Raw genomic sequence first — 144,179 nt, forward strand, 5'->3', positions numbered from 1 at the left:
TGCCTAGTAAAAAGTGGGGCCGTGTAGCAGCTGGTGTCCCCTTTAAAATACAGTGTTAAGGCATCCCTTGAGTCCCCAACGCCTCAACCTCAATACACGAAACAAGCCGGGCCGTGAAGAGAGTGTAATCATCCCTCTTCCCCGTGCAGTCACGGGCTGCATTGACAGCGGCCACTTGCCAGGCCCGTTCTTGAGGTGGTCCTGGGGGAATTCAATACCTTGAATTAATAATATAATGTATATATATATATAGATATTATTCACCAATTTCCTGGAAGGAATTAAACAACGCACTCACTGGATTTTGCAAGCTTCAATGGGTTTAATTTCAGGCAGACCGGTTTCAGCATTACCGCCTTTTTCAATGCCTCTGGATATTTTTCAATCACATTGCCCCCATTTAAATATCCATGTGTGCTTCCCCATTGGTTGTGAGAAGCAATGTCAGTGATGACGGACAATAGTAATAGCAGTTCTATCCGTTTTTGTTTGTTTGTTTTTGTTTGTTTTTGGGGCAATGTGATTGAAAAATATCCAGAGGCATTGAAAAAGGCGTAATGCTGAAACCGGTCTGCCTGAAATTAAACCCATTGAAGCATGCAAAATCCAGTGAGTGCGTTGTTTAATTCCTTTCAGGAAATTGGTGAATAATATTTTGCGTGAAAGCCACTTTCACGACAACGGCACCCGCCCGTGAGCTGTTCGGCAGTAAGTGGCATTTGATGGGGAATATATATAGATATATCTATCTATCTATAAGGGTCCTCACCCACAGGTACCACCTGTGGCTTGCTTCATAATTGGACCCTCTCTCACACACATAGGGTGTGTGATTGGACTTGCCGCATTTGTAAGCGGAGTTCTGTGATAACTTTGAGTGAAGGCAGGGGATCTTGGTGAGTTGAAATAACCTCGGAAACCTAAAAAATTATTTAATGGCGTAGGTTTAGGGGCTAGATTAAAAGTATAAAAAGTGACACTATATTAGGATATAATGGTCCCAAGTGTCTAAATCGGTCGACATGTTTCAGCCACAAACTGCCCTGAAAGGTCAATTGTCTTTCTTCAGGACCTGTGTTTTCCCTGCTAGTTATAACAAACAGCCTATTGGCATGTACAAATCGCATCGTGTTTTTTAAAAAGCATCCACATTTACATATCGACCACACACTGAGGATCTTTTCTTTGTATGGTCAACTGCTGAAACGAGAGAAATTCATAATCAAATTTGGGCCTCCTTAAATTTGTAATGTGCACCCTTAATTTTGTGCCTAAGAAGTGCTAAATGGTTGTTGGGTTGTATACAGTGACATTTCTTAGTATTAATACACATGATCGACAGACAATATATTAAAAACATCAGACAGACAGTTGCGTTTTACATCTGGATCACAAAAAATGGCAAAATAGAGTATAGGGGTTGAAAACGTGGTTGTTCACAGATTAAGAACAGGTGCCTAGGGATACCAGCTAGACAGTGCTCAGCACCAGGACACCCATGGATAAAAGTGCGCTTTAAAAGCCTTATTAACATACCTTGTCTAGGTCAATTTACCGACATCATGGGGAAATTTCAGGGATGGACCATCCCTATAGTCACACACTAGGGGGAATGGACACTTCATTATTTAGATCGATATTCTAACTCACAATTTAGATGCCCTCTCTTTCTCTCCCTCTTGCTAGTAATGTCTTATTCTCTTCATCTCCCTTTCTCTACTTTTTATATCCATCTCTCTTTTAATCTTTCTTCCTCCTTCTCTCTTTTCTTAGTGTCTGTCACTCTTGCTCTCTCTGTCTCTATATCCTTCTCACCCCTCTCTATTTCTCGCTTCTTCTTTTCTCTCTTCCCCCTACTCTCTTCCTGGTCTTCTCTTGGATTATCTCTTGTGGTTTGGAATGGTTTCTAACCCTCAGATAAGTGTTGTTGGCATTAGGTAGGTGGAGCAGGTAAGCACTCTTTGCATATAATGCACTGGGAGGAGTAATTTTCTCCAACCCTTCTTAAACAGTGTTTAACAGTGAGTAGGTTCAGAGATACCTTCTGGCCACGAAGAAACACACAATCCACAGGAACTCAGAAGGCAAAAGAACTAATCAACTTTTCCAAGGGAACATTCACAGGTTAGTATTTCACCATATATTTACTCTTAACTTTGGCACTGTTACTTCTTTTGTTCTTTGTCAAACAAACTCACATACCAAGTTTGCTGCAGGCAAATAATGATCCCATCTAAGAAGGATGGGAGTCCAGAGCCCATCAGAGGTCTGAATGAGTTTTGATTTTCTTGTATTCATCCTAAATATACAAGTCATCCATTGGTTTCTTCCACTAAAGAGTCAAGACCTGCGAAGCGGCTGTCTGGACAGCACGACAGTGGTGACGGACACTTCAGCTCGATCAGGTGAGGTGTGGTCTGCTCTATGTCGACTCATATTCTGCCCCAAAATGAGGAATGGGAATGGCTGCAGCTGGCTGCATTGGTCCATCGAGGATTTAGTATTCTTTTAGGGTGGAAAATATTGTGGATGTGTGGATAGACCGACAAGTAAAGTTGAGAAGATACCAGCAGCGAGGCCGGGTTAGAAAGAAAATGGTAGAAGGCCGAGCATCACATTGAAGGCAGAGGAGAGAAGAGTCTTTACAGCACGGAGAGAAGCCGCAATGCTGGGATCCGGAGCATGTCTTCCGCAAGGAGGCTCCAAGCTGGATGGAGATCATCACTAACCCGGGTTTCGCATTGGCCCAACTCTTTTTAATGCTCTGTTCACTGTTATTCTCAACCTTATCTAGACATAGGAATTCACACTGGATGCTGGATGATTCCAGTACAAATCCTGTACTAGACACTGCACACCCACCTCTGCTCCCTGGTGAGAGAGTGTCTTATGCATGGCTGGACTGGAGCCACAGCACCACGGTGAACAGCAGCAGCATGCCTGCCTTGGTGATCTGCTTTCGCCTTGTGCAAAATAGTGTAGCAAATTTGGTTGCTCTGCTGCATTGCATGAAAAATGTATAAATCTGCCTCTGTGAAATGGGGCACGGCCTGAGGCTGCAGCAGACTAGTCAGTGAGGAGCCAGAGTTCAGCTCCTCCCATGCAACCAGGGTCATCATAAGGATGTGGTGAGAGACCAACATGCAGAATCTTTTGAATGTGCGGTGACTGGACCTTCTCACTAAGGTTCCGGTGTGTGAGCAGCAGTAGGGATGCCCCCCTATACCTTCCCGGTGTCCAGCAGTTGGTGGAGTGCATTTGAGCCAATCGGAGACCCTTGGAGAGATCTATTCCACAAAGGGTATCACTGGAGAAGAGGCAGTCTTGAAATACAGGGTGAGAGAATGTGGCTGTCTGTAGCTTGCATTGGGATACATTTCACAATTTAATGTAAGGGGAGGTTTGAGATGTGGATGATTATTTCAGGGGCTCTCAGTAAAGTCAGATATGAAATTATCTTCTGGAGCAGTGGTTATTCTTTGAAAAGGGGGAACTTGGGGGATAATGAAGTTGTGTGAACCTATAAATAAAGGACCTTCTCCTTTTACAAAAGATATTTCTGCATCGCGTGAATGGATGCATGGGTGAGTGACTGATCCGGTGAGCAAGCGGTGAGTGGATGAGAGCGAGAGAGTGAGCCTGCAAGTGAGTGCATGTGTAGTCCTATGCATGAGTTTGCAGAATGCATCTTTCCTCATGATCAATAAAGCATGATTTCTGCTTCCATCCAGGCTCCTGTTGGTAGTCTCTGCTCAGGGCCTGCCAGGGGGAGTCGAGGGTTCATCTCCACCGCTCTGGGAGCAGGTGTCCCTCGCTGGGAGTAGAGATGAACGTCCAAGAGCGCCCCCCTTTTCAAAGGCTCCCTCCACACCAGTCCCAAGCACCTGAATGAGCACCCTGTTCCACTTCTACTTCTTACCCCTGAGCCTCCTCGCTGCCTGGGAATCCTCACGCAAGCCCATCCTATTGGTCGAATTGTGAGCAGGGATGAAGGGTCCTAGCCCCCTCCGGTTAGTCTACCAGTGAGGATGCATTTTAAACTCTACCTCTCACTACTTTCAGCTACTGCATCCTTCTTACTTCCTCACAGTAGCAGCTGGTCTCGCGGCAGAGTGGCGGGCGGGGGAGGGGTATGGGGTTTGCAGGGATGAAGGGTCCTAGCCCCCTCCGGTTAGTCTACCAGTGAAGATGCATTTTAAACTCTACCTCTCACTACTTTCAGCTACTGCATCCTTCTTACTTCCTCACGGTAGCAGCTGGTCTCGCGGCAGAGTGGCGGGCGGGGGAGGGGTATGGGGTTGCAGGGGGGCAGACAGCAAAATAAACAAACTAAAAAGAAAATAACTTACCTGTTCCTCGCTGGTCGCCGCTCTTCTCCTCCATGCCTGCGAATTCCCCTACAAGCCCTTCCTATTGGCTGGCTCGTCTGCAGGGATCTTTTAATGTTTATATCACATCTATGTCCTACCCCCCTCTGGTTCATCTAGCAGTGAGGGTGCATCCTTCCGTATCCTATTCACGCATTCGTCGTGCTGCCCTGTGCAGCGCTCACTGCTGAATATTCCCTGAGCCCTCGTGGCCATGGCCGAGACTTGTACGTCACGTCTAGTGTATTTGCTTTTGCACATCACCCTGACATCGTCTGGTCCTGCCAGGTATGTAAAACTATTCATAAATATATAAATACATTAATAACATAAAGTATACATTAAGGAACTGTGAGGTGTTTCCCACCTGTGGGGGCCAGGACGTCCCCCCTCTGGAATTGGCAGAAAATAGTACGAGGAGAAGAAATACCCGCCCTGCTGCCGAAGAGACCGTGTTAAAACCCGCCTGCCTCTTTAAACAAGCCGGGACTCGGGAGAAGATAAGACAAACTAACCAGGAGAGCCGAGCGAGAGGAAGACGGAAGAAGAGGAACATGGAAGGGGGATAAAAAAAATGCAGAGGGAGAGAAGACGGCGGACCCCGCACACAAAGGGGAGAGGGGGACTGGATCTCAGGAGGAACGACTGCAGCGAGGGGAGATGCAATCGACGGGGGTCTGCGACATCACCTGGGAGGCAGACGACGACCGTCCTCCCCGAGGAGAAGAACGAGACACGGACGCTGGGCCTGGAGAGTGGTGGTTGACCCCAGAGGACACTGGCTGATGGCCCTGACCCAGGAGAGTTGCGGCTAAGCGGGGTGAGTGACAAAAGCAGCATCTGAGCGGGAGGAGTGAGGGGACATCCCTGGCTTCTCGCGCTGCGTGAAAGGTGGTTGTGAACAGTAAACTCTTAGTGAAAATAAGAATTCACTGCACAGGTCTAAGTGCTTACGGCAGAAGAAGGCAAAATCGTAAAGGAAAACCCCAGGAAAGGAACCGAAAAGGAGAAAAGGAAAGGAAAAGGTTCTTTCCCTTAGACTTTCTTCTCGAACGACCCTTATTCTTTGTAATTCAAATATTTTTGTTTCTCTTTCACCTTTGGGCACTCTTTTACTCTTGGCTCCATAGTTTTTTAACCATTAAGAAAACAAAACAAGAAAAAAGAAAAGAGAAAAACGGATAATAAAACCTGCAGAGCAGGAAAAGGCAACCCGGGTGATCACTGCTGGTGATGGGGAGGGTCACTAGTAAAAATGTAAAACCCATACTTGCCCCTCGTCTACTTCTTCTTGTGTTTCTTCTCTCTGAACCTCCAGGGGCCTCCACGGATGCTGGAAAAATCTGGAAGAGAAATGAAAGAAGCCTTTTCGTAACCCTAGAGGAGTTCCCATCGGACTAGATACATTTACACAAGTCATAAAAATCAATCAAGAAGCGCTATTGAGCCTTCAAAGCCGCCTCCGCGCATTTACTTCCGACCCAGTCTTCAAAAACCCCACAGGACTGCAACTTAAGCATTCACAAGAGAACATCACACGGGGAAGCTCCGGGTGACCTGAAACACATGGCATCAAACATAATTATGGCCTGATTAATCAGACCTTAAGTTGGCAGAAGATGGGTTTTATTTTTGTCATTTATATATATATATGTCCTATGTAGAAAATTCAAGTTATTTCTGGTTCAGCCTCCATCCCTGTAGATATTGCCCCAGCCTGCGGATATTTAAGTGCTGCTAAAAGGTTTTATGTTACAGATTTGGGGGTTTATTTATGAGAGCCTTGTGTCACTTTTGTTATGTTTATGGCACTTATATCGCACAATGCACTCCTCATAGCAGAGGCTTTAGCTCTTAAAATGGAGGCATAATAATTATTTTGTGCCCTTTTAAAGATCTCTTTATCCTATGGGCTGTTGTTTACGTTCTATCTTCTTGCAATGTTGCCTTTTCAGTTTTAGAGGTTCTGGAAACCAGGGCTTAGAGGGGGTTTTTATTTCCTTCTCTGAAATGGCAAGGGGTGGCAAGTTGTTCAACAACTTTATTGATCCAACATTTACAGCTGCCTAATGCCTCCTCAATTTCCCCCAGCAACTCGGGGGTTGACATGGCTTGCTCCTTTTTAAAATTCCAGGGGCCAATCGAATTGAAGGCTTCCCCCCCCTGACTATTGTCCCTAGTAGCCTGCACCGGCTTATTCCGCATTTGCCAAGCAAACTTGATCAGATAATGATTGTTAGAAATGGGATTTCTGGTTGGCTGAGGCTTGCGCCAAAGCCAGGCAGAAACCACCACTCTAGTCAGGGCTGGGGAGTTACACGCCAAAGATAACCCCTGCTCACCCCCTTGGTAGCTTGGCACGAGCAGTCAGGCTTATCTCTGAGGCGATGTGTAAAGCGTTTGCGCGCGCACCCAGCAACAATACCCAAGGCCCACCACAAAGGAAACTCCGCACAAGGTATTCTATAAAAATAGCCTTTGTATTATACACAACACATCAGATAAAAACACACACTTTACAATGTGCCAACAGGCACGGGCAGAATTTACAAGGGATTATATATACAGGGGACAGGGCCACATGCACCACTGTCAGGAATTAGCACTTTGTAGAAATTAGCACATAGGATATAAACTACTGTAGTAAAAAAATAACAAATGTAGAATACAACCAGTACTTACTGGTTTCAGGTAAGTACCACCTACGCAACCCTAACCACCTTAGGAGAATGTCACGCAGGGAACTAGGACCTCACTAGCACCACCTGTACTAGGAGAAAACAAACAACCACCTAAGTATCACAATACCTGTAGGGGTAAACGCACATTACACATGTTGCATCACATTCAGAGGGGTAGAACAAGGCACATGACGCATAAACACATTCAGAGGTGCAGTTTAGGAAGAATAGCGCCAAACTAACATTAGCTACCACTGTGGCAGTCCCTAGGCCAACTGGCCTTGTCGGGGCAAGGACGCCCTGGGTCCAGAAAAGTCAGGGCACGGCTGCGCAAGCTGCGCAAGCCAAAACACAGAGGCCACAACCTAAAAGTTGCAGCTGCCCACTAAGTGCTGGGCAGCTGGAGAAAGTGAGCGTGGGCACCACTGCGCCTTCTACAACAAATGTGGCACTCTGGACAAATGATGGGGCCAACGCTGGAGCTACACTGAGCTCTACACCAATGCCTCGTTGGAGCCTCGTGGGCTCTAGAAATAGTGTGGGGGCAACGTTGGGGCGGCCCGCTGCCTTCTGGGGCCGCTCTCGCCAGTAAAACAAAGGTCCCCTCGGTTGGAGCGACCTCCTCGCTCTCACAACAACAATGCGGGTCCCGTGGGGGCGGCCTCGCGCTCATAGACAAAGAAATAATGCCCCCGTGTTGGAGCGCTCCGGGCGCTCTGAGGCTACAATGGGGGCCCCGTCGGAACGCACCAGCGCTCCAGGAAAATGATGCGGGCCTCGTTGGAGCGCACCAGCGCTCAGCAACCACCTAGGTTGCTTCGTGCCCCCCCTCAGGACCGAGCCCCACTCACCGGGTCTCGTCGGGGGAGGCTCTCTTCGGTGGCCGCACTCCTGGGTTGCGGCGTTCTTCTTCCCGGCGCAGGGCTTCCCTCCGATACACAGGAGCCCTGCGCAGCATCGGGACGCTGGCGCCACTTCCTGCCTGGCTGCAGGCTCCGCCCCCGTCACGGGCAGGAGTGCCTGACTTCCGGCCCAGCCGAACGGGCCGCAGCGGTGATCGCTCTCGGCAAGAGGGGTAGGCTCCCTCGTAATAAAAACAAATAAGCGGGGTGGGCACCCGCCAACAAGTACTGCAATGTCCCTGGCAGGGTGGCCACCTGCCAGGGGACTTGGAAATCGGTAAAGACGGGGCACACGCCGGGTGGGCACCGGCTTTTTTTCGAAATAGCGCGCTCCAAGCGCTAAGGAAAACAAGGGAGAGCGCTCCCAGCGCTCAAGGCCAGTTCAGCGCTTCCAGGCGCTTAGAGATCCAAATAAAGCGCTCCCAACGCTTTAAAGAGGATAACAGCAAAGTCCAGGAAAGTTCTCCCCTGCATGCAGCAGGGCAGGGGTGGGGGGCAAGGCTGGACCCAGAGCCAGCTCACTGGGCCTCCAGGCAGGGAGGTAGTCCAAGTGGCGGTCCTCTGGTCCAGCGGCAGCAGCAGCCCCCCTCAGGCAGGATCCTGGCAAAGAACAGTTTCTGTGGGGACACAGCCCCATTTTTATACAGTAAAACCCTTTGTTCTTGGTTCAGGGTGAGGGGGAAAACCAGTCACAGCTGGTTGGGGAGCACCCTTGATGTGCTCAGCCCCTCACTCTATTCACTGGCAGGGCTAGGGTCGTCAGTTGCACCACAGGGGGCGGAGCCAGCATTGTGTGGGGAAAGTCCTGCCCTATTCAGGTCTAAGGTGCACTCCTCCCCAGCCATCAGCATGCTAATCTCACACTCACCACTGGGGCAGACCCAACCAGACTCCTGGAGCCAGGCTCACCAGCCAGCTCCAGCCAATCACACGCCAGACACACTGCACACAGAAGTGCCCACTTCTAGAAGTGGCACTTCCACACTAGGTACATGCACGCCGCACACATCATCGCGCAGCATTCAATCACACAAGTCCGCACATACCAAACTCGGGCCTGCACACCCCACGCATCAGGAACTACTAGGGACACATACATTCCCCATGCATTCCTATGGGAGGGCAGGCCTATCTCACCACATGCACTCAGAGTGTGCACGCGCTTTACCCTGGGACACAGGGAAAGTGCGCAGAAACCAAAAAAATCACCACACCAAGTCACCAATAAAAAGCAAAAAGTTCAGGGGTGAACCTGCCAGAAGGGCCAAGTCCAACACAACCCCCTTCCAGCCAAAACGCAGGGCAGACCAATCACCACCGTGATGGACTTACCGGCTTGGGGCGATAGAACACGGACGCGGGCCCGCAGCTGCAGGGACACCCTCCGGTTCTACGCCACGGTGAACCCATGGAATTCTTTCTAACACCACTGTCTGGACCAACTGGGCTACCCCACTGGTACTCCCAAGCTGTCCGCGGCCAATACCAGGCCCTAGGCCACCCAGGTGCCACCGGTCCTTGCCTAATCACAGAGTGGGGGGTAGTAACCCCTGGCACATAGCGGCCATTCTCCACTCTTCCTGTCTGCAAGACAGGACTAGACTGCCACTGGTTCTCCAGCCTAGGGTCTACACCCTCAGGTGGACCAGGAGTCTCAGGGAAGGCTCTCCTCCCCCTACCTCTTCTCCTAGGGTTCCTCCTCCTCTGGCGAGTGGTACACCTAGAACGCCATTCCAACCCAGGGTTTAACCCCTCAGGTTGTACCGGGGCCAGAGGTGGGCTCTCCCACCCTCTGCACCCCCTTCCAGAGCCCTGCTCCCTACCAACTGGGGCGGTACCTCTGGAAGAAGAACCAGTCGGGACGCTGGTTACAGACGTCCCACCCTTCAGGTCAGGCTGATCCTGAACCTGGCCTTCCAACCTCCGGCCTAGAACCTTTGGTGGAATAATCGCCTGGCACTCCAGGACTTTGGGGGATTTACACTCCATCCCCCTGAGGCTATCAAATGACACATATGTCGAGTGACTGTCTGTCTGGCACTGATCTCCCGTCCCCTGTCCACCTGACAGTGCGCGGAGATCCCCCAGAACAGAAGTGGTGCCACCCTGGTCACTACACGGGATCCTAGCCCAACTGGGTAGTCCCTGACCCACAGGCTCTTCCACTGGGGAACTCATCCCCCAATCACTCACGCTGGACTCCTGTACCCTCCCTACCGGAGCGGTACTGCCAGACTCCAGAACCACAGGAGCCCTGGTTACAGGTGCTCTAGGTCCTCTACTCACCAGGAGATCTTCCTCAAATGGGCTAACAGGACAGCCTAGGTCCCCAACTTGGTGTTCCCTCATGAAACCATCCAAGTCCTGAGGCAGGGTTTCGTACGTCCGGGGACCCTCGGTCACCCTCTCACTCCTGCTCCACTGAGCCAGGCAGTGAGCCCCTACACCCTCCTCGCTATCCTGGGACCTAGCTGGGCTACACTGAGCCTCTTCCACCACGCTGGGCTGGAAGATACCTGACCCACTACTTTTGGAGTCACTCCCTAATGACTCTAGAGAACCTCTAGCCCTTTCCCAGCGCTCTGCTTCATCCGCAAGGTCAAATGGCTCAGACAATCCACACCCCAACAGGTGTTGGTGCAACCCCGGCACACAACAACTGAGCAGGTGTTCTTTGAGAACCAGATCAAACAGTTTATCAAAATCAGTTTCTGCGGGAATTCTTATCCAATCAGCCAGTGCATCCTCACATTTATCCACAAACTCCTCCCAAGACTGGTGAGACAGTTTCCTACTGCCCCTGAATTTCAACCTTAACTCCTCCTCCTGGGAAACAGGTACCAGACTGGGGGAACTGGGACTGGGACGTCCTACACTGGAATCTATATGGCTGCCACCACTGGACTCTACCCTCCCTGGGGAGCCCAGAAAATTAAAACTGCGCGCAGGGGATAGTCTACCCTCCAGAGCTGATTTCTCCCTGGTGAAGGCCCTCTCAGCCTCCGCTATCCTCTCCTGTGCTAAGACCCTCTCGGTCTCCAACTTTTTCTCCTCCACATCCAGCTGTTGCTTCTCGACCTCCAGCTGCGCCATAGCCTGGGCATGCTCTAACCTGAGCTTTTCTAACATCAGCTGGTGCTCCCTTTCTTTCCTTCTATGTTCCCACTCCTCTGGGGACAGGGAAAGGGATGAGGCGCTGCCTCCTACGCTGGACCCAGCAAGGGACTCCCTACCTATGGGGTCTTCACTCTCTACTGGCGTCCAGGTAGTGTCATCTTCTTCCTCCTCTTCTGACTCTTCAGGGCTCCCCACAGACCCACCACCCTCCAGGTGTGAGGCCCGGGCCCTTTCCATACTGTGCTCAAGATCCCATGCACCCTTTTGCCATAGGACCAGGTGGTCCTGAAGTTCGTACAGAGTGTCAGACTCTCTCCCTGTACAGGACCTTTCTAACTCCTGCCTCTGGCGCCAAGCTAGCTCATAGGGATCACAAGCAGGCTCCATTCTGGCGGACGTTCTGGTGAAAGATCACACAGGGAACCTAGGGGCCTGAGATTACCAGGAGTACACAGTTCACAAAAAGGGCTCAGCAAGCTCTCTATCCCAGAGAACTCACACTCACTTGCCTAGTGCCGCACACCATTCATCCACACACAACCCTCCCCTCGGACTGGTAAGGCAGTTTCTACCACCCCTGATTCCTCAACCTGACCACCACGTGACACAGGTACCAACTCTGGGCGCAGGGCGGGGGACAAATGTACAGGACACTATTACGCTGCCACCACTGGATCCCACCCTCTGGTGAATCCAGAAAACACAATGCACTAAGGGGGATGATCTACCCTCCCGAGCTAGGGACACCTAACTCACAGTGCACAAAAACACATTTCCAAAGAAATGACAATTAAAAACAAACTTAGAACAATAATCCCTATACCATGTGATTTATCTAAATGCAGAGTTTTGTAGTGCGGCCAGTTGCCGCTGCGGTACAGCGCAAACGCAAGTCCAAATCCCACCGCTGATCACCAATGTTAGAAATGGGATTTCTGGTTGGCTGAGGCTTGCGCCAAAGCCAGGCAGAAACCACCACTCTAGTCAGGGCTGGGGAGTTACACGCCAAAGATAACCCCTGCTCACCCCCTTGGTAGCTTGGCACGAGCAGTCAGGCTTATCTCTGAGGCGATGTGTAAAGCGTTTGCGCGCGCACCCAGCAACAATACCCAAGGCCCACCACAAAGGAAACTCCACACAAGGTATTCTATAAAAATAGCCTTTGTATTATACACAACACATCAGATAAAAACACACACTTTACAATGTGCCAACAGGCACGGGCAGAATTTACAAGGGATTATATATACAGGGGACAGGGCCACATGGACCACTGTCAGGAATTAGCACTTTGTAGAAATTAGCACATAGGATATAAACTACTGTAGTAAAAAAATAGCAAATGTAGCACACAACCAGTACTTACTGGTTTCAGGTAAGTACCACCTACGCAACCCTAACCACCTTAGGAGAATGTCACGCAGGGAACTAGGACCTCACTAGCACCACCTGTACTAGGAGAAAACAAACAACCACCTAAGTATCACAATACCTGTAGGGGTAAACGCGCATTACACATGTTACATCACATTCAGAGGGGTAGAACAAGGCACATGACGCATAAACACATTCAGAGGTGCAGTTTAGGAAGAATAGCGCCAAACTCACATTAGCTACCACTGTGGCAGTCCCTAGGCCAACTGGACTTGTCGGGGCAAGGACGCCCTGGGTCCAGAAAAGTCAGGGCACGGCTGCGCAAGCTGCGCAAGCCAAAACACAGAGGCCACAACCTAAACGTTGCAGCTGCCCACTAAGTGCTGGGCAGCTGGAGAAAGTGAGCGTGGGCACCACTGCGCCTTCTAGAACAAATGTGGCACTCTAGACAAATGATGGGGCCAACGCTGGAGCTACACTGAGCTCTAGACCAATGCCTCGTTGGAGCCTCGTGGGCTCTAGAAATAGTGTGGGGGCAACGTTGGAGCGGCCCGCTGCCTTCTGGGGCCGCTCTCGCCAGTAAAACAAAGGTCCCCTCGGTTGGAGCGACCTCCTCGCTCTCACAACAACAATGCGGGTCCCGTGGGGGCGGCCTCGCGCTCATAGACAAAGAAATAATGCCCCCGTGTTGGAGCGCTCCGGGCGCTCTGAGGCTACAATGGGGGCCCCGTCGGAATGCACCAGCGCTCCAGGAAAATGATGCGGGCCTCGTTGGAGCGCACCAGCGCTCAGCAACCACCTAGGTTGCTTCGTGCCCCCCCTCAGGACTGAGCCCCACTCACCGGGTCTCGTCGGGGGAGGCTCTCTTCGGTGGCCGCACTCCTGGGTTGCGGCGTTCTTCTTCCCGGCGCAGGGCTTCCCTCCGATACACGGGAGCCCTGCGCAGCGTCGGGACGCTGGCGCCACTTCCTGCCTGGCTGCAGGCTCCGCCCCCGTCACGGGCAGGAGTGCCTGACTTCCGGCCCAGCCGAACGGGCCGCAGCGGTGATCGCTCTCGGCAAGAGGGGTAGGCTCCTTCGTAATAAAAACAAATAAGCGGGGTGGGCACCCGCCAACAAGTACTGCAATGTCCCTGGCAGGGTGGCCACCTGCCAGGGGACTTGGAAATCGGTAAAGACGGGGCACACGCCGGGTGGGCACTGGCTTTTCGAAATAGCGCACTCCAAGCGCTAAGGAAAACAAGGGAGAGCGCTCCCAGCGCTCAAGGTCAGTTCAGCGCTTCCAGGCGCTTAGAGATCCAAATAAAGCGCTCCCAACGCTTTAAAGAGGATAACAGCAAAGTCCAGGAAAGTTCTCCCCTGCATGCAGCAGGGCAGGGGTGGGGGGCAAGGCTGGACCCAGAGCCAGCTCACTGGGCCTCCAGGCAGGGAGGTAGTCCAAGTGGCGGTCCTCTGGTCCAGCGGCAGCAGCAGCCCCCCTCAGGCAGGATCCTGGCAAAGAACAGTTTCTGTGGGGACACAGCCCCATTTTTATACAGTAAAACCCTTTGTTCTTGGTTCAGGGTGAGGGGGAAAACCAGTCGCAGCTGGTTGGGGAGCACCCTTGATGTGCTCAGCCCCTCACTCTATTCACTGGCAGGGCTAGGGTCGTCAGTCGCACCACAGGGGGCGGAGCCAGCATTGTGTGGGGAAAGTCCTGCCCTATTCAGTTCTAAGGTGCACTCCTCCCCAGCCATCAGCATGCTAATCTCACACTCACCACTGGGGCAGACCCAACCAGACTCCTGGAGCCAGGCTCACCAGCCAGCTCCAGCCAATCACACGCCAGACACACTGCACACAGAAGTGCCCACTTCTAGAAGTGGCACTTCCACACTAGGTACATGCACGCCGCACACATCATCGCGCAGCATTCAATCACACGAGTCCGCACATACCAAACTCGGGCCTGCACACCCCACGCATCAGGAACTACTAGGGACACATACATTCCCCATGCATTCCTATGGGAGGGCAGGCCTATCTCACCACATGCACTCAGAGTGTGCACGCACTTTACCCTGGGACACAGGGAAAGTGCGCAGAAACCAAAAAAATCACCACACCAAGTCACCAATAAAAAGCAAAAAGTTCAGGGGTGAACCTGCCAGAAGGGCCAAGTCCAACAATGATCTGACCAGTAAGGCATTACTAATGGATGATCTGGCGATCATCCATTAGTAATGCCTTATTAGAGCATACTAAATTCAGAATTTGACCACCTTGGTGGGTGAGATTCATAACAAATTGTTTAAGATGTACTTGATACATGATATTAAGAAACTTAAGCGTCTCCTGTGCTTCTGGATTGTCTACATGAATATTGAAATCGCCAAGGATGACAAAATTAGAATAGCGCAACGCCAAATGGGCAATTACATTATCCTGGGCTTTTAGAAACGTGCCAGCTGGACCAGAGGGCCTATAAATCAAAACTCCCCACAATGCATACTGGGGGGCTATACTGATACAGAAACCCAATGCTTCAGCCTCTGTCAGTTCCGCTCGCACATTCCGTTGACATCCCTATTGTTCCCTTAACACAATTGCCACACCCCCACCACGCCCCACCTTCCGATTCCCCCTGATGGTTTTAAAACCGTCCGGGATAGCCGTCTCAGTCACCGGATGAGAGTTCTCAGACAGACATGTTTCAGTGATTAAAAGCAGATCTAATAGCTCCTCATCTAAGAAGTCAAAAATTTCCTTAGCATGATTCAGAACATAGCGCGTATTAATCAACGCTGCCTTAATCATATGCTTGTCCTGATTGGCTTGAGGCTGTGCCTCCGGCTGTATCAACGCCGTTTGACCCGGCTCTAACCTGAAGTGACAATCACTGCACTGCGGGGCATGCTCCTCCGCCAAGTCCCTGCCACCCTTTCCATAGCAGATAGCTGGAGCAAGCTGAATAACTCCATTTTGCTATACTTCAACGTGGGCATCTCACAGTTTACTGCAAAACGGGCAGCGTAGCTGGCGCTGGCCACTTCTGGGACGCTGATGGGCGCAGACGGGCTTGCCTTAGGCACCCCATCGGCATGTCTGCGCAGCGTGTGTCTTTATATGCATCCCACCTGCGAAGACTGGAGCACGCATAAACTCAAAATGGCATCCCTAGTCATCACTAACTGGAAGACTATAATCAACCTGGGCGAGGCTTGCCCACTACCCTAAACCCCCCAGAGCAGATCAAATTCAAAACAGAGCAGTCAAGAATCACACAAAAGTGACAGGTAAGAGTGCACACAATTGCACCATGTAAAGTGGTACATGCATGAAGCAGGTCGGCTCTGAATCAGATTTATGAAGCCATGCAAAGCCACCCTGCATGGCTTTGAGTGGCCTCATAAATCTATGCAGCGCAAAATGCTGTGTCTCCTTACTCTCTGCTCGGGTGGCATTCCTTGGGCATTGCAGTGGGTGTTTCCACAAAACACCCATGGATTTTGGCGCTGCCCCAGGTTTACAAAATCATGTCAACCTGGGGAAGTGCCAAATCCTTACGCCTCTGGAGGTGAGGCATAAAGAGGAGAAATCTTTATTTCTCCTTGTTTTTTCCTGCAGCATTTTGCAGCACATATAGAAAGAGGAAATCGCCTCTTGGGATTGTTCCTGTGCAGTATGGTGCCCCTGCCTCCACAAAACAATCCTGAATGCAACAAAGGCAATCTTGCACCATGGTGCAAGGGTGCCTGCGTTTGTGCTAGGCGGCAAAAATGGTGCCAGCGCTCGGAGAAAGGACAGGAATGCACTGTGTTTCATAAATATGGTGCGTTCCTGCCCATTCACTTTGTCTTAGGGTAGAGCAACTAGGTGACTTCCTGCTCTGCCGTATGCTAATATCCCGTAAATGGGGACCTAAGAGTCATTGTGGTCTAGTTTCCTTAGTACCAAAGGAAAGGGCCTAGCTGGGCCCTTTAGAGACAGAGAAGGTTCCCACAATCACAGATGGCCCCTGCCACCTCCACTCCTCCATCTGTTGGTCGATCATATATTGGCCTCCACCCATAAAAACCACACTTGTAAGCAGTTTATCAACACACTTCCACCGGGGCGTAGATACCAGTGGTGCAGCTGGTGCAATGCACTGGGTCCCAGAGGTGAGAGGGGCTGCACCATTTGCTATGCAGAGCTGGACCACCAAAGACCCGCACTGACCTCTGCTGCCTGACAACTGGTGTGATGGGCTAAATTCTCTTCCCCTTGATATCAGAATATGCCTCTGAAAAGAGAGCAGGAAATGCTGTTCTCGAGCCAGGAGCAACATGGTGGGCTCAAACCGTGTGGTGACTTGCCTTCTGAGCTCACTAAAACATGGTGCCTCATTCAAAATGATAAGCTGTTCCTCCAATCCTGGTATGAAAGGAGAGCAGCAGACGCAGCTAGCAGTGTGAACACTGAGGGCCAGATTTATCAAATAGTTGGATCCCACTTGCGCCACGCAATACAGTGTAAGGGTGGCGTAACGATTAAGTTAGATTGATAAAGCCGCTTTAGGTGGCCGTGCGTGGCTTGATAAATCTAGAGTAGTGCAGCGCAAATCGTTGCTTTGCATTACTCTGCCCAACGGTGGAGTTTCATGGGTGGAGCGTGGGGTTCTCATTCCCAGATCTACCATTACTTTTAGAGCTGAGAATGCATCAGAATTGTATGCTTCCTTACCAGAGGCGCACGTATGAGAAATATTTTTATTTCTCCTCATTGCTTCCTCTTTCTAAGTGTGCTGCGTTCTGCAGTACATGTAGAAAAGGTGAAATGCCTCTGAGGATTGTTTTTGTGCACAATCCTGCTTACAATGCAGGCAGCCTTGCCCAAGGATGCATGTCTTGGCATTAGCCAGCATATTGTGCACCAGCGCAGGGAAAATACAGGAATGTGCCATATAATGTTAAATCTGACACATTCCTGTCCTTTCCCTATCAGACCAGTCTAGCAAAGCAACCTGCTGCTCTGCAGGAGTTTCAATGTGCCCCTGAGCCCTTTGCTGTCCAGCAGGCAAAAGTACACCAATTCTAGCTGGATAATTCACAATTGGTGGATTTGCTTCTGGTACGCATGAATGTGCTTGAAATATGAGCCTGCCCTGCAATGCCTTTCGATATGTCAGCTAGCTATCAAAGTTCAGATGAAGGGGGATATGTTCAAGAAAATGTCAGAGCGCAGTGTAATGTAAATTTGGCAAAGGGTACGCTCTGACATTTTCAAAACGCAGGGATGCGCTGTATTTACAAAAATACGGTGCACCCCTGCATTTTCCCTTTTGCTGGCGCTAAAAAAGCTGCCTAGCTCCAGCGCAGGCACCCTTGTAGTATGTTGCAAGGGTGCCTGCACTGCAGGGGCAATTGTTTATGTGCAGGAAGGTGTGTCTTCCTGCACATAATCAATCTTTAAAGGTGATTTGCTGTTTCTGTATGTGCTGCAAAATGTGCCTTCTTGGGCAGGCCAAAGATTCATGTGCACATTGCATGTTCTCCTGTGGGCTGTATGCACAGCCTGGGTGGAGATCATGCAGAGACTTGCAGTCCCTGTCTGAGTGCCGAACCACGGCGCTCAGACCAAACACAACGCTGCTGTCATGGTGACAGCAGTGTCGTGATTGGCTTAGGGGAGCCTGTGTGCTTCTGGGAAAAGAAGCGAGGCCAGACGATGGAGGAAGATGGCCACTGTCGAAAGGTAAGATAATGTTTTTTTAAACCCCTCTCCCCCACCCCCGCACCCCCAACGCCATTATGTACCAGCCACCACTCCTTTAGATGTGAGGGGAGAAGACTGCTCATACTGGACCTGTGCTGTGCATGCATTTGTGAGATACCACAACTGTTGCCTGTGTTGTAACTGTTGTGTGTGCGTGTGTGTCAATGGAGCTTTCGGTGCTGATGGTTGTTGTGACTTGTCAAGTTGCTCTGTGTTGGTTACCAGGGCTTAGATATTAGGGCATGGATCGTATCAGGCATTGTTAATCTGGGAAAGGAAACAAGAGTGTGAATACTAAAGGTGCACGAGACACACTAAAGGTGCACGAGACCTCCTGCTCAGAGACACTGGAGGGAGCCACAGCGATTCAGAGCGGATTATACAGACAGTTACAGCCTTTGCATAACTTAACCACAGACCAGCCAAATTAGCCAAATTGTCCAAACTATGAGGGGCTACTTTTAAAAAAAAAAAACATTTTCATTACAAGAATGACAACCCCAACACACTTGTGTTACTCTTGCCAGTGATAATAGTTCATCTACTGCAGGGTCTTTTTGACATTTTTGTCCTTGTAGTTTTGCTTTTCATATTAAAAATTCAGAGCTACAAGTATCGGACTGTAAAGAAAGCAGCTGAACCGGGTGAGCTCCACACGTCCAGCATTGGACAAGCTGGAAAATGTGCATCGGTTTAAGGGATTAACACATTGTCTCTGTGGCTGTTGGGTGCTCCATTAGGATTATTAATCCTGCCTGCTAGAGGGAGAATTAAAAACAGGACAGAGGCAGACTGCCGTGCAGTCAGGCAGAGGGAACCAGGGCTGAGCCCAGGACCCAATGGCTGGAGAAAAGAGCAATGGAAGCATCATTCGGATATCTCCTGCTTTAACAGCTGTTATGCGAGGTCACTTCTTCACTGACTGTTTTACATTATCTAGTCACTTGGCCGATGTAACATCTCACACTCAGGTCCCCTGACAATAAGGAAGGTTATAGGACAAATGCTGTAATCTTTAGTGGTATTTTTGGCCAATCTCAGCTTGTGCCCACCCCAAGTTAGAATCTTGACATGAAGGTGCCCAGCATGGCATGCAGTGGCCATACCTGCCATATGATTGTGATGAATGTGAATTTTTAACCTGGGTTGATGAGGCTAAATATGGACTTAAAATAGCCATGTCTGAGTGTTAGACCGGGCATATCTTGCTGTATTTCCCCTCTCTTTTTGTTTTCTGACTTCCTGTTTTTGATGGTATGCTGGAATTCGTTTTTGCTTGTTTAGTGTCTCTGCGCACTTTTTCATTGCTATTCAGTGATACGCTACAAGTGCTCCTAATGTTGATCGTGTTATGATTGGTTCTCCATGATTGGCATATTTGATTTATTGGAAAGCCCCTAGTAAAGTGCACACGCTGCTCAAGGCCTGTATATCAAATGCTACTGGTGGGCCTGCAGCACTGATTGTGCCACCTACACAAAGAGCTTATCAAATGTGCCCCACACCTGCCACTGCAGTGTCTGCATACCGACCTGGCAAGTGCACACACTTGCCAGACCTAATCCCTCCCTTTTATTTCCTATAAGTCACACCTAAGTTAGGCCCAAGGCAGCCCCATGGGAAGGGTGCAGTGTGTTTAAAATGTAGGTCATGTAGTGGTTTGTTTTTACATGTCCTAATAGTGAAAAACTGTGCCTTTCAATATTCCATATTGAAAGGCTATCTCTTCAATAGGTCAATATGGCGTCTGCCTTGAAACATCTTTCAAGTGCTGATTCCCATAGGAAGATGATAGAAAGTTGACGCTAAGGATCTCTGCACACACAATTAAAAAATACACCTTTTAATGAAGATGCTTTTTAAATTGCGTGTTGGAAAATGGCACTATTAGAAAGTGATACTGCCAAAGAAGGCGACTGTTCCGCAGCCAGCTGCTGCACTGCTTGGGTGAGTAAACTCTCCTCTTGAAATGAACCAAATTTTGACCAAAGTACTCCATAGTGATCAATAGTAATCTAATAAGTTTATAAATGTCGAGTAATCCATATATATATGCTCATATAGTCACTCCAGAGACAGCGATGTTGAACTAGAATGTTTTATTTCGCATTTTCAAATGTCTAATGCTGCCGTTCAAGCTTAAACATAGACATGTGCTTTCAACATTCCTTCGAGCCGGCACTTGTAAAACAACCCAATGCATTTCGAACTGTTTAAGTTCTGCGTCAGGGGTATTAAAAGAAATCAAAAAGAACTGCATAAACAATGATGCTGTGCATTTTAAACCTTTAAGTAATAATAAACGTTGTGTCCAGATTGTTTCATAACCCCCCTTCCACCTGTCTCCCCTCGTGAATATTACTGCAAGCGCAATAAGCTAAAACAAAAGTGACAAAGGAAAACATTCTCCCACCCTTTAACCTAAAGTCCATAGAAGGCACACTATGTTAATTTACCTCATTACACCGCAACCAGCAGTTTAAAGTGTGCATATTATCCTATGTGTTCAGGGAGTAGTTGACTTCCCGCCTGTTAAGACCTTATTTAAAGCCTGCTCACACACACGTTTTCCCTGTAACTCCCTAATTAAAACAAACCCTGTGACCTGTCATCTCCCCTGCTTGCTAGTAAAAAAAAAAGAAAATGGGCATTTTCCTGCTTAATCATCCTGTGCCTCTGCCTGCCTGAGGAATCAACGGCTGGTTTTAGACTGACAGGGGCTTGTTTGTGAATTCCCTCCAGACACTCGCACAAAGGGAGCTGAGGTGTGCCGTGCATATGCTGATGGGTCTTCCTGTGCTGGAGTGGTGGGAGGTGCCTAACTAACACCTCAATTGGCTGTGGCTGCCTTGCACTATGCTGTCTCCACCTCCTGTAGTGTGGCTGGACCAGGGAGGACAGAACTCATTTTGCTGAGCAGTAGACTTTCTGAACAAAGACTTAAAAGGGAAAAAGGGGTACAAGTATTCAACCTTAAACCCCAGAGCTGTAGAACTCGTTTGGACTAAGGGACCTGCCAAGAAGAAGAGCTGCCAGGAGGAGTACTGCTTCTTTGTTGTGTGTTGCTTTGTTGGGTTGGTCTGAAGTTGCTGCTTCTGTCTTGAGTAGTGAAAGGACTGGACTGAACTTTCTGCGACTTACTGCCTGAGTTTCTCCAAGGGCTTGAAGTAGAACTTGCCTCCTGCTGCAAGTCTCAGGAACATCAAAGACTTCAGGTTCATCTGTCAACAGAACTGAGAACAGTGCTTTGAGCTGCAACAGACGAAAAACCACTATGACGCCGTCAACGACGCCACTGCCGACTCCATGACCTGAAGGCACCACAGTGAGCATCGCCCCGCTACAGACCGCAACCCTGGTCTGCCTGAAGTTGCCCCCTGATGCCATCACCAGGCCGCTGCTTGCTTTGTGACCTGTGGGCACCACACTTCGGAACGCCTCCCTTCATATATCCTGCCTGGTATCACCGATGCCACAGCACCATGCTGATATCGAACCTCTGCCTGCACTGTGGCCTGTGGACAGTGCTGGTGAGGTACACAAAGAATCGCCCTATCCCACACCACAGCCCTGGTTCACCATTGTCAGCATCATCAACTCCAGCATCATCAACTGACGCCCCTACTTGCACCGCGACCCTTGGGCAATGCAAGAGGCATCGCCCTGCTTTGCATTGCAACCTTGGATTTACCGACAACAGCACTTCAGAAACAATCACACTGCCACCTGCCCCGTGACCTGTGGGCCCCACACCTTGGATCACCCTGCTTCGTACCCCTGCCCTGGTCTCCCCAGTGATGCCGGACGCTGTCCCTGTGCTGCTGCCTGCACGGTGACCTGTGGGCCCCGCATGTCACATCGTCCCGCTTCACATCACAACCTGACGCCATCACTTCTGACTACAACCTCATGGAGTTCGATCTGCAATGTGTATGACTTCAAGGGCCTGACAACTCCTGCACCAACCTCCGGGGCCAACACCTGCCGATGCGGGGGGACGCCTCCTCTCCAGAGCTCATCACAAGATCCACGACGCTCTGCACTTCTAAGGTACTGTTTGCGGATCTTTCCGACACTGCAACTGGTACACAACCTCACGGTCTTCATGAACTGTTGGATGTGTTCGCGTTCACGATGCTGTGATAGCCCCACAGACATCAAGTAACTATATTTTAAGTCTATGTTTGCAATTTTTGTATCTTTATTACTGTATGTTGGATTTTTATCGCTGTAGTCTTGTTTTACACAGATTAATATTGACTATTTTTCTAAACATGGTGAGGTGACTTTTTGTTGTGTTTTCACTGTATTTTTATGTGTTATGTGTAAATGCTTTACACATTGTTTAGGAAAGTAGGATCTGCTTTCACGGTAGCTCCCACCTTTTGACTGGTGTCAGTGTGTTTTGACTGTAGTTTGCTGGCAATCTGCCAACCAGGACCCCACCAGCTGGGCTCCCTCTCCGAAAGTGGCTTTGGTAAGTACTTTTGCAACTCCAAAATTGGCCACTGGTGTACACTTATAAGTCCCTAGTATATTGTACTAAATGACTAAATGTACCAAGGGCACTCATACACCAGGGGTCTCCAATGGGCTGCAGTATGTGTTAAGCCACCCATGGGAGTCTACTTAAACTCAGACTGTAGGCCTGCCATTGCAGCCTGTGTGAGGTTGTGCTTGCACCTCTCATGACAAAATATACGTTTTCTTATATCTGAGGTCACTATACTTAAGACCTATAAATCACTTCTATGGAATTCCCTTCCGTCCTGAGGGCAGGGTGCTTGGCAATATGTGTGAGGGTGACACTGTATGAGCAGGAAACTCCTATAAATCCTGAGTCAATTTTACGGGCTATGTAAGTGCGGTCAGCCATTTTAAGATATATAGCGGACATTAGTAATTACGAGATGTCTAACTATATAATGGCCGCACCGAACCTGGTCATGTTTGGTATCAAACATGTTGGAATCATACCCCACCACTGAATGCGGTGTTGGAAGTATGATCCCATGTACTGGGAGCCCTTAGGGGAGCCCCCTGTACTCACTGTTATAGCCTTTCTGGGTCTGCTGGCAAGCTAGTGCTGCTGCCGACCACAGACTTTGTCCTGCCCTCCTGCTGCTGAGCTGAGCTCAAGCAGGGCAAGGTATAACAATAGGTTTCGTGTCACAGGGAGGGAAGACCACCTTCCCGACAGGACTTAGTGCTTTGAACTTGGGGGAGGGCGCTTTCCAGCACCGCCAGCCTGCACTGAAGAGCACATTCGGTGACCTCCTTACATACACCAGTTTGGGCCAGTTCAGGAACCCTTGGTTCCAGCTCTGGCATGAAACTGGACAAACTACAGGGCAGTCTCCTCCCCTCTGTCCAGCCCCTTCTCTAGGAGGGATCCCCGAGTCATTCCAACACTTTCGTTGGGTATTTAAGAGATCTCTGTGGGTGGGTCTTCAAATTCGTTATGGAACTAGACTCACCACTGAAACCAAGACACTCTTCGACTGTCTATACACGTGGAATTCTTTGGACTTCGCCTGGAACCGAGACTGCATCAAGGAAGACTCCTGCTGCTACTGGTCCCGCTGTTCAGCAAGTCTTCTGCCTCATCTGTGTCTGTGCTTCTGTCAGGTTCTCCAGAAGACCTGTGGGCATCAAGGCCATGTGAAATCTCCCTTGGAGTGAAGGAGTCATTCCCCTGCATTTGCAGGCATCACAGTGAAGCTGACAGGTCTATTGCTCCTTTCACCCTACAGTCTTTCCGAGGCACAGAAATACAGGTGGTGGTTCTGTGGCACCCCAGGGGCCTGACCTGTCTTCCCTGCAATTTTTAGGACTGTATCCCTCGTCGGAGCCGCTGGGACCAAACCCCTGTGCACCATATTGATTTGCCGTTGCCTAGGCTTGTTGACTCTGCGCTCCACATATCTTTTGGCTACAAGAAACTCCAGTCCCCAGCACTTCCTCTGTGACCTCCATTTTTGGTGAGCTGTCTGAGGCTCTCCTGCGACTCCTCTGCCTTCAGCTTGGGGGTCCTCTTGAGGGTCTTCTGCTTTGGTGGGCTCCCCTGCTTTCTCTTGACCTGCTTTGACTCTTCTGCACTTGGTGAGCCCCTTGGACCTTGCTGGTCCCAACGGTTGCATCACCAGTTGGAGCTACCAAGGCTTGTTGATGCTCCCGATGGACACTGACCACCTAGATACCGACATTCAATGTGGGACAGCTCGTGCATGGCTCCTAGTCTTCCTCGGTGTTGCGTGGTCCCCACGGCTGTAGCGACAAGTTCCTCATCAACTCTCCTAAGCTTCCTGCCAAGGGTTGGCATTGTGCTCTTGTGCCTTCTGGTCACCTCCATGCGGCTAAGACACTGTCTCGTCAGCTTGCAGGTTCTCCTCTCAAGAATCCACCCTTGGAGTCCACCAGACAACTTCAGAGACTTCTTCAGAGGCCTTTCTTCCCAAGTCTTCCATTGTTGTCTACTGGAGGTACTGACGTCACTTCACCCCTATGCACCTGGCTTCCCTGGTGCAGATAACTTGCTTCCTTGCTTCCTAGGGCATCCACAGGTGTGGTGGCTCTCCCACCTTCTGTCCTCTAAAGAGTTTCTTCAGGGTCCTCTGGGAAGACTCCTTTCTCTTTGTCGTTTGGTCCAAGTTCCATTCTTCTTAGCAGTTCGCATTCCACATCTTTAGGTTATGGTTTATTATATGGTATATTTGTGCTACTTACCTGATTTCTTTGAAGTACTTTTATGAGTACTGTTGATATCTGTGGCTAGGAGATATACCAATCTGATATTGATTGTGTTCTGTAATAAACAGAATTATTTTTTTTATAAACACTGTGTAGTTCTTATTCATCTAATCTACACTACTGATTAAATGTGGTAAAACAAGCTGCTTTACACTCCTTCAATATGAGCCTGAAGGCTGCTCTCCACAGCTACCACTTTGAGAGCCTAAGGTTATCAAGACCACTAAAAATCACCAAAGGGTTGCCTGGATTAGTGCATGGTACACTGCTCCTTTAGGTGTGCACCATATACTAAACCACCCCCCTACGCATTGCCTCTGAGATAAGCCTCACTGCTCGTGCCAAGCTACCAAGGGGGGGAGCTGGGGTAATTTTCGAAGTGTAATCCCCTTACCCTGACTAGAAGGACAGGGTACAAACCTAAGCACTAGATACCCCCATTTCAAACATTGTTTGTCAGCGGTGAAGAGAGGACTTGCATTTGCACTTGAACTACAGTGATTGGTGTATACTACTACCATAATGCAGACCACTACGTTCCACATATTGTTTTTCTTTTAGTCTATTTTTGTGTTTACATCCTGTTTGAACTTGAACTTCCTACTGCCTCATGTATCAGTCAAGGGCATCGTCAGTTGCATTCCTGGAATTGTTTTTTGAGGAGGATAGGTTGGAAACCTACACCATAAAGGAACTGAAGTCCGGTTTCAAAAACCTCAAAGTCCAAGTTAAAGGCCTCACCAAAAAGGAGGAGCTACAAAAGGTGCTGAGGGCCTGGGTAGCAGCCAGAGATGGCAGTGGGAAGTCTGGAGAACTTGGAGGCCGAGAAGCCAATTCAAAGGGCTGATGTGCTTTTGGGAGGGGAGGGACCCTTCAGGCCAGGCAGCAGTGGTCTATCCCCAGAGGAGGTGGAGGACAGGAGAGAAGCTAGGATGCATCAAATAGAGCGTGAGAGGCTCAAGATGGAGTCACAAAAGATGATTTTAGACCATGACTGTGGTATAAAGGAACTGGATTTAAAGAGTAAACCCAGCACAGTTGGTGACCGCAATTCCTCAGTGCACTCAGATAGAATAGTACACATTCCCAAGAATGTGTGACAAGCGTACCACAAGGGAGATGACATACAGAAGTGGTTCCAGGGCTATAAGGCATTGATCCACATGAATGGGGACCTGAGAGAAATTAGGGGGCAGGTTTGTGAAGGATGCCTTTCTCACCCGGTATGGTCTCACTCCTGACAAGTACACAGATCAGTTTAGGCAGAGGAGGAACATTGATTCCCACATCTGGTGCATGGGAACACTTGTATAGTCTGTGTTTTGCAGAGCTTCACAGGCACTTGACAGATGGTAAGCTGACTGACCCCCGAAAGCTTACTATAAAGGCGGACCAGTGGGTGAGTACCAGGGTCCAACAGAAGGTGTATGAGAGAGACTCTGCCAAAAGTGGGCAGGGTTCTCAGCAGGAGAGTGGGCAGGACATGGGTCAAGCAAAGGAGTTCTCCAAAGGGCCCCAAACTAATACCCAGGGTAAGGATTCCAGCCCCCCAGGAGATAAGAAACCATGGGTCTCTTCAGGAAAACCTGAAGAGACGGGATCCCGTAAGTGCTTTGCATGTGACCAGGTATGCCATATGAAGGGGAATCCCAAATGCCCAAGTGGGCACAGCCATCCACCGGTGGGCAGTGCAAGGTGTTGGCTAGTGAAGCGTTGGGGAGGAGTTGGTCCCTGGAGACAGTAGGGAACCCCCAGAAATGACCCTTGTCTTACTAGGGGACAGTGAGATGTTCCAGGGAAGCAGTGTGCCTGTCAACACTAAGAAATACAGGCAGTGGGTGACCATCAATGAGCAAAGGAGAGAGGCTCTCCAAGATACTGGAGCCAGAGTGAGCTCAGTCCTATGTCACCTGGTATCTGAGGAGCAAGTAGTCCCCAGTGGTTTCCACCAAGTAGTTGCTGTGGACAACTCAGAGTGCCAGTGTAAGGTGGCCCAGGTGCCCTTTGAGTGGGGGTGGTCTCAGGTCCCTTGAGGGTGGCTGTGAGCCCCACCATGCCTGTTGAATTTCTGCTAGATAACAACCTGGAGCAGTCCTTGTTGAAGGATGTGGATCTCAGGCCTTACTTGGAGATGTTGGCGTTGCCAGAGTGGGCATGCATGATCACTCGGTCCATTTCAGCCAGCCACGGTGATCAGAAGGACCTGGAGCCTGAAACAGTGGCCAAGGTATCTGCCAGGAGAAAGGGCAAGGGGTGCGAGACACAAGCTCCTCAAGTTTCCACGGTCCGGAATGAGGCTGACCTCGAGGGAATCACCCTGGAACCTACAGAGGAAGAAGTGGCTGAACTGAGGGACTTATCTAAGCTGACACATTGTTGGCAAATGGAGGGTCCTGCCAGGGAAAGGTTTTGTAGGGGGCAGAGAGAATGACTTTTTCTGGTTGGTTTGCAGCAGCAGGATGCAAACCAGGAAGCTCTTGATCAGTCTGGATCACACTGGATCTACTGGGTAAATGGTCTCCTATAGCGCGAGACCAAGGTCGCTGAGCCTAGGGTCAGCTCATGCGCTGGTGGCACCCCAGCACTTCAGGACCTTCCTACTGGCTCTGGACAAAACATTTGACAGGCTTGTCGCCCACTTCTTTTAGCCCCAAAGGAGAATGCAGTCTGATGCACATGTAGGTCTTGCCAAACTTGCCAGGCAACTGATAAGAGTGAGAGGAAGTGTAAGCCTCCTCTCCAACCTTTTCCAGTTGAAGGCACCCCTTTGAGAGGGCCTCTGGCCCCCAAGACAGCCATGGGCAACAGATACATCCTTGTCTTGTTGGACCATGCCACCCAGTACCCAGAGTCTATCCTTCTCAGGACAACAACAGTACCCGTGGTGAGCCGGGCATTGATGGGGATCTTCTGCCACGTCGGGTTCCCCAGAAAGGTGGTATCTGACCAGTGTACCAATTTCATATCCAAGTATATGACAACCAAACTCTGAAAGGCATTATCAAGGGTCTGACCAACCCCAAGAGGCATAATTGGGACATCCTCTTGCCATGCCTTCTCTTTGCTTACAGGTAGGTACCACAGACGTTATCAGGGTTCAGTCCCTATTACTGTATGGGCACAATGTGAGAGGACCTCTCAGTCTGGTGAAAGAAGGTTGAGAGACCGCTCCCAGGAAACCCCCATAGGATGTATTTAGCTACATGCTGGCCTTTAGAAACCAGACTGCGCACTTCAGGATACTCGCTCAGGTGAACCTAGAAGCCAGCTGGGTAGAAATGAAGAACCGGTATAACCAGAATGCACTCTTGTTGAGTTTCAACCTGCCTAAAAAAGTGTGGGTTATGGCCCTAGTGAAACCTTGGCTTTTCAGGACAAGTAGACTGGGCCTATTGAGGTAGTGGAACGCAAAAGTGATGTCACATATCTGCTGAACTTGCAGACTCCAAGGAACCCTTTGAGGGTCCTCCATGTTTACCGCCTAAAACCTCACTTTGAGAGGTCTGAAGTAAGCATGATTTTGGCAACAGATGATGGGGTGGAAGAGGAGAGCGAACCTCCCGCCAACCTGGACGACATTGCAGTGCTCAGTTCCAGCTGCGAAGATTTCTTGCACCACTTCTGGGAAGTGTTGAAGGTTCTGCAGAAGACAGGCATCACTATCAAGGCCAGTAAGTGCCAGATAGGACATGGGTCTGTCCTGTACTTAGGGCACCAGGTAGGAAGCGGCCAGGTGGGGCCCCTACTACCTAAGACTGACACCATTCTGGTTTGGGAGCTCCCCAAGGCCCAGACAGAGGTGAAAGCATTTTTAGATCTCACTGGTTATTATTGGAGATCTGTCATGGGCTTTGGCACCAGTGTTGCCCACTTGACTGAGCTGACTTCCAGGAAGCAGCCAAGGAAAGTGATCTGGGCTGATGCCTGTCTGACTTCTTTTGATGCCCTGAAGGCAGTCATGTGCACGGCGCCAGTGCTCAAGCCACCAGACTTCTCCAAAGAATTTGTCATGTTGAAAGATGCTACAGAGCATGATGTAGGAGCTGTGCTCTCACAACTGAAGGAAGAGGCCTAGGCTAGCCTGTAGTCTTCCTTAGCAGGGGAATACTCCCCAGGTAACAGAGGTGGAGTGCAATTGAGGGAGAAGCTTTTGCTGTGGTCTAGGCACTGAAGAGGCTAAGATCCTACTTGTTTGGGACTCACTTCCGGGTTCAGACAGACCACTGGCCCCTTAGGTGATTAATGCAGATGAGGGTTGAGAACGCAAAACTGTTGAGGTGGTCCATCTCCCTACAGGGAACAGACTTTACATTGGAACACCGCCCTGCCACATAACACGAAAACGCTGATGGTCTGTCCAGGTTCTTCCACCTTAGTGAGGAGAGCTCCCAGGTGGGTGGGTAGTTCTCACTACTTTCAGCTGGAGAGGACGTTATTTGTTTTTTTTTTAGAGTTTTATATAGCGCAAACTAGACTGGAAGACATCAGGAATCAGAGCGCTTTACATGAGCAACAGTTTCGTTACCCAAGGACACATTAATTTCGTTAGGCAAGGGGAGATTACATGATTTGCCCAAAATCACAGGATCTGGAGCGTCGTTGCCAAGACTCGAACCAGTTCCCCAGCTTCGAGGTCATCCGCTCTAGCCGTAAGGCTGCATCCTCTCCCTAGAACTGGCATCTTTTGGTGTATTTCCTCTGTCTTTCTGCTTTCTGACCTCCTGTTTTTGATTGGTATGCTGCACTTAGTTTTTGCAGGTTTAGTGTCTCTGCACACTTTTCCACTGCTATTCCGTGCTTAGGTGCAAGTGCTGCTACTGTAAACTATGTTATGATTGGTCTCCATGATTGGCATATTTGATTTACTGGTATGTCCCTAGTAAAGTGCACTGTGTGTGCCCAGGGCCTGTAATTGAAATGCTACTGGTGGGCCTGCAGCACTGATTGTGCCACCCACACAAGTAGCCTTTCAAATGTGGCCCAGACCTGCCACTGCAGTGTCTGCGCTTGCAGTGTTTTACTGCCATGTTGACCTGGCAAGTGCACCCAATTGCTTGGCCTAATCCTTCCATTTTATTACATATGTCACCCCTAAGGTAGGCCTAAGAAAGACCCATGGGCAGGGTGTGGTGTATTTAAAAGGTAGGGCATATAGTGGTGTGTTTTTACGTGTCCTAATAGTGAAATCCTGTGCATTTTGTTTTTCACTGTTGTGAGGCTATCTCTACCATAGGTTAATTCGGGGTCTGCCTTGAAACATCTTTCAAATGTATATTTCCATAGAAAGATGATAGAAAGTGGGAATTTGGGATCCCTGAACTCACAATTCGAAAAGACACATTTTTGTGAAGATGTTTTTTAAATTGCTTGTTTGAAAATGGCACTTTTAGAATGTAGGTATTTTCTTGCTTAACCATCCTGTGTCTCTGCAAGCCTGTGGAATAAAAATCTGTTTTTTGACTCGCAGGGGCTTGTTTGTGCATTCGCTCCAGAGACTCACACAAAGGGAGCTGAGGTGTGCCCTGCATGTGCTGATGGGCCTTCCTGGGATAGAGTTATGGGAGGAGTAGTCACTGACACCTGAATAGGATGTGGCTGCCTTGCACAACCCTGTCTCCACCCCCTGTAGTGAGGATGGACCAGGGAGGACAGACCTGGTTTTCCTGAGCAGGAGAGACTTTCCGACCAAAGACTTCAAAGGGAAAATGGGTTATAAGTATTAGACCTTAAAGCCCAGAACTGTGGACCTTTTTTGGACTGAGGGGCCTGCCAAGAAGCTGAGCTGCAAGAGCAGCCAGGAGGAGTACTGCCTCTTTGCTGAATAAATCAAACATTCTCTACCAGTTAAGAGATCTGGGTTAAATCCATCGTTTGCGCACTACACCACCCCAGTTTGGACCAAGCCATATGCAAATCAGTCTTGACCCCTCTCCTCATTGGAACAGTCCCCCACGAACTTCCAAGCCAGGTCCTCCCTGGACCAGAAACCAGCACCCTGGGACAGGTTTTGGGGTAACAGTGCTGCTGCAACAACTTATGGATGGAATGCTAAATAAATCAAACATTCTCCCCCAGTCAAGAAGTCTGGGTTAAATCCATCATTCTTTTGCTCACTACACCACCCCAGTTTGGACCCAGACATGTGCAAATCAGTCTTGACCCTGCTCCTCATGAAAACAATCTAGTCCAAACTGCCAAGCCGTATCCTTCTGGAGAGGAAACAATCATCCTGGGACCATTGAGCAAGGGACCCACGTCTGGGCATACCCATCACACTTAGAGCAAAAAGTGCTTGGGACAACAAATGATGGACAGAATGCTGAATAAATTAAACATTCTCCCCCAGTCAAGAGATCTGGGTTAAATTCATCATTCTTTTGCTCACTAGGCTACCCCAGCTTGGACCCAGACATATGCAAATCAGTCTTGACTCTGCTCCTCATTGGAACAGTCCAGCTGGAACTGCCAAGCTGGGTCTTCCCTGGACCCGAAGCAAGCCTCCTTGGACCGGTTTCGGAGTAACACCCATAATCATCCAGGCTAGCTTGGATCCAGTAGCACAGTGGGCAAGGGACCCACGTCTGGGCATAACCATCCCACTTAGAGTGAAAAGTGCTACGGCAACAAATGATGGACTGAATACTGAATAAATCAAACATTCTCCTCCAGCAACATCAACCAATGACACTGCTTGCAGCGCGACCCGTGGGCACCGCAAGTAGCAGCGCCCCGCTTCGCATCACAACCTTGGGTCTACCGATGACATCGCTTCAGCAATGACACCACCGATGTCTGCTCCGTGACCTGTGGACCCCTCCACGGTGGACCTGCTTCGCATAGCAGCGCTGGTCTCACCCACGGTGAGGGCGCTATCCCCAAGCCGCTGCCTGCACTGTGACTTGTGGGCCCCACACGTCGAATCGTCCCGCTTCACATTGCAGCTCCGACACCATTGATGCCAGTGCTCCTGAATTCAACCTCACGGAGTTTGATCTGTAACACGTGTGACTTCGAGTGCCCGACAAATCCTGCACTGACCTCAGGGACCGAAGCCTGCTAATGCCAGCAACACGGCCTCTTCCTAGCTCATTGCAAGGTCCACAATGCCCTGCAATTTCAAGGTACTGTTTGCGGACCTTCCTGAAACTGTAGCTGGCCTGTGACCTCGCCGTCAGCCTGTGCTGTTGGATTTGTTTGTTCACAACGCAGTGATAGCCCAAGACAGAGAGGACTGTATTTCAAGTCTATTTTTGCAATATTCGTAGCTTTATTACTGTATGTTGGATTTTTATTGTAGTGGGTTTATTTTACACAGATAGATATTGGCTATTTTTCAATAACTGGTGTGGTGTCCTTTTGTAGTGTTTTCATTGTATTTCTGTGTGTTATGTGCAGATGCTTTACACACTGCCTCTGAGATAAGCCTGACTGCTTGCGCCAAGCTACAATGGGGGAGAGCAGGGATTATTTAGGAAGTGTAATCCCCTTACCCTGACTAGAAGGAATGGTCCCTACTTGGACAGGGTACAAACCTGCCATATAGAGACCCCCATTTCGAACACTAAGCATTTGAGAAGACTAGTGGTGTCTGGGTATGTACATCGGAGTGGGAAGTAGTATCTGTCCATGTGGAGGCAGGAGACAATGAAAGCACAGGTGGCAAAGGACAATCTGAAGTTGTGGCAGAAAGGCCATTATTATTTGAAGGGAAAAAGTGTTTGTCAGAAATCAATTTTCAAGACAGCAATTGGGAGTCGCACACTGGCCAGGTCTGGATGGGAGGCCCATATTCTGTGCTAGGACTAGGGCCCTTGGCCCCTTTGCTCCGCCACTGCTCATCCAATACTTGTAGGGTTAGCAAAGCATATACAATTGGCTGTGCGCAAGTGCTCATGGGATCCAGGTAATTACTCTGGAATTATAACTTCTGATTATTCAATTGATGATGTAAAACTGTCCGCTTTTCACTTACATTTTTACACTGCCATCAATTCAGTGTAAGGAATTAAATATTACATGGCATTGTTTAAAGTGATTCTCAATTGTCCATTGAATGCATATTTATTTTTATTTTCTTGCAGAATGAAAGTTCTCATTGCAGCAGTGTTTCTGTGCTGTGCCCTGCTCATTAGTGCTGAAAGTCACCGAGGTAATGACGGCTTAGGTTTACTGTAAATAATAGTATCTGATAATTGATTAATATTGACGGCAAACAGTAGAGGCTGGTTGGTGCGCGCCGCTGCTCACACATGTGCAGAGTTATCCAATGCACCTGGTTGTAGGTCAAGGCAGTATGCAGGGGTACCCACACAAAGAAAAGAAGGAGGAAAAGCGAGTGTTCTGTAAGAGCAGAAACCCCACCTAGGAAAAACTCAAAAGGCCCGATTCACAAAAGTAATCTGAGACAAAATCCTTACTTTATGACTTTCGGTATTCACAAAGTGCATTTAGGAGTAGTAAAGTTAGGAATCCTAACTTTACTACTCCTAAATTCCCTTTGTGAATACTGAAAGTCGTAAAGTTAGGATTTTATCTCAGTTAAACTTAAGTTGTGGTCTTAAGTTTACCAAAACTTAAGTTTAACTGAGACAAAATCCTAACTTTACGACTTTCGGTATTCACAAAGTCCATTTAGGAGTAGTAAAGTTAGGAATCCTTACTTTACTGCTCCTAAATGCACTTTGGAAATACCGAAAGTCGTAAAGTTAGGATTTTGTCTCAGATTACTTTTGTGAATCAGGCCCAGAGTTTTTTTAAATGCCCTCACCCACTTATAGCGGCATGCTTCATCATAGGGCTGTTACAACATCCCTACGTAGACCAACGCCTGGGATGGAGCAAGGGGAAGGGGGAAGACAGTACAAACAAATAATTTTGGGATCCACACAGTAAAACACATACAGAAAAACAATGAAGATGGAGTGATAAAACTGTCTCAAGTATGCCCTAAACAGTCTTTATTCATGGACTCCATGGACAGGATTAAAAAGGATTGTAAATGGGGATGACTGTAGGAGTGATTAGTGCCCCTTAATCCCTCCTTACTGCCTATTGTGTCGACATGTTTCGCCATTATTTATCGCCCACATAGGGTCGTTCGGCTTTGCTCAGGACTAGCAAACCAACTAGTTATATATACTCCTCTCAGAAACAAAAGTGAAGTTTTAAGGAAATGTTAATCCTAGTTATAAGGACCTTACTTGTCACTTTCTACATACCCACACACGCGGATTTCCAAGTTTCACTATTTTTATCACTAAAACTGGAGTGCAAACTGGAGCATCACCCCGTACACTGAGCAGCGAGAGGCAGTAATAAGTGGCGTTTGTCCCTTGAAGACTGTATCACTACAGAATTCGCAATTAGGGAATCGCAAAACAGAATGCATGAAAGTGTGCTGAACACTTTTAGCGATTCCTAAGGGATCGTAAATGACCTACCTCATGAATATTAATGAGGGAGGTTGCAATTTGCGCCCCCCCTCTAGGATTCGCAAAACCACAGGGATGGTGGCCTGCTGGGCTCAGCAGACCACCATGTCTGTGCTTGTTTTTAAATAAAGCAATCTTTTTTTTTTAATGCAGCCCGGTTTCCTTAAAGAACAAGCATTTGAAATGCACTATGTCTCGCATTTGCGAGAGTTTAAGCTATTGGCATTGTAAATGACAATGCCTTTTAATATGTTTTGAGAATTAACACATAAATAAAGACATTGTCATTTACTATACCAATAACTCAAACTCTTGTAAATGCCAGACCTATTTCAGTTCAAAGCAGCAGCCGCCATTGGCCCAGGCTGCTTGGAAAGTGAAAGGGCGCATACCGCGCTGAATGTTGCACGAAAGCATGTCGTGCCTGCGGTAGGAGAACCTTATTAAAGAAAATAGTGCTTACAGACTAAATAAGACATACAGTGTAACAACAGAGGTAAAAAGGCCAGTCCTCATGGGAGGTTACTAATTAAGACAAGGCGGTACTAAAGAGGAACTAACAAGCCTATTAACGAATCAGAAGCCAGCATTTACGAAGGACAATGACGAATCAAACCAAAAAAATACTGTAATTTTAATTCCACCTCCTGCACTCCGGGAAAAACTGTGTTCCAAAGAATGTGAGACGGTCTGGGTTCAGATGCCCAGTCTGCATTCCATTCGAGGCCCCGATGTACACTTTCCCACCCCCACACCCAAGTAAGGATGATAACCATGTAGGGCATAGTGAGCTTGAGAATGATAGAATGGCATTGATGGTGGGCACAGTAGGGTGGTTGGTCTTGGACATCACTGAGGAAGGTGCCTGTTAACTCCAAGTGCTGTTGCGGCATGGACCTGGTTCAACACCGATGGGTTGCGGGATGCAGCCTTGGCCTATAGGCCACAGGCCATGTGTAGTGCAAGTTTTGAAGCTGGGACGACTGTGGCTTACTCGCCATACCCACTGCCTTGTGAGCCGTAACTCACGGCAAATTAAAGAAATTAGATAGCTCAAGGAGTGTTAGGACAGGACATGGGCCCCATTTCCCCAGGTTCGAACCCCGTCGATCCCTCCATTAGGCTGTAAAAGACAAATCAATCAACTAGCAGATTTATATCGCGTGACTAATCACCCGAGAGGGTGTCCAGGTGCTTGAGAGCCATGATGGTTCAGGTGACACAATCGAACAACCAGGTCTTAAGTGTTCTTCGGAATTCCAGTAGAGAGGTGGTGGTCCATCGCTGCAGAAGGAGGTCGGAGAAGGAGTGTCCTCCACTATTGCTTCAGTGGTTGTGAGGGATATGGGTGAGTGAGAGAGAGGTAGACACATTTGTCTGGTAGGATGGTGTAAGCTCATGCAATGGTTGATGTAGGCAGGTCCTTGGTTGTGCAGTTCTTCGTAAGTGTGGATCATCAGCTTGAATTGATGTGAACAGATGTGTACAGGCATAAAGGGTAGGCGAAGAAAAGGAAAACCCTTACAAACCCCATGTGAGGTGGGTGCTAAAGGGCATATTGAGGCAGGTAAGGGCGGCCTGAGAGGGGCAGCCACCATACTGACCTTTAATATGAGAAAGAGCGGAGGCCAGGCACTTCCGGTGCATCGACGGTATGGGTCTTAGGGCACAGGGTTGCTCAATGAAATGAACGCTCAAAACATATCTCTGTCAGTTCAAACCACTGCAATGGAAATCCAGCCTTCAACCCTCTCCATGATGGTGGATGCATCAGCATCAACTTGCACGTACAAGTGATCAAACCTTAGTTCCATTATGGGCACAAGACCCCCACCCACACCACGGCAGAATAAGCATGCATGAATAAATACACCACACAATTTTTTGTTTGGGAGAAAGATATTGCTGCAGGTTTATTACATACAAAGTATACAACATACGGTGGGTTATCTTACGGGCGATCCAAGGGCAGGCAGCCGTACTAACCTATGCTGCCCTGCCCGCCTGATGAGCCAAGCACTGTGGAAAAAAAACCCAACCAGCACTACCCTTATCGGGGTGATCCCCTTACTGGATCACGTGACACATTGGTCCCTTATTACTCATGCCCCTTTCAGGGCGGAGCGTAGCAAGGCAAGCCCCCGGTTGTTCAGGCCCACAACCGCCCTAGTGACTAGCGGGGCGCCGACGTCATTGTTCCAGGACCCTCTCCTGAGGCTCCTGTGGGTTTGGCTCTGGCACCCCTATTGTGCTCTGGCAGAGGTATTTTCTGTTCCCAGCCTGCTTCCAGATCACCCTGTAACTCCTCCTGCAACGACAAAGAAATTATTACAACGTCCTGCACCATTCCCCTGCCTGTCCCATGCCGGGTACGCGGTAGGGTGGGTAATGGCGTGAAAGGGCAGCAAAGAGGGTCCAAAATGGAGGGGAGAGGCCTAAATAACCCTCCCCAACCCCTGGCGCGCCGGACATGACGTGTCTGACGCGCCCTGTAAGGGGACTCCTCCTGGAGTCCCGCAGGAAAGTGGGTGGGGGAGGAGCCCAAATGAAACTAAGGGTGGCCATCCTCTGAGGTGGCCCCCTGCGGGGGCCGAGGGCAGCCGCATAGTTCCATTATGGGCACAAGACCCCCACCCACAGCACAGCAGAATAAGCATGCATGAATAAATACACCACACGATTTTTTGTTTGGGAGAAAGATATTGCTGCAGGTTTATTACATACAAAGTATGCAACATACGGTGGGTTATCTTACGGGCAATCCAAGGGCAGGCAGCCGTACTATCCTATGCTGCCCTGCCCGCCTGATGAGCCAAGCACTGTGGAAAAAACCCCCAACCAGCACTACCCTTATCGGGGTGATCCCCTTACTGGATCATGTGACACATTGGTCCCTTATTACTCACGCCCCTTTCAGGGCGGAGCGTAGCAAGGCAAGCCCCCGGTTGTTCAGGCCCACAACCGCCCTAGTGACTAGCGGTGCGCCGACGTCATTGTTCCAGGACCCTCTCCTGAGGCTCCTGTGGGTTTGGCTCTGGCACCCCTATTGTGCTCTTGCAGAGGTATTTTCTGTACCCAGCCTGCTTCCAGATCGCCCTGTAACTCCTCCACAGCTCTGGAGGCGGCCCCCGTCGCCTACCGAGCCCCCCACCAACCAACAGCACTTTATTTACTTGCACCCGGCTCCCTCCAGCGTCTCTTGCATGTCCAAGAGGAACAGGTCCATTCCAACCTGTGACAAGTGAACCATATCGGCATCAAAATAGCCTCTCACCTTCATTTGGATCAGTTCATGTCTGATAAACCCAAGACCTCTTTGGTCTGTGAACTTGCGCATTGCACTGTTCACCCTTTTGCGTGAATGTTCAACGGCTTTGTTGGACTTAGCCCCGTGCCAGGCCAAGCGTGGCACTATTTCGGACCAAAAAAGCTCGCATTGTCCCATGCGCTTGCTAATCTCCCCCAGGTCAGTGTTCATGGCCTGTAAGAGAGCACCCCTGTCCATGGAAGTGAGATCGTTGCCTCCCAGGTGTATTATCAAGATGTTGGGAAAGCCTTCCCGCCCTGCCAGGCCCTGTTCTAGCCTATTCAGCAGGCTGGACCATCTCATGCCGGGGAAACCCCACCAGACCACGTTAGTATGAGGGAAACCTTGCATCCACTTCCTGAGCGCCGCCCACTGGGCCAGTCTGGCGACGAACGAGTGGCCGATCACCCACACTTGAAATCCTGGCAAAATAAATGGATGCAATTTTCACACACTTATTTCATACTTTTTGTATATGCAAAAGCATTACATGTTATGCTGTTCATCTTCGCTGCACACATATATATACAGGACGCAAAATCCGTCACTGTAATCCACTGTACACGCATTACAACAGTCCCTTGTCGTGGCGGGGGGGGGGGGGAGCGCATGACACTCTGCCAGTAGCTGTCCCACTCAAGGACGAATGTAGCTTTTGAAGCAACGGGATTCCCAGCGACCCACTTTCTTTATGCTTTCCTGTCCCATGCCCGCCTTAAATGCTGTAGTAGCATCCCCAATCCTAAACGAAAGACTCGAAAACCTCCTGCCGGGCCAGGAAAGTCCTGCACGCCCGAGGCAAGCTCCCATCACCTTATCCATTTGAAATTTAGAGAGAGGCACTTGATCCACATGTATCAGAAAGTAACCTGGGACCTTAGGGCGGATAGCCAAGTACTCTTTGACTCTCGCCACGGGCAGTATCTGGGGTCACCCAGTGGCATTAGCACTATGTCCCTCCCCTTCCCAGCTTGGTCAGTTTTAGACCTCCTGAGGTGGATCACCAGCATATCTGACACACATACGTCGTGGCTGCCTAATGCGTCTCCTGTCTGGTCGTTTTTTGCCCTAGCCACCAATTCGCTAGTTCGTAATGCCCCAAAGAACGTCGAGCCTCAAAATGTGAAACGGTGACCTGTTCTACTACGTCTAGCATTGCCTGGAGTGTGTGGAACTCGATGGGAGCCCTGGTGTCGGGTACTCTGACTTCTTCTCTCGCCCACCCTTTTAAAGCTGCTGAGATCAGGAAGGACTTGGTGGGATCTTGTTCACCTCTTAATTTGGCGTCATGGGTTACACCTGACAAATGACCCCGCACCCACGAGTGATTCTTCCCCTGACTTTGCTCAGAGTACGAAACCCTGAACCCGTTGCTCTAGGGGATGCGCGGCTTGGCCCAGTGTCATTGAAATGTTATGAAAAGTTGATGGCTGGTTTCTGTATCTTTTCCTGGTCCCTGGTGCGAGCGAACTTTCACCCATTGCTCTTAGCTGCTGTTCCATCTCAGAAGTCTCCATAGCTGCTCAGGGAAAGGGGTCATCGTCGATCTCGCTCGTGGCCAGGCCTCCCGTAAACTGAGCCACTAAAATCGAGAGAGAGCGTCAGCCGCTAAATTCTTTACCCCTTCAATGTGGCGTGCCCTAAACTCCACATTGCAGCGCATGCAGGCCCTGATCAGCTCCCTTAACAGACACAGAACCAGAGGGCATTTGGCTGTCTGCCCATTGATGGCTTGTACCACCTCCATGTTATCAGACCAGAATACCACCCTCCTGGCTGACAACGCCTCTGGCCACAGACGTAGTGCGATGACAATTGGAAAGAGTTCTAGTACTGTTATTTTAGCTGTTATGTTCTTCCTGCGCCAAGCATTGGGCCATTTTTGAGCACACCATTCGCAGTCCATTATGACGCCGAACCCCTCCCTGCCTTACGCATCCGTGAACAGGCAAATGTCTGGGCTACCCGCCCAGGAGGATCTCCAGATGACTGTGCCATTAAAACTCAGCCGAAACTCATGCCACATGAGGAGGTCCTCCTTTAGACCCTTCGTTAGTCTAACCATGTGATGCTTTTTTCGCACATTGGCTGTGGCCCTCGCTAGTCTCCTTGCAAAGACTCTGCCAGCCAGGACTACCCTGGATGCAAAGTTTAGCTTCCCTAACAGACTCTGAATGACACCCAGGGGGGCTTTGTCCTTGCCCAGGAGAGCCTGGATATCCGACTGCAAAGCCTGCACCTTCTCGGCAGGGAGCCTGGACACGCCCTTGACCGTGTCCAACTCGATGTTCAGGAAAGTGAGGACCTGAGCCGGACCCCCGGTAACAATTCCTGAAAATGATGAAGTGCTACGCTGCAGTCCTGGGTCCCTGTTTTCCCTATGAAGAGGAAATCATCCAGATAATGCGTGACTCCCCTTGTGTTGTATGACCAAATGAGTGCCCACTGTAGGAAACTGCTAAATGCCTCAAAGTAAGTGCAGTAAACTGCGCAACCCATCGGCATGCATTTGTCAAAGTAAAATGTGCTCTGCCACTTAAAGCCCAGCAGATGGTGACTATCAGGGTGCACTGGAAGCAGACGGAAGGCCGACTCTATGTCAGCCTTAGCCAGCCATGCACCCCTCCCTGCTCTTCTGACCATGTCTTCCGCCATGTCAAAGGAACAGTACGACACAGAACATTTTCCATCCTCAAGCCAGTGATTCACTGAGTTTCCTTCTGGGTAAGATAAGTGATGTATGAGGCGGAAAGACCCGGGTTGTTTTTTGGGGACCACCCCCAGGGGAGACACCACAAAATTATCAAGTGGGGGGGAAAGAAATGGCCCTGCCACCCTCCCCAAAGCCCTCTCCTTCATGATTTTTTCATGCACCACATGCGGAAGTTCCCTGGCTGACCTCAGGTTTTCTGCGTCCCTGACAACTAGGGGCCCCTGGTATGGGATCCTGAATCCATCTATGAAACCCTCAGCCAAAATCTTGCTGTCCTTTTCGTTGGGGTACGCCCTGAGCAAGGGGGTGAGGGCGTCAATGCAAATTGGTGAGGGTCCCTTTACTGCGGAAAACTTACAATCAGTGAGGTCAGGCGCTGTGGGGGTGGCTGGGCAATCGGCTCTGGGAGGGATAGGGGGCAGAAAGGTGGGAAGGAAGGGTGCCGCTCTGTCTGCCTTGCTTTGCTTTGAGTTAAATCGCTTGCCCCCCCTTCCATGACTGTTTCCCCCCCCCGTCCTCCACGAAAGGACTGTTTGAAGGGACACTTCGCCACTTGCTTCTGGCCCTTGTAATTTCCCTGCCCCTTCTGATTCTTTGATGCCCCCTTGATTTCTGCCGTAAATTTCCCCATGTGTTCCACCCAGAGTTGAATTTCTTTCTGGTCCCAGCTCAGGTCTGGACATATCGCCATCCTCTTGTGGAATTCACGATCGTAGTTATACCACCCGATCCCCCCTGTTTTTTGCGCCTCGTCATGTATTACGCGCGAATACTGCAACATTGCAGGCGCCTGTTCTGGGAATTTCTCAGAAACCACTGCTGCCAATATAGCGAAGGCATCACCCCAGGCCTTAATTGTCTTTTCTGGCCAAGACTGAAATTTCACCTTTTTATTCTCTTCTTTCCCCCCCATTTTCCTAGTATCCTGACCCTCTACCCCGTGCATCGGAAGGGTAAAGATGTCCACAAATTCCCTTCTCCATATCCCTTCCTTAGCTGCCTGCGGTACTTCCCAAGCCAGGGAGCAGCGTCCCGATTTCAGTGGTGCTACTGTGACTAACGGCACCGCCGCCCCTGTGCCTACCTTGTCTGACGCTGACGGCGCTGCGGGTTTGGGAGCGTCTTAAGGTTTTATCCACTGGCGGGGCAGCTTTGTCTGTCAGGCTGGAGATGGGGAAGGGAGGGCCTGCCGGCAGCGGTGATATGGGTGTAGCTGTTGTTGACGGGCTCGTGGTAGCATTGTCGCTCGCTGCTGGGGTCTCCCTATTGTCGCGCTCTATTGCCGTTTGCGCAGTGAAACCTTGCTGTGACCCTGCTGTTGCTGTGGCGGCTGCTGAGCCTGGTCCTACCGGAACACCTGCGTGTCCAGCGACTTCACCCCACACTCGCACAATAGATGATGTACTTTCCCCCCGCCTAACCTCGGCCACTGGTGTGGGTGTCTGTACTGTATTCACCAAGCGTGATTTAAAGTCATCCAAAATCCTCAACATAGAGTCCATCATCTTACCGAACTTATCAGAGTTCATGTCGTTGGCTGGGATCAGCGGTGGTGGGCCGGCCAGGATGACTGCTGGCACTGCTGCCCGGGTGGGGGCAATCACCCTGACTCTCTGGGATGGCGGCTCTGCCGGAAAATCCTTGTTTGTCGGCCGGCGTGCACGCTTCGACCTCCTGGGTGCTGCCTCAGCTTGCCCTGCTGAACCGGCAGCGGGTACATCCTCAACTATACCAGAATCTACTTGTTTTCGGGCGTCAAGCATCTCTTTAGCCCAGGAGACTCCTTTGGTCTTTGCCATTTCCCAAAAGTCTGCCCATATAGCTTCCTGCGACGTGCTGGGCTGCGACTCTTCCACTGTGCTTGTTTGGGAAAACAGGAGGGGAGGGGATCCCTGGCTATCCATGCCTCTGCTTTGTAGTGATGAAACTCTACTCGGGTCCTGCATAGATAAAGGATCATGAGTATATGACCTCCCAGGGCCTTGATGCCGACCTGCGGGTTCAAAATGTCACCCCATAACGGCTCTGTTTATCCGCGTCTCCCCCCTCACCTTTGCCCTTCCTTACTTCGATCTTTGTCACCTGGTTCACCCTAGCCTGTCGACACGTCCACTGTCGCGTCCGTCCGTCCGTTAACGGTTGCCCTTGTTAGTTAGGGGTGCGATGTCCGTGCCTGCCGGCGAGTGGGGGGGGAGGGGTGGCTTCTCTATGCTGTAAATAAAACAACGGGTAAGTGCTTATCCGATTTGCCGTCATTACCTGGAGGCGATGTGAACATGGGGGGAGTGTTGGCGATCATCGAGAAAGGTGGAAGAGAAGGGGGGGGTGTAAGCGAGGGGTGTACACTTGTTTTACCTCAAACAATTCTGATGCGACTTGCTCCTGACTGGAGTGAAAACAACGATTAGTGCAAGACACCCTCGAAGCTGCTTGGTACCACACCTGCCCTGCCTCCCCCGCTACTACCGAGTCCTACTTACAACTTACTGATTCCGACGTTAGAGTGGCCTCCTGACAGTCCTCCTGGTTGTAGTGTGCGAACTGACGGTGAATCCTTGGTGATAAAAAATTACAATCATTAAATCACCATCGATAAACTCCCTGAGGTGATCAGCGCAGGGCTTGCTAGGCAGGGGTGGGGGCTATTACTGTATGGATGAAAAGAACATGTAAGAAGTGGCGGTTCCCGCACGCCACCCCCAATTGCTCGTCGAGAAATTATAGACTGTTACAACCAGCTGCTCGACCTTCCTTGCAGATTTAGCCAAAGAGACTGAACTCTATGGCGCCCTAAAGGTATTTACCGGTGAAGGTTGTCAGTTGCTTATAACCCTACGGGACAGGTTGGACTGGTACAAGGTGCCCACTGGGACTGGCAGCCAACAATAAGGCCCACTGCTCCCATGTCCGACGCCACAATATGCACCTGTGCCTCGTTCCTTCCTAACCGGAAGATCCATGCCAGGCCATGACTTCTCCTAAGCTACACATTTTTCCAACCTTACTGCATAAAATATCATTGCCTACATCTTAGACTGAGCGCCCAACAACATTTAAAAGACCAAGGGTTGAACACCTAATCGTCAGTGTAAGAGTTTAACTTAACCATTAGGCCAGAGTGACGCTTTTGACTTTATCTCTCTTCCCCCTTACGTCGCTGTTCCATCCCCCCTGCCACCAGGCATTTAAATACCTTACAGCTTGTGCCTACGGCGATCGGCCGCACCCCAATACCTGCTGTGTACTTGTGCGAAGTGAAATCCTACGATAAAGGTGCTGAACGTCTGGCGTTGACCTGCCCCAGGAGACAAGACATACATTAATAGACTTCCTAAGCACTGCTTGTTTTAGCTATAGTACAACAATCATTTGCGGGGGGGGGAAAGTTGTCGGTTGCTAGGGTTGTAGATTTAGTCTTTGCGTGCACCCACTGAGTCCGTTGTCGAACAGACTCCCGCCCCCACGTGGCCTGCATACCTCCTGTAACAGAAAAACCAGCATCTTTAAATACCATTATGCCCCCGGGCAAATTACCGGAGGTAGCGTGGCCTTCACGAGTGAGCTCAGGAACACATGCTGAGTGGATAAGCAACCATCCCCATGGCCCCCTCAGGCCCCCACAAAAGCGGCTACACTTTCACTTTGTTAGGCACTGTGAAAGTAAACGATTTACACAGCATCTGCCGACGAGCGTGTATTCGAGTGCTTTAAACTGGCGCCCGTTACTGCATGAACAGAGCGCCAGGATACTCGCATGAAGGCGGGGGGGCCGGAGTGACAGGGGGCAGGCTAGTCGGTGCGGAGGCCGACCCCCGCCACCCCCCCCCGCACCCCCCAGGCGCGCCAATCGTTAGACTCCTGGCGCCGACTTGAACCAAATAAACGAGCCTTTACTCGCATATTTATGATAGCGCCAGCTCGACCCGAAGGTATTAGAGTGCTTTACATGAGCACTGTATTTAAATTACCTGAACTCTGCGCCCGCGGGCCCAGTTAGCGATGTTTCTCGCATATTAAGTAGCGCCAGCTCGACCCGAACGTATAGAGCGCTTTACATGAGCACCGTATTAAAATTACCGGAACTCTGCACCTGCGGGCCCAGTTAGCGATGTTTCTCGCATATTAAGTAGCGCCAGCTCGACCCGAAGGTATAGAGCGCTTTACATGAGCACCGTATTAAAATTACTGGAACTCTGCGCCCGCGGGCCCAGTTAGCGATGTTTCTCGCATATTAAGTAGGGCCAGCTCGACCCGAAAGTATTAGAATGCTTTACATGAGCACCGTATTAAAATTACCGGAACTCTGCGCCGGCGGGCCCAGTTAGCGATGTTTCTCGCATATTAAGTAGCGCCAGCTCGACCCGAAGGTATAGAGCGCTTTACATGAGCACCGTATTAAAATTACCGGAACTCTGCGCCCGCGGGCCCAGTTAGCGATGTTTCTCGCATATTAAGTAGGGCCAGCTCGACCCGAAGGTATTAGCGCTTTACATGAGCACCCTATTTAAATTACCGAAACTCCGCACCCACGGGCCCAGTTAGCGGTGTCGTGCCCCAGATATATATTCCAAGAGGGGGAGGGGGGGGTGGTTTCACAACTTGGCCCGGGGCTGCCGCGGCCAGGAAAGAGCCATTTGCACAGGCTCACAACACCGTCGAAGCGTGCACCCTAAGACGCGGACGCCGGACTCCCCCCGCAGTTGGCGGTTCGAACGGGCAAATCCTCTCCCCACCCCTATTCCCTCTTAGTGCCCGCGGAAGCGGCTCTCGCTGCCGACCCCAAATGCTGCCCGCCTGCAAGGAAAGGTGGGTAACGTTACAATTCTGAGCTCGACCCCCCCGCTATATTAAGTTATTGAGGTTATAGAGTGACCTGGTCACGGCGCGGACTCCGAACGGCCGCAACCCCCCCACCCGGCAGTCAAGCAGCCTATGCTGGGCCACCCCGCCGTGTAGCACCAAACGGGGGTGAACCTGTATGGGGGGGAGGATTTTAGGCACTCACCCGAGGCGATGCGTCGAACACACGACCACGACGTAAAGAACGGCGTGAAGGGCAGCAGGCGGGTCCACGCTAGGCGCTGGGGCGACACCGACCACGACGCGAAGAACGGCGTGAAAGGGCAGCAAAGAGGGTCCAAAATGGAGGGGAGAGGCCTAAATACCCCTCCCCAACCCCCGGCGCGCCGGACATGACATGTCTGGCGCGCCCTGTATGGGGACTCCTCCTGGAGTCCCGCAGGAAAGTGGCTGGGGGAGGAGCCCAAATGAAACTAAGGGTGGCCCCCGCTCTGAGGTGGCCCCTGCGGGGGCCAAGGGCAGCCGCAGAAACGAGGCTGGAAACGTGCATTCTAAGGGCTCTCACTCACTAGTGGAAGGATCAGTTGTTAGAATCAAGGTGTCCCTATGGTGGGGAGGGGCGGGTTGTCCGCTCTAATGTTTTGTCAGTTAAAAGAAGTTCACCATACAATGAGGGGTGTAAGATGATTTCATCGATGATAGATGTTACAATTAGCGCTCTAGTGTTTCACGCTAGAGCGCGCTGTGTGATTACGCAATGCATACGCCACGAACGTGGCGTACGCCTAGCTATAAATAATAAAGGGGCGCGGCCTGAGGGCAGTCAGGCGCCGACACGAGAACCTGGTGTTGTGTCCATCATTGCCGCAGTGGCGCGAACACCGGGGGGTCCTCACCAGCGCAAGCGGCCCCCGCAACACTGGCGACGAGAGCGGATGGTACACCACGTGTGCCCCAGCTGATCGGCGTGCTCCGCGGCAGTCCCGCGCACGCACGTGCTCCTGAAAGGCCGACTAAGCAGCTCGAGCTCGATCTCAGGCAGGCAGAGTGCAGCTGGGCCCATTTAATCACCGGTGAGTGCACGTATGCACCAAGCACAGCCCATCCTGGCAGATGAACATCCCTGCCATTGAACTGTAGCCCTCTGTGTCCCTGCTGCGTCCTGGCTGGGCTTTGAGGCCCTCTGCTCCAGCTGCCTGTTGCACCCGGGCTGAACCCTGCAGCCCTCCATCACCACCAAGAGTGGGCATCTCCTGCCACTGCAGACTCCTCTGCCTACTGCCGTCCCGCCTGCTGTGCTGTGCCCCAGAGAGCCATGGGGGATGATGAGCGCCCCGCCCAGGCAGTGCCCCTACACCCCGCGTCCGGCGTTCTGCCGCCGTTTAGTGAAGCTGCTGACCCTGCCACAGCCGCCCCACGCTGGCAAACGTGGATTGGCCGGCTCGACAACTACTTTGCGGGCACCAGAGAAACGGATGGCACCGTGAAAAGATCGCTACTACTTCACTACGCAGGGGAAGAAGTCTATCTCCTTTTCAAGCACCTCCCCAACACAGGGAACGCGGACGACTATGACGCAGCAGTGAGAGCCCTCAATGCGCATTTCGACCCCCAGCTGAACCCAGACTTTGAACATTTCAAATTGCGCCAAGCGAGACAAAAGGAAGGGGAGTCGGTGGACGCATTCCACGCTCGACTGAGGGTGCTGGCAGACACACACCTCGTGGGTGATAGAGCCAAGGAGGAGATCAGGGCCCAGATAATATGCGGAATACGCAGCAAAAAGCTGCGGACACTCATCCTCCGCCAACCGAACATCCCGATGGCCGACATTCTGGTGCTGGCACGGTCCCATGACCTATCCGACGCCCGCGCGGAGGAGATGGAGATGGCGCTCACAAGAAGCGCCGGATCAGGAGTGACAGTCAAGACAGAGCGGGCCGACGCAATACAGTCGCGGGGAGCTTCCCGCCGGCCGGCGGCAAAGAAGCCGGCAGCCCCGTGCGGGTACTGCGGATATGATGAGCACGGAGGCAGACCGTGCCCCGCGAAAGGAAAGGTGTGTGACAACTGCGGCGTGATGAACCACTTTGCGTCTGTCTGTCGCAAACGCGCCACGCAACGCGACCGGAGAGGAAGGAGGCCGGAGAAGGCCATGGTGAGACAACTATCTCAGCTGTCGCTGTCGTCTCCCACCAACCCAAGGGACAAGCAGGCACAGGCCCTGCAGGAAAACGCAATGGAGTCCGATGATGACGAAGGAGAGACGTACCTGATCTCGTTCACCAGGGCCCTCAAGAGTTCAAGGAGGCCCCAACCAAGGTGCGACATCCTAGTCGCCGGGTCCCGGATAAACGCAGTAATCGACACAGGGGCGTCAGTCACCGTAATGGGAGTGCAACAATACAATCGCCTCCGACCCAAGCCGGAACTCCGACGATCAAAAGCTCAAATTTATGCCTATGGGAGCGACACACCCCTGCCGTTGGCAGGAAAGATGACGGTGCCGGTGAAGTCAGATGACGCAGAGATAACGATTGACATACATGTAATCAACCAAGAGGCCGACACCCTCCTCAGCGGGCACGCAGCAGAAGACCTGGGGCTGATCGCATTCCTCCGGAAGGTACAAGACTCCCAAACAACTACCCTGCTGGACCAGTTTCCAGAGCTGTTCACTGGGCTGGGGAACATCCGACGACCACCAGTCAAGCTCCACATTGACCGGTCGGTCGCCCCCACAGCGCTGAAGCACAGGAGGATTCCCTTCCACCTACGCCCGTTGGTAGAGGAAGAGCTGAAGAGGCTGGAAGAGCAAGGGGTCATAGAAACAGTAACCGGACCCACCCCCTGGGTATCACCCATGGTGATAGCGGAAAAACCCCGGCAACCAGGCAAGATTCGAGTGTGCATCGACATGAGGCTGCCCAACAAGGCCATCAAACGGGAGAGGCACATCACACCCACGATGGATGACATAATCGCAGACCTTAACGGAGCACGGTGGTTCTCCAAACTAGACCTCAACGCGGGGTACCACCAACTAACGCTGGACGAAGAGAGCAGGTATATTACCACATTCAGCACGCACCTGGGGCTACGCAGATACCGACGCCTCAACTTTGGCATCTCTTCAGCAGCCGAAATATTTCAGAACACCATTAGAGACATCTTGCAGGGGCTACCGGGGGTGCTAAACGTCAGTGATGACATACTAATACACGCCACAACCGTGGATGAACACTACCGACGAGTCCGGTCCACCCTGAAGAGGCTGAGGGAGTTTGGAGTCACGTTGCACAAAGAGAAGTGCCAGTTCTTCCAACAAAGCATTGAGTTCTTCGGGTACACGTTTACCAACCATGGCATTCAAGTAGATCCAAGAAAATCCCAGGCCATCAAGAACGCCCCACCACCAACTTCAGCGTCGGAAGTCCGCAGTTTCCTCGGGATGGCCACATACTGTGGGCGGTTCATCCCAAACCTGGCCACCACGGCGGAACCTCTCCGACGCCTCACGAAAGCAGAGGCCCTATGGCGCTGGGGGCAAGAGGAAGAAGACGCCTTCAATGCGATCAAGACCACGCTCCTGGACCAGGCCACCCTGGTATACTTTGATCCGACCAGAAAAACAGAACTGCTTGTCGACGCCAGCCCGGTGGGACTGGGCGCGGTCCTTACGCAAGAGCAAGAGCCAGGAACGTGGGCCACCCTGGCGTACGCCAGCAAGGCGCTCACCCCGACTGAACAGCGGTATTCTCAGATTGAACGCGAGGCACTAGCCATCCGATGGGGTTGCCGGCATTTCCACCTATATGTCTGCGGTCACCCATTCACTGTGGTGACAGACCACCAGCCTTTGGTGCCCCTATTCAGAGGGACAGCACCCCACCCCCCCCCGAGGATCGAGAGGTGGGCCATTGGCCTACAGCAATACCAGATGGAGGTGACGTACCGGCCAGGTGCGAAGAACCCGGCAGATTTTCTGTCACGACACCCGGAGAAGGAGGTGACATCTTCGGGCGGGAAGGATGAAGAAGAAGAGACCGAGGCACACATCGACCTCCTAGCTGCTCTCACGTGCCCGCGGATCCTGACAATCCAAGAAATCATACGTGCGGGGGAGCACGATGCCGTGCTGGCAAGAACACGGGGAGCTCTTCAAAAAGGGTCCTGGGTTGACTTCCTGCACACCGCCAACTCGTGGGCAGAGGTGGACAAGAAGGACCTGCAGCAGATGTGGCGAGTGCGGAATGAACTAAGCATGACCCGTGATGGGGTCGTCCTGCGAGGGTCGAGGATCGTCATGCCCGCTGCACTACGCCGTCAGGCCACGGCAATTGCTCACGAAGGCCACCAAGGGACGGAGAAGATGAAGACGCGGATGAGGGCGAAGGTATGGTTCCCGGGGCTAGACGGCATGGTGGACGAAGTGGTAAGAAACTGTGCCGCGTGTCAGGTGACGAGCGGCCCGGAACCTCCGGCCCCCATCGTGACAGAAGAACCAGGAAAGTACCCGTGGGACAAGATCAGTTTAGACTTCGGGAGCCTCCCAAACGGGAAAGCGTCGCTAGTAGTCATGGACAACTTCTCGAAGTATCCCCTGGTGGAGGTTCTGCCGTCTACAGCCTTCATGTTCGTGGGACCAGCCCTGGAGAAAATGTTTGCCATGTTCGGGCGGCCCTCGGAGGTGAAGAGTGACAATGGGCCACCCTTCCAGGGTCATGAGTTCCGGGAGTTCCTTCAGAGTCAAGGAGTACAACATCGGCGAATCACTCCCCAGTGGCCACAGACCAACGGAGAAGTAGAGCGTTTCATGAGGACCCTGAATAAAGTCATCCGAATAGCCGGAGTAGAGCAACTAGACCCCGAGAGGGAAATCCAGCGATTCCTGGGAGAGTATCGGAGCACGCCCCACTGCTCCACCAAACAAGCCCCGTGGTCTCTTATGCTCAATGGGCCCCGCCGCGATGGGATACCCACAGCCCTGGGGTGGGCGCCCCCACCGTTTGAAACGGAGGAAGTCTTCCAAAGACGAGCACACCGCAACAGACAAGTAAGCCGAGCCAGGGGCAGTCAAGCCCGCGACATCAGACCGGGGGACAACGTCCTCGTGAGGGACAGAAGGCCAGGAGGAAAATTCAGACCCCGGTATGAACCAGGCAGCTGGACTGTGGCACAGAGGCGGGGTACGATGGTCACAGCAGAAAGAGGGGCGGAGTCAACCACAAGGAACATCTCGTGGTTTAAACGCATTCCGGAGGCCACCGACCGCGACCCGAGGGGACTGGACGGAGCAGAGGAAGAGATCTCAACCCCAGAGTTGGGACCAGGACTGACGTCCAGTGGGGCCTGCAGCGCCCCAGAGCAGAACAATCATACCCTCACGGAAGGTGAAGCCCAGAGTAACCACCCACCCTGTTCCAGCACTCGTGCCACTGCCAGGTATGGTCTGAGAGCGAATCCTACACCCAGCAGCCGCCTTAGAGACTTTGCCTGCCACGCAAGTGAGTGACTGTTATGGACTTTAGTTTATTTTGTTGTCCAAGTTGGGGAGGGATGTTACAATTAGCGCTCTAGCGTTTCACGCTAGAGCGCGCTGTGTGATTACGCAATGCGTACGCCACGAACGTGGCGTACGCCTAGCTATAAATAATAAAGGGGCGCGGCCTGAGGGCAGTCAGGCGCCGACACGAGAACCTGGTGTTGTGTCCATCATTGCCGCAGCGGCGCGAACACCGGGGGGTCCTCACCAGCGCAAGCGGCCCCCGCAACAATAAAGAGCACGTTTCGATTTACCAGTGCAAACACAACACAGATCCATACAACATATAACCTTTGGCTAGTTATGACGTAGGCTATATAATTAGCGACAGTTGACAAGGCACAGAGCGCCTCCTTCGAGGGCAGAAGAGGTAGAACAGCCTGCTCTGCAACCGGGTAACCAAGTCCGAGTCCCGGCATCGACTGTTCATACTGTGGTCTCGGGCAGGTCGCTTAAGTTCCCCTGGAACCAAAAAAATTAAAAATTCATTTAAATTATAAAAAATACCTCCCCAATGTCTGTAAAGGCTATCTTTTCCAGTCACTCTACGTCCGAGTGTCAACCAGATGGTGAATGAAGCCTGCTACGGTCGGGCATGAGCGCGGTGGGGCGCCATATACTGTGCATCCTATAATTCTCTAGATGCCGTGAGATAATTGCGGGTGGCTTGCAATGTCCGGGTCAGCCAGCGTGACACAGCGCCACTGAGGAGCATGCATTTCATCTAGGCACTACAGGCCATGTTTGTTTACTGGCTTATGACTTGCGATGTTGGGGTGCGGTTCATGAGAGCCCTTTATGCCGCTCCAGTCCAAGGGTGACAGCGCACGCTACACCATGTGCACTTACCACCTGAGTGTTCCCCGGAGATTGTGACTGGTTACCAGCGCCACCGTAGCACCGGGAGGGCCATCAAAGGAACTGGTCGGGTGGGGGGGAACATTTGGTTCAGAGGTAACGATGGGCCTGAGTGTGCCCCGGGGTATGACTCCATTGGCATGAGGCCTGCACAATCAGCAAGGTTCTTCTAACTCTCCATTGCAGTAGCAGACGGGGATGAACCTTGTATGAACTGAGGGCCCGATTCACAGAACAAACTTAAGACTAAATCCTAAACTTAGTACCATTCTGGTATTCACAGAATGCACCTAGTACTTCTGGTATTCACAGAATGAACTTACTACTTTTGCTATTCACAGAATGAACTTAGTACTTTTGCTATTCACAGAATGGATTTACGACTCCTAAACTTACGTCCGCACTCGGGCCGGAAATTCCGGCCCGGAGGCGGAGCTTCCGGCCCGGAGGCGGAGCTTCCGGGCCGGAGGCGGGGCTTCCGGGCCGGAGGCGGAGCTTCCGGCCCGGAGGTGGGGATTCCGGCCGATTTAGCTATGGCTGAAATCTCCGCCTCCGGCCCGGAAGCTCCGCCTCCGGCCCGGAAGCTCCGCCTCCGGCCCGGAAGCTCCGCCTCCGGGCCGGAAGCTCCGCCTCCGGGCCGGATGTTCCGGCCCGAGTGCGGACGTAAGTTTAGGAGTCGTAAATCCATTCTGTGAATAGCAAAAGTACTAAGTTCATTCTGTGAATAGCAAAAGTAGTAAGTTCATTCTGTGAATACCAGAAGTACTAGGTGCATTCTGTGAATACCAGAATGGTACTAAGTTTAGGATTTAGTCTTAAGTTTGTTCTGTGAATCGGGCCCCGAGTTTCTCAACGGGTCACAGAGCTGAGTAGCACACCGGTCGACTGACCCACTTTGGGTCGGGCCATGTGGATTCAGCTGATCCCCTGTGTCTGGTCAGCTCCTGAGAGAGTGGAGTTGGCGGAGCCCCTGTATCTGCTCAGCGCCTGATGCTCTGGAGTTTCCGAGCCCCTCTGTCTGCTCAGCGCCTGATGCTGTGGAGTTTCCGAGCTCCTGTGTCTGCTCAGTGCCTAATGCTGTCGAGTTCCCAAGCCCCTGTGTCTTCTCAGCGCCTGATGCTGTGGAGTTTCCCAGCCCCTGTGTCTGCTCAGCGCCTGATGCTGTGGAGTTCCCAAGCCTCTGTGTCTGCTCAGCACCTGATGCTGTGGAGTTTCCAAGCCCCTGTGTCTTCTCTGCGCCTAATGCTGTGGAGTTGTCCGAGCCCCTGTGTTTGGTCAGACCCCGAGAGTGTGCAGTCACTGGGAGAGTGCAGTCTCTCGTGCTCCATCGTCTCTGGTCAACACCTATGAGTGCAAAGATTGCCAGATGCTTCCGTGTCTGCGCATCTCCTAATAAACTGTTGTGCACCACCCTCAGATCTGAACATGGAAAGTGCACCGAGGCCTCGTGGGATGATCTCTTCTGGTGGTCCCGTGGCAGCAAAGAGTGTGCTGACCCCTGTCTTTCAGTCCCTGAGATTGCAGAGATCTGTGGCTCGGTCGGTCGACAACAGCACATATTCTCAGCCCATGAGGGTGCCGAGTGCCCCTATGTCTCACCCCGAGAGTGTAAAGGGCCCCTGTTTCAGCCCTTGGGGGTGAGTGTATACTGTTTCACAACAATTTTACTCCAACTGACCTTAAAAACCGGTCAGACATCCAAATGTATAGACGGAATACTATGATGAAGTTACTGTGGGGGAGTATTTTCTTCACCAATAGGTGAGCAAGGAAAAAATTCCTTTTGATTTAGGTACCCTCACACACCCTAGTGGTGTCATGCTTCATCATCGGGTCACCCCGACGCCTAAAAGTCGGGGTGGGCTCAACCACAGTGTTGGGAGCTCTTTGAAGATGTTATAGACAAGGGGGGCTAGAAAATTCTTTTAAAAAACCTCAGACAGATCCCCAGTATCCCTTTATTTGCGGGTCTGTCTGGGATACTAAAATACTTCAAAATAGGGTCTTTGTAGGATAATTATGGTCCTAAGACCCTAGTGCCAACATGTTTCAGTCCTTGAAATGGCCTTAAAGGTCCAGGACTTTCATCAGGGCAAAACAAAAGCCACCCAGGAAAACAGTGCAGGGGATTCCCTAGCCTGTTTATAGATTCAAGGGCAGAGTAGCTGCTCCCAGAGAAAATGACTGATTTATTAATCCGTCATCCTTCGTATTCCATCTGAAAAGAGAATAAAAGAAAAACAAAACAAAACAGCAACCAACTTGTATTTGTGCGTTTTCTTAGTGGCCATTCCCATTATTTGCCACGAGTAGTACCTACATGTGTTTAGGTGATCATTAGGCCAGGTGGTGTACAACTCACTCCATCCATGTGCCACTCATACCTGTATCTGTACACTTAGTCAGTGTGCCAGGTATATTGTGCGGTAGCGAATTCGCTCGCAACCTAACTGTAACTCCATGCCAGTTAGTGTACACTATCAATATAATAAAAAACTCTCTCATGTACCATTCACACTCATCACTCCTGTGGCATCCGTGATTTAACATGGCATTGTCTTGACCATGCGTAATTCATAAAAAACAGTGTGGTAACTTGTGACATCTCACACACATGCATTCTCTCTTACCTGATTTTCGGACGGGCTCCGTTTCTCAGGGGATCGTAGGACTGTATAGGGGTAGCTCTGTAGTCACACTCTTTTATAAGGACCCCCGAGTATGAGGGAGAGAGAGGGGATATATGGAAGTGGTATAAGGATACTCTAATGATGAACATCTATCACGATGGGGATGGTAATCTACCCATGCGAAATAATATTCTCCCGCTCTGTCACCCCACTTACTTCATCAAGAGTCCTGCCCCGTTTGTCCACCTACTTGGTCTCGATCCCCGGCGTTTCGCGCCGTGTATCGTTTGGATGATGAGTTTATACTTCCGCATATGACGTAGCTTGACTGGATTGGTCAGAACACTCACGTGGTGTTTCACGTCAGTATCTCATCCCGACTACGCTGGTAAAAAAGATTATGGCAGATTTTTTAAGGAATGTTTGGCTAGAAACAAGGTTAGGCGTTTACTTATCCAAGCTCAGATTTTACTCCGAATCATATTCTGAGGGAGGAACAGTATTTTCACTCTCTTCCGTGTACTTGAAAACACGTGACCGGATTTTAATCCAATCAGGTTTGACACGGATTTGTGTAGTCCCCAACTAGTAAACGAAGGGAAATGTAGTTTCCAAAATTTCAGGCTTGGCTTTTAGCGGGAGCTGGATTCCCTGTTCACAATAATAGTTCTTCAAGGATTGTTTAATTGTAAATAGGGACTTTAAATACCCGCAAGAGGTCATGCGTGCACTAGCACTGTTCTAAGGAGTACTCTGTATACTTTGAGAATGTATAGTATATCACAAAGTTAGGGTGTGGTCTAAAGCAGTTGTAAACGCTTGATGAGGGTCTTTATGTGTGTTTGACCACTACCCGATTTTTCTTTTAGCAGATTCATATATCCACACTTTTAGGGTACTCTGATTGATATGTATTGGAGCCAATTCATAACATTTTAAAGTGTGCCACTTAATGTTACTGATACTACACAACTTTTGGGGGTAAATGTAAGATCTCTTATTTGTTTAATTGATTCCAAGGTATGGAATCATTGAGTCCCGTTTCGTGAGTTTTCAAACGATAAACCCATCGTTGCTCTCTTTCTAAGAGTTTCTTTTGGGGGTTGCCAGTGTTCTTTACCTTTTCAAGTACAGTCCATTTTAATTCTGTATCCTTATGATTTTTCTCATTATAGTGTGCTGTCAGTTTAGTGGCTGTGATTGCTCTCCTTATTGTGCTCCTGTGTTCGCTGATGCGGACCTTGACTTTCCGAGTGGTCATCCCAATATATTTTAATCCACATGGGCAATTTATCATATAGATGACTGAATCGGAATTGCAATTTGTATGTGACCTTTGCTCCCATGGTGAACGTAAACCCAGGTCTAAGGTCTTGGTATGTTCTGTGAAGGGGCAAACGACACATGAGCCACACGGGTAATGTCCCATGACAGGTAATGTATCCCAGAGTGTTGTCTGATTCGCACTACTAGATGCCAAGGTGTTGGTGTGTACTAGGGCATCTTTTAAACTGCTGTTTCTTTTAAAAGAAAACATTGGTTTCTCAAAGGCCAATCTGTTGGATGTCAATATGGGCCATTTTTTGTTTACTATTTTCTTCAATTTATTTGATGATGAATTGTACGTAGTTACGCAAATCAGCTGATCCAGTTCATGTTTCACATTTGTTTCTAAAAGAGCCTCTCTTGGGGTGTTTCGTGCTCTTTTGTTTGCTCTGTCCACGATCTTGGTTGGATATTTCTTCTGTTTCAGCTTGTTTTTCAAAATTGCTGCTTCTTTTTTGTAAGTCTGGATGTTGGAACAATTGCTGCGGATTCTCAGGAACTGTCCTACTGGGAGATTTTCTCTGAGGGAGCGAGGGTGAGCACTGTCGAATCTTAGTAGACTGTTCCTATCCGTTGGTTTGGTATATAGGGAACTTTCAAGAGTCCCGTCTTTCGCTGTGAATGTGACATCCAGGAAGGAAATTTTCTCCCTGTCCCTGTTCATTGTGAATTGAAGGTGGGGGTTCAGGGAATTTATCCATGTCTTAAAATTGTCAAGGCTCGTTGTATCACCCTTCCAGATCATGAAGACATCGTCTATATATCTGTACCATTTGTGGATGTTCTCACTAAATGGGTTGTGTGTCCATATATGTTGGTCTTCAAAAACACTGACATACAGACAGGCCAGACTTGGGGCGAATGTGCTACCCATTGAAGTACCGTGTACTTGTAAATACATCTGGTCCTCAAAAATAAAGAAGTTTTCAGTAAGGGCTAGATGTATAAGGGTAACCACCCATTCAACGGGAGCTGCCCATTTCCAGTCTTCTTGTGTTAAAATCTCTTGTGCTGCTCTGATACTCTCCGTCTGTGGTATATTAGTATAAAGAGCTTCCACGTCCAGGAATACCAGGAAATTCTCCATAGGGTTATATTCAACCTGTGTGAGGAGGTTAAAAATGTGCTTTGTGTCCTGGATATAGTAATTAAACCGGCTGACAAGGGAGGAGCTACCGTGATTCAGAGCACGAACGCATACAGAACGGCGTGTTTAAATCTACTGGCAGATACCAGGTACTATAAGAAGATTAACAGGGATCCAACACAGCGTCTCAAGAAATCCATCCTGGCACTTACAACAGATGCGCTCACCCAGGAATGGATCACTAAAAAGGAACATGCCTTTTTGAATCAGGAAGATCCGAGAACCCCACTATTTTACACTATCCCCAAGATACATAAGGGGAAGATTCCTCCCCCAGGCAGACCCATCGTGTCCGGGATTGGGTCCATTTTGGAGCCATTATCTAAATACACTGACTGGTTTTTACGTCCCTTGGTAAAGAAAATCAAATCGTACGTCCAGGACACAAAGCACATTTTTAACCTCCTCACACAGGTTGAATATAACCCTATGGAGAATTTCCTGGTATTCCTGGACGTGGAAGCTCTTTATACTAATATACCACAGACGGAGAGTATCAGAGCAGCACAAGAGATTTTAACACAAGAAGACTGGAAATGGGCAGCTCCCGTTGAATGGGTGGTTACCCTTATACATCTAGCCCTTACTGAAAACTTCTTTATTTTTGAGGACCAGATGTATTTACAAGTACACGGTACTTCAATGGGTAGCACATTCGCCCCAAGTCTGGCCTGTCTGTATGTCAGTGTTTTTGAAGACCAACATGTATGGACACACAACCCATTTAGTGAGAACATCCACAAATGGTACAGATATATAGACGATGTCTTCATGATCTGGAAGGGTGATACAACGAGCCTTGACAATTTTAAGACATGGATAAATTCCCTGAACCCCCACCTTCAATTCACAATGAACAGGGACAGGGAGAAAATTTCCTTCCTGGATGTCACATTCACAGCGAAAGACGGGACTCTTGAAAGTTCCCTATATACCAAACCAACGGATAGGAACAGTCTACTAAGATTCGACAGTGCTCACCCTCGCTCCCTCAGAGAAAATCTCCCAGTAGGACAGTTCCTGAGAATCCGCAGGAATTGTTCCAACATCCAGACTTACAAAAAAGAAGCAGCAATTTTGAAAAACAAGCTGAAACAGAAGAAATATCCAACCAAGATCGTGGACAGAGCAAACAAAAGAGCACGAAACACCCCAAGAGAGGCTCTTTTAGAAACAAATGTGAAACATGAACTGGATCAGCTGATTTGCGTAACTACGTACAATTCATCATCAAATGAATTGAAGAAAATAGTAAACAAAAAATGGCCCATATTGACATCCAACAGATTGGCCTTTGAGAAACCAATGTTTTCTTTTAAAAGAAACGGCAGTTTAAAAGATGCCCTAGTACACACCAACACCTTGGCATCTAGTAGTGCGAATCAGACAACACTCTGGGATACATTACCTGTCATGGGACATTACCCGTGTGGCTCATGTGTCGTTTGCCCCTTCACAGAACATACCAAGACCTTAGACCTGGGTTTACGTTCACCATGGGAGCAAAGGTCACATACAAATTGCAATTCCGATTCAGTCATCTATATGATAAATTGCCCATGTGGATTAAAATATATTGGGATGACCACTCGGAAAGTCAAGGTCCGCATCAGCGAACACAGGAGCACAATAAGGAGAGCAATCACAGCCACTAAACTGACAGCACACTATAATGAGAAAAATCATAAGGATACAGAATTAAAATGGACTGTACTTGAAAAGGTAAAGAACACTGGCAACCCCCAAAAGAAACTCTTAGAAAGAGAGCAACAATGGGTTTATCGTTTGAAAACTCACGAAACGGGACTCAATGATTCCATACCTTGGAATCAATTAAACAAATAAGAGATCTTACATTTACCCCCAAAAGTTGTGTAGTATCAGTAACATTCAGTGGCACACTTTAAATTGTTATGAATTGGCTCCAATACATATCAATCAGAGTACCCTAAAAGTGTGGATATATGAATCTGCTAAAAGAAAAATCGGGTAGTGGTCAAACACACATAAAGACCCTCATCAAGCGTTTACAACTGCTTTAGACCACACCCTAACTTTGTGATATACTATACATTCTCAAAGTATACAGCGTACTCCTTAGAACAGTGCTAGTGCACGCATGACCTCTTGCGGGTATTTAAAGTCCCTATTTACAATTAAACAATCCTTGAAGAACTATTATTGTGAACAGGGAATCCAGCTCCCGCTAAAAGCCAAGCCTGAAATTTTGGAAACTACATTTCCCTTCGTTTACTAGTTGGGGACTACACAAATCCGTGTCAAACCTGATTGGATTAAAATCCGGTCACGTGTTTTCACGTACACGGAAGAGAGTGAAAATACTGTTCCTCCCTCAGAATATGATTCGGAGTCAAATCTGAGCTTGGATAAGTAAACGCCTAACCTTGTTTCTAGCCAAACATTCCTTAAAAAATCTGCCATAATCTTTTTTCCCAGCGTAGTCGGGATGAGATACTGACGTGAAACACCACGTGAGTGTTCTGACCAATCCAGTCAAGCTACGTCATATGCGGAAGTATAAACTCATCATCCAAACGATACACGGCGCAAAACGCCGGGGATCGAGACCAAGTAGGTGGACAAACGGGGCAGGACTCTTGATGAAGTAAGTGGGGTGACAGAGCGGGAGAATATTATTTCGCATGGGTAGATTACCATCCCCATCGTGATAGATGTTCATCATTAGAGTATCCTTATACCACTTCCATATATCCCCTCTCTCTCCCTCATACTCGGGGGTCGTTACAAAAGAGTGTGACTACAGAGCTACCCCTATACAGTCCTACGATCCCCTGAGAAACGGAGCCCGTCCGAAAATCGGGTAAGAGAGAATGCATGTGTGTGAGATGTCACAAGTTACCACACTGTTTTTTATGAATTACGCATGGTCAAGACAATGCCATGTTAAATCACGGATGCCACAGGAGTGATGAGTGTGAATGGTACATGAGAGAGTTTTTTATTATATTGATAGTGTACACTAACTGGCATGGAGTTACAGTTAGGATGCGAGCGAATTCGCCACCGCACAATATACCTGGCACACTGACTAAGTGTACAGATACAGGTATGAGTGGCACATGGATGGAGTGAGTTGTACACCACCTGGCCTAATGATCACCTAAACACATGTAGGTACTACTCGTGGCAAATAATGGGAATGGCCACTAAGAAAACGCACAAATACAAGTTGGTTGCTGTTTTGTTTTGTTTTTCTTTTATTCTCTTTTCAGATGGAATACGAAGGATGACGGATTAATAAATCAGTCATTTTCTCAGGGAGCAGCTACTCTGCCCTTGAATCTATAAACAGGCTAGGGAATCCCCTGCACTGTTTTCCTGGGTGGCTTTTGTTTTGCCCTGATGAAAGTCCTGGACCTTTAAGGCCATTTCAAGGACTGAAACATGTTGGCACTAGGGTCTTAGGACCATAATTATCCTACAAAGACCCTATTTTGAAGTATTTTAGTATCCCAGACAGACCCGCAAATAAAGGGATACTGGGGATCTGTCTGAGGTTTTTTAAAAGAATTTTCTAGCCCCCCTTGTCTATAACATCTTCAAAGAGCTCCCAACACTGTGGTTGAGCCCACCCCGACTTTTAGGCGTCGGGGTGACCCGATGATGAAGCATGACACCACTAGGGTGTGTGAGGGTACCTAAATCAAAAGGAATTTTTTCCTTGCTCACCTATTGGTGAAGAAAATACTCCCCCACAGTAACTTCATCATAGTATTCCGTCTATACATTTGGATGTCTGACCGGTTTTTAAGGTCAGTTGGAGTAAAATTGTTGTGAAACTATTTATATAGGGAGGTATTTCTCCGACCTAGAGTCCTCTCCACCCCTTTGTTGGCACAATTGAAAAACGTTTTTTCAATAAGCCTCTTGTGTATACACAGGTGAGTGTATACTACCTGTAGAGAGCCATCCGGTCTCTACTGAACATTGTATCCACTTTCCACCCCTCTTGACCGGGCACGGTCGGAGGGGATAAATAAACAGGCCGAGACCGCACGTGGTCGTCCGGCCGACACCAGAGTCAAGTGCGCAGTGTTCCTTTATTGTATGCCCCTAGGCCGTGGTCCTTAGTCCGTGTCTAGCACGAGTAGCCCCCTCTACATTGGCGACGAGAGTGTGAGATGAGCACCCACCACGTATCTGCACCACCTGCTCACCTTGCGGCATGGATGCCCCTGTGACGGCCTGCCGGCGCTGTGTGTCCCGCTGCCGGCGCTCCAGGACTCCCGCTGCCTACCTGCGGTCGAGACCCACATAATAGATGACGCATTAAAAATCCTTGACAAAAACAAAGCCTGTCTACTAATCTTGCTTGACCAATCCTTGGCCTTTGACACCGTTAAACATGACAACTTGATTGATCTCTTGAAATACAGAATGGAATTATCTGGATCCGTGCTAAATTGGTTCACCTCCTTCTTACAGAATAGATCACAAAGGTTCAAGGGTAATCAATCCTTTTCCAAGCCCATCCCAGTCACTTTAGGGGTACCGCAGGGATCTTCCCTTTCACCCACACTTTTCAATCTGTTCATGGAACCTCTCTCCGAACTGCTCAGCTCCCTGAAGGTTCAATACCACATGTACGCAGACGACACACAACTCTACATAAAGATCCACTCACTCGAAGACATCAAATCCCTCATTTCAACGCTTCAAAAAACGCAGAGCAGGCTAGCCAAAAACCATCTGAAACTAAACACCCTCAAAACGGAATTCCTCTTAATTGCTCCCCGCAGCCAATCGTCCAACATCCTCGAGTGGATGAACCACCTAACAGCACTCAAAATGCCAGCCCCTCATTATAGACTCAGCCAAATAGTTGGGAGTGACCCTGGACAGAAATCTAAATATGCAGAAACACATTAGCACCTCTACAAAAGGAGCAAACTTTCAAATGAAAACCTTGAGTAGACTGAAACCCTTCCTGCCAACAAATGACTTCAAACAGGCAGTTCAAGCGCTAGTTATCCCTAGATTGGAATATAGGAGTGTCACTCTATGTGGCCTCCCCAGATCGTCGATGGCCCCTCTTAGAACTTCACTCAATGCATCTGCTGGACTCATCACAGGCTCCAAAAGAAACACATCCCCCCTGACCTGCGAGCCCTCAAATGGCTACCCTTTGAGGCGAGAATTCATCTGAAAATCGCTTGTATGACACAAAAGGCATTACATCACAAAACTCCTAGTTATCTAGCTCAGAAACTGGTGCTCTCATGTGGTAACAGATCCAATAGGAGCTCCAATAATCTCCTAAGGAAACCACAATGATTCGTAAAGAAGAAAACATACAACTGCAACATCTCAGGAATGGCGCCCAGGATTTGGAATGCATTGCCCCCAGAAACGAGACAGAACCCGTCTACTGCATTCTTCAAAAAAGAAGTGAAAGCTATTCTCATTGCTAAATTTACTTGAACTTTCCATATACACCTGTAATATATCTATTTTATATAGTATTTGTGAACTTTCTGTATTAGACTCACTTATATCTCTCTATGCTTGTTTTCAATTACTTACATTTGAACTGTAAAGCGCTCTGATACCCATAAGGGTCTGGTTCGCGCTATACAAAACCTTAAAAAATAAAAAAATTGTCATCTCAACTGATCTTGCAATGGAGAACAATGTATAGTGATTCGTAGTGGACATTACGACTCAAGATTCAAGCACTGCTGTCCTCTGAGAGCTCCATGGAAAAGAGAGTGGCCAAGAGGTGTTCCTTCATCCTTGCGATTCTCAACAGAATATACAAGTGCTTTGTGAACTCTTCTGTAGGCGCAAAGAGTAAACTGTCCATATGTCACTACTTCCACTCAACTTTAGCAGGCTGCATTAATTTAGTAGAGTTCCTACTGACCACTTCATGGACAGCCCTATGACACATGTACAATTGGACACTGGTTGTGGCATTGTCACTCTGACACATAAAGGGAGAGGGATTGCAATGCAGGTGTGTTACAAATGCGACTGCTGCGAAGGTGGTCTGTTGTCCAGTGTAGACCTCCAATCCCTACCATGTGTACTTTTACCAGGAGTCCCAATCCTCGTCCCTTAAAATGTACGAAGTTGGTGAAATTCAACTCTTTGCAGGAAGAACTCTTTGCAGAGCAAGGGGGAGTAATGCAAAGTAAGATGCCCCCCTGCAGAATGCAGAATGCAAAGAGGGGACCCTGATTATTCCATATCTCACAGATATTCATTGGTCTTGGGCTGAATGGAGCCCCCTAAGGCTTGGGCGGACTCCAGCACCACAGGGTGTGTTGCGCCCCTGCTTTGAGCATCCCTGATATGCAAATGAATAGTCTAGTAGCAGTGCAATGTAACAATCATGCTGTGATCAGACTCCTTTCTGCATCAGGTCCCAGGCCTTCTTAAATTGGTGAATAATAACTCACTATGTAGCTGGCCAAGGAAGCTTTTGCTTAGGAATTGCCTTAGGGATTGTGCCTTATGGAAACATTCCCTATATAATCCTAACCAGTGCTGGAAAGTAGGAGCATTATGTCGGATCTGGTTCCGGCAGCTATTTCTGGGCAGACTCTGGGATCTGGCCAACACAGGGAAATATCCTGGTGTCATTTCCCGACATAGGTACATAATTCATCAGTGTCCGCACGTTGTCTGCATTCCAATCAAAGCAGCAGCCTGCAGACAGCGAGGGGGCTTTCTTATTTTCTTCCAGCCAGGCCTAAAACAAAGGGCTGATTTAAAGGGCCATCAGTCCTTCTTTTATTCACGGATGATTCTGGCAGTGAGCCATCTGGTGCTTAAAACCTAGATGCTAATGCAATGGAAGGAAACAAAGGCACAAAGCATATCACTTCACAAATTCTTTAGAGAAACTATGACATAAAGACAGGTTTTCGACTTTGTTTAACATTCCATGTAAGAAATGTACATGCATTGTAAGAATGCAAGATTTATATATTTGTAAGAATAATTATACTAGTAATGATTAAAATGGGAGCTACAGATTTACTTTTTATTTAGTTCTTTTATAGTGCTACTGATCCCAGTGAAGGGTGTCAGAGCGCTTTACATCGCACACAGAAACACAATCAATCATACAAGTGTGTAAATCAATATACAGAAAATATTCCTTAAGCCACTGAGGGTTATAAGGTGTAGGAATCACATCTAGTCCATATATGTTATGAGTGAAGGCATCGGACAAACACAAAGTCTGGATATAAAACATAACACAGTGATTGGGTTTGTGTCTGCTAACAAGTCTTTATTCATTCTCAGTGGAACCCTTCTTTTAACTCTTAGAATAAGAACAGATTAAGAAAAAAACGATAAGAATCTAAACCTGTGACTTCAGTGCAGCTCCTTGATGCTGGTAAATAGATCACTCTCCTATATCAGGATTGCAATTTATAAACTGAAAGTAACAAAATAATGTATGTGTCAAATGCAGCAGCTCACTTATTTATCTGCATAAAGTACAGATCTGGATCTGTATGTTATATGGTGTGCTTTGCAGTAGGCATATTAACCCTTAATGTTACTTTGAAAGTCAAAACTATGACTGGACAAAACACAGAACTCTCCCAGAACTGCTTTACCCACCAGCGTTATCTCCCCATTGTTCTACTCCCCTCTAAATTACTGTGCACACAAAGACATCTTCACCAGGTGTCTTAACCCTGTAAGATATTATAAAATGCAGCCTCTTTGTGACCAACTAAGGGCCTGACTTCGAGTCTGGCCATCATAAGACCGCCAGACTCGCGATGGTGGTCCATCCACCGCATTATGACTTCAAAAGTCGTTGTGGCGAAGGACCACCAGCTGCGCCAGGGATCAGTCGTTCGTTGGTGGTGGCGGAGTTGTGCCACAGTGTAAGATGCTCAGCGGGACTGGCATAGTCCCGCTATGCATATTACTAGTACTGCCAGCCATTTCATGGCAGGAGCCCGGCCATGAAAAGGCTGGCAGTGGAGGAACAAAGGGGACCCTACAAGCACCCCATCCCCCCCACCATGGGGATACATTCAAGGGGCACAACATGTGTCCCCCAACTGTACTCCCCTAAAGTTCCAGCACGGCGTGAGTCACCGTTTATGCCGTGATGGAACTTTTTTGCCGTTCCCATTGCAGTGCCTGTTTTCAAGGCACCGCCATGGGAAAGGTGAAGCCTTACACAAGTTCAACTCATAATATGGAGGGCAGTCCTTGTGCAGCATTGGCGCAGCTGTGCTGGCGGAGAGCTGCCACAACTGCGCCAAAGTTGAAATCAGGCCCTCTGTGAGATAGAACAGATTTGGTGCCACATTTGTCTTGGGTTCACAATGTGTTTGCCGCAGATTGTTTTTAATGAAGTTGTCTGTCAGACTTCTTTTCAAGCTCCACCTCTTGTGACTCCACCCCCCCCACCCCCCCCTTTCCTCAGCAACACCTTGGTCCCTGATTTATGGGTTCCCGGAGAAAGGTTTTTCCAATTCCTGCACTGATGCTCACAATGTACGCTGCTTTCTAGGCTGTGCTGCTCACAACCTTGTTGTTTCTTCTTTCAGCTAGAAATGTGGCTGTGCGCGGCAGGGCCACACAGTCAAGTGTTTTCCTGGGCTGGGCTGTCCCAGCGGGAGCGATCAATGCCATAGATGGGAACCTGGACTCCGATTATTTCCATGGCTCATGCTCCATCACCACCTATCAGCTGTCTCCCTGGTGGAGGGTCGACTTAGTGGAATCATACCAAGTTGTCCGTGTTGCAATCACTAACACACTCCACTTCCCCCATCGGATGAATGGAGCGGAAATTCGCATTGGCGACTCCCTAGAGAACAATGGGAACAGCAATCCACTGTAAGTTCATTGAAAATGTGTTATTAGCACTGGAGATGTAAGGCCAGCCTACAGTTTTCAAGTAGGACCATTGCAGACACGTTGTAAGGGAAGCCTGATGGCTCAGTGGGCTGAAACATTCGCTGCATGGGTCCATCTGTATTTGTTTTCTTGGTGCCATGTTCAGGCAGGTCAACTAAGCTTTCCATCCTTCCGAGGTCAATAAAAACAAGCACCGTTCAACTGCGGAACAATAAGCATCTGTTAATTAGCGCCAAGAAACCCGTAGGTGAACGTGCACCTCATAAATACACAGGTTATGTTAAGGATGAACTCAGACTTTAGCTTTTAGTTTGATTTCAGGGGAAATACTGAAAACATCCATTCTTGATCACAGGCTCTTTTTTGGTTCACATGGCTTGCTGATATCACCCATCCAAGGAGACAGACTGAGGGTCTCCAAACTTGGTGCCCTATGCTAGGATGCTGCCACCGGTTGCCTTGCTTACTCTGTAGCTCAGCAGCCTGCCTCTTTAAGTTCAGAAAGAGCAGTCAGCGAAAACCTAATATGAGAATCCATTATCGGACTGAGCACAGCTAGCTTTACTTCCGCTTTTGCACAACTTTGTACTTAGATGTGTTGCAATATATATTGTTAGTTTTACCTCTTTGTCGCTTTTCTCTGTAACACACCTGAACTTGGGGATTAGAACTAGAAATGCACCTTCCCTCCCCACCTTATTTAGGTATATTAGGCGGCTAAAAATAAAAGCGCCTGGAAAGGCCCCCCTTTTTTGAGTCATGTGGCTTGCTGACATCACAGCAATCACAGGATAGGGAAAAGGTGGACCAACTAGGGGTGCTAGCGTAGATCAGCACTACAGAGTTACCCAGTGGGCATACCTGAGGCTTACTAGGAACAGGCCTGCCAGGGCCCTTGCAGCGGTGTGTGGGGGCAAAAGGGGCAAGAGTGGTAGGACACTATGCCAGCGAAGCTGGTGATAGATAGTTGTATGATATTTATTATAAGGTAGATTCAGGTGTTTACTTACAAATGGCTTTGTTGTAAGTACATGTTAATGGTAATGGGCAACCACCAGCCCCATGAGCGGCCTCCTCTCTCCTCTGTCCCGGATCTCCAACCCTACTGGATTCCACACTCCATCCTGGCTAGAGACGCAGAGACAGACGACCACGAGATATAGAAGGACAGAACACATCTCCCTCATTTACAATAACTTAAGAGTAAAACCTTATATAGTAAACCATTCCAACTAATAAATAAATACAACGATAAATAACAGTAAAAAACATAGATAGTTTCATAAAGGATATATAAAAGCAAGAAAGTAAAAAACATATTGCTGTGCCCAACCATAAGGCAATACTGATCTACAAATACATCAAACAGTAATATATATGAAGAGCATGTTTCTAACATTGAATGACATCATGACAAAATACTAAAATTTCCCAGGTACCTTAGCTGCATGCTTTTCATGAATACAGCGACCTTCCCCACTCACAGTTTTAGAGTATTAATTTTCTTTCTCAGGAACATGCGGATGCAGAACTTTCACTACGCTGGCAACATTCCACTATTGTCTGTTTTCCAGCCTTACCGCACTCTCATTTACATTCACTCCACCACTTGTAAAAGTGCACCATTCTTCACCATACCTTTCACTACCTTGACACTCTGTACCTGATACAGACCCAATCTCCTCCTTGAAATGAATACATTTAGTTTTTCTGCACTCATCGCATCTGTTTTTACTTCTGAATTGGCTTTGCTCAGTCTTTCACGCATGTTACCCACATGTTGCTTGATATCAAAACCTGCTCCAAGTTTAGATAAATTGCTCAACCATGCCAGTTTCAAATAATCATGAGAATACCTTCCCCTAAGTGCTTGAAAGGTTGAGATTCCAGTTACGCAATGGGCAGTGTTGCGATAAGACCGTATCATGGCTTGCAAAGCATCACCAATGTCCACCCCCTCAACGATTGCTCTTCTGACACATTCAGTGACTAACCTATTGGCCCTCTCTACTTGACCACTAATGTGGGGGTGTTAAAGACTAAATCTGTTGTTCATAATGCCAGCATCTTTAAAAAATCTTACCATATCATCTGATACAAATTGCACCCCATTGTCTGAAATCAGTTAGCACCAGTCAAAGTGGTAATCATTTCCTCAGTACAAGGCAACGGATGTCCATCCACCCATATGGTCTTATTAAGACTCCTCAGGTCGATACACATCCTCAAGTCATCATTATTATTCCACGCCATTACGATTGTGGACAATCATAAGGAAGATTCCACTGGTTCTATGACACCATCATGACATAATTGCAAAAAGAGATCGTCTATTTTGCCTCTAATGCTCAGAGGAATACATCTAAGTTCATGGTTAATTGGTATGCTATTTTCTTTTTAGAATAATAACATGCTAAAATCCACTCAATTAGCCCAGTTTGTCCTAAAAAATCTCTCCATTCTCCATCAATACTAATCCCAGATCATTACTAGTAATGGGTGTTCTACACTCTTCCATCACTAATATCTGATTTGTTTGTCCAGGTTTTAAAATAATCCCAAAACGCCCTTGGCGAAGCCAACCCAGGATGTCAGGACCATGCTGAGAAACATAACCTTTACCTTGAACCTTTTGGCCTCTGAGTTGTATCACTTCATTGAAAAAACCTTCCAGATCAATTATTTTATCATTATCCCCAAATGGTCTAATATCTGGTATTTCTAACTTGTTCTCAAAGTTCTTAATAGAATATGTATTTTTAGAAATATTCATTATATTTTTTATCTCGAATCAGTTAATAAGTGTACACTTTTATCATAAATGAATAAAATCATCAATGGGATCCTTTCCCTTAGGGATATCCTTCTCATGCACTCTTACACACAAAAGCATATTATCAATACTATGGGCTAAATCTTGTTCTCTATCCACAATGTTCACATTGTTTTGGTGTGTTTGAGAATGGCATACTTTGGGAAAATTGTCAGACGTGCCACATTTGAGAAATGTTTTACTCACAGCAGGGCAATGTTTAAATGAAGCCACGTGAAACTTAAACCACAATGTAAGCATGCACCGCTTCCACTTTTTCATCTTGTCAGTCACTTTGTTGAACAGAGATTGTTAGGTTTCACTAGAAGTATTGCTTCTTCAGTGTTCTTAGTCAATTCTTTGACTGACTTTTTCTAATCCTGCATAGTTAGCGATGTTGACCACCTCATCAAGCGAAGAATTCTTGCAGGTGAGTAAACGTATTTTTTTTTTGTTGTATCGTCTAGTTACCAGTTAGTCTCTGAGGAATGTCTCCAACTCACACTTAGCCTCTGGAACTCATACAGAAGCCACATAGATGTCAACTGATTCTGCAGCTGACTGCTCTCTAGAAAAAAACGTATGCCTTCTGAAAATTAAGTTTGGAGATTTGTAGAAGTGTTTCTGAAGTTTTGCTACAGCTAATTTATACTCATCCATATCTTCCACCACTTGATCCAGTAGGTGCACAAGTATTTCTTTGCCTTCCATGCCCACGAAATATTCCAAGAGTCACTTCTTCCTTTCTGGTTTAAATGTAAAACCATCAATTGAACCCAAAAATGCATTAAATGCTCTGAACCATTCTTTCCGAGGTACAGGTGGCTCACCTAGAGACTGCACAAAAGGTAATGGAGGACTGATGCCCTGCATATTTGAGTTTATTATACAAAAATCCACTAGTACACTTTGTTCCGATGCAAAAAAAAACGCAAACTGTGGGAACTGTGGTGTGTTCCTTATACTTGTATATGTTATTGTCTTTGGATCTTTTCCATTTAAAATTAGCAACAAAATAAGAAAAGGGACTTAAAATACATTTAAAGCACAATCTTTATGAAGTTTGCATGCCTGTCTATGAATTGTCCCAAGTCCAGGCAAACAAGATGGGTGTTGTGAAAAATAACTGATCAGAATGCCTTCCTGACCTTGTTTTGTGACAAATATAAGGGAACAAGATGGTCGTTGAGGATGCGCGTCAGGACGCACATGCGTGCTGGCTGGTTGCCCCAAAAGTTGTTCAAACAACAAGCGAAAGTTAGAGCATTTCTCACATTATACAGTGCTCGTTTCCAATCACATCCGATCACTCCTGAGTACACCTGTGTCCTTTACTGTGCTCCGTGATGCACGCTGAGCCTCTGGTGTGCAAAGGTCAGCGTGCATCACGTACTGAAGAAAAACTGTTCTGACTAGCCTCACCTCAGAATTGCTGACCAGATTGGCTCGATCGTTGCTAATATTATAAGGTAGATCCAGGCAAGTTTACTTTCAAATGGCTTTATTGTAAGTACATGGAAATGAGCAACCACCAGCCTTATGAGCGTCCACCTCTCTCCTCTGTCCCTAATCTCCAACCGTCCTGGAATGCGACACAAGATTCCATACTCGAGCCCAGCTCGAGACGCAGACAGGAGAGCATGAGATATAGAGGGTCATAACAATCCTGTTTACTCCTTCCATCTATTGGTGGAAAAGAGGGGGTACCCCTGAAATGCATTTCCTACATGAGGGTGAAAACATTATTTGACAATAAACATGTAGGAAACAGATACAAAGTGGATCTATGCTTAACAATAATATGTGTCCAGAAACAAAGGTTTAGTCAAAAAATATATAATTTTATTCTGTTTATAGATTTTGATAAAAATTGAAATATAGAAAAATATCTTTACTTTAAATATAGAATACATCATTATCTTGTTCAACTGTCCTACTATTTAATCATAAAAGTCCAATTGGTCGCACACTGCTACACCTACCAGCGTGTTGCCCCAAAGAATTGTGGTCCTTGAAGTCAGCGTCGGCGGATACGCCTATGCCCGAGTAATGAGTGCAAGTAAGTGTAGCGTTAGCCATCCCTGGACACGTGTTTCGAGGTAGTTGCCTCTCGTCAGCAGGGAGTAGGTGAGTGTGTAGGGTTGCTGTGTAGGCTGCTAAAATAAGTGTTCTCAGGTATAGTACCTCTCGTAGCGTGCAGGTGCGTAACCAAGAGCTCGTCAGCTCCACCGGCTCGAATAGCCTGAATACTAACAAAAGTGACGAGCAGTGTGCGACCAACTTGTGTTCAAATTATTACGGCTCCCGCGAGCTATCGGGCTAACGAGCCCTGGTTCTGCACCTGCGCGCCATGAGAGGTATTTGACCTGTTTTAATTACATTTTGGCAGTCCACTCGGCACCCCTTTACATTGTCCTGCTCCCTGCTGATGAGAGGCAACTACCTCGAAACACGTGTCCAGGGATGGCTAAATGCAACACATACTTTTTTCTTTTTACACATCGTGGCATAGGCGTACCCACCGTCGCCACTACATTCACCACAGTCCTTTGGGGCAACTTGCTGGTGTGACGAGCAGTGTGCGACCAACTTGTGTTCAAATTATTACGGCTCCCGCAAGCTATCGGGCTGACGAGCCCTGGTTCTGCACCTGCGCACCATGAGAGGTATTTGACCTGTTTTAATTACATTTTGGCAGTCCACTCGGCACCCCTTTACATTGTCCTGCTCCCTGCTGACGAGAGGCAACTACCTCGAAACACGTGTCCAGGGATGGCTAAATGCAACACATACTTTTTTCTTTTTACACATCGTGGCATAGGCGTACCCGCCGTCGCCACTACATTCACCACAGTCCTTTGGGGCAACTTGCTGGTGTGACGAGCAGTGTGCGACCAACTTGTGTTCAAATTATTACGGCTCCCGCGAGCTATCGGGCTGACGAGCCCTGGTTCTGCACCTGCGCGCCATGAGAGGTATTTGACCTATTTTAATTACATTTTGGCAGTCCACTCGGCACCCCTTTACATTGTCCTGCTCCCTGCTGACGAGAGGCAACTACCTCGAAACACGTGTCCAGGGATGGCTAAATGCAACACATACTTTTTTCTTTTTAAACATCGTGGCATAGGCGTACCCGCCGTCGCCACTACATTCACCACAGTCCTTTGGGGCAACTTGCTGGTGTGACGAGCAGTGTGCGACCAACTTGTGTTCAAATTATTACGGCTCCCGCGAGCTATCGGGCTGACGAGCCCTGGTTCTGCACCTGCGCGCCATGAGAGGTATTTGACCTGTTTTAATTACATTTTGGCAGTCCACTCGGCACCCCTTTACATTGTCCTGCTCCCTGCTGACGAGAGGCAACTACCTCGAAACACGTGTCCAGGGATGGCTAAATGCAACACATACTTTTTTCTTTTTACACATCGTGGCATAGGCGTACCCGCCGTCGCCACTACATTCACCACAGTCCTTTGGGGCAACTTGCTGGTGTGACGAGCAGTGTGCGACCAACTTGTGTTCAAATTACTATTTAATCATGGCTAACATGATTATAACCATGTTAGCCATGATTAGATAGTAGGACAGGTGGATGCCTATAATGTACTGGCTTACCCTCATGTCTTCTCCATGCTCTAGACCTTGATACATACCTTGTGTTTGATCTTATTCAGATATAACACGAATATTAGCTCACATTTATGTATATCAATCTAAATAGATACAAATGTTGGTGGCAACCAAGTATATCATTGTATGTATATCAAATTGTACAAGCTGCAGGAGGCACTAGTTAGTAATTGCACTTGAACAAAATAATGATGTATTCTTATTGATCCTTATATTTATAGTAAAGATATTTTTCTATATTTCAATTTTTATCAAAATCTATAAACAGAATAAAATTATACATTTTTTTGATTAAACCTTTGTTTCTGGACACATTTTATTGTTAAGCATAGATCCACTTTGTATCTGTTTCCTAGATGTTTATTGTCAAATAATACTTCTTCCATCCATTCAGGGATTTATGGGCTTCAGTATTAATAATATACAGTTTTACGATTGTCGCTACAGAGTCTCTCAGTAGAGAGGGCTACCACCCCACCTCCATAAAATCACCAGACTGACAACCTCATTTATAAAGCCTATTTGTGTACGCAATTGCTACGATCCACCAAAGCACGGGGTTTACAACTGCAAAGGGGCTTTCCCTCATGTTAAAAAGCCAATTTAGGAGTCAGAACATTCTTTCCAAGCTGTTTTTTTTGTTCAAATTTCTTTCTTCAGTTTTAACATTTTTTTAAATGTTGTTTGACAAACTCCAAAGCAGATTGTGCACATGTACATGTGAATACAGGTAGACAGACATCAGTGAGAATCCACATAAAGGAAAATGCGTATGCTCTACATTGTGCGCCATATTGCATGTGACTGAGCATTAATGCTTAGAGAAACAGGGAATGTATGAGCTGGGATATGCTTATCACAAACGAATGTGATGGCCCTCCCACCCGGCCCGGTTTCCCCGACATCACAGTTATGTTATGTTTTACTAATACATTCATTTCTAGCCCCCTGTTTAGGTTGTGTGAGTCTAGCCGCTATTCAATGAGCTTAAATAACATGTCCTCCTGAGTAGGAACGTAAGATGCAGCGTCAGCAGGGCAACGAAGACTTCTGCCATGCGCGATTCCCAATGGTGTTCAGCGCATTCTATGCGAGCCCCACGGTCCACCGAGCCAGGAGTATCATGCGGGTGACTCAAGCGCCTCCAGGTCATTTTGCTCTGGGTTTTGGATATCTAGCAGGATCGCTTCCCATGCTCCCGCCAGTGGGGTCCCCCGCAGGCCCAGTGTGTCCTTCCGCGGCGGTGCCACACTCTCCGTCTGAGCCCAGTATGTCAGCGACTGCAGCCAGGGTTTAACATGTGGTGGATCTGGCGACTTCCAGCGCCCAGTGATTAAGCGCTTGGCTGTAATGGGCCCAAGGTCTGTAAATTGGGACGTGACTTTATGCTTTTTTGTTCTACGGTATAGGCCTCATCTGCAGGTGTCCCAGGAGCGGCCCGTACAGTTAGTCAAGTGTGTTGTGACTGCACTCCAATAGGAGGTGAATGATGTGCAAGCCCACAACATGTACAATAGGTCTGCGTCTACTAGACCGCATCTGGGGCATCCAGCATCCACACGGTTGAAATATCTATTAATCTTAGCTGGTGTTATAAATGCTCTCTGAAGTATGTATTACTGTATCAAGTGAAACCACACATTCCTGGGGGCATGCGTAGGTCCCTCTAGCATGGCTGACCATTCGCGATCAGTGCACAGACTCTGCATATCTGTGTCCCAGCACTGTCTGATGGATGCCAGTGGTTGTGTTGAATGGGTGCATAGGGATTCAGCAAACCATTTAGTAAGGTGTCTGCCCGTACCCAGTTCGTGTAGGTATTGAATGACCAGGTGGGTTACAGGTTCGTGAGTTATATCGCCCCACAAGGTACGCAGTGCCTGCGTCGGTATGGCATATAAGAGGAATTGGCCTTGCGGCAAGCCACTGTCTTCAGCCAGTGTGTGGAATGGTACTAGTTACTGGTCCTGCTAAAGGTCTCCCAGGATCAGTAGTCCTGCCTCGTCCCAGGGGCTAATTCCATTGCTGAGATAATGCGACGGTGAACTTGTGTGCCTAACATGGGCAGGAAAAGGGCATAGGGCACGACTGCCTTTGTGATCTTTAGGGTTCAGCGAAAACATCTATACGCGTCCTAAGTCAATAGCTGAGTTGGTGCTGCACCTTTCCTGCCAGGGTGAAACAAGAATATGATTTGTGATTGCGTATGACCAGGCTGTTGCGTGGCAGTGTTCGCCAGCTGTCCGGCACCAATCCAGCGGGCCACCCACTGTAGCTGTGATGCCAGATAGTAGTGCTCCATGTTGGGGACTGCCAATCCCCCAAGGTCAACAGGTAAATAAAGTTTCACTAACGATACCCTATTACGTGTTCCATGCCATAAAAATTGCCTCAGATCGTGCTCTAGGGTATGGAAAAAGGAGGGTCGGACGTACACTGGCAAATTTGTAAAATGATAAAGCAGCTGTGGGAGCACTACCATTTTTAGGAGTGCTATGCGACCCACAGTGGCTAAAGGGAGAGTGCGCCAGAAAGACATCTGAGACCTCACCGCCGTCACAGCCCGCATGAGATTACCCTCCAGGAGGTCATCTTGTTGGCGAAAGATACAAATCCCCAAATAACAGAAGGTTGGATCTTGCCACTGTACCCGGTACCTCCCAGCACCAGCTCCGGGTCTGGGGTGGTCTCAGCAAAGGGATACAGGCACGACTTCCCCAGTTTACATGCAGCCCTGACAGTGAGGCAAACTCCGATAGCGCCCTCTCGACTGCTGGCTATGGGCAACTTATATCTTGGAGATAAATTAAGAGATTGTCCGCATACAGTGACACTGCATGCGTATCATCTCCCAGAGGGATACCCCATCCTGCACCGGTCTGGCAAAGAGACATGCCCAGTGGCTTGATGGCAAGTGCAAACAGCAGCGGGGAGAGTGGGCATCCCTGCCTGGTGCCATGCTCAATCGGGAATGCCCGCAAAACGTAAGGGCTTGTTTTGATTTTGGCCGTGGGTTGTGTGTACAGCAACTTAACTAGTTGCAGGAAATTCTCCCCCAGCCCATACCTGTCCAGGGCAGCAAATAAAAAGTCCTACTCCAGGGTGTCGAACACCTCTTCCAAATCTAGAACTAAGCAACCAGATTGCGTCCACCTCGCACCACCATAGTGTGCCACCCTAAAGAATCGGCGTATATTCAATGATGTGCAGCGAGTGGCCAAAAAGCCGTTTTGGTCTGCATACACTGGCTGCGGAACCAGAGGGGCCAGTCTGCACGCTAATATTTTGGCCAGCACCTTCTAGTCTGTGTTCAACAACGCCAGGGGCCAGTAGGAGACCAGCTATTCCGGGTCTCTGCCCGGTTTGAGGAGTGAGACCAGCAGTGATTCATGGAGCGACTCCGGCATGATAGCCAACTCCTCCGTGCTATGGTACATGGCGAGTAGGCGCGGGGCCAGGACCGACTGGTATGCTTTGTAGTACTCGCCGGGGAAGCCGTCAGTACCGGGGGCCTTACCAGTCGCCAGCGCCTGTATGGCCGCCTCCACCTCCTGCATCGTGATTGGTTCCTCTAGTTCCGCTCGCTGCTCCGCCAACACCACAGGCAGAGGCAGTGGGGACAGATACAAATCCAGATCTGTGGGTGTCACCTGAAGGGCCGACCTGTATACTCCAGCATACTGGGCTGTGAACTCCTCATGTACCTCATGCTGACCAGTTATTAAGGGACCCAATGCCGATCACTGTGTAAGTGCCTGAGGGTGTGCCTGTTCTTGCCTAATCAACCACGCTAGCAGTCTCCAGGCTCTGTCTGCCATGGCATGGGTACACGCTGCATGTGAAACATAATTTATGCATCGGAGCCATTCCATGACCTGTGTGTGTTCATATTTCATCTTATCTAAGGCATGCTGGACACCAGGCGCTCTCACTACTTCCGATTCTAGTTGGATAAGGGCATTCTCGATGCATATGGCTTTGTGGTCGAACTGTCGATGCAAACTCCAGTTTAGTCCCATACATTGAAGGGGGGGTCTTTTAGTTCCACGGGCTGGAGTCTCCACACATGGGTGACCTGCACAGCCTGTTTATCTATGAGTTGAACCATGTGCGGACTGTGATCAGAGTGCGTGGGGCCCATATATTTCACATGGGTGCACTTAGCAAGCAGCATCTCACTCCCTGCAAACCGGTCAATGCAAACGTGCAGTCCATGTGGGTGAGAGTAATGCAAGTATTGGTGATCACGCGGGTGCAGTGTCCTCCACAAGTCCTTGAGGCCCCAGTGACGTAGCCATTCTCCTAGGCCCTTAGCGTGTGATGCGGCAGTTGTGCTCTGTAGTGGTGGGAAGGATCTATCTAGGTTTGTGTTCAGCACTGCATTAAAATCTCCCCCCAGTAACCAAGGAATGTCACACCAGCGGGACAGTGTGCCTGAAAGTGTCTGCCAAAATACCACCTGGTCAGTATTTGGGGCATAAATGGACCCTGTGACTATCTGTCTCCCATCTAGACAACTGCGTGACAGTACATAGTGGCTGTAAATGTCTATCTCAGTCTCTTCAGATGTGTAAGGTGTGCCTGGACGGATCCAGATGAGGGCACCCCAGCATAAGAGGAATAGCCCGTGGCCAATATTTGGCCTCTCCATCTTTGTTGAAGCCTACGTATCTCTGGCTGCTCGAAGTGCATTTCCTGTAACAGCGCTATGTGGGATGCGTGGCGTTTATGTAAGCATATGTTTCGTGCCTGCGTGCTGGTGTATGCATGCCTCTAACATTCCAGGTAACTATGGTGGTAGGCGGCATAGTTCATCAATGTGGGGTGAAAACGGATATAGGAGACATGTTGTTGGGGGCTCAGACCACAGGAAACACGCATACATTCCAGGTAGTGGGCATATCTTCAGTGGCTGCTGCGATACAATAGTACTCTGAAATTAAACTAACAGGGGAAGAAGCATCACGCTCCACAACTGTAACCGAGCAGAGGGACAACATGTATCTGGCCAAACTGTGAACTGCGCCATTTGGCGGGTGTCAGCTGTGTGTGCCATGCTTACTATCGGGGGTGTGCTAAGACAGCCAAAGACTGCGGGGTCCACGAATGCTTGAGGCCCTAATTCTGCATGCAAGTGGAACTGCACAGTGGCTGGCTTTCCGTGATGCGGGATGTGGTATATGAACGTGACTGTGGCCTACAGCTGTAGATCGTGGGGCTTGGTGGAGGCAATAGTTTACTACGTTTACGCGGCCTGTGAGTGCAAATAATGTATGCATGTATGTGTCAAGGTTTCAGAATCTCTCAGGAGACACTAATTGGCCCTACATCAAATCATCAGCAGTTTGCGGAGTCACTATTGGAAGTCTCTGAGAACTCTCTCCAGCTGGCCACATCGCAGATGAGCCGCTCTCGCTGAGGGAGTGCACCGAGGAGGCATCTGAGTTCCCAGTGGTTTTGGCGTTCCGCATCATGGCTGCAGTCTTCAGCGCCTCCCGTCGTTCTTGTAAAATTTGGTCCTGGTCAAGGATTGGGTGTCGGCACGTGGGTGAACTTCTGATCCTCCTGCGCCTCTGTTTTTGGCTGCCCCGGGTGCTTGGAGTGGCGTCCCCATGCCGACTCGGGAGGTGTAATGCCCTGCTGCTTCCAGCCAGTTCCAGGTTTCCTCAGCGTTATTGAAAAAGTGAGCAGAGCCTTCTGCGATTACCCGCAGTCTCGCAGGAAAGAGAAGAGAGTATCCAATTTCGAGCTCACGCATTAGCTTTTTCACAGCCAGGGTTGTACTCTGCACCCCCAGGGCATAGTCCGGGAAGAAGAGGACCGATGCATTGTCCACTGTGACTGCCTCCATCCTGCGTACCTCTCGCAGCACTGCATACCGTTCTTTGAAATAGAGCAGTCGGAACAGGAAGGGCCGCAGCCCGGCATCCGGCGGTGGCCGGCCCGAGGGCACTCTGTGAGTAGCTCCACTGCAAAGAAAGGAGAGAGTGTCTCCGCTGGCATCAGGGTTTTCAGCCATTGCTCAGTGTATGTGACCAGGTTCCGGCCCTCTGAGCATTCCGGTGGACCAATAACTCGAACATTGTTGCGCCGGGAGTGGCCTTCAAAATCGTCCAGTCTGTGTTCCAGTGAGCGTAGTTGCTCGGTGAGTGTGTGTTTCACCACAGACACTGTTTTTAGGGCTGGGAGGGCTTCCTGTTACTCTGCCTCCACCTCGGTTACTCTGCCTGTTAACTTGCGGTGATCTGCATGCAACAACATAAAGTCAGATGTTACCTTGTCGATACGACCCTCCAGGAATGTATGAGTTTGCGACAGCAAAGTCCCAATCTGTTTAACCTCTTTAAGCACGCCGTTGAGCTTGCACTCCAGCGTGGGAGATCCAGCGGGGCCTGTCTCACCCTGATCCAGGCCGGTCTGCCCGGTTACATCTGCTGGTGGCCCGGCAGCCACTCCCGGCCCACCACGCTGCCTGCCCATCCTGTTGATTGTATGCTAATTATTATCTTGCAGCTGTTAGGTTTGGTGAAGCGGCTTAGCGGTACAGGTATCCGCAGAGCCACACTCCCGGGTTAGAGCCACTAGTGAGCGTGCCCAGTTTGTGTGGCCACCCACAAGCTCTCGCTTCAGTTTACATCTGGTGCCAGTCTCAGAGCGGTGTCGCCATATCCGGCTTCTGCGTAGTCCCTAGGCACTGCCGGACAGGTGCACAACTTCACACACTCCAGTGAAGGGCCACTATACTTGGGGCTTTGCCTGGAGATTCGCTGTCTCTGCAGTGTGCTCCCTGGGTGACCCTCTCGCACGTGTGTCACCTCTGACCCTTGCCTGTTACACCAGTGATGTGGCGGCCGCGTATGCCCAGTCGCGCAGTGATTCAACTCCGGTGGCAGCGAGTGAGGGCGGGGGGTAGATGGGAGAAGGCCCAGGCACGTATGCGGGCCAGGATTGAGTGCTTTTAGTCTCCCCGTGCACCTTACCACCTGATGTCTCTGCAGACGGATCTTACTCCCCGGTTCCCTCCAGTGACTCAGAGCCACAATCGTCCAGCTGTGCTGTGCTCTATTCATTTGAATGGGGGTGAGTGCTTAATTTGCTCAAGCGTTCCGTCCATCAACCCCTTTGTTATCGCTTTGTTCGCCCTAAGTTGGCAGGGTATGCCCAGACGTGGGTCCCTTGCTCACTTTGCCACTGGATTCAAGATAGCCTGGCTGATGAGGGTTATGAACCCGAAACTGGTCCCAGGATGCTTGTTTCTGGTCCAGGGAAGACATGGCTTGACAGTTCAGGCTGGACTGTTCCCATGGGGCACAGGGTCAGACTGATTTGCATATGGCCATGTTCGAACTGGGGTGGTGGAATGACCTAAAGAATGATGATGGATTAAACCCAGATCAGTTGACTGGGGGTGAGTGTTTGATTTGCTCAAGTGTTCCGTCCATCATCCCCTTTGGTATCTCTGTGCTATGCTCTATGGCAGGTGTCACTCCAAGGCCCACTGTCCTGCCGGGGGGTGTGCTGGGCAAAATGTTTTTGGGGGTGCAAGTTCGGAACAACTTTGATTTTATGATCCAGTTTCAGCTCTTTTATGTCCTCTTTGGTCAAATTCTAAATGTGTGTGTACATATGATGTTCAGGGATAGAGAGGTGTGTTTTCAGAATTGTAACACAGCAGCAGCCCACTAATATTACTGCAAATAATCTCTATCACACCCTCCCCTTTCAGACATGTGAGGTCCTGTATTGATCTAAAGGAAACTTTTTATATGGATGTTGCATGAAACATAAACACAGTTTGTCTGCAAAATGAGTGTAATAGACTCTCACACATTATAAATAAATGATTGAAAAACGCTATTTACAAAAATCTGTTTAAAGGGTATTTTAAGGTCAGCAGGGCAAGTCTCTCTGCAGAACATAGCTGGCTCTATCAGGGGGTCATCTGAAAGAGTGGGGCCCTGGGCCAGAACCCACTTTGCCCATGCCTTAAAAAGTCTTTGGTCCCCTCTATGTTGGCTGTTCCTTTTCATCATATAATGGTGGCCTCAACAAAATTTCCAGACATGGCCAGCCAAGCGCATCCCTCTGATCTTCTAATACATCCGGGATCCGCAAATACTGGAAAGCCCAATGGCAGAAAATGCTCTGTAGTCCAATCAAATTTGAATATTTATTCACGTTTTTATCCTGGAACTCTCCCTGGATGCAGTTTTGCAGAAAATTCCCGAAATATCCATCAAGATATATAAAGGATTAACCTCACTGAGTTGCATGAGACCTATTTGGAATGCAAATATATCAAACCACTGAAAAGATTTACACCAAATCCCAAAATACCATAATCTCACTACAGTGCTATTTGTGTCCCAGGTTTGGTGTTATTCCATTCAGCAGGTTTTGCTGTGTCTTAAAATGGGAAATGCCATATTTAGGCTGTCCCAGGGATCTTTTTAATAGATAAATAGACGTTTTTTCTGAGATTCGTTAAATGATGTCAAAAATATCAGGACCTTAGTTTGGACACGGATGTCCCATGCATGGTTAATGGGTATAGTCCCCATCCAAACTTTGTCCTTTACCCTCCTCTTTTCTATACCTGTTTTTGTTGGCTTTTAGGACTCTGTGCACTTTACCACTGCTAATCAGTGCCTAAAGTACTTGTGCTCTCTACTTAACCAAATGTTGAAATTGGCATGTACCCAACTGGCGCATTTAATTTACTTGTAAGTCCCTGATAAATTGGTACTAAATGTACCCAGGGCCTGTACGTTAAATCTCTACTGGGCCTGCAGCACTGAATGTGCCACCAACTCAAGGAGCCTTTCAAACATGTCTCAGGTCTTTCATTGCAGCCTGTTTGTGCAATTTTGAACTGCCCTGTTGACCTAGCAAAGGAAACCTCTTGTGAGGTATAAACCTTTATTTTACACCCCAAGGGTAGGCCTATCATAGCCCGGGGGACAGAGTGCAGTGTATTTACAAAGTAGGGCATGCGCTTTTAAGTTTTACGTGTCCCAGTAGTGAAAAAGTATTACAATCATTTTTCACTACTGCAAGGCCTGCCTCTCCTATAGGATTACATTATGGCATGTAATAAGCTGTAACTTCCAATTGGGAGCAGGTAAGCATATCGAGTTTGGGGTCTTTAGAATTGTAATGAAAAATCCTCTTTAGTAGTAAAGTCAGGTTTTTAAGTACAATTTTGAAAATGCCCCTTTAAGAAAGCTGGCATTTCTTGACCTAGCCAACTAGTGCCTGCAGCCTTTGTCTGGGTCACATGACTGGGTTTGGTAACAGTTGGACTTTGTGTATTTCTCCCAGAGAGTCACACACAGCAGACAGCATAGGTGTGTCGGGATGGGCCATCACAGGCAGGATGGGAAGGCAGAGCTGGGCACTGCCCAACTTGCAGCTGAATAGGCTACGTCCTGTCTTTACGCAAAAGTATGCATACCATACCTGTAGTTAGTCTGGAGCTAGAGCAGGGGAGGTAGGAAACCTGAGCACTTCAAGGGGAATTCTCTAGAAGTCAAGTCAAAAAACTTTATTTCGGACAAAATGTCCTAGAAAGTGCATACACATAAGTAAAAACAATAGAGTTATACATGCAGTTTCAAATTTAGAAAATCATCGAATCTTTGAGTCATAAAATTCGGACAGAGATAACAGGATTTTTGTTAGAGAGTTCATGGAACAATAAATATATACATTAGACTAAAAAGCATTTTTCAATAAAAATAGGAAAAAAAAGAATCCTATGTTTAAAACTAATGCATAAATGATGGATAAAAGAAATACAATTACAGCATAGAATTACACAATCAAGTTACATTTTGGGATCTCAGATGAGCCCTTCTAGTGCACCATGCCGAAAATAAAAAACCGGCAACCGAATAAACTATTGGGATACCAGTATCAGATTTCAGTATCCTAAATGCTTCAGAACAAGACCTGGTGCCAAGATTCCTGCAGATCTGAGCCAACCAGCGACTCCTTGCCTTCTGGTATCCAGCACAACAGAAAAAAACGTGCAGCTCTGTTTCCTCGGGGTAATCACACATAGGACAATGGGTCGGATTTTGTTTACTCCATTTAGATGTAAAACAACGTAATGGGAGTACCCCGTATCTGAATTGTAAAAAGAGCTTCCTGGCTGCAGGTGGAGTAATGAGATCAATTGCCGGTTCAAAGCAAAAAAATGCTTTGATTTCTAAAAAGGCACTAGTACATTTCCCAATCCTAGAGGAATTATTAAATTGAGCTAATCTGTGATCACTATAGCAAGCCTTCATTTGACCCTTTGATATTGATAAACAAGCAGACTCAGGATGAAGCCAACAATCTCCAAGACCCAGGCTAGTTAGGAGAAGTCTTATATGGTGGAACCATGGAATTTTCAAAGAACCACAAGACCTTAGTACCTCTGTGAGCTCCTCCCTATAAGATATAAGCTCGGGAGTTGTCCACAGGCGTCGCCAATACATAATAGGTTTAAGTCCTACAACTTCATCTATTGGCATTATGCCTGTGTCTAGGCGTAACGGGACCAAAGGGGTACTACGGGGCAATCTAAATAATTGTCTTAGATATTGGTACTCCACCTGTAATAATTTTGGCGTGTTTAGGTGGCCCCATAATTCTGCACCATACAATGCTGCACCCCTTGCCTGGGCCCTATAAATTTCCACAGCTGGACTAACATTTCTTTTGCTGGAATTGTTAAAAACCTTCATAATCCCTCCTGAGGTTTGTGCTAGTTTTAATGTAGATTTTGTAATATGTGCCCCCCAATCCATAGACTCAGTAATTGTAAGTCCCAGATACACAAAAGATGACACCCTTTCGAGCGGTTTACCATTTAGGCATGGATTGGGACGTGTGCTTTTTGGGCAATTAAATGCCATAAATTTTGTTTTCTGAAGGTTTATTTCTAAGCCACGATCCCTCCAAAACTCTTCGAATTTATCCAAAACCTTTTGTATCCCCATGGCTGATTTAGCAACCAAAAGGGTGTCGTCGGCAAACATCATAGCCGAAATTCTGCGAGTGGTTAGCTCGGGGGCATCTAAATCTTTTGCTGCTGACAGGGTATCAATTAGGCCGTTAATGTAGAGACTAAACAGGGTGGGTGCGAGAACGCAACCCTGTCTTACTCCACGATTAATTGGAATAGGAGCAGTAAGATTACCATCCTTTCCATACCTAATTTGGGCGTAATTGCATTTGTGTAAACGTTTAAAAAGGTGTATTAAATAAATAGGAACCCCCATCCTTCCTAAAACAGACCATAGTTTCTCTCTCGGGACCAAGTCGAATGCTGATCTAAGATCAACAAATATTAAATAAAGACTATCCCCCCTGTAAACAGACAGTTTTCCAGTATAATAATTGCAGTCTTAAGACTTGGTCCAGAGTTGATAATTTTTCTCTGAAACCAGCCTGTAGTATAGACAAAATATCCCTCTCCTCCATCCATGACTGTAGTCTGAGGAGGAGAACTCTCGCAAAAATTTTTGGGGGGATGTCTATCAGACTTATAGGTCTGTAATTGGTCGGAAGAAGTGGGGAACCCTTTTTAAAAATCGGAATTATTTCCGCACCTAACCAACTTTTAGGAATCTTCATGCCTTGCATAATTGCATTAAAAAGCATCCAAAGATAAGGAGCCCAGATGACGGGTTCGCTTTTAAATAAATCACCAGGTATCTTATCCAACCCTGGGGCTTTGCCCGGAGCTATACTAGCTAGTGCAATGTTTATTTCCTTTATAGAGATGGTTAATGTCGGATCATCTTCAAATAAAGGATCTAAATCTTCGCTGATCGCTGTGCCAGAAATTAATGAGTCACAGGCATGGGTACGGGCAACTTCAGGTTCCTTAGCGTACAGAGTTTCGAAGTGGGTGCGCCAGGTCTGTTCGTCTAAATTTGGTTCGACCGCACTGCGTAAAGTAGTTGTACCTGAATTAGCTATTCCTCAAAAACTCCTCATGTCTCTATCACCCAGTGCAATTTTCATAGTAGCCCAATTTTCAGCTTCCCAGCTTTGTTTTGTTTTATTTATAACAGATTTGTATTGAGCTCTTACCATCCTTATTGTAGAACGGTCTCGATTTTTAATAGCTGTTACCAGTTCCTTTTTTACCTTACGGCACAAGCTATTATACCAAGGATGGGTGGGCTGTTTATCTTTTTTCCGTTTTTTAATTGGGAAAAAGAAATCATAGGTAATTTTACCCAGTTCATCAAAATTTGATTGGGCCAGCTGGAGGTCTTGGCTCTCATTGGCCAAGTTAGACAGGTTGGATGCATCTATAAAAACCGGAAGCAAGGCATCATATAAAGTGGCCATTTTTATTTCTGATTCAATAAAATTAGACCATTTCACTCTCTTTCTACAATAAGAGACCACAAGCCTAGGGTCAGGGGGGTTACTCGTATCCGACAGACTCCCTGCGTTCAATGCTTTAAGTTCCACCATAAGGGCGGAGTGATCGCTATCAATACGAGGAATTATCTTAAAGTCCACCATCATGTCCCAAAAATTTGAATTAATTAAAATATAATCTACTATGGACCCCTTGTTCTTACTATAGAATGTGTGGCTATTCGAAGTCGCAGATGATGCTCTCCCATTACAGGCACGAAGACTGTGCCTGATGGTGAGACAACTCATCTGGATCGCCAAAGGGGACCAAATTTTAACTTTGGGGCATCCTGACTCTGGGATTTTTAAAAACTGGTCCTCATCATACAAACCATCCAGTGGTAAACCTTCCAACGGTTCAAATTGACAATTAAAATCCCCACCTAATATAATCAACTGGTTAATATCAATAGTACTGGGGAAGTTAGTTAATTCTTCCAAGGTAATGGATTCAATACCTTTTGGAGACGGCCGTGAATATACATTTATTAAAACAACAGGGGGCCTGGACAAAAACTGTAACCTGACACATAGAATATCATTAGAGCCTGTATCAATTTGGGATACAGAACACCCCAAATGCAAGCGTACCCAAATAATAAGACCCCCAGAGGGTCTTCCTTTTCCCCTCGAGGATGCCAGGATGTGGAAACTGGCATATCCTGATTTAAGAACCTCTTTTCTTGCCCAGGTTTCTTGGAACATGCAGATTTCAAATCCATCAATGAACGTACCCCACTCAGGATTATCGAGTTTACTGTTCAATCCCGCTAAGTTCCAAGATAAAACCCTGGTAATTTCAGTTGTAGAAGAGTTCTTACATGGTGGCGTAGCTAATTTAAAATGCGGGGAAGCATTTAATGGGTCTATACTTGCGATAGGATTACAAACAAGGTGACTTGGATAGTCTGTGAATTCTGGGAGATCACAACACAGAGAAGAAAGACTTGTGTTGCCGGTGCTAATACGACTTACTCCAACTAAGTCTTCCCTAATCTTGGACATCGTCCCTTTTATCCTATCCTGGAGCTCGAAGTCAGATATAATCGTAACAGTTCCCACTTTGATAGTATTGTCTGTGTCTCCGTGTCAATCTACGCCTTCAAGTGAACTATACCTATTACTGGTGGGGATATTAAAGATTGGATAGTTATGAAACAGTTGAGCCGGTTTGGGGGGAGCCATCTTTATAAAGGGCGTTCTCCTTTTCCACTGGGGTAAATTATTTTGGTAGAGAGGCCTTAACGGAGGGTAAAAATATCCCAGAGGGAGTAAGATAATAGACCCCCTATTTTTTCCATACTCTGTCGCTAAAATGTGCTCAATGATACATGGATTTCTAAAATTGATTATTACACAGTCTCCTTGAATATCCTTTTGGTGTTTACCAATCCAACCTACCCTTCTTGTGGTCAAAATCTCATGGGTATACTCATAGCTAAAATCACTATGATTAGCTAGCCAATGAATGGTTTTATGTTTTAACTCTTCATGAGATTCACGTATATACCCTCCCTTAAATCAGGGGTTCCTGCTAATATCAAAACATAAGGTGCAGATTCTGGTGGTAGGTTGATAGTTGGGGGACCCTGTGCTTGAGTATTTGGTACAAACTCGTTATGAGTCGTTATTTCCTGCTTAGCGGACGGGGATTGTTGGTCAACATCAATCACTTGTGTTGTTGATGCCCTATTAATTCTATCAGTGATATGGTCCCCTCCTCCAGAACTAACTGTCTTAGTTGTTTTAAATACCTGTTTGGATAGAAGTTCCGAGTGTGATGGATCTTTACTAGTGCTCGGTTTAGGTATTAAGGGAGGGGCATTGATGTGCGCTATACCTTTCTTGTTGGCCTTAATAGATTGTAATTTAACTGTGTTGGTGTTGGTTGTACCGAGGTGTAGTGTATTTGTAGGGTTACACTCTGTGCTTAATTTTAACACATGATCATCCAGTGCCCTCAACCTCTTGTCAATGTTGAGAATTTGTTGGTTGATGGGTCCTAAGAGGGTAGTTAACAAAGTCTCCATTCTCACCCAGAACCCTTCATTCCCCAACATTACATTAGTTAATATTATTTGGTCATCCTTGTTGCTAGGATAGACACCGCTATTACCATCAGTTAGCTCTACAGAAGCGGGAGGCCTCCGCAGTTGAGAGCGCCCAACTACTGGTGGCTCAAATTGTTTCCCTTTTCCTTTTGTTTTTTGCTTTCTTACTTTTTGTCCCCTTGTTCGCATTGATATGCTATCATATTTTCCCCTGTCTGAGGTCGACACATCGATATCTGAACATAGTTCTATTCCATCCGAATATGCCTGCTCATGAACTAGGGATAAAATGGAATCAGCACTCTTGTTAGTACTTGATCTTAGCATAGTCGGGGTTAGCGAGAGTCTGTTATCCATCAAACATAAGTTAGGGGATACTATGTCCACAGATCTGTGGTTCTCATTAAGAACTGTGCCTGGTAGCCCCGCATAGGATGTTATGTCCGATGTAGCAAGCAGGGATTCCATTGAGTTCTCCTGCAACAAAGGTGGTGGCAGGCTAGATGGAAGTGATAAATGTCTTTCAGTATTTTGAATCGCAGAAGCCACAACACCAATTGTCTTCTGGAGCATTTTGTCAATAGCGGTCAAACTAGGTAATGGAGTGGGGTTTGTGGCAGTAGATGATGAAGTTAGCTGCTTACGAACAGGTTTAGGCACAGGTGGTGGTCTTTTCCCCATTTTTCAATATGTGACTCGGTATGCTACACAACACTGAATAATGTACTCACACGACTGGCGATTTCTTGCAGCTAGGTCCACACCTCGTTTGAGCCAGGGGGAGTGGCCCGACCCGACCTCCTTTGACCCCGGACGGCCACAGACAGCCCGCCCTTTGCCCGGGCTTAGCCCGGCGCTGCCCGCGCGCGCCCCGCGACGCGGAGTGAGCCGCGATGTTTTTAGCGCCTCCGGTCGCGTTGGCGGCGTCAACGGCCGCAAAGGAGCCTGGGGGCTGTAGTCTCCCCCCGCTCTCGGCCGCGAAGTGCTGTGGCGGCGGCGGGGGAGACACACAGCAGGAGACGGCCCAAGAACTGCGGCAGCAGCGGTGCAGTGGCAGGTCAGCAAGAGGTTCACCCAGCAGGTAGGCAGGCACTGAGATTAAAGATTCCCCAGAAATTCTCTAGAAACATCACCCACTTCAAGGAAGGCACAAGGTATAAATATTAGACCTCCGGCCCCAACTCCTGAACCTGTGAAGACTCTTTCAGGAAAAAGGACTGCTGTGCTGCTGAAAGGACTGTCACTCAGCTAGACTGCTGCCCTGCTGGACCACTGCCCTCCTGCCCTCTTGCCTGAGCCAGAAGGACTGGACCTGCACCTGAGCCCAGGACTACCAGAGTGACTCCCAGTGGTAGTCTGTGGGCCTCCCTTTCAGAGTCACAGGGACATAAGAGGCTCCCAATACCTCGAAACAGCACTTAGACCCAACTGGAGGGAGTTCCTGAGCCCTCAGGAACTGGACTAGTGGTGTAGCCTCAGTTGAGCTTCCCTGAAGTTTCTTGGCTCTTCTTGAATGCGAACAGGCCCTTTCATGCAAAGACCTTGCCACTCGTACTGCTCGCCTGCATGAAGCTCTGTCAAACTCTTCCCGCTACATCATTGACCACCAATGTAGCATTGTACTTGACCCATGTTTCAGAGCTATAGTAGGACAGGAACTAGAACACCAGTGGTCAACAACCTCCACCACCATGGTTAGATAACACTGTTTGCCGTATGGCCCCCTGAATGGTATCCGACAACCACAAAAAACATTTTCGGTTGTATCCTCAGCTCAACCACAACTAAAGAGTCATTATCATGTGTAATCTGAAAATAAGGGCACACTAACTAAGTTCTATAGCAGGCTGGAAGTGAGCAGGCTCAGTCGCTTCAAGCACGTAATAACAATATCAACATTTTAAAAATCCATAAAAATTGTCCCCGTAAGTTCTTATTTTGCATTTCGAAATTGATCCTGCAGCTACCCTAATAAAGTGACCGGTTTTCCAAAAAAACGCACTTTTAGGCAAAAAATGCTGCCAAGTGTATTGAATGCAAAGCTTTAATTTGGAAAAAAACATGCATTTGTAAGTAGTGAATGAACAAGCCATCCATACTAGACCAGGGGATATGAAACTAGTTTCAGTAGAACGATTTGCAGGGCATATTTTTGTGTCGTATGCAGTAGCTCAAAATGGGGGAGATGTGTATGTAGGAGGCAATAAAATATGGAAACCCTTTATTATAAAAATATTCCTCAGTATATAAGTAGGTATGTTGTGGAGTTTCTTTAAATATCAAGGGAGTAACAGGTTAAACAAATCCACTAATAGAATTGTAACCAGTGTATTGCAAAATAGCTATATAAAGGAAGTAGAAAAAAACCTAGGATTGGCACGAATTGAAACATCAGTCGGCTGTGGTACAGACGCCATACAGCTGCCAGATCTGGAGAGATGGAAAACTGTCAAGTATCTGCAGCCAAAAAGTCCTTTGTGGGGAAAATGCAGGAACTGCATACAATAAAGTGGGAATCAAATTCAACACAGAGTACAGTTTTTGTGCCCATAGTAAAGATCAGGTAGCACTGAGCATAACAAGGCCCAACAACCATATTATACCAGAGAGAAAGGACACGTGTAGGCAGAAGTGGTGTGAGAATTAGCAGTGCTCCAGAGCAAATAGTCTCACTTCCGGAGCACTCCATTAGTAAGGCAGCTTTCATGGCCTTTTGCAGTACTTTATCTCCACCATTAGGTAGCACCACAGGACTGATGATTAATGTCACCTTATGGAAGTATTGGCCCACAATCGTGTCTAGCTTGATACCTAGGACGAGGTGTGAGCTGCCTCAGATTGCCAAACGTTTGGTGGGGTTTGCTGGTTTGGTCTATCTACCATCAGAGACATCCAATTTATTGTAAGACACTAAGATTGGGTACCCCCCACTTTATGTTCCACCTAAATTTGTTTCACAGTTGAGCGATGATCCTTTAGTTTCAAGACATAGGGCATCTCTGTAGGATGTCACAAAACACCAACAGCGCAGGTTGAAATCGGACCATAAAAACTAATATGCCACATTATAGGGCTGGCTACACAGTTTTAGTTGCCTGTAAAATGCAGATGTCAGCTCAACAACGAAAAATATCAGCACACAGCATCTAACATATGTACGTGGGCTTTAAATCAGTCCTCTTAACCCACTGGCATTCTTGGGTTACACAAATAGCAGTTTTTCACCTCCATGAGACATTTCTGTGAAGGTCCTGGTGAAAAGCTCCATAACCCATGGGTGGAAGAATAGCTTGGGCCCAATGTGGTAGGTACCTGTGATAGATGCTGGACCCATGTTGGGCCATCAGCTGCTTCCATTAAAGGGAATTTAATCAACTGTTTTTATGTTATCATCTGTTTTTAGATTAACCAGAAAGTAGGCAGTGGGAGGATAATCAGAAGCTGATCATTGTGCAGGCGGAGAGTTGTGTCTTGAGCCTTTCACTGTGCTCACAAGGCTGCAAGAATGGAGCAGGGAGTGTGCAGTGCACCTTCTATGCCAATGTGGCCTGGTATTCACAAAGATCAGAATGGAGACGTAACTGGTAACAAGTTGATAGCATGCTTTAATGAGGCTAATCTGAGCATGTTTTAGTATAAATGAGTTGTGGTGCAGATCCGAAAACACACCAAGAACTACAGAGCGAAGTAGCAGATCTCAACATACATAATGGTAGTAAGTCGTCATATGCCTTCGGAATACTTGGAGTTACTGTGCCCTTCTCTGGTGAAATGCTTGCAAAAGCATAACATTGATATGGTATGTTGATATCAATAAGAATGGCGTAATTTGCTTGCATCCCTTCATGCATTCACTCACCTTCTCAGCTATTAATCTACTCATCCTTCTATCTATCCATGTAGCTGCGCTTCAACAAATCATCTAAAGACTCACCTGGTCATCCATGCACTCATTCATCCATGTAGGCATACAATGGGTCACTCGTTCATTCAAGCACAAACTCACTCATCCATCAAAGAGTAACTCATTGTCACCTTCGTTCACTTATGCATCCATACACAATTGCACACATAAACTTACTAATCAATGAAAAAACTTTCAATGATGCAATAGCCGGGCCTATTGGCTTTGGAAATGCCTGTTTTATTATGGATATCAATGATTTTGTGCAGTAAGGCGTACTGCACTGTTTTTTCCTGACTTTTTTCATAAAACGTACTAATTCCACATATTATTTATACAATTTCATAATATAAAACATTTCCCATGAAGTGAAATACAGCAGAGTTGTTTTATCTGCTGCCAACACCTTGGACAACGTTGGGCTATTTTTTTAATGTGAAATGCATCCTTGCATCCCACATGGGCACTAGAGCCCATATTTATCAATATTTCATGCAACACAGTGCAGGGAGCCACCGTGCTGTGCTGCAAGGGAGGGGCGGGACTTAGCCGTATTTAATATTATATCATGCATTCTTGTTCCCCTCCTGCGCTTGGGCACAAACTGCTGTCTAATGCCAGTGCAGGTACCCTTGTTCCATGGCAGCTAACGGCCAACACTATTGGCCTTGCTAATGCTTGTTTTTATTGCAGATGCTGCACCACTTTGGCACAAACCATTGTTTTTCATTTTTGCTGAGGCTAAACAGCATCGACAAAAAGCACTGGCAAAGCCAATAGATTTGTATTTGCAGAGAGGCCTCTTTGCTTTGTCATTGCTCTTTTAAAGTATTGGTAACTCGAAGTCTCGGAGACATCAGATGTTGTCTGTAGTGAGACCCCTAAAAAAAACCTTACTACCAGTGGTAGTCTACCTCTAGGTTAAACTTATGAATGTTTTAGGTCTTTGATATTCCGAAAACCCAGGAAATGTTGGTTTACTTTTGCTGTCCAGTGGTGTGTCATAGGCCCCCGCGGTGCAGGAGGGCTGAATTCCAGGGGCCCCAATTCCAGGGGCCCCCCTCAGTCTGTACCTTGGCCTGAGAGCCTCTAGTTGAGTCTGGGGGGGATCCCACCATGTACCTTGCAGGGTGGCCCCCTCAAGTTTTGTTACACCACTGTTGCTGCCGGGTTGCTTACTTACCTAAATATGCAGACACTAGGTGGGAACATTACCTAGCACACGATCCGCCATTTCTTTGGTATCTTCTTTCTCTGTGTTGCACTTGCTCATTGGTAGTGGATGTATAAGTGGCTTTATAACATTATGCAACATGAATAATATTTAATGCTAAATTGTATTGAATTTTTTATGGCTACTTGATCTTGTTTCAAGTATATTTTCTGATCCTTTTTTTATAGTCAAGAATAATGTTTCATCGAAATTGGTTTGGATGAACAGTACATATCTAATGTCCCCCGTTTAATTTTTATAGGTTTTTATAGATGGATATATATATATATATATATATATATATATATATATATATATATATATATATATATATATATTTTTTTTTTTCACTGAAAAAAACATAGGTTTCAGGGAAGTTATAGTTAGTTGGATATTTCACTCATACAAAACGCGAGAAATTCGGCTGTTATTGTTAGTTGAGCTAAATATAACTTGCGCCCCCGCGATACACTGCTGATGATGTCACATATTACATCACTCATGACATGGTCAGTGACATCCCTGATGACATCACTGATGACATCTCAAATGACATCACTCATGACATCATCCAGTGACTGCGTGTTACCAAAAAGTTTAAATGTGTTTTATACATATATATATGCCAAGATGTATTGAAGAATGAGTGGGTATATGAGTGTCTGAATGGATGATTTAATAGGTGCCTGACTGACTGTATAAGTGAGTGATTAAATGTGTCTCACTAATACATGGGTGACTGGCTAATCTGTATGAATGTCTGTATCAGTCTGTCAGTTGGTGTGTAAGTGGCTGCTTGGGTTGGTGAGTAGCTACATGAGTATCTATATATGGGTTTTTGATTGGTTATCCGAGTACCTAAATGAGTGTCTCAGGGTCTGTGTGGGTGGGTGGGGTGTGTGTGACTCCCTGCATAGATGTGTGAGTGGGTGATTCACAGGGTGTATGGGTTCAAGAGTACATCTGTGAGGGGCTATATGGTTGGTTGACTGTGTGTATGGCTGTGTTGGTTAGTAAATGGATGACTCAGCTGTACATGTGTGAGTAACTACATATGTGAAAGGCAGAATATGTGAGTGTTCGAGTTTATAAATTATTATATGTGAGAGTGAGTGATTGTGAGAGTAGATGTATGGATGTGTGTGTGCTTGTGTCAGTGATTGTATAAGACATTAAGTATGTGTTAGTATCTGCATAAATAAGTGAGGTGGTGTGTGTATAACTGTATAGCTGAGTAAATGGGAGTGTGATTGATTCTTTGCATTACTGACTAACTGTGTGAGTAACTATGGGTGAGTGGCGGTGTGTGAGTGTCTGTATGGGTATATGAGTACATATGATTGTGCTGTATTGATGAGTGACTGTATGGGTAAATGAGTGGATGTGTGTGTAGACCTAGGAATCAGTGAGTGGCTATGTAGTTACTGGTATTGTTGTGTCTATGGTTTCGAGAATGGCAGTCTGTATTTTAGAGTGGGTGTATCAAAGGTTATATCAGGATGTGAGGAGATGCATCAGATTATCACGTGGATGATGTCATCAGTGAGGTCATTTGAGATGTCATCAATAATGTCATCAGTGATGTCACTGACCATGTCATGAGTGATGTAATATGTGATGTCATCAGCAGTGCATTGAGGGGGCACGATTTATAATTGCTCAACTAACTATAACGGACACATTTCTCTGGTTTTATACCAGTGAAATGTCCAACTAACCATAACGTCCCTTGAACCTATGTTTTTTCAGTGAATTTCAAAGGTTTTTTAAATGCTAATTTCTAACTATAACAACCCTGAAACCTATGGTTTATCAGTGAATTTCAAAGGTTTTTTAAATGCTAATTTCTAACTATAACGACCCTGAAACCTATGTTTTTTTAGTGAATTTCAAAGGTTTTTTAAATGCAAATTTCAAACTATGCCTACATAGGTAGGATATATGCAGAAAGAGGAAGAAAGGTACAGAAAGAAGCAAGAGAAATGCAGAAAGAGGCAACAGAAGTCCAGAAAGACAAAGAAAGGTGCAGAAAGAAGCAATAGATATGCAGAAAAAACAACAGAGGGGCAGAAAGAGGCCTTGTTGCAAAGTCATCCTGTGCCCCCAACTTTTTGCTGATGGGTACTGGTGTTAACTGAGTCTGACTAACCAGGCCTAGACCCAGTGCTATGCTAAAAGACACTTAGAATACAGTGAAAACACCTACATACACTAGGGTGCGTTATGGGTTGGGGTACCCCTGTGATTGGCATGACCTCCCCTGTAAGGCCCTGGTACATAATAGAAAGAGAAGGATACAATGGAAACCCTGCACACTGGGAACCAGGGTACATAGTGTATAAATAGAAACAGTGGTTTATGTGGGCTAGTACAATGATACTGGTAAGTATACGCGCAATCGCAGTAAAAAAGGGTTAAGTCGATATCCAAAGGAGAAATAACCATGTACCACTCAATGTTTGGTAATAGCAATCGTTATTTATATATATATAGCACAATGAAAATTTACAAAAAGATAAATTCATATATAGTGCAAAGTGTCCCTAGTGAAAATGGAACCTACGGAAATAGTGACATATTCAGGCATAAACATCTGGTTTCCAAAATAAAGGTAAAGTCGACCATCACAAAATGAGAAACCATAGGAGCAGCCTCCTTATACAATGCTAGGAGCTGTTGAATAGTTTGCTTTAAAATATTGTCGACAGCGTTTCGACCCCTCTCTTCAGGACCTATTGCTGTAGGGACATCTATAATTAAAGGAAGATAAGGATAGCATAAGTGTGAGCACTGGAACAACTGTATGGTGGTAAGGAACAAAATGGGGAGGCCTGTACCTGAAAAGGGAATGGTCTGTCAGTGTGATAAAAGTGCACCACAAGGAGGTGATAAGGTAGGAGGGTTACTCACATGGGACCCAGCCGGGCGCTATACGTGTGAAGGAAGAAAAGGGAAAATGTAACAACTGTCTACGTTAGTTCTGTTACACAATGCAGATGGTGAGAGGAAAAACCAACCCCAGTGAGGGGTTATGACAAACTGGGGTGGCGTAGTGGGCAAAAGAACGATGGATTTAACCCCAAGTGGGATGGGTATGCCCAGACATGGGTCCCTTGCTCACTGTGCCACTGGATTCAAGCTAGCCTGGCTGAAGAAGGGTGACATACCCTGTAAGCGGTCCCAGGATGCTTGTTTCCGGTCCAGGGAGGACCTGGCCTGGCAGTTCGGTCTGGACTGTTCCCATGGGGCACAGGGTCAAGACTGATTTGCATATGGCTGGGTCCAAACTGGGGTGGCGTAGTGGGCAAAAGAACAATGGATTTAACCCAGATCTTTTGACTGGGGGAGAATGTTTGCTTTGTCAGCATTCCGTCCATCATTTGCATGCTGTAACACTTTTTGCCCTAAGTGGGATGGGTATGCCCAGACTTGGTCCCTTGCTCACTGCTCCACTGAATTCAAGCTAACCTGGCTGAAGAAGGGTGATATACCCTGAACCCGGTCTCAGGATGCTTATTTCCGGTCCAGGGGAGGGCCTGGCCTGGCAGTTCGGTCTGGACTGTTCCCATGGGGCACAAGGTCAAGACTGATTTGCATATGGCTGTGTCCAAACAGGGGTGGTGTTGTGGGCAAAAGAATGATGGATTTAACCAAGATCTTTTGACTGGGGAAGAATGTTTGCATTGCCAGCATTCCGTTCATCATTTGTTTGCTGTAATGCTTTTCACTCTAAGTGGGATAGGTATGCCTAGACATGGGTCCCTTGCTCACTGCGCCACTGGATTCAAGCTAGCCTGGCTGAAGAAGGGTGACATACCCTGAAACCTGTCCAAGGATGCTTGTTTGCGGTCCAGGGAGGACCTGGCCTGGCAGTTCAGTCTGGACTGTTCCCATGGGGCACAGGGTCAAGACTGATTTACATATGGCTGGGTCCAAACTGGGGTGGCGTAGTGGGCAAAAGAACAACGGATTCAACCCAGATCTTTTGACTGGGGGAGAATGTTTGCATTGTCAGCATCCCGTACGTCATTTGTTTGCTGTAACACAAGGTGGGGGTCAATGGCAGTAGTCCTCAGAATGGAAGGTGAAGCGTGTGTCACTACTGGAAGATTCACCACAATGTGTGTGTATTGGATGAGTATCTGAAATTAAGGGAGGAATGTATCAGAACAAGAGAGGGAATAAGGCGAGCCAAACGGTAAGGAATGAATTGCAAGCGTCCTTACCAGAGTAAAAGCAAATGATACTTATTGCGATGATGTGAACCACTTTGGCCAGCGGGGGTGGTTGTCTAAATAATGACTGTAAGACCCATACACATCGAAACGTGTAGACCTAAATTGTGGGGAGATTGCCGTTAGGAATGATTTCCAGTATGCTAGTAAATAACATAGGCCTTGCTGCAGGGGGTTGGAAAAAGGTTCTCACCGTAAGCTTGAAACAATGTTCATTTGGGCGATGAACAGGAGCGGTTCCTTTTTCAGTATGGAGATCCAAACTTTTTCAAAAAAGTAAGATTAAAAATCTTGTTGCAAGCTGTTAAGAACTGAGTCGACATACGAAAAAAATTGGGAATACCTTATTACTCAGATTACTCACCAATTTGGGGTTGGTCTACCCAGCCTACCACTGAAGCATGCGGGTATCTCTCGCTGGGGAGATTTAAAAACAGGTATGGATTTGATTACTTGGGAAACCTTGACATTATGCACTTGTGGACAATTAACCAGATTCAAATACTATCAATTGTCTGCTTGGTGGGCTGGGCAACAGTGGGAGGATCAGATGGATGATGCCTGGTTAATTCAAGCTATGAAAATCGGGAGTATTAACAAAGAGGTGGCTTTGTGGTATCGAACCCTGATTGAAGCAGATGATTATATAAATCAGGATTTTCAAACGCTTTGGAGTAATGACGTAGAAAATATTAATCTGAGCGATGTTTGGTCGAGCTCCTTTACACTGCTTCGCGAGACTGTTAAGCCCGCATATCTTAAGCTAAATCATCTCTTTACCCTTTATCGGGTCTATTGGTCTCCGGTGAAACTGACAAAATTTGCTGGAAATCAGTATGCCTGTTCGAGATGTCGAGATCCTTTAGCGAATGACTGTCATAACTTGCCCTGCAATCACTAAATTTTGGATTGATCTATGTGAATTCTTGACGGAGGTAACAGGAATCCAGATTGAAGTGACCCCTGTACTTATATTTTTTTGGATTAGGCCAGGATAGTAGTTTGGCTTCAAACAAAATTGCGGCAAGATTAATTTTCTATGTTATTTTATTGGGAAGACGAGAGATCTGTAAAGCCTGGAAATCGGCTGTTCCACCCCTTTTTTTTTAGTGTAAAAACAGTATCATACACATAGGCCAACAAGACATGGCATGCGATTCTAGAAGCCGGGAAAAGATATGGGCCATGTTGGTCGATTGGTGCCAGAGGAATGGGGTCCAAGGATTAAGTCAATAAATAGCTGTGGGTTCTGGTCCCCTTCTTTGGCATCTTTTTTGTATTTCATGCGTAAGAGGGGTTGGAGTGGAAACGGCTAGATTTCTTGTGTGAAAAGACTCTATTTCCCATCCGGTCCCAGTAAGGGAAAGTGAGTATTGCCAACAAGTTAATTGGCAGAATGAGGACCAAAAAAAAAAAAAGAAACAATGTTCTTGATAGCGGATGGAACGCGCGTGCAGCTGCTACACGTGGAAGTAGAGCTACATGAGTCCATCTATCATGTACGATGACAGGGTGCCGGAACTCGCTGGGTATTTAAATAGGAAGTTTGCCCGCCAAAACCGGTTGTCACGGCAGGCATCTCTGGAGATAGCCACCTGACGGTGTGATCCGGTTTTCTGTATTCTGAAGCAAGGTCAAAGAATAGAAATGAAAAAGACTACCGTTAGACTGCCAGGCCGATTTCAAAGCAGGAATTTCGGGACCTGGATGTATGGATACAAGGGAAAATGTAACCTCTTATGTAACGGTCAGCGTATCGCTCAGGGGACAAAGAAATATGATTATATGTTGTAAATGAGGTTATGTACAAATACATCAATATGTAGGTATTACAAAATGTAACAATTTATACACTAGTACATAATAGGGCAGAGGGATTTACACTACCTCTAAGTCAGAGGTGCAGAAAGATGCTTCTTTAACTAGTAGTCACGTTTGCAGAGTGGTAGAGAAAGAGTGCTGGGCCTCTGACCCGCGTTCAGGAATTCCCCTTTGTAGGACTTATAGGAGGTACCAAGAGGGCTTCTTGGCCCCCAAAGTCCCTTAGGAGTAAAGTGGTATTTATCCCCCATCCCGTAGTCTTCCAGGGGGCGCGTTTGCACAGTGGTGGAGAAAGGGGGCCTGGCCTCCGAAGATGTCTTAGCAATCCTACTGTGTGGAACTTACTGGAGGTAACAAGAGGGGTAGTTGTCCCCCAAGGACATCCATGGGGGCCAACTACCCCTCCTATTACCTTCAGTAAGTACCACAAAGCAGAATTGCTAAGTTCTCATTCCAGGCCACGGCCCCTTTGCCCACCACTCTGCAAACGCACTCCCTGGCACACTCTTGGATGGGGATTGAAGTCCCCTTCACTGCTGGGGGTCCTTGAGAGCCAACTAGCCTACCTCTTACCTCCAGTAAGCCCCACACAGTGGGACTGCCGAGAGGTGGACACAGGCCACACACCCTTTCTCCACCACTCTGTAAACGCACCTCCTGGCGCACTCTTGGTTGGAGGATGAAGTCCCCTTTCCTCATGAGGGTCCCTGGAGGCCAACTAGCCCACCAGGTACCTCCAGTAAGCCCCACACAGCTGGATTGCTGAGAGTGGTCTGCGGCCACGCCCCCTTTTTACACCACTCTGCAAACGCACCTCCTAGCGCACTGCTGCTTGGGCGATGAAGTCCACTTGTGTCCTGAGGTCCTCAGGACACAAGAGGAACTCATCACCTCACCAGCAGTGCACCAAGAGGCGCGTTTGCAGAGTGACAGGATGGCTGCCAACACTTCCCAGTTTGGAGTGTTGGCAGCCAATCAGAATGAAGCTCGTGCTCGGGAGGGTTAGTGAATCCTATTCGGTGCTCAAATATCGATATTTTTATTTTTTACATTTCTCAGCAACTTCTAATGGATTCACACCATTTAAAACAAGCATTAGATCTCTCTTTTGTTACAGTTAGAGCTGTTGGCGTTGAAAATGACAATGTTTTTTTCTTTTTTTCTTTTTATTTGTAGCGGAGTAATTATATTTGCATAGAGCTCTTGCAATTGGTATAAAAATGAAAAGTAAAAAACATTGTCATTTTCAATGTAGGCGTAGAGAGCAGTGGCATAGAGTGCAGAGATGCAGAGTCGAATAGAGTGCGTAGAGTGCAGTGATGTAGAGTATAGTGGAATAGCGTGATTTGGTGCAGATTAGATTGGTGTAGAGTCTATTGGTTTTGAATAAAGTGGTAGAGTGCACTGGCATAGAGTACAGTGTTGTAGAGTAGGGTTGCACAGAGTGGATTGGTGTAAGTAGAGAGGAGTGGAGTGGGGCAGAGAAAGAGTGCAGTGACGTAGAGTGTAGTGGAGTGGAGTAGTGTGCAGTGGTGCAGAGTAGAGTGCAGTGGTCTGGAGTGGTACTGAGTAGAATGGAGAGGGGTAACATGGAGTATGTATGGCATGGTAGCGTACTGCTATTACAGTAGAAGCGGAGCTGGGTTTGGCCAGTTGTGATGAATACTGGGACTTTTGTTACAGATCATGGTTGCATGCATGTAAAAGAATTGTTGCTTTGTTTTTTTCCTACATTTTTGTTTCCTTCAGTGAGTAAACAGTAAGTACTGCACATCAAACGCATGAATCAGCAAAAGTGAGACAGATGTTAAAGTCACTGCGGTTTTTAAGTACCAACATGGGGACTTATAGGCCACAAATTAAGGCAGCGAGGGCAAACATAAAAGCAGGTGAGTGGCACACACTAAACTCACCCACGAGTACACCTGGAGGCAGGGACATCCTAAGGATTTCGGGGCCCCTGGCCAAACATATTTTGAGGACCCCTGTTAAGAACAACTTTGAATGTATTGTCCAGTTTCAGCTCTTTCGCCCTGTCTTTGGCCAGCTCACTGCCAGTGGACAGGCACACTTATCTAAATTCTAAATGTGCTTACATCCAACTAATGTTAAGAGATAGTTAAGTGTGTTTTTGATACTGCACACAGCATCAACTCAGTGATATTACTGTAAATAATTTATGTGACAACATCGCATTTCGCATATGTGAGGTCCTGTTTTGCAAAAAAAATGATGGCTATTGCTTGAATCATACACGAAACATTGTTCTGCAAAAATGACAGTAATAGACTCTTAAACAGCACCCACAACAAAATAAATTAACCCCTTCAATGCCCCGCCCTTTCCCCCTGCTGTGCCGGGCCTTTCATTAGCGGGCGGGGTCCATGACGAGATAGTCTCGTCATGGGCACAGCGCAACCGTGCTCCATGACGAGACTATCTCGTCATGGGCATAGAAGAGGTTAAAGGAAAACGGCAACTAAAACAATCTGTTCGAGGTCATTAGGGGAAGACTCTCTGTAGAGCAGAGCTGACACTAACAATGGGCCCCTTGAAAGGCTGGGGCCCTGGGGTCAGCCCACTGTGCCCATACCTTAAAACGCCTCTGCCTGGTAGACCCCAACGCTGGGCACTTGAAGAGGGTCTGGTAACAGTGTCTGGGCTTAATGGACACAACAGTAAATTAAGAACACAGCAGGCCGCAAATGAGGCGCACTGAGAGTTCAAATGAGGTGCACTGAGAGTTCAAATGAGGCGCACTGAGAGTTCAAATGAGGCGCACTGAGAGTTCAAATGAGGCGCACTGAGAGTTCAAATGAGGTGCACTGAGAGTTCAAATGAGTTGCACTGCGGAGACACTAAACTCGGTCACAAGTACACGAGAGACACGAACACTGAACACATGACAAATGAGTGGCACATGGGAAAGCTCACAATTTAGTTACACTGAGCAAAAGAAGCAAGATTCACAGATGCATACAAAGGAAGGAGATGAAAGGGAGTGATTCTGAAACACAAGAAAGTACACATATCGCGATCGTTAAATTAATCAATGGTTGGCGCAGTGGAAACCAGATAATCAACAAGGGGCAGTAAGGACCATAGCATGAATTCAAATTGAGAGGCATGTGACCAAAAAGAGAAAAATACTAAATGCGCTGAGAGTGCTGAACGCAGAAAAACGTAAAATCAGAAAAATGCCCTATTCCAATCTGTAAACTGAGCTCCCTTTCAGCATTTCCAGGCCATCACTCTGCCTCCTCTTAACGTTAGCCTCTTTCCATCGCCTCTCCTGGTAAGTGCACAACCCTACCACAAAGCCACCTTCTCCTACCTTAAAGCAGCGTGGCATCCTGTGTCCTGCGCTCGAAGGGTGGCCCTAAGACAGCCCCCACAAACAAAGCAGCCACAAATAAGAGTAGAGAGGGCAAACAAACACCCGAGGACAACATCAGGCACATGGCAAAGCCGTCGAGGGCAGGCTTGTTATCTCTCTGGTTTATGTAGAAATGTCACGGCGTTCCATAGCCTGCAGCTGTGCGTTGGCGTGCCAACGGTCGTGCAAGAAATGAAACGAGAGACTAAATTTGCGTCATTCTGTTGCATCTATTTAAAAGCAAACAAAATAATGGTCCAACCCATAAAAGAGAGACAGAGGCATTCCGGAGCAGGAGGTGGTCGCAGTCTGCACTCCTCCCCTCATCAGCAGGCAGGACGGGCCAGGCGTGTGGGCGATATCTGTGGGGAAGGGGATTGAGAATCCAGGTGAAGCATGGTAGCCAGGTCCCCTGTGCCTCCCGCCATCTTGCTGGTAGGGGGAGCATTGTTACGCTGAGAGGAGGAGGAAGGGGTCATCCAGAGGCGTGCTGAAAGAAAGGCACGTGTCTCCTTTGTTAAACAGAAACAGAAGCTGTCAACAAGCATTACGGGCGCCTTATGAAATAAATACATTAAAAACCAGTCCGATTGCTCTTCGATGCTGTTTGGGAGGTGGGAGGGGTATTCTTTGCAGGAAAGCATTACGGCCTACAGGTGCTGTACTTATTTTTTTTTAAAGATAGTCCCTAAACAAAAAGATAAAAACCAAAAGTGCAAGGAAACTGTAGTTGGCCGGTGCTCCCCGCTTACATACGGAAGTGATGTATCGGGAGCCAGAAAACAAGAGCACTAGGGTTGTTGACCAATGGTAATACGCAGCTGTAAAAACACTCGGTAGAATGATTACTGCAGGTCTTGCAGACAGCGCATGCGCGCTGATGCTCGACCTAAAAGAAGAGTGCTTTCTGAACCAAGGGCTACCTTTTATTTGATGCAATTCCTTTCAATAATTCAGGCTGTGGCCTGTTCCAAAATTTCCTATGGAAATTAACATGGGGAAAACGCCTTTTGGGACCCCTCTTTTTTCTCGGCCCTCGCTTGACGAATCACTCCAAAACTTTCAAGACAGGAGCTGACCTGAGGTGGTCATTAGTTTTCAAAATTTCACGAAGATTCGTCAAACGGCACCAAAGCTATTACAAATCCCAAAAAAAATAGGTTCTAAATATAACTACCTACTGGCGACCACCAGTAGGTAAGATATATGTATATATACAAAAGAAAATTGATTGAGTGATTATGCATATGCAGAGCAGGTTTTGCAGATCCACAGCATATAGTTGAAACTGTGGTAAAGAACAGGTACTGCTTGTACCAGGGGCGGTTCCTCTGCTGTGTCGGAGGAGCGTTACCCCACTGCTGCTACCCAGCAGAAGCAACAGTGAAAAAGAAAATGATTATAAAATAATGTTATTATTATTTTCTTTTTCACGGTCGCCTCTGATGGGTACCCGAGTCGCGGGGCAGGGCCGGGCCATCCTCCTGAGCTTCAGGAGGAGGAGTTGTGGGCACTACTATGTGTGCATGATGGTTGGCCGGCCAAAACCGTCATGCTCACCTAGCATTTCTCCACCTGGCTGTGTTGTACAGCTGTGTGGAGAAAAGCCACAGGCTCCCAGATACTGTCTGAGTGACAAAGCAGGCCGCTCTGACCAATCCTAAAGCTGCTCTCATGCTGGGAATAGCATTCCCATCATGAGAGCAGTGCTGGGATTGGCCTCAGGGAGCCTGTGCAGTGTGCACCAGTCGAGGATCGGAAGAGAAGGCAGACAGAGCAGGTGCAGTGGCAGGTAAGTCATAATTCTTTTTTTTAATTCATTTTGGTTAATGTATTTATGCCCCCGCCACTGTGCCACCCTACCTGCTCGCATTAGGAGCAGCCGCCACTGGCTTGCACTGCTGGCAACCTTTTCTTCTGTGTAGCCTTCTGTGTGTACTATGCACTGCACAAAAAAAAAAAAAAACACAATGGATGTGACATATTTATTTTTTACAGAAACAGTGAACAATAGAGTTTTGATAGGCACCAACAGAAGTAAACTCTTTTAAGTGTGCCCTGCTATTTGTTTCCTCAGGTGTACCACGATTACAAACATCATCGCAGGAGCAACGTCGAAATTTCAGTGCAATGGAATGGTCGGCCGCTATGTGAACATCATTATTCCTGGCAGATGGGAGCATTTGACTCCGTGCGAAGTACAAGTCTTTGCGTACCCTGTGGAGCAGCCGGGCTGCGACAGCAAAGAATAATTTGACCCGGCTGGGCACCCGCGCTTCATTCTCAAATCCATCACTAATCAGTGTTTACCACATGGTGGCGCTGCCTGTCTAAGGTTGAGATGAGCACAACTACGCTGCTTGCTAATTCAATGTAAATTAAAAATGAATAAAAACTGTCACCCACACCATTCTTACAGCTTGGGGTGGTCTGGAATAGTCTGAATTATCAGCGATGCTAGTAGCTATGTTGCTACAGTTCCTAACAGCGCCGGCAGGGGCAATGGGTAGGTGCAAGTTGCCATGTCTCCTAGGAAGGGCCCTGGCACTTTTTTTTTTTTTTACAAATTAAGCACTAGGGTGAGGAGAGACCCACAGCTTCATAAGGGATCAGCGTATCACAAAGAAATGTTGCCAAGATGTCACCAGATTGAGAGAGCAGATACTGACTCTCATCTCCTGATCTTTCAAGGGATCTTCAAGATAAGTCTTAAGTGTGTTGAAAAATAAGAGGGCTACACATTCATCAAACTCTGATCTGGACAGATGTGTGATTGTATTAATCAGCTAACATCCATCCTAGGAACAATAAGGGGCAATGCTTCGGGGACTTGGCGGTCTTTCTTGTTTGGTAACATATAGGACATTCTTTTTTATCCTTAGATATTCTGGGGTATATTTACAACAGAATGGCGGAGCGCGGCGTTGATCCAAAATACCTAATGCCGGTCTCCGCCATTCTGAAAACGCAGGGATGCACTGCGTTTACAACAATACGGTGCATACCTGCGCTTTCCCTAGCGCTAGCGCTGAACACAACTGCCTAGCGCCAACGCAGGCACCCTTGCACCATAGTGCGAGAGTGCCTGCGTTGAGGGAATGATTGTTTATGTGCAGGAAGGTGTCCCTTCCTGCACATAAACAATCCAGAATGGCAATTTTTAACTTCCGTGTTCGTGTCATTGTGCACCACACATAGAAGTTGCAATTTGTTGTTTTTTAAATGGATGTTTATTTGCAGGAAGGGGCACCCTCCTGCACAATAACAATCATTCTTGGCGTTTTGCTGTTTCTATGTGTGCTGCACAATGCAGCACACATAGAAACAGCAAAAACAAGGAGAAATAAAGCATTTCTCCATGTTTCGCAATGTTAAGACCAGGTTTTCCTTGGCCTTAATTATGGTGCTGCCTCCTATTTATGTCAGCGTTGCAAATAGGGGGCAGCGTCAAAATCAATGGGTGGTGCAGATGAACGCCCACCGCAACACCCATTGCCCACCTCTTTCACTCTAAGTATTGCGTGAAAAGGTGCCTTATTTACAAGAAGGCATTAAGCCATGTTAAGTGGCTTACCGCCACCTTGTAAATAAGACGAAGCCCCTATCGCCACAAGAAAGACGATAAAAGTGACGTTCCTCTGGCGATAGAGGCTTGTAAATATGCCCCTCTGTTTTTCGAAACTTGGGTGCTGGCCTGTTATATTCCTAAACCAGTAATGTAACAGATTCCAGTGGCAACTGACTTTTCTTCCCTGGAAGAAAGATCTACTACCTGATAACTTATCAACGTTGCTCTGGATTCATTTTTTGCAGTTTTATATTACTCAAACTCGACCGGAAGGCATTGGAGCGCTTTACTTGAGCATGTACATGAGTACATTACACAAGGTCACATTCATATTTAAATAATTTGCACAGAATCACAGGATGTTGAGCCGAAGCTGAGACTCGAACCTGGTTCTCCACTTCCAAAGTCAGCTGCTCTTGTCGTATCCTCTCTCTTGAGGGTCGATGGTACTAGGTTACATCACTGAACCCCAGATCTTCATCAAGTGGGTAGAGAGTAGACTAGTTGTCTAGGTTGAAAGGTGCTCACGGACACCTGCTGCATCTGCAGCCTCAGGAGTCCAGTTCTACTTGAACGGGCTTTGGGGCCTGGGGAGGGAAGGGTCTAGAAGCAAGAGTTTAGGTGGGAGATGTATGTTCAGAAGCGCAGCTACAGGTGACCCATCAATGACACTTGTATAGGCCTCTGAGGGATACGTCTTTATAAAATAATAAGAATTGGACTCCGACTGAATGGTACACTATCGCGGTCTTTCTGCCTCTCTCGCGGCACCAGACAGGGGTGCCCACTCTCACCATTGCTTTTCATTATTGCAATGGACCCCTTGGATAGACACTTTCATGAACGTCACCTGCACAGGAGACTGCAGTTCAAGACAGGCCCCTTACGCACCCCAGAGGAGAATCTTGAGCCTCTTATTAGGGGGATGATTCAATTTGGAGTACATTCTAGCTTTGTAATTAATTGGGGCAAGTCAGTGATCTTTCCGCTCACTCCCAGCACTAAGAGATGGGATTGCAAATTCCCTCTTACCTAGTGCTCCGATACGACGAGATATCTGAAGATCCACATTCATACCGATCCAGACCAGATAGAATTTAGAATGATAGAATTTGAGGTACCTCCATCTCCAGAATCCACTTTACTGGGCTGTGTATTAGGTTTCCCTAAGACTGTCTTAAAATTCACGGCAATGGCTTTTCTGCTCGCTAAACGAGAGATTGCCCTCAAATGGGGCTGTAAGACATTACCCACGACCAAGGCCTGGCTTCATAGTTTAGCCTATTGCAACATGAATAATGACTTATATGCCAACATAGTACCTTCTGCGTCTCGCCCAAAAGATATATGGGGCCCCTTCAGAGCTTACCTAAAGGACACGACTACACCCTCATCAAGGGTACAAACCAGCAAAGTAGCCCCATTTCTCAGGTAGCTACGTTATCTTCTAGTCAAGTTTGAATAAATGAACTGGCGAGGTTCATAAAGCACAACAGCTGCTCCAGCAGGAGTGTTCTGGCGCTGAAGTGTCCATCTTTTCCTCCAGGTGAGGTTGAGTGGATGTTTTTTTTCTGGTGTGGCCCCTCTCCACAGGGATGGTGTCTCTGGAGATGTCAATTATCACATGGTTGAGGAACAATGAGGAAGCTCTAGCATCCTGTAATGTTTCCAAGTCCCTGCTGCTGCGGCGCCCCCTAGAGGACATCATCAAAGTGAAAGAGCTGGGGGTGGGGCCCTTGACTTTCACCCTGTGACAGACGGCTGGCCTGCAGGTGACCCTCACACTGCTTCCTGGGCAAAGATGATCCCACATCCACTCTTACTCATGGAGCGACTAATGGCAACTCTTTGCTATGTGCAGGGGTTGCTGTCTCATTCTCACCTCTTGTGAGCTGTAGACCCACCTCTGTGTCTAGAGTGGATTGATAGGAACACCTTTGTTCGTGTGAGCTGTGGAGGCTGTGGGTGCAGTGTGTCTGGTCTGATCAGTCAGTGCAGATTGATATTTGGGTTATCTTACTCTTGCTTGATTTCTCAAGTTGTGCCAACACCATATATTTTCAGTCACTTCTCTGTGATAGAATAAACTGTTGGGTACTTTCATCCACAATGCAAAGATGGAGCTGGTTGGTGAGTCGAGAGGCATTAACAGATGATGCAATCATGGATACCCCATCCTCAGGGGAACACGCTGCTGTTGGTCCAGACACCCACACAGGGGTTGGTTGCAGTCTTACAGACAGGGTCTTATTGTGGCCTTGTTGTTCATAACTACCAGTAACAAATGCAAATGTGCGTAAAAGTAAGCAGACAACAAGGTCAGGAAGCAAACATGTCTACCAATCAGAGTAGGTTCATTGGTAGGGCCATGTTGGTTGACTGCTGGGAAGTGTCTATGCTCGTGAGCAAGAATACAATGGCAAAGAAACTGGGAGTCCTTGAAAGGCCAAGAGCTCAGAGAGCTTTAGGAATCAGACATCACATATTTTACTTCAGACACTTTTGGCATCTTGCATACTCAGCTACTTTTACTGTTAAAAAGACAGGCCAAAGGCAATGGCGGATGTTGTATAGGATGTGGTCTTGTCTGAAGGAGAATTAAAGTTCTGCTTATAAGTCAGGGTCCCAGCAAGCTGACTATGAGGTTAACTGCTGATACTGGTTTACGTCTACATTGTTGCGCTGGCACTTTGGGAGCTTTGACTGTTCCACTCATAGGCAGCTGCAAGGTTCCAGGGTGAACACGTCTGCTGGGCATGCACATCCCGGCTGGTGTACTAGTATGTAACGGGCAGCTCCAAGATTACATGGTGGACATGTCAGCTATGCATGCACCGCTGGGCTTATGTACCTGTGTGCAATGGGCAGCGCCAAGGTTACGTTGCAGACACGTCTGCTGAGCATGCATTGCTGGCCTGGTGTATTAGTGTGGAATAGGCAGCTCCAAGATTCTAGGATGAACATGTCAACGGGGCATGCACTGCCATGATGGTGTACTAGGGTGAAATGGGCAGCTCCAAGGTTCCATGGTGGACGTTTCAGGTGCATTCTCTGCTGGGCTGGTGTACTAGTGTGAAATGGGCAGCACCTAGGTTTCAGGTTGAGCTTATCAGATGTGTTATGTTTCAATGGGGTGACCCGATAGACCACTGGACTCGGGTGTATAAATTGGTATATGAAAAAACAGTCACAGTGGAACAATTTAACTTAATTAAAACACAAGTATGTGAATATAAACTTAAATTGAGTTATGACAACACCTTATTGAGATACACAAATGACTTCATTTAATCGTATTGAGCATAGAAAAAGGTCAACATGTCAACCTATTAAATAGACAAATGCATGTCAAAATCATCATTTTCAATTACTAAGGGTGTAAGTGAAGTGAAAAGTGCAACATAAATCGGGATAAGTGCAGACGAAGGGAAGGGGAAGGTCGTGTGTTTAAGAACATCCAAAATGAATTTGAAGACCTAACCTGCCACTTGAATGGCAATAACACAAATGCAATAACATTAGCAAGAAAAGCAGTTGTAAAATCACTGTCAGTCTCGTGTATTGAACCAAGGGAAAAGTCGTCGACGTTTCGACCCCTAATCGAGCCAGCAATTAGGAAATCTTGGAAGCGGGGTCTTCTTCAGGACCAGCGGGGGATAGGGAAGATGGACTTACACCTAGGGATAATGAGTAGTATTAATACGGTGTGTCTATGGGATCATTAATTATCATTAGGTAGAAATAAGACAATATTTACCAGCAACAGCAAGGAAAACTCATGCTGGACTATTTGTGGAGTGGGCCCGAACGGCTCCTAAAACAAAACAGAAAGACGGAACAAGAGGAGATTGCACATCTGTATGGGGTCTCAATTGGGGCCTACTGGTCAAAGCAAAATGGTGTATTACTCACCATTCAATGTTGAGAAACCGGTGCTATTGATGGCAATATTCTTATCGGTATATGATGAATCACAATGGGCAGTGGTTCAAACGTAACCAAAGCTGGGGGGGTAAAAAAATTTGAATTACAATTCCCACAACCTAGTTTGGAGATGTACCTAAATCAATTAAGGTACAAACATCAAAGGACCCACACAAGTGAAGAGAAAACACAAAAAAATTTGGCGGCAAATGTATCTAAAAATATCTAAAAAGGAGTCACCGTGAGGGGACACCAAGGGTAAGTATGGACAGCGCCGCGGGGTTTGTTGAATATAAATCCGCTATATTAAGAAAAACACCCAGCGTGTTACAGACTTAACAAGGAACAAGCCTCAGCCTCTAAAAGCCCGGACAGTTAATATGAGGCAGGCGAAAGCCCATGAGGCGGCGTTAACATCAAGAACCCAAAGATAGGAGATTTGTCTCGCAGCGTTTTACAAAATCAAAATATAAACCCGCCTAACGGCTCTAAAGCATGGAATCTAGTTAAATATGGCGGTTATTATAACTAAACCCAACCCAGATGTGGCTAACAACGGGAGATTACCAAATGGAGAGGTGAAGAGGGGCAGCATTTAATCTCTTGGTGGAGCAAAAAGAAGGTGAGAAGCGCGGTGAGATGCAATCTCTTGGAAAACGCGCGCTTGCTCCGCGGTGTGACATACCTCCCAGGCAGCGTCGACAACATCTGACAGCTAACCCTGGGAAGTGTCAAGTCGCTCGTTAAGTAGCTGACGTAAGCAAGTACGTCAGCGAAAGGCACGTGACGCGCTCATTGGATATATTTGACTAAGTGGCTTTACCCTTTTTTGCATTCACGCACATTGCTGAAATTATTATGCCTCAAATGTTGTAAACAAGAAACTTAGAGTGTAAGCTGTTATACAGCAGTTTCAATTGACACATTCAAGTGCCCTTCGCGCGCCACAGAACGTTGTCTGCCGCTCGTGGGATAACACTCTCAGTTTTGCAGCATCTGAGTTTTCAGCTGCGTTGATACAGACACACCCCCTGCCCCTGTCCAATGAGCGCGTCACGTGCCTTTCGCTGACGTACTTGCTTACGTCAGCTACTTAACGAGCGACTTGACACTTCCCAGGGTTAGCTGTCAGATGTTGTCGACGCTGCCTGGGAGGTATGTCACACCGCGGAGCAAGCGCGCGTTTTCCAAGAGATTGCATCTCACCGCGCTTCTCACCTTCTTTTTGCTCCACCAAGAGATTAAATGCTGCCCCTCTTCACCTCTCCATTTGGTAATCTCCCGTTGTTAGCCACATCTGGGTTGGGTTTAGTTATAATAACCGCCATATTTAACTAGATTCCATGCTTTAGAGCCGTTAGGCGGGTTTATATTTTGATTTTGTAAAACGCTGCGAGACAAATCTCCTATCTTTGGGTTCTTGATGTTAACGCCGCCTCATGGGCTTTCGCCTGCCTCATATTAACTGTCCGGGCTTTTAGAGGCTGAGGCTTGTTCCTTGTTAAGTCTGTAACACGCTGGGTGTTTTTCTTAATATAGCGGATTTATATTCAACAAACCCCGCGGCGCTGTCCATACTTACCCTTGGTGTCCCCTCACGGTGACTCCTTTTTAGATATTTTTAGATACATTTGCCGCCAAATTTTTTTGTGTTTTCTCTTCACTTGTGTGGGTCCTTTGATGTTTGTACCTTAATTGATTTAGGTACATCTCCAAACTAGGTTGTGGGAATTGTAATTCAAATTTTTTTACCCCCCCAGCTTTGGTTACGTTTGAACCACTGCCCATTGTGATTCATCATATACCGATAAGAATATTGCCATCAATAGCACCGGTTTCTCAACATTGAATGGTGAGTAATACACCATTTTGCTTTGACCAGTAGGCCCCAATTGAGACCCCATACAGATGTGCAATCTCCTCTTGTTCCGTCTTTCTGTTTTGTTTTAGGAGCCGTTCGGGCCCACTCCACAAATAGTCCAGCATGAGTTTTCCTTGCTGTTGCTGGTAAATATTGTCTTATTTCTACCTAATGATAATTAATGATCCCATAGACACACCGTATTAATACTACTCATTATCCCTAGGTGTAAGTCCATCTTCCCTATCCCCCGCTGGTCCTGAAGAAGACCCCGCTTCCAAGATTTCCTAATTGCTGGCTCGATTAGGGGTCGAAACGTCGACGACTTTTCCCTTGGTTCAATACACGAGACTGACAGTGATTTTACAACTGCTTTTCTTGCTAATGTTATTGCATTTGTGTTATTGCCATTCAAGTGGCAGGTTAGGTCTTCAAATTCATTTTGGATGTTCTTAAACACACGACCTTCCCCTTCACTTCGTCTGCACTTATCCCGATTTATGTTGCACTTTTCACTTCACTTACACCCTTAGTAATTGAAAATGATGATTTTGACATGCATTTGTCTATTTAATAGGTTGACATGTTGACCTTTTTCTATGCTCAATACGATTAAATGAAGTCATTTGTGTATCTCAATAAGGTGTTGTCATAACTCAATTTAAGTTTATATTCACATACTTGTGTTTTAATTAAGTTAAATTGTTCCACTGTGACTGAGCTTATCAGATGGGCATGCGCTGCTAGTGTACTAGAGTGGAAGGGGCAGTGACAAGGTTACATGGTGGACATGTCAGCTGGGCATGCACTTCTGCGCAGCTCCAAGAATATGTGGTAGACATGTCTGCTTGACATGCACTGCTGGGCTGGTGTACTAGAGTAGAATGGAACAGCCCCAAGTTTGCATGGTGGACACATCAGTTGGGCATGCACTGCTGCGCTTGTGTACCAGTGTGTGACGGACAGCTTCAACGATCTGTGGTAGACACATTTGCTGGGCATGCAATGCTGGGCTGGTGTACTAGTGTGGAATGGGAAGCTCTGAGATTCCATGGTGGACGTTTCAGGTGCAGCTTCAAGATTCCAGAGTGGACATGTCTGCTGGGCATGCATTCCTGGGCTGGTGTGCTATAGTGAAATAGGTATCTCCAAGATTCTTGGATGAACATGTAAATGGACATGCGCTACTGGCCTGGTGTACTTGGGTGGAATGGGCTGCTCCAAGGTTACATGGTGGACACAACAGTTGGGCATGCACTGCTGCGCTTGTGCATCAGTGTGCAATGGGAATCTCCAAGGTTATATGGTGGACATTTCAGGTGCATGCACTGCTGGGCTGGTGTACTCAAGTGGTATGTGCAGCTCCAAGGTTATATGGTGAACACATCAGCTGGACATGCACTGTTGGGCTGGTGTACCAGTGTACGATATGCAGCTCCAAGATTACATGATAGACAAGTCAGTTGGGCATGCATTGCTGGGCTTGTGTACCAGTGTGTGATGAGTAGCTCCAAGGTTACGGGGTAGACATGTCTTCTAGGCATTCACTGCTGAGATGGTGTACCAGTGTGGAATGGGCATCTCCAAGGTTCCAGGCTGGACATGTCAGCTGAAGATGCACTGCAGGGCTAGTGTACTAGTATGGAATGGGCAGCCCCAAGATTACATGGTGGAGACGTTAGCTGGGCATGCACTACTGATACGGTGTACCGCTGTGGAATGGGTAGCTCCAACGTTACGGGGTAGACACACCTTCTAGGCATGCACTGCTGGGATGGTGTATTAGTGTGGAATATGCAGCTCTAAGGTTACATGATGGAAACATCATCTGGGCATACACTGCTGGGCTGGTGTGCTATGGGTAGCTCCAAGGTCACGGGGTAGACAGGTCTGCTGGGCATGTACTGCCATGATGGTGTACTAGTGTGGAAAGAGAAGTTTCAAGGTTACATGGTGAACGTTTCAGGTGCAAGCTCAGCTGGGCTGGTGTACTAGTGTGGAATGGATAGCAGCAAGGTTCCAGGGTGGACGTGTCAGCTGGACATGCACTGCCTGGCTGGTGTACTAGTGTGGAAGTGGCAGCTCTCAGTAATCATGCAAGCGTCTGTAGGTATTCAAGGCATATCTAGTCCTTTTAAGGTGACTTCCAGGCTTGGTCATGTCCTCAAAGTGTGAGGCCAGCTAATTACTCTTTTTTAGGTCTCGACTAGTGTTGCAGTGTGCATGCGCTGCCATTGTTTTGCAAGGCATGCAGTATACACTGTAGTGTGGAAGCTTTGTGGAAGCTCCGCCCACTCTCCGGCCATTGGCTTAGGTTCTAAATGCTGCCTTCCGATTGGTTTTAAGCTTGTTAGTCCCTCCCAGTTATGTCAGTCACTTGTGTCCTTCCACAGCTACTGGCCTCTTCACTGCACAGACTACCTTCTTTTTCTTAGGTCTCTCCTAGCGTTGCAGTGCAAATGTGGAAGCTTTGTGGAAGCTCCGCCCACTCTCCGGCAAATCTTCTTCAATGGTTTAGGTTCTACATGCTGCCTTTCGATTGGTTTTAAGCTTGTTAGTCCCGCCCCATAACAGCCATGTTAGTCATGTGTGTCCTTCCACTGCTATTGGCCCCTTCACAGCACAGACTACTTTCTTCCTGTGTCCCCCCTCCCGCAGTTCGATGCCTTCTCACAGCCGCCCCCCTCGTGCCTCGTCGCCCGCACTGGTCTTGCTCTTGCTCACCCCTGAGGCGGAAGCCGGGGGCTCTTCTCCTGTTATTTTTCCGCTCACGGGCACTCACTCGCTTTTTGTGGAAGCATTTTTAAAATTGTGTAATATATTTTAAACTGTTCATTTTTACCTGTTGGTGCTACGGTTCTCGTGGTGCTAGTTCTCGCTGCTCCGAGGCTCTTCGCTGCTCCGAGGCCCCTCGTTGTTATTTCCTGACCGGCGCAGCTGAGTTAGGTGCTGGCGCCGGCAGGCTAGGAGGGTAGCCATCTTGGGGGAACGATTACGAGAGCGGTCCAGTAGTTGGACGCTTCCGTCACGCATTTTACTCAATATAAGGATGTCACTTCCCCATCCGCGCAGCGGGCGGGCGCAGCGAGCGCGCCGATGGCGCACCAAAGGCGCGCCTAAGGCAAGCCCGTCTGCGCCCGTCCGCGGCCGACCGGGGCTCGGGGCCAGTACCCCTGCCTCTTCTACCTCCAATGATAGAAATAACATATCACACATTAAGCAGGGGTGGGGAATTCCTATCTCCCGACGCCCGAGACAACTAGATTTCTTACAAGAGCAAGAGGTTTTAATTTCTAACTTGTCCAAAGGACAAGTAGACAGGCTTACGGTAATCTGATACACAACAGTTTAACCCTCTTGGTCACAGCCAGTTAATAAGGAGCTCTGAGCAGTTCATTGGCAGTGAAAGGGTCAATTCAAAAGCTGGGACCTGCACTTTAATTTCACCAGAGCAGAACAACAACATGATTGAGCTGAGCTCAAAGTTGCAGCTCCATATAAAACATCCACAGCACTGTCAGGTAAGAGTCATTTTGCTTTCTCTCCGAGGCTTCCAGGCCCTCCTCTGACCCTTTCCTTTTCTTCGCGCATAAGATGCAGCTCCAGAACACTCACATCACTGGAATGTAAGAGGCTGGGTCTCTTGGCTCATGCTCTGACTTTAACCTTGTGACCCCCAGCCTTTTATTCTGTGCTTCACCCTTTCCCCTCAAATCGGCCCCAAGATCCCTCCTGCCCTCGTCTCCAGGGGCCTACAGTAAAGCCCATGCTTTCTCTTCTCTTGCAGCCCCTGCACAACCCTCCTTTGCACTTTGCCTTTCCTGTGCACCTTATGTTTCACACAGTGCCTGTACTTGCTAACCCCGCTCCCCTTGGCCTCTCATATCTTACCTCATCCAGGGCTTACATTAAAGCTCATTAGTTTACCGATGGGGAATTCATGCAAACCTCAGGCGCACCCTAATTTCTCTCCTTGCACTGGACCTCTCCTCTCACATTGTGCTTGCACCAGGGGCATCTGAACACGCCACTGTAGCTAACAGCAGCTGTGGAGTTCTTGATGGGCCTCTTCTTTCTGCAGTTCCAGACAAAGGTTCATAATTTACTTGAAAGGGTCGATGGATATATACATGGATGGATATAAGGCTGGATGAGTGAAAGGATGGATGGATGAGTGAAAGGATGGATGGATGAGTGCAAGGGTGAATGGATGGATGTGGTGCAAGTGGATAGATGTGTGTGGATGGATGAGTGAAAGGGTGAATGGATGGGGTGAAAGTGGATGGATGAGTAAAAGGATGGATGGTTGAATGAAAGGGTGGATTAATGAATGAGAGAGAGTGAGTGAATGAATGGCTGATGGAATGGGTGGCTGGGTGGATGGCTGGGTGGAAGGATGGATGGGTGGAAGGATGGATGGGTGGAAGGATGGATGGGTGGAAGGATGGATGGCTGGCTGGGTGGAAGGATGGATGGATGGATGGCTGGGTGAAAGGAAGGAAGGATGGATGGATGGATGGCTGGCTGGGTGGAAGGATGGATGGATGGATGGCTGGGTGGAAGGATGGATGGATGGAAGGATGGATGGATGGCTGGGTGGAAGGATGGATGGATGGCTGGGTGGAAAGATGGATGGATGGCTGGGTGGTAGGATGGATGGGTGGAAGGATGGATGGGTGGCTGGGTGGAAGGATGTGAAGATTGATGGGTGGAAGGATGTGACGATTGATGGGTGGAAGGATGAGTGAAACGGTGGATGGATGGATTTGAGTGAAAGGGTGGATGGATTTGAGTGAAAGGGTGGATGGATTTGAGTGAAAGATGGAAGAGCAAAAGGATGGATGAATGGAGGGATGAGTGAAAGGGTGGATGGATTTGAGTGAAAAGGAGGATGATGTGGTGAAAGACAAAAGAGCAAAAGGATGAATGGTGGGATGAGTGAAAGGGTGGATGGATTTGAGTGGGATGGAGGAGTGAAAGATGGAAGAGCACAAGGATGGCTGGATGGAGGGATGAATGAAAGAGTGGATGGATAGGAGTGAAAAGGTGGATGGAGGGGGTGAAAGTGGATGAATGGATGAGCGAAAGGATGGATGGATGAGTGGAAGGAGGGATGGATGAGTTTGAATGATAGATTTGGAGCTGGAAGGATAGGTTTGGCCAGGGGTGTTGTGAACCACTCCCTTTAGCAGCTATAGTGGGGTGGAGCTCTTGATTAGCCTCTTCTGTCTGGAGCTCGGCAGACAAAAGCCCATAATTAACGTGTAAGGATGAGTGAGTGAAAGGATGGATGTGAGTGAAAGGGTGGATGAGTAACAGGGATGTTGGATGGACGATGGATGTGTTGATGAAGGAAAGGGTGAAAAGATAGATGGGTTGCAGGGTGGATGCATCAGTAAGCGAAAAGATGGATGAGTGAAAGGGTAAATTGATGGATGAGTGGAAGGATGGATGAGTGAAAGGGTAAATTGATGGATGAGAGGAAGAATGGGTGAGCGAAAAGATGGACGGATGGATGGCTATGTTTGGGGATGGATGGGTAGATTTGGATATGGATGGGCGGATGGATGGATTGACAAGCAGAATGGTGAAAGGCTGATTAAAGAATGAATGGAAGCTAATGTAGAGGTGAAATGTTAGATATCAGTGGGTGAATGAAAGGATAAATGTGTAGGTCTGCAGAAAAGAGGCAAAATACGGAAATCACTAGTTTTCAAATCCTTCTATACTATGAGCCTGACATAACCAGAGAGGCTATTATCCGAGCTCTTCTATAATGAGTGCTGCCATTATTTGACAGTGCACATCAAGGCACCAAAGGGACAAGTGGATTTTGTACAGAACATGTAGATTTATGAAGCTACCTGTCCCATGGACAAGTAGATATTTTACTAAATTCCACACCCCTGATTAAGTATACTACGGGTGACCTACTTACCCTTAGCCCCATTGTGCAAGACAGCTGCCGCCATATTTTATCATTGGCTTCTCCTATGTTACAATGTGCAACTTGCGGCTTCTCCATTGCGGGGGATAGAAAGGAGGAGTTGAGGCTGTTGAACATGAAGCTGACACTATTAAATTGCAGATCCCTCAAAAAACACAAACTAGAAATATATGATTTGGTGCTTGAAGGTAATCTCGATGTTCTCTTCTTAACTGAGACCTGGTTAGATGAAGCCTCAACGCCTGATACCCTGGAAGCCGTCCCCGTAGGATATAACCTGCTTAGAATTGACAGAGAAAGGCAGAAAGGTGGGGGACTGGCAATGATTTATAAAACCGATCTACACTGCACCTTAGAGAAGGTTACTTTACCCAATAGTGAGGGTGGTTTTTTTATGATTAAAGTCAACCCAAAAAATGTTATTAATGGACTCTTTTTATACCGGCCCCCAGGCAAGACTTCACAGTTCTGCAATAATTTGACAGAGCTGATATCTCAGCATGCTCTCCGGTACAAGAAATTTCTTATTATGGGAGACCTCAATTTTCATTTTGAGGACCCTAATTGTAAGGAGGCACAGGCTGTGATAGATGCTTTGAAATCACAGTCGCTCAAACTGCTATCTACATCCCCGTCACATCAATTGGGCCACCTTCTAGACCCCATTTTTGCTAACTGGGAAGGGGTTAAAGTTGCCACACCATCGCAAATTATATGGTCAGACCATTTTGTTATTCCATTTGAGGTTGAAATTGGCCCACAGGATTATAGTCTGATCAAACCTAAACCACAGAAGCGTAGAGACTGGAAGAAGTTTACGAAGGAAAACTTTAAATCCGCTCTACTTAAAGAATTCCCATTTCCCAGTGATACTTTGTTTAAAGCTTGGGCTGATTATGAAAAATGGATGTCTAGTGCTTTGGACATAGTAGCACCATGGACACTCAAGCCCCCCGCCAGGAAAACTAAGACCGCCCCCTGGTTTTCTAAAGAACTTAAAGAAGCAAAAGCTAAATGTAAAAATACTGAACGTAGTTGGAGGAAAAACTACAATTCTGGGGATAAACTGAATTACAAAAGAGAACTTAAAGCCTATCACAAACTTGTAAGAGCAGCCAAAGGCGCTCATTTCAAAGAACGCATTGAATCGACAAAAAATCCTACTAAGGAACTTTTTTCAATCTATAAAGAGCTTACGGTTCCTACTAGATTAGAAGCCCAAGATATCTTCTCCAATGAATTATGTGATGATATCGCAGATTTCTTTGTAAATAAAGTGGATTTAATTCACGCTACCTTTACAGGTAACATGCCGATTAAACATCCGGAAGTGAGAAATGACGCTGCTACCTTACCTCATCTGTCATGCTTTAGAGTTCCTGAGAGGCCAGATCTGATCACCATTGTTAATAGCATTCTGACCGGCTCTCCCCTGGATGTGATCTCCCTTAATCATTGTAAGGGAATATTTGATTGTATGATTGAGCAGATTGAACATTTGATTTCCTTATCTTTCCAGGAGTGTTATGTGCCAAACGCATGGAAAACAGCACAGGTTATACCCCTGAAAAAGAAACCTAATATCCACATTTCCCAGTTACATAATCTACGCCCCATCTCTCTCCTCCCCTTTTGTGGGAAAGTCGTGGAGAAGGTAGTAAATAGTCAGCTCATGAAGTTCATAGAGGAAAACTCTCTTCTCCACCCCACACAGTCAGGGTTCAGAACGGGTTAGTCTACTGAGTCGGCGGTGCTCTTCTCCACTGAATGTTTGAGACAAGCTGCGGATGAGGGGCAGACGGCAGCGTTGGTTCTATTAGATCTCAGTGCAGCATTTGACACCGTGCTGCACTCGACGCTGCTGTCTCGCCTCTCAGATTTGGGAGTTGAAGGACCAGCCCTGAAATGGGTAGAATCCTTTCTAGATAACAGGAGCTTTCAGGTTCACTGTCCTCCTTACAAATCGACTCTTCGCAAGCTGAGACATGGGGTGCCACAGGGCTCAAGTCTGAGCCCCACGTTGTTCAACCTATACATGGAGCCCCTAGCACATATCGTGGATGCTTTTGGTGTGGATATCGTCACATATGCTGACGATACCCAACTAATAATTAAACTCACCAACAATCAGGCAGAGGATGCCAAAAACTTCTCCAACTGCATGAGATCCGTGTCAGAGTGGATGAATAACAACTGCCTATGCCTCAATGGCGATAAAACAGAACTGTTGGTGGTTGGAAAATCCCCCTCGGCCTGGTCCCAGGCTTGGTGGCCACCAGAATTAGGTGCGATTCCTGTTCCGTCAGACTCCGTCAGAAATCTTGGAGTTTTGCTGGATACGGAGCTTTCTTTCAAACAACAGATTTTATAAAACTACGGGTAAATGTTTTGGAATATTAAAAACTCTTCGGAAAGTTCTCACCTTGCTCCCCATTAGTGCCAGGAAAACATTGATTCATGCCTTAGTCACTCCACACCTGGACTACGGCAATGCTCTTTTCCTAGGCCTAAGCAGAAAAGGTATACATCAATTGCAGTGCGTCCAAAATGCAGCCGCCCGCCTGGTACTCAATCTTCCTCGCAGGGCTTCTGGAAAAACGGCATTACGGAAACTTCATTGGCTCCCTATTGAGGAGCGCATTAAGTTTAAAGCTCTTTGTTTTGCCCATCGCATCGCCCAGGGTAAAGGTCCAGGTTACCTGCGTAATCTTCTTACTATCCATCGCCCTATTCGTAACCTGAGATCTGTGGGAGCGATGCTGTTCCAGCTTCCTCGCGTACGCAGGACCAGGATGGGAGGTAGCTCCTTTCGCCTTCTAGTGAGCAGGCACTGGAACAATCTCCCTCTTGACTTGCGTATGGAACCCTCGGAAACTAGATTTAGACTTAAGCTGAAAACTTACCTTTTTCCAAGTCAATAATTGTCTTTCTTCTTCCTAAGATCTAATTTAGCTTCGGACTTCGGCCTTCCAGGGGGACAATAGCTTTCTTAGCGCGGGGACACACCGTTTTTTGTAACCAGGCGCTCTATAAGTGGTTTTATTATTATTATTATTATTATTAATAGGTCTTGTGTAAATGCGAATCCTATTGCTTTGCTAATGCTTGTAGGTATTACTCTAACCTGTTTTACGCAGTGCTTTAGGGTCACGACATTATATAGCCTATTCTGTAGAAGAGACAATATCCGTGGTACAGCAATTAGACGAAAGAAAATGTATGCTCTCCGGCTATCCCTTATTCGCCACGCCAATGTCAGTGCCGACAGAGCCCACAAGAGGGCAGCAGAGTCCAAACAAAATGACTTTGCAGCAATTTATTTTCAAGACAATCAAACTGTCCATCTCAGAACCATCATTTCAATGTACGCTGCAGAATATGAAAATTCTCTATTTCCGTACATGTGGCTAAGTAAAATTCAGGAATCCAACACACTTAAGAACTGATTTCAGACATTTTCAATTGTGCGCCCCAAGGAGTATTGTCCTCTTGTTCCGATCACGATATTGCTTCAAGAGGAAAGGTTTATCTATTCATTAAAAAGAGCGGCTTTAGTATTTTTTACACTGGAAAATAAACATCCGGAATTTAATTTAAAAAAATCTGAGATTTAAGTACTCGAACATTCCTTTCTGAGTACAAACGTGTCCCCTACCTCTCCTGGCCCCGACCAGTCTCCTGTATGTGACAATCTCTTGGGGCTCCAAGACATTTCCCAGGTCACAGCTCGGGCAAGAAGATGTACTCTGCAGGAGGAAGAGAGGCTCTGCTGCAGGGTGAACCGTGTGCAGCTTGTTCTAAAACCCACGGCATAGCAAATATGCAGTAAGTATGTTTTAAAAATGACTTTAAAGGTTTCTCCTTGCTACAGAGTACATGCAGTTCTCTTAGTTTATTGACTCGTTCAAGTAAGTAAATTGTGTAGCTGTGGTGTGCCAGACCCCTGGACTGCTCACTTCACTGGTGTTACATTTTGAAATAATACAGCCTGCTGTGACTGCTGTGTGTATCTCCGAGCCTCTCCTGAGGCTTGTCCAGCACCATGCTGTCATGACACTGCTAACTGCGCCAGCCGGAGTCCGAGAGTCAGCTGACTCTAATTAATGTACGCTATAGGCCCCGAGGAAGCTGAGCTCTGTGTTAGGGCCTCTCACACCCTGTTAGGTGGTTCTGCAGTATAAACACAAGTCCTTGCTCCTTTTAGTGTTAATTCTTAGCGGAGCCATGTGACCTGCTTTCTAGCTGTCAGCTTTTTTTTTCCTAGTGGTGGCATCTGAGGCTAATATTAGTAGTTACTTCACAAGTCTTACTTTCCCGCTTACAGCAATCGCTTATGAATAAGGTGGCCCCTGCAGTGCCAGCTTTACCAACTTAGTTCACCCCATTCCAGGTGAAAAACCTTTTCCCATCACATTAATTTTTTGCATGGCCTCGTCTTGGACAACAAACACCACCTGGTAAAAGTGATTTGTTTTATTCTCCTTGTTTTACCATGCTCCTTTTCTTTTCTTTTTGTCTAATTGGCATTGCTTCTGCCTTTTTATTCTTATTAGTCAATACATGATGCCAACCAAAATTCACAAGTTTATTATATGATCAGCATTGTACAAGAGAAGCAATAAAATAGCAATAGAATAAGACACATACTTCCTATCACTTTTATGAAATATTTAAGTAAACAAGACTCGGTGTCAGGAACAGAAGTATGGGCATGGCCTTCAATGCTATGTCATGTGAAGTGATGCTCGCCCTCTTTCATATCTGCAAAGGTTTCAGATTGCTATGTGTGATATATTTTGTTAATTTTGTTGTAATTATGACTCAGCCACCTCATGAATTTGCAGCAGTTTTAATATCTTAGAGTTTCTCTTTGCTCAATAGGTCAGATTTCTGATATTTATATTTCCCTCATTTTTTATTGATTGATTTTGCTGGCGAGAAAAGTGTCACTCATAGTGGTTCTAATGGCACTTATAATTATACAGAAATTATGAAAATGTCACACATAGCAATCTAAAACCTTGGCAGCTATGCTCTCGGGTAATTTCCGCATTTCCTGCCTCGTGCTTCATCTGCCCGGTGTTTCTCCCACCGGGACACCGTAGCAGTAAACCCCGAGCTGTGCATCGCACAAGGAACTTCACTTCAATTACAGTACATTAAAGGAGCAAGTTGGTCAGAGCACGAGCCCGAAGCACTTCCACATGCGGGGTGCAGGAGCCTGCGAGTCGAATGTGAATAGGAAAGTACTGCGCCACAGTGGAATGAGGGCTGTGTGCATCGTCAAAGGAAAAGTATTTTTCAGATACATCAGTGCTTAATTTGTCAAAGAATGAGTACCGGTGCCCAAAGCTCTGCTCGGAAGCCCAATTAAATAAATGTTGGCGGGCCGAATACCAGGGCTCTCTAGAATTGAAACCACCCCAGGCCTCTTTAATCCAGTACCTGACACCCTTGGCTCGTTTATTCCTCTTGCTGGTTCCTGTTGTCTCCCTTTGTGATGGTACTTAAGTCTTTCTCATCCTCCTTCTTTCTCCTTTGTGTGTTTAGGTCGACCATTCAAGACCTTTTGTATATACTTTAGTATATACTTATATGTGTATGTACTATATGGGCTCTGGAGATTAGCCCTAGGACTTGTCTGCTTCCGCTTAAGGAGTTTTGTTTTCTGTTCAACTGTCTCTATTTGTCTTGATAGAAAACAACCAGCAGAGGTCAGTAAAATACCATAATCACTTTAGCATACTCTAGATTCCAGTCCATAGAAATTGTCTTCCACGAGCACCCGTAGACAAAAATATTTTTTTCAAATCTTGTATTTTTAGTGATATGACCACCGGAAGCCCTGATTTTATATTAAAAGCAGAGCTTTAGACTATACCATTTCCCGCTAAAAGGCAATATTTCTCTTCATGTGTTACCATACCTGGCGTGTCACGCAGTTTGGTGCTTACTCTCCCTCCATTTTAAAGAACAGTAGATGTTTTAGCACCCAGGGTAATGTGCTGCATAGGTAAATACATATAGGTTACCAAAGGCGAGACCGATTGCATTGCAAATGCTTGTTTAACTTTTTTTATTAGCTTTTAGATAGGAAAGCACAAGACAGTTTGGGACATATTAATTGTCTACAGTAATATCCTGAACTTTTAGCCTTACAAACAACCAAATGACATATAATTGGCAGGTATTATGACAGTGGAATAGGTGGCTGCGCACTCCTCTGTTTCTCAATATTTATGATGGTCAAGTGTTTGTCAGCGCTCTTGTACATATAGCGTGCAGGTCAGGTATGAGGTTTTCTGCCTCATATGAATTACTAACTGTAATGCAATTGTCCCAATTCACTTGGCCCTGACCGCACTGCTAAAATAGGTGGTACCACAAAATGATACCAAATTAACCAATGTTTCTAAACATTTCGAAATCACTATGAATTACATACATCAATCCAATAACTTTGAATTTTTTATTCTCTGTGGATGCCTCTCTGCTTATTGCATAATTGTAAATAATGATTCGTAAGTTTACTTCAATAACAACATATATACAATGAACACATCATGTTTGTTAATATGTTTATAAAATCCATCTTCTCTCAAATACGTTCCCAATGCATTTCGGGATAAGCAATCCCTTCTTCAGGGGTACTGAAAACACAAACAATATAAAGACATATTTACAAATACAGGAAGGAACTCGTACATTAGGATAGAAGCTGATTTCATGTGCTTATCCCAAACGACATGTGCTCCAAGAGCCAAAATTGTGCCCTTAATCTCCAAGGGGCAGATTTAAAAGCCCCTTGCTTCATCTTTACGACACCGTTGCAACACTTCTGTGATGCAGCGGCGTCGTAAACAATGCACGACTATGCGACAGATTTACAACGTTGTAAAGCCCTGCGCTACATTATACCTGCGTCAGGTATAATGTATGCAGGGTGGGCGTTCTGTCGCAAGGAAGCCCCTAAAAAAGAGATGCAGTGAAATCAACAAGATTTCACTGAGTCACTTTTACGTCCATGTTGCGTCAAAACCTTACGCCTGCTTGAAGAAGGCGTAAGGAGTGACACAGTATGTTAGGTATAGGGTGCCCCTGAGCATTGCTGGAGTTGCGTCGCACTTACGACACGACTCCAGCAATGCGCTGCACTTACGCCAGAAGATGCAACATGTATCTGACTATCCTTGCGCCACGGTGCATCGCATTGTAAATGCGATACATCCGTGATGGTGCAAGGGTATTTCTGCCTGTCGCGTCTTTACTGGCGCATCCCTGCTAATATGCAGGGATACGCCAGTCCTTGTAAATCTGCCCCAAGTACCTACACCCAGCTTAACGTAATAGACTTTTTGCATAATGCACCCTGGTATAAAAACAGTTCCAATTACGTGTAGAAACTGTGAATTCTGGAATAATAAAAAGCATTGGTATAGCCAATAGGTCTTTCCTTTGGGAACTTATAAGTATTTAGTTATGCAGCACAATATCCTTACTGCAACAACATTAACTGTTGCATGGCTAAACACTTATAAGGTCCCAAAGGCGAGACCTTTTGGCTATGCCAATGCTTGTTTTTTTTTTGTAACTTAACCATGCTGCTGCTCTACAACATGGCTGAAAGACATTGGCAAAGCCAAGAGCGCTAACATAGACGAGACCTGTTGGCTTTGCCAGTGCTTTTTTCTTCATCCAATTTCAAAACCCGGACCTATGTGTTTTCTCCCCGTGGCCGCATTGCTCAAGAAACACAACGTCAACAGCTCAGTGTCCCCCAAGCCTCCGCCGCGCTAATCTTATGGGCATCACAAGAATCTTACAACGAGGAAGAGTCTGTCTTCCCACCACCACAGTACCCCTGAACTTACTGAGTGTACTGTCCAGCAGGCAGACACCTACTCTACCCGTGTGACCTCCAGACTGCTGCCTGCGCTGCGCAGAAGTCATAACATGCTATGATGCTATCAGTCTGTGGTGATCCGTTTCTCTGTTAGGTCAGCAACATCTTCCTGTTCTCAGACTCGTCTCCTTGCGAGACGAATGAGTTTTGCAGAGGCCGCCGGGCTCCCCCAAAGGGGGAGAGAGGCTCAGGGGCCGGCGCCATAACCCACGCCGCGCTAAAGGTGGTGAGAAACCGGTTTTGGGCGCCTACGGCGACCAGAAGCGGCAGGTGGGAGCCCCCGCCCCCGGGCCATCGTGGTGGTGACAAACTCCCCCCACCTCATCCAATGGGGGGCGAAGCGAGGTACGAACCCCCCAATGGGGGTGCGTTGCACGGACGGCGGGAAACGTGGGGGGGATATAAGCAGCCGCTCTCCCAGGTAGCTCCTACCTTCGTGGAGCAGGGAGAGCGGCGCACCAGGAAGAATTTTTGGAAGGTTCGACACGGGGCGAAGAGCTGCCCGGGGTTGCAGAAGCCGAGCGACTGATTGGAGCGGGAGGAGTGGGTTCGGATTCCACCGCTGCGAGTGACTTCGAACTGGTAGCTGAGTGGCCGGGGCCGCAATCGCCTTTGCTTTGGCCGTTGCGCCCGCTCACTGTTGGGATCCCGCCCGCTTCCCAGCCATCGCCGCGACCGGTGCCGACCCCGGGGGGACGCCTGAGCTCAGCCCCTACCTACCGTGCCGATATCGTGGGAACCGGCAGAGAAGACTTGTGCAAGGGACGCCGGTCGATATCCACCCCCATCGCGGCCGGAGCTGCAAGCACCGCTACTGAGCCCGCTCACCGTGGTGCGCCGCAGGCTTGGTATCGCTGACGCTGACGCTCAAGCTGGCACCCGAAAGAGCATTCCCGCCCTCTTCACCGCGGCCGGAGCCGCAATCACATCTGGGGGCCGGAGGCGGAGCGCGCTCTTCCCTGCGTCATCATGCGTGCTTGGGTGCGCCGCAGCCTTGGTATCTGACGCTCAAGCCGGCACCCGAGAGAGTCTTCCCGCCCTCTTCACCGCGGCTGGAGCCGCAATCACACCTGGGGGCCAGAGCGCACTTTTCCCTGCGGAGCAACAAGCGCAGAGAAAGAAGCCGGACGGCTCTGTAGGAGCTCCCGCCCAGCAGTACCAAGTCGGTGGCAGAGCGGTGGGGACATTAACTTTTGCCGGTAGGGGGCGTGGCTCGTTTGCCTCGCAACACTGCGAACGGATACTGCGGGACCGGGTGCCATAGCAGGCAAGCTGTGATTGACCGGCATCTGATCTCCTCCTCGCGACAGAGAGCAGGTGACTTCCCCCCGCCCCCACACATGATCCGGGAGGTGCCCGTGGGCTACAGCGCCCAGTAGCGGGGGGAGAGCGCAGACATACCCAGATTGGTGACTCAGGACTGAGTGAAAGGTCATCCTGGTCACTGGGGTCAAATCCTGATCGAAGGATTGTTGGAGCTTGCGTTAGCTCAGTGGGCGAAGCAGAGAGAGGAGCAGCTACAGTTGGTGCATTGGAGGTTGGCAGCACCTCGCCACCAGAGATGGCAGAAGGGCAACCTGCGGAGCTGACAGAGCTCCTCCAGCGCATCCGGGAGGCATCGGCAGTGCATGGCAGTGAGTGGCTGCAGCCACATCTGGGCCAGGACGGAGGGGAGAGGACAGAAGCTCGGGGTACGGACGAGGCTGGCCCGTCCTCCCCCAAGAAACAGAAGACGACAACGACCGCGCAGGCGCAGAGGAAGGTCTCAAGGCAGAAGCCCCAGAGGAGGAAGCCGCCGCCATGGGGCGCGACGGCAGGCGAACACAGTGGAAACCCCGGCAGAGCACCAGGCGCTGGAAGGAAACCTGGACTTGAAGGCCCGCCATGTCCCAGGGGTGGACAACACAGTAGCAGATGCATTGTCCAGGTCACAGATGAGCCGCTTCAGGGAACTGGCACCTGGGGCAGACAAAGCCATGACCCCTTTTCCGACGCACCTATGGGACCTTGGGGGGTAGATCCATCTATATTGGTGAATCAAGCCCTCACCCCTGAGGCAACTAGACGTTACAGGAAATACGCCACAACAGTGATGGACATAGGTGGCGTCAGATCCCTGGCCAACAGGGACGAGACTCGAGGGGCAGTAGAGCGATTCATACAGTGGGCGTTCACCAACAAAAAGACAAGGTCATGGGCACAGGCCCACCTGGCAGCCATAGCCCATTTTGCAAAAATGTATACAGGAGAGGATCCGACAGCATCCCTGTACCTCAAAGCGGCCATGAAGGGGTGGAGGCGTGCTGAGGGGAAGAAAGCCGATGGCAGGCGGCCCATAGACTTTGAGAGGCTTGGCCAGCTGCTAGAGGCCCTGGTATGGTGTACAAAGGATAGTTTTGAGCTTCACCTCTTCCAAGCTGCCTTTTCCACAGCATTCTTTGGCGCCTTTCGCATCAGCGAACTGGTGGCACCCAGGAGACAGGGGCCAGCGGGGCGATGCCTTCAGGCCGGGGACATCAGACCCGGGGCCGCCTCGGTGGAAATAGTGCTGCGTAGATCGAAAACAGACCAGGCCGGAAAGGGCGCTGTGATACATCTGCAATGCATCCGGGGGAGCAAGTCTTGCGTGGTGTGCTGCTTGCGCAGATACATGGAAGCACGCCCGGCAGGGGGAGGGGCACTGAGTAGATTCCAATTTACTGCCCTGATGCGACAGGCCCTCGCCAAAGCCGGGCTGCCCCCGCGAGCATTTGCCCCTCACTCTTTCAGGACCGGCGCAGCAACAGCGGCGTCGCAGCACGGTATGCCGGAGGCAAGAATCCAGGAAGTGGGCCGGTGGCGGTCCAGGGCGTACAAAGCATACATCAGGCCACAACTGCTTTAGGCCACACCGGGGAAGGGTCAGTGCCACTCACTTTGGGATGCCGCACGGCAGGGTGAGTGGCACAGCGTGGCACCTTGGGATGCCGCACGGCAGGGGCCACGAAAGAAAGAAGAAAAAAAAAAAACATGGGGAGAGCCGGTGCTCCTGAGCTGCATAATGACTGTCTGATGTACGAATCCTTTCTTCAGCAGGAGAGCGCCCCCGGCTGGTGTGGGTAGTGGGCCATTCATTCGTGTCCAGGATGCGGACATGGTGGCAGCAGACAGGCCACAGGATGGCGGGCAAGCCCAAAGACACGTGCATCCGGTGTCTGGGCCACCCAGGGATGAAATGGAGCCAGCTGAGGCCGACACTTGAAAACCTGCAGGCGGACGCAGCATGGCACCCAGACATCCTGATCATCCACCTCGGGGGCAACGACTTGACCCAGATGGGAAGGAAAGGTTTAGGTCACGCCATCCAGGATGACCTCACGAGGGCATCTGCAGCCCTCGGTGGCACGACCATCATATGGTCCGAGATGATCAGCAGGAGTCAATGGAGGGGTGCTGAATCGCACAAAGCAGTAGAAAATGCCAGAAGGAAATTGAACATCGCTATGCACAAATTTTGCAAAATCAATGGTATGGAATCCATCAGACACGGTCTGATCCACCCCGGGCGCCAAGAGTTGTATGGCAAGGACGGGGTCCATCTGTCAGAGGAAGGGTTGCAAGTATTTTGGTAAAAAATAAAAGCCCACAATAGCAAAGGGGGGAGCCGCAAGAAGATGTGAGCCTCCCTGCGGCGTGGCGGAAAAAGTGTCGCAGTGCTGGACAGCACCACGAGCGTTGGCGAAAAAACTGTACAATGGTTGGCTAAGGAGACACACCAACAGGGCGGTGTGTAGAAGGCCCTCTCACCTTGGGATGCCGCACGTCAGGGTGAGGTGGCCGGGCCAAGGAGGAGGGTAGCAAACGGAGACGGCGCTCACGGCCCAGACTCGGCCTGTCAGCAGAGCACAAAAGGTAGCGAGTTGGGGACCTAACTCCGGGGGAGAAGCTACCCCTCCCTACACGCAAAGGTCGTGGGTGACCAACCAAATGGTGGTCCCAGAGCTAACAGGACAAAAGAGGACTACCAAGGACTAACAACAGAACTGGTTGGGGGGCATTTACGAACTGGATGTACCACAACAGGAGCTGCTAATGCAATGTGGACAAGGCTTTGTGACCGAAGACATGGCAGTTCGCAAATAACCCCAATGTGACGGATAACCAGTTTGTGTGTAACCATAATAAAATATGCACCCAACAACGACCACAACAATTACCATCCTTGTTGGCTGAGTTTCTTGGGATGCCAGTGGGGCTGGGGGCTAGAGAATAAGTTGCACCGGTTGGGCGCAGTGCGGGGGTTATTGCAGAGGCCGCCGGGCTCCCCCAAAGGGGGAGAGAGGCTCAGGGGCCGGCGCCATAACCCACGCCACGCCAAAGGTGGTGAGAAACCGGTTCTGGGCGCCTACGGCGACCAGAAGCGGCAGGTGGGAGCCCCCGCCCCCGGGCCATCGTGGTGGCGACAAACTTCCCCCACCTCGTCCAATGGGGGGGCGAAGCGAGGTACGAACCCCCCAATGGGGCTGCGTTGCACAGACGGTGGGAAACGTGGGGGGGATATAAGCAGCTGCTCTCCCAGGTAGCTCCTACCTTCGTGGAGCAGGGAGAGCGGCGCACCAGGAAGAATTTTCGGAACCCACCCACCCACACCTACAAAGCAGCAGTGTCGCAGTGCTGGACAGCAACACGAGCATTGGCGAAAAAACTGTACAATGGTTGGCTAAGGAGACACACCTACAGGGCGGTGTGTAGAAGAAGGCCCTCTCACCTTGGGATGCCACACGGCAGGGTGAGGTGGCCGGGCCAAGGAGGAGGGTAGCAAACGGAGACGGCGCTCGCGGCCCAGACTCGGCCTGTCGGCAGAGCACAAAAGGTAGCGAGTTGGGGACCTAACTCCGGGGGAGAAGCTACCCCTCCCTACACGCAAAGGGCGTGGGTGACCAACCAAATCGTGGTCCCAGTGGTAACAGGACAAAAGAGGACTACCAAGGACTAACAACAGAACTGGTTGGGGGGCATTTACGAACTGGATGTACCACAACAGGAGCTGCTAATGCAATGTGGACAAGGCTTTGTGACCAAAGACATGGCAGTTCGCAAATAACCCCAATGTGACGGATAACCAGTTTGTGTGTAACCATAATAAAATCTGCGGCCAACAACGACCACAACAATTACCATCCTTGTTGGCTGAGTTTCTTGGAATGCCAGTGGGGCTGGGGGCTAGAGAATAAGTTCCACCGGTTGGGCGCAGTGCGGGGGTTATGGATCTCCTGCCGCCTTGATCATCCCTTCAAATCTCAGGCGCTTTATCATACACATCTGCAAAGTGCGTCATCCAGTGTTACCTGTTTAAAATACATGTCAGCAGCGTTGTCGCTGTCTCTTTAAGGAGAGAGCTCCAGAAGGAAGCACAAGGGAGAGGGGAAGCAGGGATCAGTGAGGGAATGAAAACCATGCCATGCTGCCTGCTGCCCACTCCCCCGGTCCTCCCACAGCTAAAACCCGCGCCGGGGGCGGGCAAGGCGTGGCTCTTTGGGGACGAGCCCCCGAACACGGGGCGAGACAAGGGGAACACCCATTTGTGGGGAGGGATTGAGGGTGTGCCCCTTTCTGAACCTGCCCTCAGACGGACGGCCCCTTAGACAGATCACCGTCAGCTGTGTGGTGATTATAAATGCTGACCCACAAAACGACCAAAATCCTCCCTCAGACTGGATGACAGCCAGTGCTTATGACGTCAGACACGTATTTCTCCCTCAGCACAAGTATTCTTGTGTAATTAACTGGTGCTCATATAAAGCGCACCAATACCTTCGTGTCGAGTACGAGGTATTGAAACTTCAAAGAAAAGAAACACGCTGCAAACCCTGGCAGATGCGTGACAGTTATTGTAATGGCAAAGGTGTGCACGTAAACTTCGTAGTGTTTGTGCTGCCGATCCTCCCCGAGTCTTTCTTGTGACATTTATTGACGGATCAATTACGATATTACTGTTGCTCTTCAGCAAAGCAACATAAATATCATCTCCTTAACCCCCCCTTCACTGCAGACTCCGCTTCGATTTTATAAGGTGCCCAGGTTAGCCGAAGGGACATTAAAAACTCTTTGACCGTCATAGGATAACATCCTGGAGTTACTTAATGATATCAAGGAAAGTAAGGGGCATATCAACAACAACCGGCGATAATTATCGCTAAGCGCACTTAGTGCTAGGATAATTATCGCCGGCTAGCGTTGATTTTTATCGCTGAGATAGCGTGCTATTAGCAACGCTTATCTCAATAGCGATAAAAATCCTCACGCTAAGTGGCTAACGTGAGATTATCGCTGGAAACCCAGCGATAATCTCACGTTAGCTTGTTGATAGGGACAGACAAACTTAGCCATGATATCCTCCTTCCATAGGATATCATGGCTAAGTCAGAAAAATACCAGACGTAAAAAAGCAGCGTTAACCGCGGTTAGCGCTGCTTTTTTGTCTCTAACAGGGTTAGCGATATTCTTGATAATAAGAGAAATGTCGCTTAGCGACATTTCTCCAATTATTTTACTCTGGAACGCCCCCTTTGCATCTCATTAGAGATGCAAGGGGAAGCGTAGAGTAAATGGGTGCTAACATGCAAATTTGCATGTTAGCACCCTGTTGTTGATAGGGTGCTAGTTTTATCTCTGCTTTTTTGGCTTTTAAAGCCAAAAAAGCAGAGATAAAGCCCTTGTTGATATGCCCCTAAATGTTTTTGCTGATGTATGGGGAAATGGCATCTTTCGATGACCGTTCATACTTTTTTCTGTCGTTTCAGTGGCATTAGTTTTCAATTTCTGCATCACTTGTTCTCCTAAAAACCATCTCGTGCAGCTGTACCATCCGCCCTTTGTTATCAGTTCATCGAAGCAGCCTTTTTTTTTGCTCTTTTATATAGCGTGAAGACGACCCGAAGGTATCACAGCGCTTTACGTGAGCACCAGTTGCATTACAGATCTTCACATTTATTTTAAGGCACAGGTATATTAAGTGATTTGCTCAAAATCACAGGGTGCTTGAGCGTCTCGCCAAGACTCAGACCTGGTTTCCCAGCTTCAAGGTCGGCCACTCTTGCCGTTAAGCCACTCTCAGCAAGTGGTAAAAGAACTATTGCACAAGTTTTGGGTAAATAAACATTTCCAACATCTTGCCTGATTTATGTTCTTGAAATTATATTGATACTTTCCAAAGGACGGCAATGGCACTGTGGCCCTGGGTCTGAGAGGGCTAAGCCAGTCCATAGAGCTTGGAGAGTGTAAAGGAAATCCAGGGATTGGGAGGAAGATGAACTATTGCCGTCTGATTCGCGGAGCCTTCTAAATGGCCTCCGAAGGAGAATTTTCTTTCAGCTGGCGTTTACCATGAATTATAATAATGCTCGCTGTGTTAGCCCCCCGCATCCAGGGCGGGCTGGCTGTAGTTTTGTATCCAGCTGTTTTCAGGCAACAATAAAAGTGCCAAGATAATTCTGGTGCTTAATGTACCTGCTGGAGAGAGATCGGAGTTTTGTCTGGTGGCAATGTTGACTCATCTAAGGTAGCGCAGAGGGTTAATATGCCTGCTGCACAGAACAATACTATGCACCTTACAAAACAGTATTTTATTTGCACGGCTTAGTGGGTACTGCTTTTGCCACAGAGATCCTTTTGTTACTGTACAGTCCGTAAGTTGCAATCATGATCTAGCACAGCGAGCTATGAACTGCCATCAAAGAACTGCAGTCAGTCGTCTGACAGTAACTTACTGACCCCTTCCTCCACATGTTACTCTTAGAGGATCTCCCACTGACTATTCTCAGCTTGTGTTTCCTATATCTGTGGTATGTTAAGTCGAAGTCAATTTTCTCTGACCCAAGAACTACTTGCCATCTTTGTTACCAAGGTACTGGAAACAAGTGGCTTTACGGGAGGACATTCTGTGGCATGGTTGACTAATTCTGTGGCGTGAAAAAGGCGCATTATGCAGAATGCTCTGCTAGTAAAGGCAGTTTATATGGCATGTCATTTTTACATGCATGGGTGTCGATGCAAACCAGATCCCAATGCAACTCGTGATAGTTTTTCGACAGCTGCACACTGCCCATTAGAGATGATGTAACTAATGCTACCTATGTATTTATCATATGAAATCTCTTTATTGATGTCACAACTTCACTTCACAAATGCTATTAACCTTCTTGCTTTCACAGATGTTCTTGAAAATGCACCATTTGGCCACTCTTTTTTCAAGCTTTTATCGGGGTAAGAATCCCCCCGATTCCCCTTTGGTCGAGCTCCCTCACTACCCTCACTCCATACAGGACAGTCTGAACTTTTAAGTCTCACTTGCACATGTCACCAGCCGTCACTGCTTATGGCTATGAGCAAGTGAGTGCCAGTCGGGGTCAATGTTGGATACCCAGAGTTCTCCCCTCTAGCGCCCAAGGCCAATGTCAACGGAATAATGGTTAATTTCAAATAAGTAACCCACTGGATTGTTTTTACAATACTTTTCAAATAGGCCTGTATTACATTGGACCTCAACCAGACATGGAGCATTGTGCTGCGTTCCGCTGCACAGCGCCAACAAATAGGCAACGACCCAAGTATGGCATATAGGTGTACAGTTGTCAGGGACAACCATAATAGTATCTTATAGCTGTTTCCCTTGTATTGTGTGCATATCGAGGACAATGTTCAGGAAATATCTATGAGTTCCATTCACAGTTTCTCCTTCCGTTTCAAGGCATATCTAGGTTTCACTGATTTAGAGGGACATTCTAGATGCTAGTCTAAGTGAGTAATACCGTTTTTCGTTCCACCGTATCTTATTAAAGATTCTACTGGGGTAAAATCTCTAATGTCTCGAGTATGTCTCGAGGGTACAGTTGCCCAGTGTTGAATGCATTATCGCAATGAATTTGTCATTTTCGGCCTATTTTGTTGGTGGTGAGATATTTTCCCTTTTTGTATAGTTTTCCTAGTGTTGCAGTGGCATTATTGATCATTGAACCACTTCTGAGACCCCCCCATCATCAAGACCCAGCAAAGAAATCTGAATTATTAAGGATTGGAGACCTTGGGGAGGGGTATGACATGGTTCCTTCCATTCACTGGCATTCCAATGACAAAAGGGAGATCCACGTGGAGTCGTGGAGGTCATCTTGACACCCCATCCATGGGCGGAGCCATGGCAATATGGGTATTTAACCAGGGGAGAAACCAAACTCTACTCAAACCCTTAACCTCTCGCTCCTTGGGCACAAGTCAAGAAGCCACCAGAGCTGTCCCACTCTGAAATATCTGTCAATTTCTGGGAACGCAGGCCTTCCTCATGGTGACTGACTTTTCTATAAAATTTTCTCGGCCACTCTGGGTATTTTGCCTCCCCAGGTAAAGGGCAAGTAATCAATTCTGCGTGGAATGGAGCGTCTCCTTCGGAAAAAGAAGGGGCAGGGTTTGAGAGACATACCTTGGTAGGAAATTAATATTATGCAAACTATTCGTCCAAAGCAGGAAATCTCAATTCTCAATAAAATTGAATAATTGAATTCTTTATTTTGGTCAGTTACAACCTTAAAAGTACATGTGAAAACATTGATAAAATGAATTACGTATATGCAGAAGCGAAACAAAATGCAATGTGAAAAACGAAAGTTATGATGCGAAGGATGATTTACACAACTGATATAGGATTACAAAGAGAATTATTATCTTGCACAACACATCACAAATAAACTAGGTAAACGAGGGACCTGGGGGGGGGGGAGGGGAGGTCCAGCTCATGCGCCCCTAGATATATACTGTGAAAACAAAAAGATGTGCTGTTCCTGACAGAGAAGGGGAAGAAAATGGACATACAGATCCTAAGCAAGGGGAGTGCAGCTATAAGGAGCAAGGACCCTCACACACCCAGAAGGATGCCATGCTTCATTATAGGGCAGCTCCTCATTGGGTTTGCGCTGCAATGCCCAACTGGTCCCTCAGTGGGGTCTTTCCCAGAGATAATTTTACCTGCGGTTTTAGCTGATGGTGAAGTGTGTGTGTGTGGTGTTTATATACAAAGGTGGTTACCACGCATTACTTTACCACGCAAGTGGCTACATCGACTTGCTGTAGTGGGTGCTTTATTGGACTGGTGTTGGATTTTCAAGTCCACCACCTTCCCTACTGTTGCATTGACTGGAGTTGTAATAATAATTTATACTATTCCAAAGCCCAGCAGTCCCTAAAGCAAGTCATTATAATAACTTGCATGCTAAAGTGATGCTTGGTAATGTTGCATGCAGGATATTAACTGCGTTGTAAAAGCAGATCATTGTAAAGACTGAGGGGTAAAGGATGTTTCCCCTTTGGGACCCCTTCGCATTTGAGAATGGGTTCCCACCAAGTTGAAGTTGATGGTACAAGCCTGTGGGGGTAAATGCTCCTTCTCCTTTGCGGATGAGGACACATATTTGATAAGAGCAAGCAGTGGTCCTGTGTAACCCTGGGCGTAGAACTACGCTACACTCGCGGAGTGTCCTTAGTTTGCGCTACTACGCACTACGCGAATTGCACGTAGCACAGTGCAAAAACGCGTAGCATAGCGTGCATTTTTTCCTTGCTCACGGCCCTCAATGTCAAGTTGGCGAAGGCGAGCGAGCAAAATTAACATCCCGGCGAGACTTTCTCCTCGTTCGTGATCGACAACATCAAGTTGCCGATCGAGAGTGTGGAAAATAAACCTCTTGGCGAGATTCTCAACGTGGGGAGGTCAGGTTTCTCATTGCGAGTGGTCGCGTATGCTCGCGACCGCTCGCGATGAGAAACTACCAGTCCGCTCGAGTACAAATCTACTCGAGCGGCAGAAAATGACCGCTTGCACTGTGCAAGATACCTTTTGCAATGATTGCACAGTGCGGACAAGCATCCGGCACTGTGCAATCATTGCGAACAACAATTTCCCTACCGCATTACGCAGTTCGCATAGCTACACATAGCGTGCGTAGTGCGATGTGCACTTCGCGTAGCGTAGCGCTACTACGCAAACTACGCCCAGGGTTAGTCCTATGGACCACTGCCCACTCTTAAAAAAGGAAAAGAAAACTTTTCATTTTTGTTTTTTAAATGCATCCCATTTGGCTTTAACCCCTTGTATGCCCATGACGAGATAGTCTCGTCATGGAGCACGGTCGCGCTGTGCCCATGACGAGACTATCTCGTCATGAAACCCGCCCACTAATGCAACGCCCGGCACAGGGGGGGGAAGGGCGTGGCACACAAGGGGTTAAGGAAATTGGGCTGCATTTTCCCCCCAAAATTTGCCTTTGTGAAAAAGCAATCACAGACACGGTGGTTTGCTGACCCTAGCAGGCCACCATCCTGTGATTTTGGCCATTTCCAGTGGGTCTCACATTGCGACATGTCTCACGAATATTGATGAGTCAAGTCTATTGCGACACACTGGGAATCACAAATAGTAGCAAAAAGTCACAATTAGAAACTCTCAAAATTTAGCGAATGTTCATGTGGCCCCACATGTACAAAATGCAAGATGCACTTTGCATTTGCGATTCGGTATTTGGAAGGGGTATGTTTAGGGCATCTATTTCAGATATCGAATCGGTGTGGTATGTGTAGGAGAGTAGGATCTGCTTCACATGGGTACCCCACTTTTTGTTGGTGTTTCACTGTTTTTCGACCTTAGTCTGGCTGTGGCCCTGCCAATCAGTACGACAGCCTAGCTGCTTCCTCTCTAAAAAGGTTTGGATGTACATTAGGTACATAGCTAATTGGATTCTGGAGTGCCTTATAAGCCCCTAGTATATGGTATACTATGTACCTAGGGCATAGGTACCTCAGAGGCCTACCAGGGGCTGAAGCATGTATTATGCCACCCCTGGGAAGCACTCCAAAATGGCACCACAGGTCTGCTACTGCAGCCTGGGTAAGGGTGTGCTTGCACCCCTTACAGTGGTATAGGCTACCTATATCACTACCATTGCACACACATATAAAACCTAAAGTCACTCCTATGGCAGGCCTTAACAATCCTGAAGGCAGAGTGCTTGGTTTTTATGTGAGAGGGTGCCCCTGCATGAGCAGAGCCCCTCTGCAGCGTTCGGAGTATCTCCTCTGATGCTGTTTGTGGTGCAGCCTGACCATATATTCTTAAGTGCATTATAACCTCGCGGTAAATGCTAACTTTGGGATGCCTGCACGGAGACATGTTGTGTTTGGTGTCAAACGCTTTGGAATACTACCTTCCCCCCCCCCCCGCCACTTCTGGCGGCCGGGGTAGCATTCCATCCTTCTAGAGGGAGAGACATGTTCACACTGGTCTAACCCGGTAGGACTTTCTTGAGCCCTGGCATCACAAAATGGATGCCTCTGCCACAGACACGGGTCTGGCCTCCTGCTGCTGACCAAAACTCCGGCAGGGAAGGCCTGGACAATAGGTTTTCTGTCGAAGGGATGTGTAACCACCTCCCCAGACAGGCAGATGTGTATTGGGGCTGGGCGGGAGCACTCTCTGGTGCTTTGAAGTCCTGCACTGGGGGCCCACTTGGTATCCCTGTGCATAGTCCAAACTGGTTGTAGGGGCTACCTGCCCCTGCTCTGGCGCCTTGTGTCTAGTTCAGTCGTGGTTCTTATACCACTTTTTTGGTATATGGTTTGGTACGCCCCTAGGGCCCAAACGTGTATTTGTGCTATTACTGTTGATTTCTAACTTGTAAATTAAGTACTTCGAAATCCAGTCTCATAAAGAAACTAGAGGGGTGTGTTTTATCCAAAATACATATATTTTGAATATATACCTGGTGTGGTTGTCCTTTCATTTGATTATTCAAGAGATTATAAACTGGTAAGCTGCTTTACATTCCTTCAAGACATAGCCTGAAGGCTGCTCTCCATAGCTACCAATAGGATAGCTTTCAATAAAGGTTGTCTTTAACCAGTTCACCAAAAGGGGTTGTTTGGACTGATACAAGGTACCCACTAGAACTAGTGGACAGCATATATCAGGCCACCTTCTCACATTGGTTTGCAGCGTGTGGGATTCCAGCTTGCTATTGTCTTACCAGATAATCTCAATTGAATTGATCAACTGAAAACCACTAAAGGTACCTAAGGTACATATAATATCAAGTTTAGCTACAGTAAGTTCTACTGAACTTAGAGTTCTGTGTTAAGGGATAGCACACCCTTTCTACAACTCATGAGAGTTTAGTAGGCCACACTAGTCTGGGTAGTGCAATACACCACACCACATTAGTAATGTCTAACTAGCCAGGAACCAGTGGGTCCCTACCAGGAACCAGGGAGCTCCTTCACCTATAGATATAAGGATCTCCCCTTTGCTCAGTTTAGGGCCTTATGTTCCTTTAGGAAGCTGAACACAGGCAAAATCCCAACCACCCAGCATCCCGTACAGATACTTAAGCTGGATGATCTCCCAGGAGCTAGTGGTTCTGATGGGGTAGGCAGTATGGGTGGGGCAGCAGGTGAGGGTGGGCCTAGGGGAAGCAATTCCCCTGACCCTACCTCTAATGCTGACCAGACTGATGACAATGATCAGAATCTGGTGAACACAGCTCTCCTGGATGAGGATGAGGAGGATGACAACAATGCTCCTTCCTTTATTCCTCCAGGTAGAACAGAAAATAGGGCTAGAAGGGATAGATCTCTGTCAAGGGGATCTGTCCCGTCTAAATCCTCTATAGGGACCTCTGTCTCTTCTCACAGAAGGAGAGAAACCTCCCAGGAGAGGAGAGAGAGACTGCTGAAGTATGAGCAAGACAAGTTCAACCTCAGAAAGCAGCAGATGGCCTAAGATAGGGAAGCCCTAGAGCTCTACAGAGCTAGTAAAAAGGAGGGACTAGAGTCCCTTGGTGGCAGCAATTTCCCTAGAGATAGGGAGAGGTCTTATGACCATAGAAACCTAAGTAAGATTGTCCCTCCCTACCAGAGTGGGGATGACATCCACAAATGGATAGCTGCCTTGGAGAGGGCCTGTAAAGTACAGAAGGTCCCTCAAGGTCAGTGGACAGCAATCTTATGTCTCTCCTTTGCAGACAAAGGTAGAGATAAGCTCCTCACTGTAAGAGAAGAGGATGCTGATGATTACCAGGTCTTGAAAAGTGCACTGATAGATGGGTTTGGCCTAACCACTGAACAATACAGGTTAAAGTTCAGAGACACCCAAAAAGCACAAAATCAAGACTGGGTTGACTTTGTTGACTGTGCTACTAAGGCTCATTAGAACATTGGAATGTGGAGCACTCCATTGTAGACAATGGAATGCTCCATGCTTCTACGGGCCGGTAAAGAACATTCTGCCCTCTAGTGGCAGAATGTTCTAATAGCCTTATAGCCCTTCGTAGCAGGGCTATAAAGCTATTAAAGTCCCGCTGCTTTAGTTAAAGTCCCTCGCCTTCGGCTCGGGCCTTTAACGCTGCAGCGGACCTTTAATCTTCTTCTAATGGGGAGTCACAGTCAAGTAAGGGAAAAGGCCAAAAGAAACCTTGGTGCAAAATCTGTAAGCAGAAAACTCACTGGACCAATGACTGCACCAAGGCCAAAGAGAATACTCCAGCCCCCACCAATGCCCCTAAGGCACCTGCTCCCCCTAGTGCACGTACAATTGGTGGTGGGAATGCACAGAATAAGGGTGTAGTAGGGTTGACCCTGGGTTCTGAGATGGACTCTGGCCTAGTCAGACTTCCCACTCAGGCCGTGCTTGTCTGTGATGGGGCATGGATATGTCTCCCTGTGTGAGTCCCAGTAATCTGGGCAAATACAGACAACAGCCTTTGATAAATGGAGTAGAAGCTTGGGCATTCAGGGACACAGGAGCAAGTGTCACAATGGTGACACAAATCTTGTGGATCCTGGGCAGATTATAATTGGTGAAATGTACCACGTGACCATTGCTAGCAATGTCAGAACAGACCATTCTCTGGCAGTTGTTAACTTCTCCTGGGGAGGGGTAACTGGCCTTAAGAAGGTTGTGGTAAGTGAAGATCTACCAGTACAGTGCTTGCTTGGCAATGATCTAGAGACTTCAGCTTGGGCTGAAGTGGAGCCCAGGACACATGCAGAAATTTTAGGGATCCCTGCTCATGTCTTTGCTGTGACTAGGTTACAGGCCAAAATGTCTAAAGCTGGACAGGCCCTGGAGTCTGGAATAATGGACCAGGTGCTTCACAAGAGGAGGAGCAGTAGGGTTAAGGCAGAGCCTTCCCACCTGACTCAGAATGCTGATCAGTCTCCTCAGGGAGATGATCTTGAGACTGAAGAAGGAACTGTCCCAGAGGAGCTTGAAACTGACCAAGTTGAGTTCTTGGGGACAGGGGGCCCTTCCAGGTCTGATCTGAGCCAGGAGCAGAAAACCTGCCCCTCTCTTGAACCCCTCAGAAAGCAAGCTGCTGATGAAGCTGCTGTGAATGCTAGTGGCACCCACAAAGTTTATTGGGATGATAGACTCCTTTACTCAGAGAGTAGAGACCCCAAGCCTGTTGCATCCAGGAGGTTATACCTCTGGAGTTTAGGGGTTTCCTATTGATACTAGCCCATGATATTCCCCTAGCAGGACACCTGGGCCAGAACAAGACTTGGGACAGAATTGTTCCTCACTTTCACTGGCCCCACATATCTGAAGACACAAAGGAGTTTTGTCACTCATGTGTAACCTGCCAAGCCAGTGGCAAAGCAGGTGACACTACAAAGGCCCCCCCCTGATACCACTACCTGTGGTGGGGGTTCCCTTTGAGAGGGTAGGGATTGACATTGTTGGTCCCATGGATCCCCAAACAGCATCTGGGCACAGATTTATACTGGTGGTGGTGGATCATGCCACCAGGTACCCAGAGGCAATTCCCCTAAGGACCATTACAGCACCTGTGGTGGCAAGAGCTCTCTTGAGTGTGTTCTCAAGAGTATGCTTTTCTAAGGAGGAAGTGTCTGACAGGGGTGCAAACGTCATGTCTAGTTACTTGACTGCTATGTGGAAGGAGTGTGGGATGAACTACAAGTTTACCACACCCTATCACCCACAATTCAATGGTTTAGTTGAAAGGTTCAACAAAACCTTAAAGGGTATGATTAAAGGACTCCCAGAGAAGCTTAGGTGAAAATGGGACCTACTCTTGCCCTGCCTTTCATTTGCATACAGGGAGGTGCCTCAAAAGGGGGTTGGTTACAGCCCATTTGAACTTTTGTTTGGACACCCTGTCAGGGGTCCATTGTGTTTGGTGAAGGAAGGATGGGAGTTACCTCTCAAGCCCCCAAAGCAAGACATAGTGGACTATGTACTTAGTCTCCGCTCCAGGATGGCTAAGTACATGAAAAAGGCAAACAAAAACCTTGAGGCTAGCCAGGAACTGCAAAAAGCCTGGCATGACCAAATGGCTGCACTGACTGTTTATCAGCCAGGATAGAAAGTGTGGGTGTTGGAGCCTGTGGCCCAGCAGCCCTCCAGGACAAATGGAGTGGCCCCCAAACAATTGTTGAACAGAAAGGGAGGTTACCTATTTGGTAGACCTTGGAACACCTAGGAGTCCCCACAGGGTACTTCATGTCAACAGACTAAAACCATATGTTGACAGGGCAGACATGGGCTTGCTCATGGCCACTGATGAAGAACAGGAGGAAGAGAGTGACCCACTCCCTGGCCTGCTTTCTCAGAACCCTGATGATGGGTCAGTTGATGGTGTAGCCTTGGCAGGCAGCCTCACTGCCCAGCAGCAAACTGGCTGCAGAAACCTTCTCAGCCAATTTAGACATATGTTTTCTCTGACTCCAAGTCAGACCACCTGGTGCACTCATAAAGTGGACACTGGGGACAGTCCACCTGTGAAGAATAAGATATACAGGCAATCTGACCATGTCAGGGACTGTATAAGGACAGAAGTCCAAAAGATTTTGGATTTGGGTGTGATTGAACCCTTAGTTAGCCCTCGGGCTAGTCCAGTAGTCCTGGTACCTAAACCTAACACCAGTGGTGGGAAAAGAGAGATGAGGTTTTGTGTAGACTACAGGGGTCTCAGTGCAGTCACTAGAACTGATGCCCATCCCCTCCCCAGGGCAGATGAGCTAATAGATACTTTGGCCTCAGAAAAAGTTTCTAAGCACATTTGACCTGACAGCTGGCTACTGGCAGATCAGACTAGCTGATGATGCAAAGCCAAAGACAGCATTTTCTACCCCTAGTGGGCACTATCGATTTGTGGCAATGCCCTTTGGTTTGAAGAATGCACCTGCCACTTTCCAAAGGTTGGTGAATCAAGTCCTTACAGGCCTGGAAGACTTTAGAGCAGCATATCTAGATGATATTGCTGTCTTTAGCTCCACCTGGGAAGGTCACCTAGTCCACCTGAGGAATGTTTTGGAGGCCCTGCAAAATGTAGGTCTAAATATCAAGACTACTAAGAGCCAGATAGGGCAGAGTCAGGTTGTGTACCTGGGCCACCTTGTAGGTGGAGGCCAGGTTCAACCATTGCAGAGCAAAATACAGACCATAATGGCTCCAACTACCCAGACTCAGGTGAGAGCCTTCCTAGGCCTGACTGGGTACTATAGGAGATTTGTCAAGGGGTATGGATCAATAGTGACACCCCTGAATGACAATTTCTAAAAAGATGCCCAATAAGGTTCAGTGGACAGCTAGCTGTCAAAAGGCATTTGATGACCTGAAGCAGGCCATGTGCACTGCTTCCATTCTGCAGATTCCTGACTACTCCAAGAAGTTCATTGTCCAAACAGATGCATCTGAATTGGGGGTAGGGGCTGTACTGTCACAGTTGAACGATGAACGTCAGGATCAGCCAGTAGCTTTCATAAGCAGAAGGCTGACCCCTAGAGAGAAACGTTGGTCAGCCATTGAGAGAGAGGCCTTTGCTGTGGTTTGGGCTATGCAGAAGTTGAGGCCATACTTGTTTGGTACTCACTCCCTTGTTCAGACAGACCATAAGCCCCTCTTATGGCTAAAACAAATGAAGGGTGAAAACCCCAAACTGCTTAGGTGGTCCATTTCCCTACAGGGGATGGACTTTACAGTGGAACATAGACCTGGGAGTAACCATGCCAATGCAGATGGACTCTCTAGGTATTTCCACTTAGAACATGAAGACTCAACAGGTCATGGTTAGTTGAATGTCCCCTGCTTTGGGGGGGGGGGTTGTGTAGGAGAGTAGGATCTGCTTCACATGGGTACACCCACTTTTTGCTGGTGTTTCACTGTTTTTCGACCTTAGTCTGGCTGTGGCCCTGCCAATCAGTACGACAGCCTAGCTGCTTCCTCTCTAAAATGGTTTGCATGTACATTAGGTACATATCTAATTGGATTCTGGAGTGCCTGATAAGCCCCTAGTATATGGTATACTATGTACCTAGGGCACAGGTACCTCAGAGGCCTACCAGGGGCTGAAGCATGTATTATTCCACCCCTGGGAAGCACTCCAAAATGGCACCACAGGTCTGCTACTGCAGCCTGGGTAAGGGTGTGCTTGCACCCCTTACAGTGGTATAGGCTACCTATATCACTACCATTGCACACACATATAAAACCTAAAGTCACTCCTATGGCAGGCCTTAAAAATCTTGAAGGCAGAGTGCTTGGATTTTATGTGAGAGGGTGCCCCTCCATGAGCAGAGCCCGTCTGCAGCGTTCGGAGTATCTCCTCTGATGCGGTTTGTGGTGCAGCCTGACCATATACTCTTAAGTGCATTATAACCTCGCGGTAAATGCTAACTTTGGGATGGCTGCACAGAAACATGTCCTGTTTGGTGTCAAACTCTTTGGAATACTACCCCCCCACCACTTCTGGCGGCGGGGGTAGCATTCCACCCTTCTAGAGGGAGAGACATGTTCACACTGGTCTAATCCGGTAGGACTTTCTTGAGCCCTGGCTTCACAAACTGGATGCCTCTGCCACAGACGCGGGTCTGGCCTCCTGCTGCTGACCAAAACTCCGGCAGGGGAGGCCTGGACAATAGGTTTCCTGTCGAAGGGAGGTGTAACCACCTCCCCAGACAGGCAGATATCTATTTGGGCTGGACGGGAGCACTCTCTGGTGCTTTGAAGTCCTGCACTGGGGGCACACTTGGTGTCCCTGTGCATAGTCCAGTTCAAACCGGTTGCAGGGGCTACCTGCCCCTGCTCTGGCGCGAAACTGGACAAAGGAAATGGGTGTAACCACCCCTCTTTCCAAACCCTCCCATAGGTGGGTTCCTAGAGTATGTCCAACCCCCAAACTTAGTATACGTATGGGAACCCAGTCCATGAGACTTTAGATTACCCTGGATGAAACTCTGCAATATATATCCTGGACCTTCGACGTTCTATCTTGACTAGAAGACTGAAGAAATCTCCCTTGGAGTCAAGGAGCGACTCCCCTGCTTGGCATGCAGCAAAGAAGCAACTGTCCTGTCAACAATTCCGAAGCTCCCGCTGGACGCCTAAGTCTCTGCATCACCAGAGGTGGATTTCCTGACTTCCCCAAGGCTACCCTGAGTCCACAGCAAAGCTGAGGCCCATGACTTTCGTGGGTGACGAGGAACCGAGACCCCTGGGCACCGCGTACTATTGCTGGTACATCGACTTCCTGTTTATCCTTGAAGTTCTACTTTGGGCTCCGAGTAGCCCCAGCCTTGAGCACTGACTGCACTGAAGATCTCTGGCCTCCACTCCACGAGTGACCTGTGGGCCAGGTTCCAGTGCGACCGCTTGAGGATCCTTCGCGATCGCGAGCCCGTTGGCTAGTGGGTCCCCACAAAGGCAACTCCTCTTCTGCTTGGGCTTCCCTAGTTGCTCCAAACGTGCCCTGACTTACCCTTGCTGGGCGAGTCCCTCAGACCTTGCTGGTCTGCACCGACGTCCTTCTTCTCTTTCCACGAGACTTGCCTTTGCCAAGGCTTGTTGGGTCCATTCTGGTTGCCGACACCGCAGCACTCGATAGACTTTGTGGAACAGCTCGAA

General features: G+C 47.8%; 1 protein-coding gene across 2 annotated transcripts; it reads left to right on the top strand.

Annotated features, from left to right (window-relative positions):
- Positions 1 to 4,500: 4,500 nt before the first annotated feature.
- LOC146822089 (fucolectin-like) lies at positions 4,501 to 103,477 on the top strand. 2 transcript variants are annotated; one of them, XM_085613184.1, is made up of 4 exons: positions 4,501 to 4,655; positions 33,008 to 33,075; positions 65,251 to 65,542; positions 103,112 to 103,434. In XM_085613184.1, exons 1-4 carry the CDS (start codon positions 4,582 to 4,584, stop codon positions 103,284 to 103,286), a joined length of 609 nt encoding a protein of 202 aa, XP_085469310.1. In that variant the 5' UTR covers positions 4,501 to 4,581; the 3' UTR covers positions 103,287 to 103,434. The 2 variants fall into 2 exon arrangements, with proteins under 2 accessions (XP_085469310.1, XP_085469311.1); XM_085613185.1 differs by lacking the exon at positions 4,501 to 4,655 and adding an exon at positions 4,870 to 5,187 and having other exon boundaries at positions 103,112 to 103,477.
- The last annotated feature ends 40,702 nt before the right edge of the window (positions 103,478 to 144,179 follow it).

This window comes from Triturus cristatus, chromosome 6 (assembly GCF_964204655.1).
Source record: "Triturus cristatus chromosome 6, aTriCri1.1, whole genome shotgun sequence".
Classification (NCBI taxonomy): Eukaryota; Metazoa; Chordata; class Amphibia; order Caudata; family Salamandridae; genus Triturus; species Triturus cristatus.

Excerpts from the sequence above, each read along its gene's own strand:
- LOC146822089 (XM_085613184.1), top strand. The coding sequence starts at position 4,582 with ATGGCCGAGACTTGTACGTCACGTCTAGTGTATTTGCTTTTGCACATC. Across the intron at positions 4,656-33,007 it reads ACATCGTCTGGTCCTGCCAG|AATGAAAGTTCTCATTGCAG; the intron begins GTATGTAAAACT and ends ATTTTCTTGCAG. Across the intron at positions 65,543-103,111 it reads AATGGGAACAGCAATCCACT|GTGTACCACGATTACAAACA; the intron begins GTAAGTTCATTG and ends TTGTTTCCTCAG.